Here is a 108,049-nt window from a genome sequence, read left to right as displayed (position 1 = left end):
ATGTCTTGGGACTGCCAGCGGCAATGTCGGCCACATCACGTGACCCTGAGAAATTCATTCTTCATGCAGAAGGTGCTTAGATTGTCTGGGCCTAATACAGTATACTAGCACATTACCCATGGGGCAATTGCATCACCTTCGTAGTCACACACACACACACACGCACAGTTACGACTAGTAAACCTACACATGCAAATCTGACAACTCAGCAAAAAGCCTCAACCTCCCCTTCCCAACTCTATCCCATCTTTGCACTGCCCTCCTCCCCTAAACCCCAAGTCATCACCCTTCTCCTTCCACCCTAAGGCATTAATCCCCACACTCAAGCCTTCAAACTCCTAATATATCAAACTCCTAATATGTCCTAATATAATATCCAAGAAAATAAAGGGCGAATGTGTGACCGAGACACGTGGCCGACTGCGAGAATTACAAGATGGTCCAAATTGTTCCTGAGATATGGCTTTAATCTTACTTCCCCTCTGGGCCATTCTGGACCATTTTCCCCTCTTTCTTGATTTTATCACGTGTTACTTGCCAGTTATCATGGCCATCTCTGATTAAAGGATTTCATGTTCTTAAAATGGGATAAAAAAAACTTTTTATTTTTCCTCTTGCTTCTAAATGGAAGCAAAACAGCATTTGCCTAAAGCGGGACATGGTCTCCATCAGGTGTCATACATTATTAGCCCATCCCCCATGCACAGCAGGAGACGGGTTTTGTAATCACGTGTGTGTGTGTGTGTGTGTGTGTGTGTCCGTGTGTGTGTGTGTGTGTGTGTGTGTGTGTGTCCGTGTGTGTGTGTCCGTGTGTCCGTGTGTGTGTGTGTCCGTGTGTGTGTGTCCGTGTGTGTGTGTGTCCGTGTCATAACTTTTTTTTTACCATTTTAGTTTTGTCATCAAATTTTCACCAAAGCTTTATCTATCTATAATTCCAGCAATCTCTGTGTGTGTGTGTGTGTGTCTGTATGCGACCGCTGTTTCTCGACAACTACCGGTCCGATATACTTGAAACTTGCCAGGTATATTGCTGGGGACCCGAGGATGTGCCTTTTCAAGGTTTTAAATTAATCGGAGAAGTAGTTACCGAGCTATGTCCAAAAAACGATTCAACCAATCAGAGAGCAGCGAGCTATCACGTGTGCCGAACGTGGCGAACAGACTCTGCCTCGGACGGCACATTTGAGAGCGTATTCATTTATTTCCCGTCGGCAAACTATGTTGGCGTTAAACTATGTTTTAAAACTAATTAAAACTAATTTGCGATTCTTTCGCTTTCCTGCGCGTTTGTGCATGATATGGCGATTTCTTTACCAAACTCCGCAAGCCGTTAGCTTTGGACCAAACCATTTCATGTAAATAGAGGGGGGGGTGATTGTCACCGTACTCGCAAGCCGTTCGCTTTGGACCAAACCATTTCATGTAAATAGAGGGGGGGGATTGTCACCGTACTCGCAAGCCGTTCGCTTTGGACCAAACCATTTCATGTAAATAGAGGGGGGGGGATTGTCACCGTACTCGCAAGCCGTTCGCTTTGGACCAAACCATTTCATGTAAATAGAGGGGGGGGATTGTCACCGTACTCGCAAGCCGTTCGCTTTGGCTTTGCGAATGGACCAAACCATTGCATGTAAATAGAGGGGGGGGGGGAGGATATAATTTTAGATATATATATAGTACGGGCATGCCCTAGTTATGATAATATGGAGAAGGCAAATTAACAATTTTGTCCAAAGGTTAAAGGTCAGCGTCACGTAAAATCGTAAATTTTCATCAGATTGACCTGAAAATGTAAGAATTTGCATATTGAGTCATTGAATTGCTTCACCAATCAAAAGCTAGAAGCTACTTATTTTTTTAGATCAAACGGTCAATGTTGCATAAAATCACCAATTTTAACCTGATTAACCTGAAATTTAAAGAATTTGCATATCGGGTCACTGAATTGGTTTGCTAATCAAAAGGTAGGAGTCGATTGTTTGTTTCTTTTTAGATCAAAAGGTCGAAGGTCAAGGTTGCATTAAATCGTCAACTTTCATGCATTTGACCTCAAATTTTAAGAATTTGTATATCGAGTCACTGAATTGGTCCATCAATCAAAAGCTAGAAGCTGATTTTTACTCCCGCCAGGGAGTAATGCATTCGATTGTGTGTGTGTGTGTGTGTGTGTGTGTGTGTGTGTGTGTGTGCGTGTGTTTGTGATCGATATATCTGGAAAAGTTCTGAACGGATTTGGATGAAAGTTGGTGGGATGTTTGCCCTTGGGATAAGGAAGAATTGATTAGTTTTTGGTGAAGCTCAGGATATTATTCCAGAGTCAAGAATTTTTTGAAGGATTGTTTACCATTGGAAGATAGAGCTCTTTTTTTTTTTTTTTTTTTACATTATCTTCTATATATTCTATATTTAACATTGTGATATGAAAATAGTTTTCATATTTGTTGTAAATGTAGTTTAAACTCGCGGTTATGCGTTAGAGCGGTGTATTTTTTAGCAGCGTTGTCTTCAATGTTCATTTTTCTTTTTCTAATAAAGACATATTCTGTCATTTTAAAACCACCAAACAGTGTATTAGGTTTCCCCGTTTCCTAAAATGTATCGGTTAATACGTATAATGCTTTAAAACTGTTTTTTTTTTGTTTGTTTGTTTTTTTACCTCAGAAGAGATATCAACATTTACCTCAGCGAATGTCAATGGCGGTGTCACTATTTGATGAACTTATAACGACTTAGGTGACATAAGTCTGACCAGCATGTGCACGGGATTCTTCCCAGAAGAATGAGTGGTCACATTAGCTTGTACGACTTAAAATGAGCGAGTTTTGTTTTCACGTTTGGGCCAGTTTTACATGTTGTAACCCTAAGGAATTAAACGAACGTTTTCCTGGCTTACAATTTTATTTGAAGTCACACATGCCTCAAAATACACTCACTTATATAGAATTGAACGCTGAATCCGAAAATATAAGTGAAATTGCCTTGTTTTTTTTTTAACATTATCTTCTATATATTCTAAATATATATCTGTGCATTGTCTGTCTTGTGTTGTCACTGAACTACTCCCTCAAACTTTTGTGAAATCATACTATTCCAACTTGACCCACGGCAGGAGTATGCGCTCTACAGAGTGGCGTTCTAGTTTTTTTCTTGTTTTTTTTTAGATCTGAAGCTCAAAGGTCAAGGCTGCAAGAAATCATCAATTTTCATTTAAATTTTTTTTTCGTTATTTTCAGCATACAGAAGAAGAAGAAGAAGAAGAAGAAGAAGAAGACGTCTGAATACAAACGGACACGGATGGGCTTTGCATTTTTCAGATGCTTTCTAGTTCTGATTCCGATGGACCATACTCTGTTACAGGTGGACTGGATGAGGCCTCACGAAATAATTCATTTACAGTGTTAACACTAGTTCTTTTCATTTATAATTTACCCCACTAAAAGTACATCCTAAAACCCCGTTTGCTTTACATGTATCTGCCTGGCACTCTGCTGTCTGCCTATCTCCCCTGCGCATACGTGTTACCACCCCCAGATCCATCTCCTGTGTTGCACACTCCATCACTGCCTGTTTCATCATGCAATTCCGGGTTTTCATTCTTCTTACCAAACCCCAGCACCTTACATTTCCTGGTGTTTAACTACATCTGCCAAACCGGCCTGTTCTTTGTGTTGTCTGAGTTCTTTGGCCTCCCAACCGCATGTTAAATTCCCCTTCTTGTGCAAAATCCTCTGGATCTCTAAGAGTCAATTTGTTGAATATTCTGATCCAGCAAGCACCGATACCTTATACCATTTGTGTGCAAGTGAGGAAACACATTCCTGCTGAGGTTAAAGCTTCATAAATTGGGTGCTGTGGTTTTTCAGTCGCCATGCGCGAGCAAGGGAAGTGGGATTTCGCCAACCCGGCAAGATGCCAGTGTGACCAGTATCCGGCCACTTCTCAAGGCCCCTAGTAAAACTCTCAAACTGCTTTACGAAGCACGATGTGCATGGATCAAGTTACCCAATGTTTCAGCATACCTTATTACACTGATAAAGGGACATTGGAGATTCTACAGAAATGGTGGTGTGGCTGTAAAAAAAAAAAAAAAAAAAAAATTTTTTATTGCATTGTTTATGAAAGTAGGAGAGATTTACGTTTACACAACTTACAACAAAAGTTGCAACTTGAAACTTTTACAACAAAAGATGCCAAGGCAGACAGTTTGAAATAAACACGAAATAGCATTACAATCTGGAATCCCAGCATAACGTACTCAAGTGAGAATGCCAAAGGCCAAAGAAACGAAGCCAGAAAATGCAAGTCAAGTTAATGCTGAGGTTACTAGACCAGAGTTTTTTTTGTCTCCATATTGTAGTTTATATTACTGGCACTGTTGATCGAATTGTCGATCTGTTTCCTTGTCTTCCTGTCTCTACTTGGACCTGTTGTATTCATTTGCCTCTTGTATGCAACTATGGCCGCACTTTCACTCTCCCTTATTGCTGGTTCTTCGATGAGCTTTGTCAGCAACAAAAAGGTTTTCACCCCAGTGGGCAAAACGGTGTGAAAAGTGGATGATGATGATGATTACTACTGACACTACTTTAATGTCTTCAATTGATCCGACCGTCTTGTGGGGTCGAGCACATGGGTTTTCAATTTTGGTCTGTCCCCTCTCTTGGTTGAGGTGTTGTCCGTCTGTGTCTGTGTCTGTCTGAATTGATTCGCTTTTAGTGAATATCCATATCGGGATCCGGGAGTTTTAAAAGTGATTCTTCATTATTGAGAGATATGGCCAAAAAGTATACATAGCAGGATATCTCAAAAAGTTATGGATGTACTCGGACTAAATTTGATGGGCAGGTTGGGCATCTCCCAAGGCCAAATTGTTTCGATTCTGGGGACGATCTGGATCCGGATACTATCATTTTAAAGTGATTCTTCACCATTGAGAGATAGGGACAAAAATGATATTGTTGCGGACGCGGTTAAAGATGTTATTTACCGAGCGGTTGGTATTACCGCGACCGAACAGTTATTCCCCGACTAATACCCGATTTGCCCCAAACTTTGGCCGGATCGCGCCACCGCTATTCAATCGGGAAAACTCTAAAGCGACCGAATGCAAAGAGGAAAACGAAGGCAAAGAAAGGTTTGGAAATACTACTAAATTTATTTACTATTCACACACATAAGCAAAAAGACAGCAGTCACGTTTATTTACAAGCACATGAGACGCAGGTGACACAGTGAAAATACTAGCTTATACAGACTTATTGTTACTACCCAGGGACAAGACAAAAGACAGACTACGAGCACACTTACACGGGGAATGATGTTAGGGATGTCAGGTGGGTGGCTGGTGGATGGCTGGCGGGATAGGGAGGTCCAACTAGTTCTGCAGCTGATCGACTCGTGGGCAGCCGCCGCTCCTTCGCGGCCCTGCTCCAAACTGCCGTCCAGGCCTCACACTGCTGTGGCTGCCGTTTCGGTGGCTCCAGCTGCAGCAAATGCAGTTTCAGTGGCTCGAGCTGCAGCAAGTGCAGTTTCGGTGGCTCGAGCTGCAGTGAGTGCAGTTTCGGTGGCTCGAGCTGCAGTTCAACCCTGGACTTCTTCTCGTCTCTCTGTCGTCAAAGCTCATCTCCCTTGTCTCCCTTGGGAACGCCCTGCCTGCGGGTTATATAGGCCCCACCCCTCAACCTTCGCGAACCTCCTCGATGTTTCTTTCCACACCCTCTCCAAGTCCAACCCCTTGTTCGTGGTTGGTTGAGTGGGGCTGACTCACTCCTCCCCTCTATGACGAGGTGGGGACCCGCCTTTCTTCCCCAACCCTGCCTCGTGGTCAATGGCGGCAATTGGAGCGGAGGTAGTTTCCAATCGACGAAAAGGGGGAATGGAGGTTTTGGGAATGGGAATGAAGGGAATCTATCTCTTTCACTTGGTGCAATGGAGTACTTCTATTAATGGGAGACACAGCCTTACCCTAAAACACAGAATAAGATATAACTATCGAACAGGGGTATTCTATGATTGGCTGACGTGTATGCTTGTGGACTAATTATGGGACGCCCTTTTGACCTTTACACAGCTCCGGAGGCAGGAGGCGCAGACTCGAGCAATATTCATCACCAATTTACCACAATACAACACAATGAAAAAAAATACAGTCCTCATATCCGCAACAATATTATGAAAACGAGGTGGATGAGATGTGGGGTAAGTGCCAAGAACAAGTCAATTAGATTTTGGTTCAGGTCCGAATACAGATCCGGCCTATCAGTGGAATAAAAAACGTAATCTGCTCTCCCAAGTGGCGTTCTAGTTACCTCCGTCACCGAAGGTGAATTTTGCTGAAGATCCGATTCTGCATCCGGATACTATAATATTTTAAGTGATTCTTCACAATCGAGTGATAGGGCCAAAAACTATATACTGTATAGCAGGATATCTTAAAAAGTTATGGACAGATCTGGATGAAACTTGGTGGACAGGTTGGTTGTGTGTCAAGGATGGATTGATTCGATTTTGGTGAAGATCCGGATTTTGTACATACATGACACATATAAACAGAATAAGCGTATTATCTATACAATAAGAGAGCTGTTTGTCTGTGTGTGTGTGTGTGTGTGTGTGTGTGTGTGTGTGTGTGTGTGTGTGTCTGTGTGTGTGTGTGTGTGTGTGTGTGTGTATGTGTGTGTCTGTTTGTGTGTCTATCTGTCTGTATGTTGTCACCTTTCTCATAGATGGCTTAACAGATCTTTGTCAACCTTCCAGAGGTTCATCATTGAGTGATGGGGAGTGTTTTGGGCCAAAACAAATTAAAAATGGGAAATTTTGAAAAAAAAGTTTCGATTTTATTTTTTTAAATCGTTCTATGGTGCCTGAACTTTTGTAGCTAAGTGAAAGGCAATATTAAATTACCCTCGATTATTGTGTGTATGTTTGTATGTATGTGTGTGTGTGCAATATTACAATATTAAATATAATGTTCCCCAAACGCCAAATTCGGCCCCAATCCCTCCCAGGAAGGGATGGATTCAAAAACAATGTCTCACCCACGTCGAGATGCGTCTTTCATTCCAAACATTTGCAACCAACTGAGGGTGCAACCTTTAACCTTATTAAATGATGGGATATTTACAAGAGTTATTATTTACAACAAGTGTGGGTTCTAAAACCGCAACACTGCACCCTCCCTTTTTCCAGGCTCGCCCCGAGCCGAAACACAGGGGCTATCTTTTAACTTAGTGTGACACTTAGGTGTGGTTACCCTCTACTTTTAACCTCACCCTGAGTGCGACAGTTTTAACACTAAATATGTCCCGCCTGCTGCGTTGCATCCTATCTAACTGACTCACGCCCACAATTAACCGAATTGCGGAATGGTCTTCAAGCTAAACATTTAAGCCGGTGGGGAGCATTATTTACAAACACTAATTATTTACAAACTGTCACCCAGGACCTGTCTTTTGTGGGAAGAGAAAAGTGTTTTTGAGAAGAGGAAAAATACCACTGCCATGCACTGCACCGATACACCATACCATATGTACCCACATGCACCAATAATAAAAAATGCACCAAAAGCACCAAAACAAGCACCATAAAAGCACGATCACCAAAATGCACAAAACAAACATTTTAAAAATAAGCAATGATGTATTTTGCTTCTCTGCTCTGCTGGGCCGCTGTTTCTGGTTGTCTTGATCTTCTTCTTGCTACTTGCTGTTATTTTTAATAAGAAAGGGCACACACCGCGTCCGCTTTTTTATTACTCATGGCCAGCAGGGCCAACTCCGGTGGTCCACTGCTGGGCATGGGTGCCACTTTAGAACACAGTGGTCCGCAAGGCAGACACCGCTGGCAACAACAGTCGGTCCCAGCAGAGACGCCAAGCCACAGAACGTGTGGTCCACAAGTGGTGCTAGGCCACAGAACGTGTGGTCCATATGTGGTGCCAGGCCACAGAACGTGTGGTCCATATGGTGCATCAGTGCAGGCAGGAGGCAGCAAAGGTGCGGGCACACAACTGTGGTCACCTGCACACTTCCCTCGGGCACAAAAGAACAAGGGTCCGCGAGTGGGGAAGGAAGGACAAGCAGATCAGCGGGCAGGGGAGCAAGGGTACACATCCATACAAGGTAATGGAGACATGAAGGGCGCGGGAGAGCGAGCTGAGAAAGCTCGTCCTTAGCGTACGTCCCCCCCACGTCACCTACTCTACCCTTGCCCCTACCCCGTATTTACACAATTTACAACTTTACAAATTCGTCGCTAACGTCTTGTCTTTCCCATCCCCTAATGCCAAATTCATCCCCAATCCCTCCCAAGAAGGAAGGGATGGAATCAAAAACAATGTCTCACCCACGTCGAGATGCGTCTTTCATTCCAAACATTTGCAAAAAAATGTGGTGTGGAGTTTATCACCTTAGTGAGTGGGATGCAGATGGTGCGAAGAGATTTTCTCCCTATCTATCCTTCTAAATGACATTAACTCTCTTTACTCTACCCGGGGTCTTGCCCTGCAAAACCATTGGCCATCTTACACTATGCGGTTCTAAAAACCAATTCCCATTGCACATACTGTGGCGCTCTCCAATTTGGGGTCTCACTCCCCCGATTTTTCCTTCTGTGCCCTTGCACAATTTCAGGGCTGGGTCGTGTGGCTCACCAGCAGGTCCGCTCACCTGCACACCTCCGCCACTGTAGTTGCCACCCGAGCCTACCTAGCTCCTCACCCTAACCTGGGGAAGGCCCTCTGGCTCCCTTACCCAACTAATGCCCCCTCTGGCATCGGGCTACCCGGGCCCTCTCCTTGGGATCCACGGGCCCCACTGAACTCTACTTGGCTCCCAGAGCCTACCTGCGGCCTCACCTGGCCGACAGACTACCAGTGGCGGAGTGCTCAACCAACCACACTCACTAACAGGCCACACACCCAGCCATTTCATACACCCATGCACCCATCCAAAACACTTCTTCCTAGTACCCGCACCACAGATGTCAATCTCCAACCACAATTTACCTACTCCCTCTACCTAACTTTAAGCTACCCTCCCCGGGTACTCGTGAAGGGGTCCATCCTTCCCCCATCCACTCCTTCGCACCATACACTCCACTCCACATATTCCACACTTCTCACTCCACACCATTCATTCCAGACACCTGTACTTCACTTGCACATCATGCAAGTCAAACACTCAACACACACACACACATCTTTCTCGAGCATTGCCTCACTTGCTCAGCACGACCAGGAACTTCCATTCCAATTCCTCATTTCATCAAGCTCACCAGCAACCTTCATACACAATGCCTTATTTTATGCGAAACCTCATGCTCACACACACAGCATCATCTGGCTATCTATTTCCCCTCTAATACTCGTGCTTCCCCGTCATCCCTTTATACTACTGCACTCCCTCGTCGTTACCATCCAACTACTCTACTCTACGTCCCCACTACAGGTACAATGTCACTACTTAACTCTTGGTCACCTATAGTCATTTCTAGTTCCCTAACCATTTATCCTAACCCTCCCGGGCTAGTTTGTACTGCCACCCCATAAACTATAGCTCATGTGCCCAAAAGATGGATGTGAGGGATGGTAGAGCTACCATCCCTCTACATCACTATCGCCATCACTACCGCTAATCCAGTCCACTAAACTTGAGCCTCTCATGCGGGAATACACTGTCCTTCCAGCTCGGCTTCGAAAAGCCGGCTATCCGTGCGGATGGTCAGTCTCCTGTAGGTTGGGTCCGTCCGGCATTTACGATTCTGGGGAGGAGGTTTTGTCAGGCCAAGGCTCCAAGCACCATCCCTACGCAGGGTCTTGCGCTCCCAAGCGCGATTGCCCAGCCTTCCCCGGCCGGAGAGCCACCACCACAAGGGGGCGCGGCTCTGAACCCTTCTCCTTCCCCTCGAACCGGGCCGATCGCTTTGCTTGGCAAAGCGCGGCACCGACCGTGCAGGGCGGAGCCCGGCCCGAATCGTGCATGGCGCTCCGTGCAGGAGCGACACGGCACCGATCCCCGCCGACCCCCGCAGCACACAAAGCGCACCATGCCCCGAGAGCTCGTGTCGGCTATACGTCGGCCTAACCGCTGCCCCGGTCAACGTCGATGCTCCCCTCGCATGCTCACACCACGCGTTCCTTTTCTTATTCACACATCCCGGCGCTCCAACGCCTCTCGTACATCCCATACACTCCGTCAATTCCGCCACCGCACTCTCTCGTGCACACCACCCAGGCACACTCACACACTCTGTTGCACACCCACTCAGCGCACACCTACCCACGGGTGTGCAATCCCCTGTCGCACACCCAATCACGCGCTCCACAACCAACTCAGGTGTGCATCCTCGCACACGCTCCTCAACCAACTCACACTCCGTGTCACTCTCACTCTCACTCCCACACTCTGTTTCCCACTCACCCTCACACTCTGTCGTGCATTCACCCTCACTTTCACACTCTGTTTCCCACTCAACCTCACTTTCACACTCTGTTGTTACACACCCGTGCTTCGGTGCACATTTTTTTCTTACACACGCGCCATTCGCTCTCACACAGCGCACAAAGGACCGTCCACGAATGCCCGGGTGACGTCGCGATCCCAAGCGCACGAAAAATCCTTTCGCACCATATACAGCCTGACTCACCTTGGCGCTTCCTCTTCTTCGCACCTCCACCACCTGCAAACTTTCATTGGGGTTAATAAGTACGGCATCATGATGTGAACACGGACTTTGCACATTTTCCATCTCTTCCTTCCGCGAGTGCTCTTCTAAGTCCGCCGTCGCTTCAAACCCAATTTCCACTATTGCTTCGATTTTATTATTAAGCTCGACGACCGCTGGAGCACATAACATCAAATTTTCCAATTCCGCGGTCGTTGGCTTTTCTATACCCCGGGTCGCGATTTCTACCCCGGTCCACGTATCTGTGCCCTGCTCAGCCTCGTTCTCCCCGCGCTTCTCAAGCCGCACTACCCCGTCGCAGGCGTCGCATACCGATGTGCCCTTTCCGCTTGACCCGCGGTATCTGTCCTTCCCCAATGCTTTTATTTGGACACCTATTCTGATTCTAAACCCTTCAATTTGATTTCCCACCTCATTTTTCAATTCCTCAATTTGGTTTCCCACATCATTTCTCAATTCCCCAATTTGGTTTTCCAATTTATTTACGTCATTCTTTTGGGCATCAATTATTTCCCTCTTTGATTTGTCACTCCGGGCGTCCAATTTTTCTGTCAATTTACCTAATTCTTCTCCCATATACGCCCGGAGTTGCATCATAAAAAGGCCCATATCTATTGGCGCTGCGGGCTCGGCTGCCACGGCCATGTGCGAGGCACTGCCATTTTGCTCCTCTGCTACCTCCACTGCTGTGCCCTCATTAATTTCCTCTTCCCTTTCCAATTGCTCCAATTCTTCCCTGGAGTCCTGGGTTGATTCTAACCCTTTTATTTCCCGGGTGGATTTGTCCCCCAATTCTCTCATTTCTGCCCTTAATTTGTCCCTCTGCATTTCTATAGATGCTCGTAGTTGCTCTATGAGTAAATGCAGGTCCCAACCCGCTGGTACCGCGGGCTCGGCTCTCGCCGCCATGTGTGAGGCACCGCCATTTTGTGCACCTGCAACCCCCACTACCGCACCTTCATTAATTTCCTCCTCCATCTCTCCCACTTCTTCCCTGGGGTCCTGGGTTGCCTCTAACCCCTCTTCATCTACCCCCACCGGCATCCGATCGCCTTGGTTATCCATGGCACGATTCAATTTAGATGTTGTAATAAAATTTCGGCCGCTCGAAATTTTGACCAATTTTTTTTTCAAAATATCAAAATTTGGTTCGGGTCCAAATCCCACTCCCAGACACCAATTCTTACGGATTCGGGGGTCGGCTCTCCCCTTACAAGGGGGGGTTAATCCCCTTGTCCTTTAAGCTGGCCGTCCCGAGTCCTTGGGAAGTTATAATGTTCCTTCCGGTCGGTGGTAAGTAGGGTTATAAGCCGAATTAGTCTTAGTACCTAAGTACTACCACCGGCCGTAAAGCAAGGAGATAACTCCCACCCGAGCCACAGCGTTAGTGGACACACTGAGCGAAGCGAGCCGCGACTCAGGCCATTAACAAAGACTAACCCGATTATAGCGGTTCCGAAATCGTGCCACAGGTACTCAATGGAAAGAAAGGACGGAGGCGGTCGGATTAGGGAAAAACCAAGAAATAACAAGGTGATTTATTTACAACCAAAAAGAAGAGGAAAGGAAAGAATGTACAGGAAGGAGAAGAAGGAGCAGGACACAGGGCAGGCTTAACTATACAGTCTTAACTTAACACCCAGACAAACGTACACACTCACACGGGATTGTAGTGGGTAGGGTGGAAGGTCCAGGTAGATGATCCAGGCTCCAATCGACCCCCGTCCAGGCTCCGGTTCCGCAGGCGAAACCCGGCAGGCAGCTCTGCGTACCGTTGGCGCGCGACCGGACCTTACATATGGCGGGGGGGGGGGGGGGGGGTGGGGGGTGGGGAAGTCCTTCGCAAATGTGCGCTCTTGGATCAGTCCTTTCAATAAGCGCCTATACCCACAAGTTCGTTATCAGCCCTGTCTCCCAACGAGTCCGTTGTGCGCAGTTCTTTCGAAAGGAGTCCGTTTGCAAAGCGTGTATATCCTGTAGTCCTTCAATAACGACGGTCCCCTGCGCAGTCCGTAGAAGGGCTTGGCGCTCGCGCTTATATAACACGCTTTCAGAACACTCTGCGCGCTTCAAAACCACGCCCGCCAGCGAGCTCACCTCAGCTGTGGTTGGGTGGTAGGGGCTTACCGGCTCCGCCTTTGACGGCTGGTTGCCAGGGCCACGCCTTGTCCTTGGCGCTCCGCCCCCTTCTTCCTCGAGCCGACCGCATGGTCAATGGCGGTGCCTGAGCGAGCGCTAAGGCGCGAACGCTGCTGGCAAGGCGCGTAATAGAATTGGGAGAGAGAGGTTGGCAAAATGGGCGAAAGGGCCTACTCCTTATTTGATTGATGCAACGCAGATTCAACTATTGGAAACACGGCCTTATCTAAAACACATAATAAGGAAATAACTAAAGTTCCTATGGTGGCGTACGTGTTGCATATGGACTAACTAAGGGTGCAACCTTTAACTTTATTAAATGATGGGATATTTACAACAGTTATTTATTTACAAGAGTGTGGGTTCTAAAACCGCAACAATATATATATATATATATATGTATATATATATATATATATTGTGAGAAACCCCCCGGTGAAACCACCTTTGTTCTCACCCAAATGAGTGCCCCGCCCACCACTGACGTAACCTCCTTGGAGCCTCACGCGATTGGGAGGCGAGTCGGGACGTGATTGGTGGAGGGTCAGAGAGCGCGGCCGCCATCTCATGATACGGACGCAGCTCGGAGGTTCGAGGCCTCGAGGCGAGGGAACTTTCGTTACGCCTCACGACAGCGAGTTGTGCTGATCGTTTATAGTTATGGATTGTACGAGTGAGTGATTCCGGAAGAGAACGAGTGATTCCCGGAGATCGTAGATTGGAACTGTGAGTCCTATATTGCCTGCTTCGTGTTGGAGCTCCTGGCCGCCCGTTCCTGGCGGCCTTGTGTGGTATTCCATCCTGGTATCCTTCGAGTCCCGGAGCTCGTCGATTGGAGCCGCGAGGATCTTACCTGCGTCTTGTTGGAGCGTCTGTGGCCGACCGTTCCTGCAGGCTTGTGCAGCCTATTCCATTTGTTACCTTTCATGGTTTTTGTGATCGAGCCAATAAAGCATCGTGCCTTACCCCTAGAAGGCCGATTAAAACACAATTGTGTTGATTACGTCTCTTTTGTCCACTCCGTGGATTACTTGAAGCCCGGACATTCACGTCCGTATTCCGTGCTGGGAACATTTACCAGGCGGGATCGCGACAAATGGGTTGCTCGTCCTAGGATCATTCAAGTAAGAGCCATTCGATTGAGACGGGAATTCTGCAGTGGACGACATCTTCTGGCATCTGTTCATCGCCTTCTCACCAGCGGACGCCGTCTGGGAGGAACTTTCTCGCCGTAGGACGCTGTCTTGGGCAGAGAAGTGAATAGCCTCGGATCCCTCCAAACAACCGACAAAGAATAAGCGAATAGCCTCGGATCCCTCCAAACAACCGAAAAAGAAAAAAAAAAAACGTGAGTATTTGTACGTGGTATTTTTCTCATTGGCAATTTGATGTGCGGGTGATATTGCGTAGTTGTGTCGTATTTCCCCAACAGAGCGTTGTGTTTGAGCGTTGTGTTTGAGGTTGTGTTTTGTGCCTGGTCGTATGATAACTCGTAGCCAAGCTATGTCGACCAGGGAAGTGAGAGTTCAACCTGATCATGTTGACAGTCACGTGGGTGGCGAGGTGAGCGACGCAAGCAGCCTTGACCCGGGCACTCAACCCGAGATGTTAGGAAGCGATCCCATCATGACTAAATGCATGCGTTCGCCCTTCTGGACCGGGCTGACTCCGGTTCAACAACTTGACATGTATAACAGGGAGAATGACAGGGCAGAGGCAGAGCGTGCGGCAGCAGCAGAGAGAGAGCGTGCAGCAGCAGAGAGAGAGCATGCGGCAGCAGAGGGAGAGCGTGCGGCAGCAGCAGAGAGAGAGCGTGCAGCAGCAGAGGGAGAGCGTGCGGCAGCAGAGAGAGAGCATGCGGCAGCAGAGAGAGAGCGTGCGGCAGCAGCAGAGGGAGAGCGTGCGGCAGCAGCGAGAGAGCATGCGGCAGCAGAAGCTGAACGCGTCAGAGAGCATGAGTTGCGAATGTTGACTGAACGACTGCGGGCAGAGGGGTCTGCTGCAAGAGTCCCGGAAACTGTTCATGTTCGTTTGCCGGACTGGACGGGAGACACGAAGCCAGAAGCGTATCTGGAGATGGCGGAGAAGTTGTTGGCTGCCGGTGGCATTGATGAGAGCCTGTGGGTCGGCCATCTTGTGAGCCATCTATCTGAGAAGGCGAGGGAGGTATATGCGAGGATGGCAACCGAGGACGCAAACAAATACAGGGCATTGAAGGCCGAGATTTTGAATGCCTATGCGGTGTCCGCATGTATTTATAGGAGAAATTTTTTCAGCTGGACTCGTGAGTCCAGTCAAACCTATGAGGAACATTCGCGGGCCTTGTTGGAACAGCTGCAGAGATGGTTCAAGGGGAGCAAGGTGGAGTTACCTCAAGCGGTTGCGGAACTCCTGGTGCGTTACCGTATCGATCAACAGCTTCCGCCTGACTTAGCATTGTTTCTTGTCGACAAAGACACTGTTTCCTTGGCAGACTGCGTCAACCTTATTGATAAACATGTTTTGGCGTGCAAAATGCTGCAAGTCACGCAGTCGCTTCGTAAGACGGAGGAGTCTGCGATCAAGACCGCCCCCCGTCTGCCCGGCGGCTGGATCGAGGGGAAGGGTTCTCCGATGACCTCCACTGGGGGCGCTCGCGAGCCGCAGACCAGGGCAGGGCCCTGGTGCGATTTCTGCAAACGCGTGGGGCACGGTGAAAACCGCTGTTTCTCTAATCCCGCCAGTCCGGCCTACCGAGGCAACCCTCCTGTTAAGTCGGAGGGAGATCAGTGGAACTCATCCGCCGGGCCCTCGCACACGACGGTGGCATCGGTGACCGAGGTCACTGCCACCGGGGCTAATTCCATTCATCCACTGCATCAGGAGTATTCAGGGACAGCCTTAGTGGGTGGCCCCGATTCGATGCTGAAGTTTGAGACCAAATACCTTCGGGATACTGGGGCGACACGGTGTGTTCTCCGGGTGGGGGTAGTTCCGGCCTCTCAGATGCGTTATACCGGCGAGTATACCCTCCTTCGGGGCATTGACCGGGTTCTTGGCCGGTACCCCCTTGCCCTCCTCGAGGTCCGGAGTGACATTTTTAAGGGTCCAGTGACCTGTGTGGTAGTACCCTACTACCCTATACCCGGGGTCTCCTTGCTGATTGGCAATGATGCCATAGCCAGGGAGGAGTCATTGACTCTGACCTGTGGGGGGGTCCCTAGAGCCCAGAGTAAACAGGCGGAGAGAGTGGCGGAGTCAGACATATCTTCACTCTGGCCCGAGGAGCCTAGCGCCTCGACTCCAGTTTCCGACGGTAACGTTGCGTCAGCTGAAGTCCACCCGAGCCTCCCGTCAAGCCAACCTCAGGTGCCGTGCTCCTCAGGGACCGCTCCCGCCATGTCGCGATTCAGCAGGAACGCTAATGCTAAGGTATATGTGGGAAACCTGGGCAATGGAGCAGCGAGAGCCGAGCTAGGGAGGGTCTTCGGGCATTACGGACCACTCCGCAACGTATGGGTTGCTCGGAACCCACCTGGATTCGCAGTTGTTGAGTTTGAAGATCCACGAGATGCTGAAGATTCGGTCAGAGCCCTTGATGGAAGGTTAATTTGCGGATCGCGGGTGTGCGTCGAGATGTCGAATGGCATGTCGCGGCGGCCTCGTTTCAGACGCCCTTTGGTCCGCAGGCCGTTCGACCCGAAAGATCGATGTTACCAGTGCGGTGAAAGGGGTCATTACGCATATGACTGTCGTTCTCGACACCGGAGGAGAACCCGCCGCTCTAGGTCTCGGTCCGTTTCCCTCCTGTAAATGTTTCCCCACCTTGAGTTTGGCTCCCTTGTTTCTCTATTGTGCTTTGGGTGAAGTGTAACTCTTGTGGGGTAGATGTTAATGGGGTGTATGGTGTTTAATATTGTGTGTGAAAAAAAAAACAAAACTGGTTCATTGTTTACCCTGTTAACGCCTGTTAATTGCCTGTTGCGTTAATAAGTGCGTTATTGTTGCGTTATTGTGTTGCGCCATTGCGTTGCGTTGTATTGTTGCGTTGTTTCGTTATTGTTGTTAACAAGTGTTAGTAATTGTTAATTGCGTTAATTGCCTGTTAGCAATTCCCGCCATCATCTTGCCATGTGATTTGCACCTACTACAAATACTGGTTTTAAAAACGCCGTCTATTCGACGGGGTTTTTACTTAGGGGGGGAGGACTGTGAGAAACCCCCCGGTGAAACCACCTTTGTTCTCACCCAAATGAGTGCCCCGCCCACCACTGACGTAACCTCCTTGGAGCCTCACGCGATTGGGAGGCGAGTCGGGACGTGATTGGTGGAGGGTCAGAGAGCGCGGCCGCCATCTCATGATACGGACGCAGCTCGGAGGTTCGAGGCCTCGAGGCGAGGGAACTTTCGTTACGCCTCACGACAGCGAGTTGTGCTGATCGTTTATAGTTATGGATTGTACGAGTGAGTGATTCCGGAAGAGAACGAGTGATTCCCGGAGATCGTAGATTGGAACTGTGAGTCCTATATTGCCTGCTTCGTGTTGGAGCTCCTGGCCGCCCGTTCCTGGCGGCCTTGTGTGGTATTCCATCCTGGTATCCTTCGAGTCCCGGAGCTCGTCGATTGGAGCCGCGAGGATCTTACCTGCGTCTTGTTGGAGCGTCTGTGGCCGACCGTTCCTGCAGGCTTGTGCAGCCTATTCCATTTGTTACCTTTCATGGTTTTTGTGATCGAGCCAATAAAGCATCGTGCCTTACCCCTAGAAGGCCGATTAAAACACAATTGTGTTGATTACGTCTCTTTTGTCCACTCCGTGGATTACTTGAAGCCCGGACATTCACGTCCGTATTCCGTGCTGGGAACATTTACCAGGCGGGATCGCGACAATATATATATATATATATATATATATATATATATATATGTATGTATATATATATATATATATATATATATATATATATATATATATATATATATATATATATATATATATGTGTGTGTGTGTGTGTGTGTATATAAATATATATACACAAAAGTACCCATCCCCAGTGATGGAAAAGGTGAAAGTTAATCTATCAATTTAAACTAGGTATCTGCAATATACAGCTCCTCGCTTTATAGCTTAATGGCTGCGTGCTATGAAGGGGGTCTTGCCATCAGCGTAGATAAAACTGTAGGTCTCCAACAGGAATGTGACACCACTCCTGGCATCACACTTGGTGACTTGTGCTAAAGTCAGTTTCACACTTCACCTACCTTGGAGGAGTTGTGTCGAAGGAATGGATGGATGCTTACCTTGACCTTGAATTTCAAATAGAATCGCCAGGGCTTCAGGCATTTCCCATTCTCTCAAACCCCATGTGTTTGAGCGAAACGGAATTTCCACCCGGATGAAGCTCCTGGTGTTCAAAGCTTTAGTCCTCCCAGCACTAATGTATGGCTGTGAGATCTAGGCAACCAACCATGGTTCACCATCTGTTGCTAACAATCCTCTCTGTCTGCAGCAGGGATCAGTATACAACTTGCACTTTGGCAAGTCTACAGGCGAAAATCGTAAGTAGTCCCCCCCAACCCCCTCCCCGAGATGGGGGTAGGAGTTGTGCCCATGACCTGACCTTGGGCACTACTATCATGTATGCAAAACTTAATGGAGATCGGCACAGCTCTGTTATTTTTCTATGAATTTCAGACATACACATACATACATACAGAGAATTGCCTTATTTAATATAGTTGGATGGCAGAGTATTTTGAGCATCACTTGATGTTACCAGAGTACATTGGCACAATTGATGGCATGCATATTCCAATAATCGCATCCCAGGAATGCCAACCATCAAATAATATTTTAGCAGGGAATGCTGGCATTCAGTTATACCACAAGATAATTGCTCGTCTCACATCTGTGGAACTCCTTCCAGGGATTGTTCAATGCCACTCCTCCTTCTAAGGCTTCAAGACCATTTCAATGAATCCCCCACATACCCCCATTCGGTTTTGTTTTCTACCACCATTAACGCTATTGAACCCAACGTTCTTACCTGCAGGTTTCCGCCCCTCCTTTATCCTCAATACCTGGATTGTTGTGTCCCTACTACCCCAGAGGTAGTTTCGTACTCGTAAATTGCTCTTTTGCCCTGTCTCCTCACCGTTACATAAGCCGATATTTTCTACACAAACAAAAAGGTGTGGTCGATGGCAAATGTCATTTTGGGGACTTGTATGCTGGGATTGCGAGTAGTCTCATGATACAAGAGTTATTAGGACCTAAATGATTGGCTTTGGCATCCATTGGTCATTTGTTTCAAACCACAGAAGAGTCATTGACAGCCAGGAAGTATATAATATAATTGGGAGTTCAGCCTATCCACTATGACAATAGTGCAAAAGCCTTTCCCTGAAATAGCATTTGCAGTTTTATACCATTATTTATTTAAGTTCCATAAACAAAAAACACTCAGAATGTATTGACAACATTCATTATTAATTTATTTAGTTTTTTTTTACAACAGCTGAGGGAATATTATTCATTGCTGAGCCTCCAGCTAGACCAGCTGGTCTCCCAGCTGCAAAATAAAGTTTTGCTTCTTCTCATCCTCATTCTGACACCTCTAATTCGCAGAAAAACTTTTTTTGCTATTCTTCCCATTTAAGCGGTTTATGCTGTCTTTCCACCATTTTTCATGGCAACCTCAGCAGCAATTGATGAAACTTTTTTTGTTTATGGAAAAGGATGCAACAAGTAACAAGAAGAAAAAGACATTAAAATGTCATAGCCCTGTGCCTTTATCGTAATTTTGGTGTACGGAGTTAAAGGCAGCCAGTCGAGCATATTTGGTCTGATTACAAAACAAAATCTTCTGCATATGTATATTCTCATGTATCGTCTTTGTGCCAAGTTTGAACAAAATCGGTCCATGCATGGCATGGCCGAGAAATGGTTGGGGACACTTTAAATAACAAAATGGCCACCAGTCGGCCATCTTGGATCTGATCTCGAAAATAAATGACGTGCATTATATAAGCCATCATTCATTATATGTGTGCCAAGTTGGGACAAGATCGGTAAATGCATAGCCGAGAAATGGTTGAGGGGGTGGTCAATATCGATTTTTTTACAACTAAAATGGCTGCCAATCCAAAAGTCGACAATCTTTGATCAGATCATAAAATAAAGTGAGGTGTACGTGTATACCATCATATACTCTACTTTTGCCAAGTGTGAACAAAATCGGACCATGCCTGTTCAATAAATGGTTGGGGACATGTTTAAGTAACAAAATGGCTGCCAGTCGGCCATCTTGGGTCTGATCTCGAAAAGCAATGATTGCATATGTAAGCCATCATTCAGGATCTGTGTGGAAAGTTTGAACAAGCTTGGTAAATGCATGTCTGAGAAATGGTTGAGGACGTGTTCAATATCAGGTTGTTGTTTTTACAACTAAAATAGCTGCCAATTGGCCATCTTTTATCAGATTGGAAAATAAAGTGAGGCGTACGTGTACATCATGTATTGTCTTTCTGCAAAGTATGAATAAAATCGGTCCCAAGTATGAATAAATATATGGTTGCAGAGGCACGCATGGACGGATAGACAGATGGACAGACGGACCCACTGCATAAGACCCTGTTTTGGAATAAGTCCAACGGCGCTAAGAAAGTGCATAATGACACCTGCAGCCAACGAACGGGTGAAAAACACTTTGAAATGGGCAATCCATATAATAGGTGGACACAATATCATGAGGTGGAGAGGTGAGGGATGAAGGAAGGTGAGGTGGTAAAAGGTTGAGAAAGGAGAACAGGAATGTGGAGGAAGAAAGGAATGACATAACTAATCAATATCAATTACAGACATTTTATTATAAAGAAACTCACTTATTTTACACACACACACATATATACATGCATATACATATACATATACATATTGTTATGTCGGTGGGGTAGGAGGATATATAGATTTAGGTAGATCTGCATAGGTAGGTGCTTCGTCTGTCCTGCTAGGGAAACCTCACCTGTAATTTTTGTTTAGGCGTTTTGTCGGATTAAGTGTACATCTGTGATCATACAAGGATGATCGTGTGTTAAATAGTTGCAGGGATTAGGCTAATTCCCGCGTGTGTGAAACCTGTAATTAACCCGGTATCCCGTATGGCAATGCACTCTTATACATCAGGTAGATCCATTAGTACAACAACAAACAACAACATGCATTTTAAAGGCCATTTTCCCTGCTAGAGCGGGGGTTAGCCTTGCGGTCCCCATGACAATCTTCTCCATCTTGCCCTATTTTCTGCATCTCTCCTTGTTAACCCCCTTGCCCGCATTTCTTCTTCCACCATCTTTAGCCAAGTCTTTCTCGGTCTTCCCCGTCCTCTACTTCCTTCTACATTCATTTCCATCACTCTTCTCAACCAGTCACTTTCATCCTTCCTCAACACATGACCAAACCATCTCAACCTGTTCCTCTTCACAGCATCAATCACAGGCTCTATTCCCATCATCTTTTGCAATTCATCATTTGTCTTCCTCTCTCTCAACGATACTCCGCACATCCATCGAACCATTCGCATTTCCACCCTTTCCAACCTCCGTTGCTGCTCTACGTTCATTACCCATGTCTCGCTCCAATAAATCATAACACTTCTCACACATGCAGCATACACCTTTCCCTTCAGCTCAACGACACTCCCCTCCTCATCAGCCCGCCACTCAGTTCCCGAAACTTCTTGCATGCACATCTCACTCTAGCAACCGTTGCCGAGTCTGATCCACCTTCTCCATTCAGCATGTCTCCGAGGTAGCAAAATGTTTTCACACCTTCCAGCTTCACGCCATCTCCAAGATCCACCTCAACATTTCCTCCATCTGCAGCTCCCTCTGTGCACACCTTACATTTGAATGTAGCTGCCACACTGGTTAATGACCCTCTCAGACCACTACATTTTTGATGAACCCACTCAGCGCACATTGTACATTGAATGGAGTTCACTCCGACACCCTTCCTGCACACAGCACAGGGCCACTTCCCAGTTCTTTCCACCTCACCACATGCTTTACCACTTGCCATCACCTTCATCTTTCTGATATTCACCTTCAGACCTTTTGTCTCCAAACATTCCTTCCACTTGTTCATCTTTTCCTTCAGTCCATCCAGACTTTCTGCAATCAACACCAGATCATCTGCATACAACAACTCCCACGGTAAACCCTCCTTTACGTTCTGAGCCAGCACCTCCATCACAGCTACAAATAGTACTGGACTTAGTACGGACCCCTGATGCACTCCCACCTTCACCTCAAACTCACCACTGTTCCCGTCCTTCGTCCTTACAGCTGTGTGCGCTCTTTTGTACATTGCCATCACTACTCTGATCAACCATTCCTCCACTCCTAACTTCCTCAATGCCCATGTCAATTCGATGGAACCCTATCGAATGCTTTCTCCAGATCAACAAACCCAAGGGACAACTTCTTCCTCTTCTCCATGTACTTCTCCTGCAACTGCCTCACAATAAAAAGCACGTCTGTCGTTCCTCTTCCTGGCATAAATCCAAACTGCATTTCGTCGATCTTCACTTTCTTCCTTATCCTCCTCTACAACACCCTTTCCAATACCTTCATTCCATGCTCCAATAACTTTATCGCTCGGTACGAGCCACACTCCAGAGGGTCACCTTTCCCCTTGTATAGAGGGACGAGGGTACTCAGTTCCCAATCCACTGGAATGCAGCCTTCTTTCACCACCAGATTACAGATCTCTGTCATTCTCTTCACACCCCAACTTCCTGCTGCCTTCAACATATCTCCCACAACTCCCGTCGGCCCTCCCACTTTTCTACTCTTCATTGCTTTTATTGCTTCCTCAACTTCCTTCTCAGTTATCTTCTCTGCCGGTCCTAAAATTTAGTTACTCTCTATGTTGCCACCCCATTCATTCTCTGTATTCAACAGCATTTCCATATATCTTTTCAATCTTCCTTTAATTCCATCTGGGTCCACAACGATTTGTCCCACTTCATCCTTCAAGCAACTCACCCCCATCACATCACACCTCTCTTTCGCTATCTGCTTTGCAATCCTGAATACTGCTCTCTGACCCTCTTCCAAATCCAAGCGTTCTCCGAACATTTTCCTACATGCCTCCTGCGCCTTTGCTACGTCTTTCTTTGCAGCCTTCTTGGCTGCCTTATAACTTTCATGCGCTGCTGTTTCTGCTCCTGTACCCTTCGCCTTCTGCCACTCCTTGAACTCCTTCCTCTTCTCGTCAATCCTCTTTCCAACTTCATCATCCCACCACCATGTTTCCGAGTGCCTCGGTGGTCCTTCTGCCCATCCACATACCTCACTAACAGCTCCCAACAGACTAGCTTTCATTGACATCCAACCACTTTCAATCTCAACCACATCATCCTCTACCCTACTCAGCCTCTCTTTTAATGCCTCCCTTACTGTCACCTCTTTCAACCTCCACAACTTCATTCTCGGTTGGTACTTCACCCGCCGAGCTCTCCTCGCACCTTTCACCCTTATGTTGCAGACAACCAAGTGGTGCTGTGAAACAGCCTCCTCCCCTGGGATCACCTTTGTGTCCCGGAGGTGTCCCCAATCTCGCCTACGCACCATCAGGTAGTCAACGGTGTCGTCGACTAGATCGGTAGATCCATTAGTGCACCACATTAATTCATTCCCCCTCTACCACAAGACAATAAAACTGACCGGAAGACTGACCGCAAGCGGCCGCACAGTGGTACACCATGGCGAACACACATCGAGCAGGCAGGCTGAGGCCATGCCCACCTCGCAATAGATTGACACCGAGGGTTTGATGGGCAGTTCACACGACTGGTAAGAAGGGACTCATGGATTGGTAAGAGGCCCGGATGATGTCAGAGCGGCCCGGACAAGATACTTGGAGCGGCAGACATTTTGTCTCTTTGGTCCGGACTTTGCTAGTGAACGATTGTGTGCCGACATTTCCAGCTTCTCGTCCCTGGATCGATCCTGCCCGGACCTCTGTCTCGACCCTTCCTCTTGCCCCTGTTCTCCTGCCCTTGCCTCTTCCCTGCTCGTTGAAGAGACCTGAGTGCCTGGACCTCGTTCGCTCCTGCCCTTACGCTTTCCTTCACCTTGACTTTCGCTACGTGCCGAATCCGGGAGGAGATTGCCCGGTTGTGGAGACGGGTTGCACGTTGCTCGCTCGCTTGGAGCGAGAGGTTGTATCGAGTCCTGGTGAATGGGGGCGCATCGATCAAGGCCTTTCTTCCCGCCAACATCGGAGCCGCGGCGGGCTTGTGCGCTTGGAGCTGACCATCCCTGACGATCCCGGACACACTACAGACAAAGCTGAGCCAACACAAACGCGCACATAACGGTTATTTTTCATATATCCTCCCCATCTGTACGTGTGTGTGTCTGTAATAGGAGCGCTCCAGTTAGAGGGATTATACCGGCACGTTTTGTTTTGTATTATCGGCATCCGGATAATAAATTGTTCTTTTTTGTACATAAATTCCGTTTCCTGTGAGTTTAATTTCCTGCAGGTTGAAGACTGCCTGGCGAGATCGCGTCAGGTAAATCTCCCCGCTTCTTCCTCTTTCCTTCTTTACCCCATGCATATGTATAGCAAAATCTGCCATTGAATGTCGCCTCGGAGGTAAAGCTCGTTTTGGCCATCCGCGATTTCCCCGGTCTTAACCGAGGGGTGATCGCGCGACAATATACATAAACCACTGGTCAAAAGTTTTAGAACACCTCAATTTTTCCAGTTTTTATTGAAATTTGTGCAGTTTAATGTCCAGTGAATAACCTGAAATGGTACAAAGGTAAGCAGTAAACTGCTTGAGGTTAAAAAAAAGTTTAGGTTAGCAAAAACGGGAAAATAATGTAAATTGCACAGTTATATTGTAAAAAAAGGCCTTCTTCAGGGAACAAGTAATGGATTAACAACTTACAGCTGTTCTGCAGCAATGTAAGTAAATTAAGCCTTGAAACTTGATGCAAACAATTCCGACAGGTGTCCCAACCTCTGCTGATTACTTGATTACAAACCCCCCGTCTGTATAAAAGCAGTATTGGAACAGACTGTTATTACACCCTCTGAAGCATTATTTGGACAATATTGCACTGCAGGAAGTAGTATATTGGAAACTGGAGGAAACTCTGACAGGAAGAGGTCTGGCAGACCCAAAGCCACAACAAAATCAGAAACAAGTTTCTGAGAGTCAAGAGCTTGCGTGATAGGCGGCTCACAGGACAACAGCTTCAAGCACAGCTTAACACTGGTCAAAGTAAGCAAGTCTCAGTTTCAACTGTGAAGAGTGACTTCGAGCTGCAGGTTTGACAGGTCGAGTGGCAGTAAGAAAGCCATTGCTAAGATGACAAAATTAGAAAAAGAGGCTTGCCTGGGCCATGAAGCACCGCCAGTGGACTACTGAAGACTGGAAGAAGGTCTTATGGACCGATGAATCAAAATTTGCAATCTTTGGTTCATCACGCAGGGTTTTTGTACACCGTCGAGTAGGCGAAAGGATGGTTCCTCAGTGTGTGACACCAACTGTCAAACATGGAGGAGGCAGCGTGATGGTCTGGGGCTCTTTTGCTGGATCCAGAGTCGGTGACTTGCACAGAGTGAATGGCACCCTGAACCAAAAGGGCTACCACAGCATTTTGCAGTGCCATGCAATACCCTCTGGTATATGCCTAGTTGGTCAGGGGTTCATCCTACAGCAAGATAATGACCCTTCACACCTCTAGGCTATGTCAAAACTACCTTTGAGGAAAAGAATAAGACGGTAGACTTCAAATCATGGAATGGCCAGCACAGTCTCCAAACTTAAACCCCATCGAGCTGGTTTGGGATGAACTGGACAGAAGGGTGAAAGCAAAGCAACCTACAAGTGCAACACATTTGTGGGAACTTCTGCAACAGTGTTGGGAAGAACTTCCTGAACAATATTTGATTTTCAATGTAGAAAGAATGCCACGAGTGTTTTCAGCGGTTATATCTGCAAAAGGTGGCTACTTTGGTGAGTCAAAAATTGAAATTAAATTTTGTTAAACAAAATGATTCTATGATTAATTTTTTTATCTAAAAATTGTTTATTTGTTCCATGCTTAATTTCAGAGTACATTGAGACATGAAACTGCGTAAATTTCAATAAAAACTAGAAAAATTGATGTGTTCTAAAACTTTTGACCGGTAGTGTACATTTGAATAGTACTTAATTAATTGACGTCAAAAAGTATGACACACACACACATGCACACACGCACACAGACACACACACACACACACACACACACACACACACACACACACAGACACATGCAAACACACACACGCACACAGACACATGCAAACACACACACACACACACACACACACACCTCCATTTATAGCAGATGTTCTTTTCGACTGCATCAGTGATTACTCCTTTGTAGCGAATCTGCCGCCGAGAAACCGTGACTTGAGATGGTTATTGATCACGTGGTTTGCTTTTGCCTTGACCTGCGACTAGAGGGTTCGTGATCACGTGTCCCATGTGCGGTGTATAGCACTGTACCTCACTATTATTTTATTTTCATAAATGTAACGATGTAAAACAAGAAAAAGAGCAATCAGAGATTGCAAACCGTCGCCAGAATGTATTTTCAGTGGTTTTTAAGGCTTTTGTGTTAAAACAAATATGGCGGCCGAACCACGTGACCGATGACGTCATCGTTATTTTTTTCTCCACTAATTTATTCCAAGATTATGCTCAAGAAATTTCATCTTGATAGGATGAAGTTTTGCACTTGTCGAATTATGACGTCATAATGGAGGTACCTATGACATCACATTAACATATTTTATTCCCCATGGAGAGTTCTTTACAATGAGCCGTGTCTCAATTTTTTCTATTCAGCGCTTTCCGAGATATAGAGGTGCAAAGTTTTTCGATTTTTCCAACTCTTTAATGGAGATGGGGGAGGGGTGGAAAGAGAGTGGTGTGGGGTTGTCGTGGGTATTGTTAGCTGGGGTGACGGTTGATGGTAGTTTGTGAAGAGATGGTGGAAGGGAGGAAAGAGAGTGGTGTGGGGAGAGGTACCCACACCCAGCCAACTGACATGGTGACAATTGAAATCACCACATGTGAGGAAGAGAGAGTTGGGATGAGTAGATAGAAGTTGGTCCATATTATCAGACCGCCTACCCCAGTCCCATTATTTTACAAAGGAACGTAGTTTTACTTACTTTTCGTGGAATCCTTTCAAGCTACGAGAATTATAATACCAAAGGATGTTGCAGGAAGTAAAACTCTGTCGAATGGTAACAGAATCATTGCCATTGATAGAGGCTGCTTGGAAATATGCCGTCTGAAGAAGATTATTATTATTATTATTATTATTATTATTATTATTATTATTATTACTAGCAGAGTACCCGTCCTACGGGCGACCCTATGGGCATTCTTGTTCCAAGTGTTACGGATTCGTCCCTTCCGCTGTTGTGGTTTTCATCCCCTTGAAACCCTTCTGGTTCTATGTATTATAATTGTTGTTGTTTAAGGGAAATGGTTATTGTGGTTAAAAGGTTAAAAGCGTTCATGGTAAAAAAGAGACAGGAAGCAGGATCGGGAACCGGAAGATGAGAAAAAAGAGAGAAGGCGTGGCGAGCAAAGTCGGGGAGGACGCGTGACGTCGAGCTCCATAGTGAGCGTTGTCTAACGAAGGTCGCGAGGGAATTTTGAGTTCCTTGAAAGGACATCCGGCGATAGGTATTATTGCTGGGATTGAGAAATCTGCGTAGTCAGGTTTAGGCTGAGATTCCAAAGAATCCTTGCCTGGTCGCTTCGACTCAAGTAAGAGCCGTCGGCCATTTTGACCCTCGCGCTTCGCTCACCGAAAAGGTTTTTGCTACGCGTCAGCTTTTCTCTGCATCCTATCTTCTGTCGGGGATGTGTGTGCGCAGATGCTGCATTTGTAGATTACGCTGCGGTTCGCTGATTGAACTGTGAACACGCACATTGAGTTTGCCTTTGGTTTCGGACCACGTGACTGGCTACGCTTTTTCTACGCTACGCCCACGCCTCGTCCGCATCAACGGAGTGCGGGTCTCGATTCGATCTCGCTCTGACACTCGCTGGAGGGGATCACCTTTGAGTTATAGAGACATTGAGGAGTGTCCTTTTTTCACTCGCTTGGAGCGCAGTGAGTTATCTGACTTTAGCTGATGGTACCATCCTAAGAGATATAGAGTGCACTCTGGATTGCTATTGGTTGCACTGTTAGTTTTGTGTGTGATTCTTAATACAACATTTGTTCGTCTAAAATCATTGGTGTGGTTTCACTATTGATTTCTAACCCAGAATAACATATTTTTCTGCCGTGGCTCCTCTCAGGATTCGGAGGTACAACGTGACCAGGGGGTCGGGGAGGAACACGTAACACAAGCATACATCACATTTTCTGCCATCTCTTATTGGAGGATATTTTCTGCTGATACAACTGATTTGACTTGGATTACTTGATTATTTCCTTTGGTAATATTGCTGGATCTCTGTTCAACTTAGGTGGCCTTGGTTTTTGAGGCATCTCAATTTTCCAGAAAAAACAAACATCAACAGTCACCCTAGCTAACAACACCCACAACCAAACCACACTCACCTCCTCCCCCCTACTCCCTCTTCCACCATCCTCAAAATCCCTCTTCAACCGTCACCTGAGCTAACAATACCCATGCCCAAACCACACTCACCTCCTCCCCTCTACTCCCTCTTCCACCATCTCCTCAAAATCCCTCTTCAACTGTCACCCGAGCTAACAATACCCACGACAACCCCACACCACTCTTTCCTCCCCTCCACCATCTCTTCACAAACTCCCATCAACCATCAGTCACCCTAGCTAACAATACCTATGACAACCCCATACCTCCCCTCCACCCTCCCCTCCACCATCTCCTCAAAATCCCCTTCAACCATCACCCGAGCTAACAATACCCACGACAACCCCACACCACTCTCTTTCCTCCCCTCCACCATCTCTTCGCAAACTCCCATCAACCATCACCCTAGCTAACAATACCCATGACAACCCCACACCCCCCAGCCCCACCCTCCCCTCCACCATCTCCTCAAAATCCCCTTCAACCGTCACCCTAGCTAGCAATACCCACGACAACCCCACACCACTCTCTTTCCTCCCCTCCACCATCTCTTCACAAACTCCCATCAACCGTCACCCTAGCTAACAATACCCATGACAACCCCACACCCCCCAGCCCCACCCTCCCCTCCACCATCTCCTCAAAATCCCCTTCAACCGTCACCCTAGCCAGCAATACCCACGACAACCCCACACCTCCCCCTCCACCCTTCCCTCCACCATCGCCTCACAATCCCCTTCAACCGTCACCCCAGCCAGCAATACCCACGACAACCACACACCTCCCCTCCACCCTTCCCTCCACCATCTTCTCAAAATCCCCTTCAACCGTCACCCTAGCCAGCAATACCCACGACAACCCCACACCTCCCCCGCCAACCTCCCCTCCACCATCTCCTCAAAATCCCCCTTCAACTGTCACCCGAGCTAACAATACCCACAACAACCCCACACCACTCTCTTTCCTCCCCTCCACCATCTCCTCAAAATCCCCTTCAACCGTCACCCTAGCCAACAATACCCACGACAACCCCACACATCCCCTGCCAGCCTCCCCTCCACCATCTCCTCAAAATCCCCCTTCAACCATCACCCTAGCTAGCAATACCCGTGACAACCCCACACCTCTCCCGCCAGCCTCCCCTCCACCATCTCCTCAAAATCCCCCTTCAACCATCACCCTAGCTAGCAATACGGACGACAACCCCACACCTCCCCTGCCAGCCTCCCCTCCACCATCTCCTCAAAATCCCCCTTCAACCATCACCCGAGCTAGCAATACCCATGACAACCCCACACCTCCCCTGCCAGCCTCCCCTCCACCATCTCCTCAAAATCCCCCTTCAACCATCACCCTAGCTAGCAATACCCACGACAACCCCACACCTCCCCTGCCAGCCTCCCCTCCACCATCTCCTCAAAATCCCCCTTCAACCATCACCCTAGCTAGCAATACCTGTGACAACCCCACACCTCTCCCGCCAGCCTCCCCTCCGCCATCTCCTCAAAATCCCCCTTCAACCATCACCATAGCTAGCAATACACACGACAACCCCACACCTACCCCCCATCACCATATCCTCAAAATGCCCCTTAAACCATCACCCTAGCTAACAATACCCACGACAACCCCACAACACTCTTTCCTCTCCTCCACCATCCTCTCACAATCCCCTATCAACCACCACCCAAACTAACAATACTCATAACCATCCCACACCATCTCTCCGTTCAACTTGGGTGGCCTTGGGTTTTGAGGCATCCCAATTTTCCAAAAAAAGCCATATACGTTTGCTCGATTATAATGAATATGATATGATATGATATGAATAAGGCTTATGATATAGTGTCATCCCTTGAACATGATCAATGGACTCCCCAATATTCACTGTGTTCATGGTTTGAATTGCGCTGAGGTGGCGTTTTGTGGATATGAATAATGCTTCCGATATAGTGTCGGTGTACGCAGAGGTAAAATGTCAAGTGTACCCTGAAGTGATGTGAACGGAGTCGGCAGGCACGATATGTTCTTGGGTGTCATGAGTTATCAACCGATTGCGTTTCACGTCACAACCAGTAAGGTCGAAAGAAAAAGAAACGTATCCAGAGGTGTGAGAAAATAACGTTCGGCGGGAGACCAAAGCTGAAAATGCTGGAGACCAAAGCTGGAATTGGAAAAACAATATAGCCTATTTTATCACTCTCTGATACTAACCTCACACCATCAGAGACTCCTCCTCACTCACCACATTCAAAACATCACTAAAGACCCACCTGTTCAACGCTGCATTCAACATTCAACCCACAGCATTTAACCCCTGACTATCTCTTCTCCTTCTCCCTCCTTTTGCTTTAAATATTTCCCTATTGATTCTTGTCTTGTCTTTTTGATTCTTGTCTTATATATATGCCGTATATCGCTGCTGTTTGTTTTCTTGATTCTTGTCTTTTTGCAATTGTTGTTTTCATGTATTGTTATGCATTATGTTTTCCACTCTGTCAAAGCGCCTTTGGGCTTCTGGAAAAGCGCTATACAAAATAAATGAATTATTATTATTATTATTATTTACTCCAGGGGGTTCCAGGATTACCCACCCAAAATATCGTTGCCATCTTTTCAGCCGTTTTTGCGGTACCTGGGAATGGACGGAGGGACAGACAGACGGACATTTGGTGAATTAGAGTAAGATTATGAACAAGAAGATTAATTCCCGGGTTTGACCGATCCTGTTTTTTCGCTTTATTTTGCTTTTACCTTGGTCTGGAGAACTGAAAAGTGTTTTTCCGTGCCATCCCCACATAGAGAGTACTAACGTACTCTCTGATACTACGGTACTCTCTGATACTACGGTACTCTCTGATACTACCGTACTCTCTGATACTACGGTACTCTCTGATACTAACGTACTCTCTGATACTACGGTACTCTCTGATACTACGGTACTCTCTGATACTACTGTACTCCCTGATACTACGGTACTCTCTGATACTAACGTACTCTCTGATACTACGGTACTCTCTGATACTACTGTACTCCCTGATATTACGGTACTCTCTGATACTAACGTACTCTCTGATACTACGGTACTCTCTGATACTACGGTACTCTCTGATACTACGGTACTCCCTGATACTACTGTACTCTCTGATACTACGGTACTCTCTGATAGTACCGTACTCTCTGATACTACGGTACTCCCTGATACTACTGTACTCTCTGATACTACGGTACTCTCTGATACTGTAGCGGCTACCGCTGGGTTTTCACAATCGCCTTGCACCTATCAAGGACGCGGAGCGATCACCATGCCGGGCTCGTCCAGGACGCCCGGGCAGGCCTGCCCTCAACTTGCCAGGCCGCAGCCAGGACGCTGGGCCACGCCCCCTCTCGCCTTTCCTGGGCAAACGCTCCGGGATAATATGTATATATATTGCTGCCCGATAAACGGGCTTTTCAGAGTGCCTGAGTGTTTGGTTTGATTAAAGCAACTCGGATGAATTCCAGCTTTTTGTCGCGTCCATTCTTCCGATTGACGTGGGAGCCCCAGCTCCTTCATTGGTGACCTACCGACATGGACACGGCAGTCGCCCTTAAACTGCCTACCTTCTGGGAGGCTCACGCGGTGGTTTGGTTCGCACAGGCGGATTCCCTGTTCGCCCTGCGAGGCATCACGGCCGACGACACCCGCTTCCACCATGTGGTAGCAGCGCTCGGTTCGGCCACCGCGGCCCGCGCCCTGAGCCTCCTCGAGAGCCCGCCAGCCGCTGACAAATACGGCGCGATTAAGAAGCTTCTCCTCGACGCTTTCGCCCTCCCATCGGCGGAACGCACACGGCGCCTGCTCGACCTGCCCGAGCTCAGCGACACGCGCCCTTCCGAGCGAATGGACTACATGATTTCACTGCTCGGCGAGCACTCTCCGGCATTCCTGTTCCGGGAGCTGTTCCTCCGTCAGCTGCCTAACCCGGTACGCCTCGCCCTGGCAAGCACGACGATCACAGATCCCCGGGCCCTTGCCAGAGAAGCCGACAAGATCTCCGCCGCAGGACAGCGCATCGCAGCGGCGACATGGGACCCACCGCCGTCCGACGCAACACCCATGGCGCCCGAGCACCCGGCACGGTCGACGACCGAACTGCCGACGCAATTGGCGGCCGCTACACCGAGCCGACCACCTCCAGCACGACGACCGGGGCCTCCACCTGACCAAGCATGGTGTTACTATCATGCCAGGTTCGGACAGAAGGCCCGGACATGCCGACCCCCGTGCACCTTCGGCAGGCCGGGAAACGGCCGGGCCGGCGTTCATTACCAGCCATGAGCGCCGGCCACACGGGCAACTTACTGTTCATCAAGGATAAAGCGTCCGGACGGCGCTTCCTGTGCGACACCGGCGCCCAACTGAGCGTCATACCCGCCTCTGACCAGGACAGGCAATCCGCGGTTTGCGGCCCCTCCTTGGTTGCGGCCAACGGATCGACCATCCGCACCTTCGGCCCGCGCAACGTCACCCTCTGCTTCGGCGGCCAACGCTTTGCTTGGACGTTTGTAACCGCAAACGTGCCCATGGCTCTGCTAGGCACCGACTTCCTCTGCGCACACGGACTGCTGGTGGACGTCCAACGGCGTCGTTTAATCAACGCCGAAACCTTCAGCTCCCTGGTATGCACATTGAGCAGCTCCGCGCCGACCGAGCTGGCATGCGCCGTCCCGGCAGCGAACGAGTTTGCTCGCCTGCTCGCGGAGTTCACGGCCCTCACGCGGCCGACGTTTTCGGCCGTCGCAGTACGGCATGGGATCGAGCACCACATACCAACCACTGGCCCGCCGGTCTACGCCAGGGCCCGCCGCCTCGACCCAGCCGAGCTCGCCGTGGCGAAGGCCGAATTCGACGCGTTGGAGCACCTCGGCATCGTGCGGCGCTCCGATAGCGCGTGGGCCTCGCCACTGCACATCGTGCCAAAGCCGGGGGGTGGATGGCGCCCGTGTGGCGACTACCGCCGTCTCAATGACGCTACCACCCCCGACAGGTACCCGATCCCGCATATCCAAGACTTCTCCGCCCGTCTGGCGGGACGGGTCATTTTTTCGAAAATTGATCTCATACGGGGATATCACCAGGTACCTGTCAGGGCGGCCGACGTCCCTAAAACGGCAGTCATCACGCCGTTCGGCTTATTCGAATTCTTGCGGATGCCGTTTGGTCTCAAGAACGCGGCTCAGGCGTTCCAGCGCTTGATGGACGGCGTGCTGCGTGACCTGCCGTTCCTTTTCGTTTACCTGGACGACATCCTCGTCGCCAGCACGTCCCGGGCCGAGCACCTCCTCCACCTCCGAACACTGTTCGGGCGCCTCAGCGAGCACGGCCTCATCGTCAACCCGGCCAAATGCCACTTCGGCACGACGGCCGTTGATTTTTTGGGCCACCACATCACCAAGAACGGGGCCGTGCCGCTGCCAACCAAGATCGAGGCCATCACCACGTACCCGCGTCCCCGCACCATAAAGGCCCTGCAGGAATTCCTGGGAATGGTGAATTTTTATCACCGCTTCGTGCCCCGTGCTGCTCAACTCATGCGGCCCCTCTACGAAGCCCTCCGGGGCAAGCCAGCCAAGCACGACATCGCCTGGTCCGCAGCAATGGATGCGGCCTTCCAAAGCTCAAAGCGGGCCCTCGCCGACGCAACACTGCTCGCTCACCCGGTGCTCAACGCTCCCATCGCCCTCACCACGGATGCCTCCGACTACGCGGTGGGCGCCGTACATGAGCAATGGGTGAACGGGGTTTGGCAGCCACTCGCTTTTTTCAGCCGGCAGCTCCGGCCGAACGAGCTCAAATACAGCACGTTTGACCGGGAGCTCCTCGGTCTACACCTGGCCGTCCGCCATTTCCGCCACCTCCTGGAGGGCCGACCTTTCACGGCGTTCGTCGACCACAAGCCGTTGGTTTACGCCATGGCCAAGGTCACGGAGCCGTGGTCGGCCCGCCAACAGCGCCACCTCTCCGCCGTGTCGGAGTTTACCACGGACATCCGGCACGTCGCCGGCAAAAACAACGCCGTGGCCGACTGTCTTTCCCGGGCCAGCGCGAACGCGGTCCACCTGGGCGTGGACTTTGCGCTTATGGCGGCGGACCACACCACCGACACCACGGTGCAAGCCCTCCGGGCGGCGGACACGGGCCTCCGCCTGGCCGACATCCCCTTCGCGGACACTGTCCTGCTCTGCGACGTCTCCCAAGGCCAGCCTCGCCCCATCGTGCCCGTCACCTGGCAACGCCGCATCTTCGCCTCCCTCCACGGCCTTTCCCACCCGGGCCGGAAAGCTTCCCAGAAGCTGGTGTCGGCGCGATTCGTCTGGCACGGCCTTCGTCGGGACGTCCGCGATTGGACCAGCACCTGCACGGCCTGCCAACGGGCCAAGGTCCACCGACACACCCAGGCCCCACTGGCACCTTTCACCGTGCCCGAACGACGTTTCGACCACGTCAACGTGGATCTGGTGGGCCCCCTCCCCCCGTCACGGGGGTTTACACACCTGCTCACCATGGTGGACAGGACCACCAGGTGGCCGGAGGCCGTTCCCCTCGTCTCCACCACCACCGCCGACGTGGCGCAGGCTTTCATCGCCACCTGGGTCACCCGCTTTGGCGCACCGGCGGACATCTCGTCAGACCGCGGACCACAGTTCACCTCCGAGCTGTGGGGCACGGTCGCCCGCAACGTGGGGGTCAAGCTCCACCGTACTACGGCCTACCACCCCCAAGCAAACGGGTTGTGCGAGCGATTCCACCGTTCCATGAAGGCCGCGCTCATGGCCGGCCTTCAAGACGGCGGTTGGGCCGACCGGCTGCCGTGGGTCCTTTTGGGCCTCCGCACGGCCCCCAAGGAGGACCTCCAGGCATCCACCGCCGAGCTTGTCTATGGCCAGGCGCTACGCGTCCCGGGCGAATTCGTGCCCGACGCTACCAGTCCCTGGTCCGCATCTCACCAGCGCTCGGACCTCCAGGAGGCCGCCCGACGGTTTGCCCCCGTGCCAACATCCCACCACGGTGACCCCCAGTCCTACGTCCCCCCAGCACTTCGCACAGCGGAGTATGTTTTTGTGCGTCACGACGCACATCGGGGGCCACTCCGGCCGCCGTACGACGGGCCCTTCCGGGTGCTGTGACGGGACGACAAGTCGTTCGTCATCGACATCGGCAGCAGGTCGGACCGGATTGCGGTGGACCGCCTCAAGCCGGCGCACGTGGACGTCGACCACCCACCACGGGTGGCCCTTCCGCAATGGCGAGGCCGCCCCCCGTCCACGGTGCCCCCCACTCAACCGCCCACCACCACACCGGACCCCCTCCCACGACCCGCCAGGGGTCGCTTCGGCCGGGTCATCAGGACCCCCCTCAAATTGACCCTGCCGGTGCAAGTCGATTCTGGGGGGACGTGTGTAGCGGCTACCGCTGGGTTTTCACAATCGCCTTGCACCTATCAAGGACGCGGAGCGATCACCATGCCGGGCCTCGGTCGGGACGCCCGGGCATGCCCGGGCATGCCCGGGCAGGCTCGCCCTCAACTTGCCAGGCCGCAGCCAGGACGCTGGGCCACGCCCCCTCTCGCCTTTCCTGGGCAAACGCTCCGGGATAATATGTATATATATTGCTGCCCGATAAACGGGCTTTTCAGTGTGCCTGAGTGTTTGGTTTGAATAAAGCAACTCGGATGAATTCCAGCTTTTTGTCGCGTCCATTCTTCCGATGGACGTGGGAGCCCCAGCTCCTTCAATACTACCATACTCTCTGATAATACGGTACTCCCTCATACTACTGTACTCTCTGATACTACGGTACTCTCTGATACTACCGTACTCTCTGATACTACGGTACTCCCTGATACTACTGTACTCTCTGATACTACGGTACTCTCTGATACTACGGTACTCTCTGATACTACGGTACTCTCTGATACTACCGTACTATCTGATACTACGGTACTCCCTGATACTACTGTACTCTCTGATACTAACGTACTCTCTGATACTACGGTACTCTCTGATACTACCGTACTCTCTGATACTACGGTACTCTCTGATACCACCGTACTCTCTGATACTACGGTACTCTCTGATACTATGGTACTCTCTGATACTACCGTACTATCTGATACTACGGTACTCTCTGATACTACAGTACTCTCTGATACTATGGTACTCTCTGATACTACGGTACTCTCTGATACTACCGTACTCTCTGATACTACGGTACTCTCTGATACTACGGTACTCTCTGATACTACCGTACTCTCTGATACTACGGTACTCTCTGAAACTACCGTACTCTCTGATACTACGGTACTCTCGGAAACTACCGTACTCTCTGATACTACTGTACTCTCTGAAACTACCGTACTCTCTGATACTACGGTACTCTCTGAAACTACCGTACTCTCTGATACTACGGTACTCTCTGAAACTACCGTACTCTCTGATACTACCGTACTCTCTGATACTACGGTACTCTCTGAAACTACCGTACTCTCTGATACTACCGTACTCTCTGATACTACGGTACTCTCTGAAACTACCGTACTCTCTGATACTACGGTACTCTCTGATACTACGGTACTCTCTGATACTACCGTACTCTCTGATACTACGGTACTCTCTGAAACTACCGTACTCTCTGATACTACGGTACTCTCTGAAACTACCGTACTCTCTGATACTACGGTACTCTCTGAAACTACCGTACTCTCTGAAACTACCGTACTCTCTGATACTACGGTATTCTCTGAAACTACCGTACTCCCTGATACTACTGTACTCCCTGATACTACTGTACTCTCTGATACTACCGTACTCCCTGATACTACTGTACTCCCTGATACTACTGTACTCTCTGATACTACCGTACTCTCTGATATTATGGTACTGTCTGAAACTACCGTACTCCCTGATACTACTGTACTCCCTGATACTACTGTACTCTCTGATACTACCGTACTCTCTGATACTACGGTACTCTCTGATACTACAGTACTCTCTGATACTACCGTACTCTCTGATACTACGGTACTCTCTGATACTACGGTATTCTCTGAAACTACCGTACTCCCTGATACTACGGTACTTCCTGATACTACTGTACTCTCTGATACTACCGTACTCCCTGATACTACTGTACTCCCTGATACTACTGTACTCTCTGATACTACCGTACTCTCTGATATTATGGTACTGTCTGAAACTACCGTACTCCCTGATACTACTGTACTCCCTGATACTACTGTACTCTCTGATACTACCGTACTCTCTGATACTACGGTACTCTCTGATACTACTGTACTCTCTGATACTACCGTATTCTCTGATACTACGGTACTCCCTGATACTACGGTACTCTCTGATACTGAAGGAACTGCGCTCCAACGCGAGTCGAAAGAATTGACGCGACCAAAGACGGAATTCGTCCGAGTTGCTTTATTGAAACAAAACAGCTCAGGTATTCTGACAAGCCCGTTTTTCGGGCAACAATACGTATATATACACATTTATGTCGGGAAGTTTGCCCGGCAAAAGCTATACCGGGCATGCCCGGGTATCAAGGGCGAGCCTTGGAAAGGCGAGTCTGGACCTGCCCGGGCGTGTTTGGCTGCGGCCTGGCAAGTCGAGGCTGGGCGTGCCCGGACGCTCTGGGCGAGCACTGGAAAGGCGATAGCGGGCATGCCCGGACGCTCTGGGCGAGCCCTGGAAAGGCGATAGCGGGCATGCCCGGACGCTCTGGGCGTGCCCTGGAAAGGCGATAGCGGGCATGCCCGGATGCTCTGGGCGAGCCCGGGAAAGACGAGACCGGGCGTGCCCGGGAGGTTCGGGCGTGCCCGGGAACAGTGAGTCCGGGCATGCCCGGGAGAGGCGCGTCTGGCCGTGTTCTGGCCGGTGCAAGGCGATTATGTACATCCAGCGGTAACCGCTACACACGCCCCTCCAGAATCGACCTGCACCGGCAGGGTCAATTTAAGGGGGGTCCGGATGACCCGGCCGAAGCGACCCCTGGAGGGTCGTGGGGAGGGGTCTGACGTGGTGGTGGGTGGTCGAGCGGGGGGAACTGTGGACGGGGGGTGGCCTCGCCGCGGAGGAAGGGCCAACCGTGGTGGTCGGTCGACGTCCATGTGCGCCGGTTTGAGGCGGTCCACAGAAATCCGGTCCGGCCGGCCGCCGAAGTCGACGATGAAAGACTTGTCGCCCCGTCGCAGGACCCGGAAGGGCCCGTCGTACGGCGGCCGGAGTGGCCCCCGGTGCGCGTCATGATGCACAAAGACGTACTCCGCTGTGCGAAGCGCCGGGGGGACGTAGGACTGGGGGCCACCGTGGCGGGACGTCGGCACGGGGGCAAATCGTCGGGCGGCCTCCTGGAGGTCCGAGCGCTGGCGAGCGGCGGACCAGGGACTGGTAGCGTCAGGCACGAATTCGCCCGGGACGCGGAGTGGCTGGCCGTAGACGAGCTCGGCGGCGGACGCCTGGAGGTCTTCCTTGGGGGCCGTGCGAAGGCCCAAAAGGACCCACGGCAGCCGGTCGGCCCAACCGTCGTCCTGAAGGCCGGCCATGAGTGCGGCCTTCATGGAGCGGTGAAACCGCTCGCACAACCCATTGGCTTGGGGGTGGTAGGCCGTGGTGCGGTGCAGGGCAACCGCGCCCCAAAGCTCAGACGTGAACTGTGGGCCGCGGTCCGATGAGATGTCCGCTGGTGCGCCGAAGCGCACGACCCAGGTGGCGATGAACGCCTGCGCCACGTCGGCGGTGGTGGTGGAGGTGAGGGGCACGGCCTCCGGCCACCTGGTGGTCCTGTCCACCATGGTGAGCAGGTGGGTGAACCCCCGCGAGGGGGGCAGGGGACCCACCAGGTCCACGTCCACGTGGATGTGGTCGAAACGCCGTTCAGGCATGGCGAAAGGTGCCAGCGGGGCCTGGGTGTGGCGGTGGACCTTGGCTCGCTGGCAGGCCGTGCAGGCGTTGGCCCAGTCGCGGATGTTTCGTCGAAGGCCGTGCCAGACGAAACGCGCCGACACCAGCTTCTGAGAAGCTTTCCGGCCCGGGTGAGAAAGGCCGTGGATGGAGGCGAAGATGCGGCGCTGCCAGGAAACGGGCACGATGGGGCGAGGCTGGCCCTGGGAGACGTCGCAGAGCAGGACGGTGCCCGCGAAGGGGATGTCGGCCAGGCGGAGGCCCGTGTCCGCCACGCGGAGTGCCTGAACCGAGGCGTCGGTGGTCTGGTCGGCCGCCATGAGCGTGAAGTCCACGCCGAGGTGGACCGCGTTCGCGCTGGCCCGCGAAAGGCAGTCGGCCACGGCGTTGTCTTTGCCGGCGACGTGCTGGATGTCCGTGGTGAACTCCGACACGGCAGAGAGGTGGCGCTGCTGGCGGGCCGACCACGGCTCCGTGACCTTAGCCATTGCGTAGACCAATGGCTTGTGGTCGACGAAAGCCGTGAACGGGCGGCCCTCCAGGAGGTGTCGGAAATGGCGAACGGCCAAGAATAGCCCGAGCAGCTCGCGGTCGAACGTGCTGTAGTTTAACTCGTTCGGCCGGAGTTGCCGGCTGAAAAAAGCGAGTGGCTGCCAAACCCCGTCCACCCATTGCTCATGGACGGTGCCCACCGCGTAGTTGGAGGCGTCCGTAGTGAGGGCGATGGGCGCGTTGAGCACCGGGTGAGCCAGCAGCGTTGCGTCGGGGAGGGCCCGTTTGGCACTGGCGAAGGCCGCGTCCATGGCCGCAGACCAAACAATGTCATGCTTGGCCGGCTTGCCCCGGAGGGCCTCGTAAAGGGGCCGCATGAGCTGAGCAGCGCGGGGCACGAATCGGTGATAAAAATTCACCATGCCGAGGAACTCTTGGAGGGCCTTGATGGAACGGGGACGCGGGAACGTGGTGATGGCCTCGACCTTGGTCGGCAGCGGCACGGCCCCGGTCTTGGTGATGCGGTGGCCCAAAAAGTCAACGGTCGTCGCGCCGAAGTGGCATTTGACCGGGTTGACAATTAAGCCGTGCTCGCTGAGGCGACCGAACAGTGTTCGGAGGTGGAGGAGGTGCTCGGCGCTGGACGTGCTGGCGACGAGGATGTCGTCCAGATAGATGAAAAGAAACGGCAGGTCGCGCAGCACGCCGTCCATCAAGCGCTGGAACGCCTGGGCCGCGTTCTTGAGGCCAAACGGCATCCGCAAAAATTCGAACAGGCCGAACGGCGTGATGACGGCCGTCTTCGGGACGTCGGCCGCCCGGACAAGTACCTGGTGGTAGCCCCGTATCAGGTCAATTTTCGAAAAGATGACCCGTCCCGCCAAACGGGCGGAAAAGTCCTGAATATGCGGGATCGGGTACCTGTCGGGGGTGGTAGCGTCATTGAGACGGCGGTAGTCGCCACACGGGCGCCATCCACCCCCCGGCTTTGGCACGATGTGCAGTGGCGAGGCCCACGCGCTATCGGAGCGCCGCACAATGCCGAGGTGCTCCAACGCGTCGAATTCGGCCTTTGCCACGGCGAGCTTGGCTGGGTCGAGGCGGCGAGCCCTGGCGTAGACCGGCGGGCCCGTAGTGGGTATGTGGTGCTCGATCCCGTGCCGCACCGCGACGGCCGAAAACGTCGGCCGCGTGAGGGCCGGGAATTCCACGAGCAGGCGAGCGAACTCGTTCGTTGCCGGGAGGGCGCACGCCAGTTCGGTCGGCGCGGAGCTGCTCATTGTGCACGCCAGGGAGCTGAAGGTCTCGGCGTGGACAAGGCGACGTCGTTTGACGTCGACCAGCAGCCCGTGCGCGCAGAGGAAGTCGGCGCCCAGCAAAGCCACGGGGACGCTGGCGGTAACAAAAGTCCATTGAAAGCGCTGGCTGCCGAAGCAGAGGGTGACGACGCGTGGGCCGAAAGTGCGTATGGCCGAGGCATTAGCAGCGACCAAAGAGGGGCCGCAAACTGCGTCCAGCCTGTCCTGCTCGGAGGCAGGTATGACGCTCAGTTGGGCGCCGGTGTCGCACAGGAAACGCCGTCCAGACGCTTTGTCCCGAATAAACAGCAAGTTGCCCGAGTGGCCGGCGCTCATGGCTGGGAATGAATGCCGGCCCGGCCGTTTCCCGACCTGCCGAAAGTGCACGGGGGCCGGCACGTCCGAGCCTTGTGTCCGAACCTGGCGTGGTAATAACACCACGCCCGGTCAGGTGGAGGCCCCGGCCGTCGTGTCGGAAGCGGGCGGTGCGGCGTGGCGGCCGCCAGTTGCACCGGCAGTTCGGCCTCCAACCGCGCAGGGCGCTCGGGCGTCGTGGGCGTCGCCTCGGATGGCGGCGGGCTCCAGGTAACCGCGCCGATGTGCTGGCCCGCCGAGGAGATCTTATCGGCTTCCCTGGCGAGGGCGCGGGAATCCGTGATCAACGTGCCAGCCAGGGAGAGGCGTACCGGGTTAGGCAGCTGACGGAGGAACAGCTCCCGGAACAGGAATGCCGGAGAGTGCTCGCCGAGCAACGAGAGCATATAGTCCATGCGCTCGGACGGGCGCGTGTCGCCGAGCTCGGGCAGGTCAAGCAGGCGCCGTGCGCGTGCTGCCGGTGAGAGGGCGAAAGCGCCGAGGAGGAGCGTCTTCAGCGCGTCGTATTTGTCAGCAGCCGGCGGGTGCTGGAGGAGGCTCAAGGCGCGGGCCGCGGTGGCGGAACCGAGCGCCGCCACAACATGGTGGAAGCGGGTGTCGTCCGCGGTGATGCCTCGCACGGCGAACTGGGAGTCCGCCTGGGCGAACCAAACAGCCGCGTGAGTCTCCCAGAAGGTAGGCAGTTTAAGCGTCACTGCCGTATCCATGTCGGTAGGTCACCAATGAAGGAACTGCGCTCCAACGCGAGTCGAAAGAATTGACGCGACCAAAGACGGAATTCGTCCGAGTTGCTTTATTGAAACAAAACAGCTCAGGTATTCTGACAAGCCCGTTTTTCGGGCAACAATATATATACACATTTATGTCGGGAAGTTTGCCCGGCAAAAGCTATACCGGGCATGCCCGGGTATCAAGGGCGAGCCTTGGAAAGGCGAGTCTGGACCTGCCCGGGCGTGTTTGGCTGCGGCCTGGCAAGTCGAGGCTGGGCGTGCCCGGGCGCTCTGGGCGAGCACTGGAAAGGCGATAGCGGGCATGCCCGGACGCTCTGGGCGAGCCCTGGAAAGGCGATAGCGGGCATGCCCGGACGCTCTGGGCGTGCCCTGGAAAGGCGATAGCGGGCATGCCCGGACGCTCTGGGCGAGCCCTGGAAAGGCGATAGCGGGCATGCCCGGACGCTCTGGGCGAGCCCTGGAAAGGCGAGAACGGGCATGCCCGGGAAAGGCGAGAACGGGCATGCCCGGGAAAGACGAGACCGGGCGTGCCCGGGAGGTTCAGGCGTGCCCGGGAACAGTGAGTCCGGGCATGCCCGGGAGAGGCGCGTCTGGCCGTGTTCTGGCCGGTGCAAGGCGATTATGTACATCCAGCGGTAACCGCTACAATACTACGGTACTCTCTGATACTACCGTACTCTGTGATATTACGGTACTCCCTGATACTACGGTACTCTCTGATATTACGGTACTCTCTGATACTACGGTACTCTCTGATACTACGGTACTCTCTGCTAGGTTAAAATGAGCAGCTCTGCGAGATCTCTCGATTTCCGGTGTTTCTACATGGTTTGTTTGTGATTTCATTGACAAAGATAAACTGATCTGAAAGTTTTCAAATCAAATGATCAAAACTTTGAGCTCCACCTACGGACAGGTGAGGGGAGTATGACAAAGCCCTCGTTTTTATGTACCTAATGAAATGAGCACCGGCGTTTATGGTGTATACCCCTTCCCCCTCCCGCCCCCCCCCCCCCCCCCCCATCGGCCAAAGGCACAGAATTCCATGGGGTAAAAGACCATTTCTGATTTTAACTTGGAGACAGACAAACACACACACACACTCATACATGATACATGCATGGTGAGGCATGGGATTTGACACACTCCTGCGACGACCACAAAAATACATATGATGATGATAAGTGATGCATCCTTCATTTTCCTATGGAAATGAGGTAGAAAAAAACTTGGAAAAATCCATTTAAACAATATCATCCGTCAAGTGTGACCCGGTGTTTCAGTCAAGTCTCATGTATGGATTCCAAAAGAGGTGTCACGCATGAGATCCCCTTTTTAAATGCAATCCTGCTCTGGAGTAGACCTGAGGTAGACCCTTACCTTCCTCTATGTGGTGAAAGGTAACTATTCCAAGGTTGGTGCATTTAGGTATTCCTGAGGCGCCCATGTCCCGTCGTTTTTCATTTCCTGACGGGCGACGGGCTCCTTCCTTCACCATAGTTCGCGGCAATTCGCTTTGATTCACCACAACTCTAAACACATGTTCAATGTTCAAGGTTATCGATGCAAATGAGGTAAAAAGTGTCTCTTTTCAACAACCCTTCGCAATGGCGCCGCGCTTCACCGTGCGCTTCCCCGTGCGCTTCACCGTGCGCTTCCCCGTGCGCTTCACCGTCCCGACCTTTGCGGATCTCCGTTATTATTTTTCATCAACAATCGAATTTCAGTTCTGCCGGAGCCGATGCGTTTGCCATTTGGGGAATGTCGGCGTGTACTCTCGACTCCAGAGGAAGGAATGGAGGAGGAGGCTTTGCGGCCGAAGGCGTGACCCTCTCTCGGAATAATAACCCCGGCCCTCCTCTCCGCGCATTTCTCAATTCGGAGCCTCAACGACTCAACGGAAGAAACGTGAGTCCAGGGTCTTGGTTTATGTAACTTTGAACTCCAAGGGGAGACGCTTGTCATTGCTCTCGTGTTGTTCCCTCAGTGTGTTCACCGTCTCCCCTACATCTCACCACGTTTTACGTGTTTCCTTTTCTTGTTGAAATTACTTTCCTTTAACCGCATCTTGTTTTCCCAATTGGAAGTACGAGGCTCGAGGTTCACGGGTTCAGTGCAAAATGCAAATACAGTATTTAACTTTGGACTTGTGATTGTTTAACAAAAGAAATGTGTTTCTCGTCATTGTGACCAGTGACAGCTAAAATATATACGATGGGTGGAAGGGGAGGGGAGGGAGAGTTGGGAAGAGGAGGCGTGGCGGGGAGGGAAGGGAGAGATGGGGAAAAGGAAGGGGAAGTGGAAGGGTGGCGGGGAGGGAAGGAGAATGGTGGTGCAGAAAGTTTGGAGAGACCTGGAGAGGGAAGGGGGTGGTGGAGATGGACGGGGGTGATGGGGAAGTAGGGGTGGTGGAGAGGCACGGGGTGGTAGGGAGAGGGGGGGAGAGATGGGGAAGGACTGGAGAGACGTGGAAAAGGAAGGGGAAGTGGAAGGGTGGCGGGGAGGGAAGTAGAGTGGTGGGAGAGGTGGGGAAGGACAGGAGAGACGTGGAGAGGGAAGGGGGTGGTGGATTTTTACATTTTCAAAATACCTCTCTGAACATTTCAGAGCTGGTTCCCAAGAATACAATTTCATAATTTGTACACAGAAATTTTTTTCGTTTTTCCAAAGACAATGAAATGTCAACAAAGTTCGACCGCAAATGACGTTCAATATTAGAATGATTTAAACTTGTTAATAAGGCTCAATAGTAACATTGTTTCAATCAAATCGAGTAAAACAAGTCGAGCAATTACAACAACTTTCTCGTTATACCGGTTGGACCTGCATACTTTAACTTTAAGTTGTTCGTGCGTTTTTTCCCTGTCCGTATTTGGACAAGCCGGACACAACTGGAGGTTTGCATTTGCAAACTCATTCACACGAGCAACGATCGCATCGCCAATGAGTGAGCGATTAAATCAATTGAACATTGATCGATGTGTGCAAACCACCGTGAGAACCAAGTGAAAGATGACGTCATGCGTTAACCCAACAACCAAAAGAACGTTCTTTTGCTAAGAGGAGGAAGAGCAAGAATGGTTGTGCAGATAAACAAACGTCCCTGCTCCAAATTTAATGTTTTGCGACACTTTTATCAATCTCGTTTAGAACATGTATCCGTCCTGAATGGAAAATGCAAATATAGAATAAACTATTCGAATTGTAAACAAGAAAAAACTCACTTCAAACTGAAGTCGGTTGTGGCACTCAGTATGACTTGGAATGGGATTCCCCTGGGGCCATTCAGATGATTTACTTGCAAATTCTGTAGTGTTGAAGAACCTTTTAAAATGGAGCTGGTGTTGAAGCTCCATTTTGATGTTGATGGAGCCTGGTGTTGAAGAACCTTTTAAAATGGAGCTGCATCCACCAATAGTAAACTCTTTTTTTGAATTGTGACAGTTGAGATCCAACTTTACAGAATAAAGAATCGGGTGAACAAGGGTATATCATTGTTATATTAATTAAATGTGACAGTTGTACGTGCCCGTGCCCCTGGATGACAGTTGTACGTGCCCGTGCCCCTGGATGACAGTTGTACGTGCCCGTGCCCCTGGATGACAGTTGTACGTGCTCGTGCCTCTGGATGACAGTTGTACGTGCCCGTGCCCCTGCATGACAGTTGTACGTGCCCGTGCCCCTGCATGACAGTTGTACGTGCCCGTGCCTCTGGATGACAGTTGTACGTGCCCGTGCCCCTGGATGGCAGTTGTACGTGCCCGTGCCCCTGGATGGCAGTTGTACGGGCATGCCCCTGGAAGACAGTTGTGCATGCCCGTGCTGCTGGATGACAGTTGTACGTGCCAGTGCCCCTGGATGACAGTTGTACGCGCCCGTGCCTCTGGATGACAGTTGTACGTGCCCGTGCCTCTGGATGACAGTTGTACGTGCCAGTGCCCCTGGATGACAGTTGTACGCGCCCGTGCCCCTGGATGACAGTTGTACGCGCCCGTGCCTCTGGATGACAGTTGTGCGTGCCAGTGCCCCTGGATGACAGTTGTACGCGCCCGTGCCTCTGGATGACAGTTGTACGTGCCAGTGCCCCTGGATGACAGTTGTACGCGCCCGTGCCCCTGGATGACAGTTGTACGCGCCCGTGCCTCTGGATGACAGTTGTGCGTGCCAGTGCCCCTGGATGACAGTTGTACGCGCCCGTGCCTCTGGATGACAGTTGTACGCGCCCGTGCCTCTGGATGACAGTTGTACGTGCCCGTGCCTCTGGATGACAGTTGTACGTGCCCGTGCCCCTGGATGACAGTTGTACGTGCCAGTGCCCCTGGATGGCAGTTGTACGTGCCCGTGCCCCTGGAAGACAGTTGTGCATGCCCGTGCCTCTGGATGACAGTTGTACGTGCCCGTGCCCCTGGATGACAGTTGTACGTGCCCGTGCCTCTGGATGACAGTTGTACGTGCCCGTGCCCCTGGATGACAGTTGTACGCGCCCGTGCCTCTGGATGACAGTTGTGCATGCCCGTGCCTCTGGATGACAGTTGTACGTGCCAGTGCCCCTGGATGACAGTTGTACGCGCCCGTGCCTCTGGATGACAGTTGTACGTGCCCGTGCCTCTGGATGACAGTTGTACGTGCCAGTGCCCCTGTATGGCAGTTGTACGGGCATGCCCCTGGAAGACAGTTGTGCATGCCCGTGCTGCTGGATGACAGTTGTGCATGCCCGTGCCCCTGGATGACAGTTGTACGTGCCCGTGCCCCTGGATGACAGTTGTGCATGCCCGTGCCCCTGGATGGCAGTTGTACGTGCCCGTGCCTCTGGATGACAGTTGTACGGGCATGCCCCTGGAAGACAGTTGTGCATGCCCGTGCTGCTGGATGACAGTTGTGCATGCCCGTGCCCCTGGAAGACAGTTGTGCATGCCCGTGCCCCTGGTCTTGGCACTTGTTGTCTGGGGACTTGCGACTAGATTACACCCGACATGCGAATTGAGTTTATAATGACTTGTTCACAATATTCTGAAAAGAATCGTTGAATTAACATCGAGTTAAAACGGGGTTTAAAATAAATGGTAAATTATTTTCCATCATGGGCGTGCCAGGTTCTGTCAGTGATGACATATGGCCGCTCATGGCCACCTGGTTGCACACCGTTCACCACTAAAGTTAAAGGGAGTGTCCACTCTTCAAACAGCAACCAGACCCAAGCAGCAGGCACCAATCTTACTAACGTGACTACGTGGGAAGACTTCATTCAAACCATTAACATTCGTCCCTGGGGGAAACTTGGCCCCGGATCGATAACCCCATGCACGAACCCAAACCCGACCAAATACAAATATTATGGGATGATGAAAATATGTCACTGGACTAAAATATGTCAAAATATGTTTTAACTTCGTTACGAATTAGCGCAGGAGACGGGGTTTTGCAATCACTTTTGTGTGTGTGTGTGTGTGTGTGTGTGTGTGTGTGTGTGTGTGTGTGTGTGTGTGTGTGTGTGTGTGTGTGTGTGTGTGTGTGTGTGTGTCTGGGCCATAACCTTTTTACCATTTGAGCTACTGTCATCAAATTTTCACTAAAGCTAATAATTCTGTTAATAGGTCAAAAGGTTGAGGGTCAGCATCACCTAAAATCATAAATTTTCATCCAATTGACCTGAAATTTAAATTTACCATTGGAGTTTTGTCATCAAATTTTCAACAAACCTTTATTATGAGAATATGGAAAAGGCAAATTAATAATTCGGTCAAAAGTTCAGAAGGTCAAAGGTCAGCATCACATAAAATCGTCAATTTTCATCTGATTGACCTGAAATTTAAAGAATTTGCATATCGGGTCACTGAATTGGTTCACCAATCAAAAACTACAAACTGACTGTTTTTTAATATCAAAAGGTCAAATGTCAAGGTTGCATAAAATCGTCAATTTTCGTCCAATTTATCTGAAATTTCAAGAATTTGTATACTGGGTCACATTTGTTTAACAATCAAAAAGCTAGAAGCTGATTTTTTTTAAATCAAAAGCTCAAAGGTCAATACGGCATAAAATCAACAATTTTCATTTTGTATTTTTTAAAACTATTTTCGTTATTTTGATCAAACGGAAGAGAAGAAGCCATCTGAATGCAAACGGACCGGACAGGCATTTGCATTTTCAGATGCTTTTTAGTTGTAAATTGTAACACGACTTGTCTTTTCAAAAGGAAAACATAAAAACTGCGGTATCTCAAAAAGACAACAATTGAAATTAATAATAATTTTATGTTTCATTTTAACTTACATAATAAATTTACAAGTATATTATTAAAATGTCCTTTCCCGTTCCACATTTAATTATTTGGTTCTATGTGCAAACAATTTAAACATAAACGGAGGTTACTGACTCGTCTCATGTACATATGTTCAAGTCGGTACACCAGATATGAGGTAAATTGAATATAGATTTATTTTTTCTGGGAACAAAGCAAAAAATGTCCACTGCGTGAAATTGACAAATAAAAACTTGAGTCAAAGCTTTTCAAAACACATTGCAATAAATGAAGCCCTGTGTCTTAATCCCTTGATAGCCTGTACTCCAAGGTTTACAAGTAAATGTGGGACTTCATACAAATTGAAGACTGAAATAATGCTACGGTGACTTGAGACTCACCCTCAAAGACTTGAGACTCACTGTCAAAGACTTGTCCTCAAAGACTTGAGACTTGACTTGAGATTAGTCCTCAAGTTGCTTGTTGAGATCTCTGCATTATTCTGATTCACCCTGTATACATGTATTCAATGCATTTTGTACTTACTTTTTCCACATGCGAAATTTGCATTTATGTTTATTTAAATTATACAATGGACTACAAAATGTAAATGTTTCATGATATTTGTTATATTATATCACCTTTATCTATCAATATTGTTGAAATGGAGATCAAATAGCTGTATGTTGAAATATGTTGAAAAAGTCAAAACTTTACATGGGGTGTACTTACTTTTTCACGTGACTGTATATATATATATATATATATATATATATATATATATATATATATATATATATATATATATATATATCTATATATATATCTATCTATCTATATATATATATATATATAAATAATTATATATATATACAGACTTGGCATTTAATATGGAATATTTTTTTTGTGGGGGTGAACTTACTTTTCAAGATGTCTTAGAACCAAAAGTTCATTGGAATTATGTTGAAATTATTCTAGATTTTGTTAATGTGACCTTGAAAAGAAACAAAAACCACATTTGACATTTCGAAACAAATAAATTGATCCTTGAAAGTGATGTAAACTGATATCGAACTCAATTCATGGACAGTACTGTGTAAACTTCTGTACGTTTTCCAGAAGTATCTCTTTATTTTGCACATTAGCCAAGTTTACGGCGGCCAGTTTGAAAAATCCAAGATGGCCGCCACATAGGAGCTCTATGGTCATGTCTAGCTTATCGAACTTGTTACCATTGGATTCGGGGGCCTTGAAAATGTATGTTTAGCCGTTAGAATCAAAGCTTTATGTTGTTTAGAAGCTGAGATATTGAGAAACATCAAGTTTACGGCGGCCAGTTTGAAAAATCCAAGATGGCCGCCACATAGGAGCTCTATGGTCATGTCTAGCTGATCGAACTTGTTACCATTGGATTCGGGGCCCTTGAAAATGTATGTTTAGCCGTTAGAATCAAAGCTCTATGTTATTTAGAAGCTGAGATATTGAGAAAAATTAGTTCTACGGCGGCAATTTTGAAAATCCAAGATGGCCGCCATACAGGAGTCTGTGCAAATAGCAGCATTGGTTTTCTGACTGACTATACAATATAGTTTCCAAAAATATATAGTTTTCCAAATCCCCCAAAAATTCCAACGAAATTACATAGTGAACCTGACTAGAAACACACATGCATGCACACGCACACACACACACGTATTAGACTGTTTAATTGGCTTTTACAGTATTCCAAGTCAATAATATGGCTAACCTTGGTTATTGCCTCTCATCAGGAAATTACACATTTTACAGCAGGGTGTCCTATCAGCCAACGTTTGTTTAAGATGTTGTGATATTAATAATGGTTGTTTGTTTGTTGAGTTTCTAAGGCCTTTGCATTCAATGCATAATGCAGAACCCAGAGCTAAAATATGATAGTGAGCCAGATAAATCGAAATAACTACAATATCTTCCAGGTACATTTAAACAACTTGCTCAATATCTACAATCGGCCGTGCAGTGATCACCTAATTACACAAGTCAAAGAGAAGAAGCAAAGATCAAAACATATTTCTGGTTTTCCTTTTTTGTACACATGGCAGAGCGAAATAAGAGAAAGCAGATGGTTCACGGACTAACGGGGGCTCAAAGGTGAACACGGACACTAAGACCACATATGAGTGGATGAGTGGCAAAAAGGAAAGGGAATGGGGACAGGCGGAAGAGCAGCATAAAAATTGTTCAGCATAAAAATAGAATTGAATTTTTTGGTAAAAATGGGATGTAACCGATGACAAATTTGCTTGATCTATACACGTCAGAACAAAATAATAGCACTATGATACCATTGATTTGTGGTGTAGGTGGCTATCTAAGTCTTAGTGTATGTAAAGCATGTAATGTGTGTATACTGTGCAGGCCATTGCATTCTAATTTATAAATATGTAACTTAATTAAATGCCTTCAAAAAGTTAAAATTGGAAATAACTCAGTTACCTTTTCAGATCTGTTTGTTCGGACCAGACAGGATGGTGTGTACAACAACAACAACAACAACAACAACAGGCATTTTAAGGCCATTATGGTGTGTGGCAGACTGTAATTGGTTATGGTCCATATGGGAATCTCAGTTTAATGGCGAGTAGGGTGTTCTTGGCTCCCCTGCAGTGAAGGGGTCCCAACGATTTAATACCACATTGCAAGAGCTTCCCTAACAATTGCTAAAGCTTAGGCCAAACACAAAGTACCGTGTTTGTTTCAGCAACAACAGAGCAGCGTACGATGGGTTCTATATGAAAAAAAATAACACTTTTTAATAAGAGAAATCTTTTATTTTTGATCGAAATATAATTAAACAACCTCACACATACACTGTAAATGTTAGAATCATAGTAAATAACTAAACAAGTGAAACACATATATAGTGTTGGAAAAAAACCACACCAACGTCACCGTTGCACGCATACTAAGTCCCAAGCAAACCACTTCTGACTTCTACCCTCGACATTCTCCTTCCTTCTCCCTCCTCAATCTTTTCCATCCACACAGACCACACGAAACATATATGTTTAAGGTAATTTCTTGCTTTTTCTAAAGTGAAAATTCAAATATAGACATGAATTGACACATGTTTTAAGAATGCACATTTTAAAATTGTCACTTTTGATGAGGCATACTTCCACCTCCAAAAGGTATCAAATATATAATCTTGTGGATCACGGAACCATGTACCACTGCCCCAGATAGCACACCAAGGCCGGACAGTGGAATCGGCTCACCGACAAGGCCGACCAAATGACAGTTTTGGCTCATCGAAGTTGGCTCATCGTTTTGGCTCATCAGTACCGAAGCTCGCAGCTGGCTCATAACACCCGATTGCAGCAGGAATTCTAACCAACAGGATGTGTCTGGCACACACTATCTTGCCTGTGTTGCACACAAGCATATCTGGAGAGGCAGCTTGATCTGTAAGATGCAATTTGACAATTTGACAATTTGGCCTCCATGACGCAATTTTGCAGAAACATAACCCACACCACCCCACACTCCACTCCTATACTGAGGGTGACTTACGCAGATAATAAATAGGTATTGGCTCATAAATGTAATTATTGACGCTACAACTATAAATCAAATTGAAGGAGTGGGTGGTAGTCCAGGTTGGTCGAGACATTGAAGTGGCATGACCATTGTGGGTTTGTGAAACATGCAAGATAATCTTTACAACCAAGGAAAATATGCTAGCAATCATATAAAATCATATGTATATGTATGTATGTATGTATGTATATATAGGCCTTTGTCCTGTTGTAGATTGATAAAAAGTTGATGATAATTATGATGATGATCATTATCATGATATATTACATGTCGTACAAGGGTATTTGGAGATATAAGTTTTTTTCCGATCAATTGCAATGATAGTAGATCAAAATAGTATTTGAAACTGAGATGACCAACATCATAGTAACATGTACTCGGATATGAATAATAAACAATCCAACAACAGTTGTTAGCAATTATTTTGAATGATATTGAGAATACTGTATGTCACATAACCTCTTTCCTTTTTTTCTCCCTCGTCTCATTTTATGTACCCTTTTCTCTGTTCTCTGTTCCTCTCAAAAAAGAATACAACCCACAGCATGCCAGAGCATCCAGCTTTTAAGACTGCAGGCCAGAGTGATGGTTTGCAAATCTGGCGCATTGAGAAAATGCAGCCAGTGGCGGTGCCTCGTGAACAACATAGCACCTTCTTCAACGGAGATGCATACATTTTGTTACACACCACATCATTCGGAGGGAAGGCCAAGAACTACGCCCTGCATTTTTGGCTCGGTATGTATACTGCAACACATCCTTAAGAAAGGAGTAGAGTACCCTGGCTAAATTCCAAATTCCTATCAACTTCAGTTGAACGGCAGTCCTGGCCAACCGATTCATTAAAGACTTGGGCAAAGTATAATTTCTCTACCGATCTCGACTTGATCAGAATCGTTCTAAGGAGGAGAGAGTAAAACGTGACAATGAAGCTCTTTGTTGCAGGGAATGAATGCTCTCAGGATGAGTCAACCTCAGCCGCAATACTGACCATACAGCTTGATGACCAGCTCGGAGGGAAGCCTGTGCAATATCGTGAGGTACAAGGCCATGAATCTGTGAAATTCATGAGCCTCTTCAAGGGAGGTGTGCAGTACAAGGTGTGTGGCCCATCTCCATCAGTTGTGGATGTACTAACTAAAACAAATATCAACTGGAAAGCAACTGAAAATGCAAAGCCAGTCCTGTCTATTTGTATTCAGATGTATTATTCTTCTTCCATTACTCAAAATAACAAAAACAGCTTAAAAATACAAAATGAATATTGATGATTTTATGCAGCCTTGACCTTTGAGCTTTAGATCTAAAAAAAAAAATCAGCTTATAGCTTTTGATTGGTGAACTAATTATGTGACCCAATATGCAAATTCTTAAAATGTCAGGTGAATTGGATGAAAATTCACGATTTTATGCAACCTTGACCTTTTGATTTAAAAAAAACAAAAAACTAATCACCTCCTACCTTTTGATTAGTGAATCAATTCAGTGACCCAATATGCAATTTTTTTTAAATTTCAGGTGAATCAAGTGAAAATTGGTGATTTTACACAACCTTGACCTTTGACATTTTGATCTAAAAAAAACAATCAGCTTCTAGCTTTTGATTGGTGAACCAATTCAGTCACTCAATATGCAAATCTTACTATAATTCACCAAATGTCCGTCCGTCCGTCTGTCTGTCTGTCTGTCTGTCTGTCTGTTCGAAGGTACCGTAAAAACAGCTGAACCGATCGCAAAGATATTTTAGGTGGATAATCCTGGGATCTCCAGGAGTAAAATAGGCTATTTAGTTTTCCCAATTTCAGCTTTGGTCTCCAGCATTCTCAGGTTTGGACCCCAGCATAACATTCGCGTTCGCATAACGTTCATTGTGACGATGTTGTTTTCCCGGGTGCTGCACAAACGGCTGCACCGATCGCTGCACAGCTGCATCAATCGAACTCGGTGACCTCAGACAAAGACCTTTTATAAGGACACGGGTTGTTAAAGGACACGGGAGTACATACAACATCGGGAGTGCAAACTGCACGCGTCTTCAGTATCAAGCTTAAATCTCTCATGGCGGATCTGAAGAGCGGAATGCTTGGAGAGGTGGTGGGCTACTTCGGCATGAAGGAGGATCAGAAACGTGGACTCCTGCACTGCCACATCCTGCTGATACTTGCTCCCGCATGACGTTATTTTCCCGGGTGCCGCACAAATGGCCGCACCGATCGAGATTTAACGGATGTTTATATAAATCGTTTAAAAGAAAAAAGCCTTAAATTTCTGATATTTAGCCTTTTCATTTGGGCCTCCCAATTGAAGCCCCGCCCGTAGGGCGGGTACCGTTGCTAGTTCTTAAAATTTCAAGTCAATCGGATGAAAATTTACAATTTTATGTGACGCTGACCTTTGACCAAATCATTAATTTGTCCTCCATATTATCATAATAAAGCTTTGTTGAAAATTTGATGACAAAACTCAAATGGTAAATTGAAATTTCAGGTCAATTGGATGAAAATTGATGATTTTATGTGATGCTGACCTTTGACCTTTTGACCAAATTATTAATTTGGTTTCTCCATATTATCATAAAACAGCCTTGGTGAAAATTTGATGACAATAGCTCAAATGGTAATTTGGAATTTCAGGTCAATCGAATGAAAATTGATGGTGTTATGTGATGCTGACCTTTGACGTTTTGACCTTTTGACAATTATTAATTTGCTTTCTCCATATTCAGAGCAATCAGGTGAAAATTGGCGATTTTACACAACCTTGACCTTTGACATTTTGATCTAAAAAAAAACCAATTACCTTCTAGCTTTTGATTGGTGAACCAATTTAGTCACTCAATATGCAAATTCTTAAAATTTCAGGTCAATCAGATGAAAATTTACTATTTTGTGAAGCTGACCTTTGACCTTTTGACCAAATTATTTATTTGGTTTCTCCATATTATCATAATAAAGCTTTGATGAAAATGTAGTGGCAATAGCTCAAATAGTAATTTGGAATTTCAGGTCATTTAAATGAAAATTGATGGTGTTATGTGATGCTGACCTTTGACGTTTTGACCTTTTGACCAAATAATTAATTTGCCTTCTCCATATTATCATAAGGCTTTCGTGAAAATTTGATGACAATAGCTCAAATGGTAAAAAAATGTTACGGCCCGGACACACACACACACACACACACACACACACACACACACACACACACACACACACACACACACACACACAGAAGTGTTGCAAAACCCTGTCTCCTGCTACGCAGGGGATGGGCTAATAATTATTTAATATCGTCATGATCAAGATGATTATAATTGATGTGAGCAGGATCCATCATCATGTGAAATACAATTATTTCATTTGAGTGAACTATTGTTTGTTTTCGACACTTCATCAGTATTGGTCAGAAGAAGAGTGGACATATGTTGTGTGCAAGAGGCGAGATGGAAGGGAAGTGGTGTGAGAATGGTGAAGGGTAGGCAGGGACAGAAATACAAGTTTGTGTGGCAAGGGTGCCTGGAGGGCGTGAATGGTGTTGGTGTCCTGTTTTCTGAGGAGTTTGTAGACGGTGTGGTGAGTGTGACTAGAGTGAGTGATAGGTTGATGATGGTGAAAATGATGATTGGAAAGCTCTTGGTGAACGTCATCTCGGGATATGCTCCGCAGGTTGGTCGGAGCGATGAAGAGAAGGACAAGTTCTGGTGTGCGATAGAGAAGCTGATGGAAAACGTGAAAGATGAGGAAGTTGTTGTGGTAGGAGGAGACCTAAATGGACATGTGGGAAGGAGTATGGATGATTTTGACGGAGTTCATGGGGGTTACGGATATGGTGTGAGAAATGGAGAAGGTGAAAGGATTTTGGAGTTTGCTGATGGAGCTGATTTGTTGATTTGTAATACTCAGTTCCAGAAAGAGGATAATAAGCTTGTTACATACACGTCAGGTGGGTCGACGACAACCGTTGACTACCTGATGGTGCGTAGGCGAGATAGGGGGCACCTCCGAGACACAAAGGTGATCCCGGGGGAGGAGGCTGTTTCACAGCACCACTTGGTTGTCTGCGACGTAAGGGTGAAAGGTGCGAGGAGAGCTCGGCAGGTGAAGTACCAACCGAGAATGAAGGTGTGGAGGTTGAAAGAGGTGACAGTAAGGGAGGCATTAAAAGAGAGGCTGAGTAGGGTCGAGGATGATGTGGTTGAGCTTGAAAGTGGTTGGATGTCAATGAAAGCTAGTCTGTTGGGAGCCGTTGGTGAGGTATGTGGATGGACAAAAGGACCACCGAGGCACTCTGAAACATGGTGGTGGGATGATGAAGTTGGAAAGAGGATTGACGAGAAGAGGAAGAAGTTCAAGGAGTGGCAGAAGGCGAAGGGTATGGGAGCAGAAACAGCAGAGCATGAAAGTTATAAGGCAGCCAGGAAGGCTGCAAAGAAAGAGATAGCAAAGGCGCAGGAGGCATGTAGGAAAATGTTCGGAGAACGCTTGGATTCGGAAGAGGGTCAGAAAGCAGTATTCAGGATTGCAAAGCAGATAGCGAAAAAGAGGTGTGATGTGATGGGGGTGAGCTGCTTGAAGGATGAAGTGGGACAAATCGTTGTCGACCCAGATGGAATTAAAGGAAGATGGAAAAGATATATGGAAATGCTGTTGAATACAGAGAATGAATGGGATGGCAACATAGAGAGTAACCCAGTTTTAGGACGGGCAGAGAAGATAACTGAGAAGGAAGTTGAGGAAGCGATAAAAGCAATGAAGGGTAGAAAAGCGGGAGGGCCGACGGGAGTTGTGGGAGATATGTTGAAGGCAGCAGGAAGTTGGGGTGTGAAGAGAATGACAGAGATCTGTAATCTGGTGGTGAAAGAAGGCCGCATTCCAGTGGATTGGGAACTGAGTACCCTCGTCCCTCTATACAAGGGGAAAGGTGACCCTCTGGAGTGTGCCTCGTACTGAGCGATAAAGTTATTGGAGCATGGAATGAAGGTATTGGAAAGGGTGTTGGAGAGGAGGATAAGGAAGAAAGTGAAGATCGACGAAATGCAGTTTGGATTTATGCCAGGAAGAGGAACGACAGACACGCTTTTCATTGTGAGGCAGTTGCAGGAGAAGTACATGGAGAAGAGGAAGAAGTTGTTTCTTGGGTTTGTTGATCTGGAGAAAGCATTCGATCGGGTTCCACGCAAAGTATTGACATGGGCATTGAGGAAGTTAGGAGTGGAGGAATGGTTGATCAGAGTAGTGATGGCAATGTACAAAAGAGCGCGCACAGCTGTAAGGACGAAGGACGGGAACAGTGGTGAGTTTGAGGTGAAGGTGGGAGTGCATCAGGGGTCGGTACTAAGTCCACTACTATTTGTAGCTGTGATGGAGGTGCTGGCTCAGAACGTAAAGGAGGGTTTACCGTGGGAGTTGTTGTATGCAGATGATCTGGTGTTGATTGCGGAAAGTATGGATGGACTGAAGGAAAAGATGAACACGTGGAAGGAATGTATGGAGACAAAAGGTCTGAAGGTGAATATCGGAAAGACGAAGGTGATGGCAAGTGGTAAAGCATGTGGTGAGGTGGAAAGAACTGGGAAGTGGCCCTGTGCTGTGTGTAGGAAGGGTGTCGGAGTGAACTCCATTCAGTGTACAATGTGCGCTGAGTGGGTTCATCAAAAATGTAGTGGTCTGAGAGGGTCATTAACCAGTGTGGCAGCTACATTCAAATGTAAGGTGTGCACAGAGGGAGCTGCAGATGGAGGAAATGTTGAGTTGGATCTTGGAGACGGCGTGAAGCTGGACGGTGTGAAAACATTTTGCTACCTCGGAGACATGCTGAATGGAGAAGGTGGATCAGACTCGGCAACGGTTGCTCGAGTGAGATGTGCATGGAAGAAGTTTCGGGAATTGAGTGGCGTGCTGATGATGAGGGGAGTGTCGTTGAAGCTGAAGGGAAAGGTGTATGCTGCATGTGTGAGAAGTGTTATGATTTATGGGAGCGAGACATGGGTAATGAACGTAGAGCAGCAACGAAGGTTGGAAAGGGTGGAAATGCGAATGGTTCGACGGATGTGCGGAGTATCGTTGAGAGAGAGGAAGACAAATGATGAATTGCGAAAGATGATTGGAATAGAGCCTGTGATTGATGCTGTGAAGAGGAACAGGTTGAGATGGTTTGGTCATGTGTTGAGGAAGGATGAAAGTGACTGGTTGAGAAGAGTGATGGAAATGAATGTAGAAGGAAGTAGAAGACGGGGAAGACCGAGAAAGACTTGGCTAAAGATGGTGGAAGAAGAAATGCGGGCAAGGGGGTTAACAAGGAGAGATGCAGAAAATAGGGCAAAATGGAGAAGATTGTCATGGGGACCGCAAGGCTAACCCCCGCTCTAGCAGGAAAAATGGCGTTTAAAATGCATGTTGTTGTTGTTGTATCAGTACTTGAGGGTTTCATTCATTTGATCTCTACAGTATAGCAAGAATTCACCGGTTTCCATAGTACAGCACTAACTTGTTTATATTTTTACATAATCTAATAATAAGGTTTTCTTTTATCACTGGTGTTATGAAACCACCGCTCATTCGATTAGGCCATGGAAAAATTGCCATGAGCTGCTCTCTCTGGGATTTTGCATCTCTCTCTGCTGGTTATTTTAATGGCACAGTCCATTTTTTCCGTTGATTTACATCACACTGTAAATTATTATTCCAATTGGAGTAATGTATAAAAACATCATAATGAATGATGAATACTCTGTACTGAACCCAGCAAGAAAGATTTGTACTGAAAGGGTTGTATGGTAGCCATATTGGCTCAGGTACTCTCTCCCTGTACCAACACTAGATGGATGGAATGATGCTTCTTGAATTGGTCGAGTCATCCTATACTTACCAAGGTCCAAGAATGGTTGAGTGTTGTCAACATTGGAAAAATCAGGAAGGCTGTGATAAATCTTGATGGCTTTGAACTGGAGCATTCTCCCAGAGATGGGAAATTTTCTTTCTGCGGATGATGAACCAAAGTAGCAGGGCATCCTTCATCTTCTCATATATACACCGAGCCTAAAGCTGCTCCTTCTCATTATAAGTCCTCCTGGCAGCCCAGATAGCACACCGGCGTTGGGCCAATGTTGGTGTCCATCTGTGCGTTCATCTGTCGTCACAATATTACATATATGTATATATATATATATATATATATATATATATATATATATATATATATATATATATATATACGTATATATATATATATATATATATATATATATATATATATATATATATATATATATATATATATATATATATATACAGACTTGGCATTTAATATGGAATTTTTTTTTTCCTTGAATTGGGCTTACTTTCTTAACTCAGTATATCAATCTGGTGAGTTTCTTTTACACTTTGGTGATTTATTTGTTTAAAGAACCATGTCACTGATTGTCTGTTGCAGCAAGAAGTCAACAACAGGATTATATCACAGGTGGCGTGGCAAAATGTACGGACAGGTGCATTTCACGATTGGCTTCACAGTCGGGTATACAAGGGTTGTTGCGTTCTGTATTAGTGGAAAACAACTGCTGCACATCTCCAAAAGTTATTGACGCTTCCTCTGGAGATGGTCCGTCAACTCGACAATGCTGTTTGTCATGGAGTGGTGGCTTTACGAAATTACGGCATGAAAGAGCGTGCTATTGCTCGGCAGTATGGCATCACTGAAGGTCAGGTGTCAAAGATCCTGAAACGAAATGCTCAGAGGGGTGTCCCTACTCCAATACCGAGGCCAGGACGTCCCCGCAGAACCACAAGGAGGGATGATCGCCAGCTGCACCGGTTAGTCCGCAATGGCCGAACCAAGTCAGCTAATCGGCTCAGGGCCGAGTGGTAGCAACTGAAAAATGTGCCTGTATCCAGAAGGCTAGTCAACCAATGACTGGTTCAAGCAGGCTATCGTGCCAGGCGTCCCCTGAGAAAGCCACGCCTGACCAGACAACACCGCCAGCGCCGATTGCAGTGGGTCAGAGAGCACCGTCAATGGCAGCCAGGACACTGGAATCATGTGATCTTCAGTGACGAGTCTAGATTTCTGGTCTATCGTCAAGATGGCCGCGTCCGAGTGCGCAGACAAGTGCATGAAGCCTACAACAAAGATTGTATAGTGCCAAGAGTCCAAGCTGGAGGTGGTGGGGTGACCGTTTGGGCTGCGTTTCATGCAGGGGGCAAAACTGACCTGGTTGTTCTGAATGGAAACCTGAACCAGTTCAAGTACAGGGCCATTCTGGAAGAAACATTGCTTCCATTTGCTCGTGCAGCCTTTCGAGGAAACTTTGTCTTCCAAGATGACAATGCACGGCCTCATCGTGCTCGCATGATCCAACACTTTCTTGCTGACCATGGTGTAGAGCATATGGAGTGGCCTGCCATGTCCCCGGATATGAATCCGATAGAGAACTTGTGGGCAGAATTAACGCGTCAAATCGACCACTTGGACCAGCAACCGACCTCTGTGCGTGAATTGCAGCAGGCTATTGTCACTGCATGGCAAGCGATTCCTGTCCAAACCTTGGCAAATCTCGTGAACAGCATGCCTCAACGTGTACATGCTCTCTTGAATGCTCGTGGGGGTTACACGAAGTACTGAACTGTAATTTTACTGTCCGTAATCCCAGTCGTAATTTAACTTTTGTTTTTGTTAAAAAAATTTTTTGGCTAATGTGCAAAATAAAGAGATACTTCTGGAAAACGTACAGAAGTTTAACACAGTACTGTCCATGAATTGAGTTCGATATCAGTTTACATCACTTTCAAGGATCAATTTATTTGTTTCGAAATGTCAAATGTGGTTTTTGTTTCTTTTCAAGGTCACATTAACAAAATCTAGAATAATTTCAACATAATTCCAATGAACTTTTGGTTCTAAGACATCTTGAAAAGTAAGTTCACCCACACAAAAAAAATATTCCATATTAAATGCCAAGTCTGTATATATACAATACATGTCCAAAAGTATGCAGACACCCCTTCTAATTAGTGGATTCGGCTGTTTCAGCCACACCCATTGTTGACAGGTATATATAATCAAGCACACAGCCATGTAATCTCCATAGACAAACATTGGCAGTAGAATGGCCTGTACTGAAGAACTCAGTGACTTTTAATGTGGCACCGTCACAGGATTCCACTTTTCCAACAAGTCAGTTCGTCAAATTTCTGCCCTGCTAGAGCTGTCCCAGTCAACGGTAAGTGCGGTTATTGTGAAATGGAAACGTCTAAGAGCAACAACAGCTCTGCCGTGAAGTGGTAGGCCATACAAGCTCACAGAACGGGACCGCCGAGTGCTAAAGTGCGCAGCGCATAAAAATCGTTGGTCCTCGGTTGCAACACTCACTACCGAGTTCCAAATTGCCTCTGGAAGAAACATCAGCACAACAACTGTTCGTTGGGAGCTTCATGAAATTGGTTTCCATGGCTGAGCAGCCACACACAAGCCTAAGATCACCATGTGCAATGCCAAGCGTAGGCTGGAGTGGTGTAAAGCTCGCAGCCATTGGACTCTGGAACAGTGGAAATGCATTATCTGGAGTGATGAATCATGCTTCACCATCTGGCAGTCCGACGGACGAATCTGGGTTTGGCGGATGCCAGGAGAACGCTACTTGCCCGAATGCATAGTGCCAATTGTAAAGTTTTGTGGGGGTGGAATAATGGTCTGGGGCTGTTTTTCATGGTTCGGGCTAGGTCCCTTAGTTCCAGTGAAGGGAAATCTTAATGCTACAGCATACAATGACATTCTAGATGATTGTGTGCTTCCAACTTTGTGGCAACAGTTTGGGGAAGGCCCTTTCCTGTTTCAGCATGACAATGCCCCAGTGCACAAAGCGTGGTTCATACAGAAATGGTTTGTTGAGATCGGTGTGGAAGAACTGACTGGCCTGTCGTCAACCTCATTGAACACCTTTGGGATGAATTGGAATTTCGGGCTAGGCCCCTTTGAACACATACTTTTGGCCATGTAGTGTATATATATATATATATATATATATATATATATATATATATATATATATATATATATATTTATGTGTGTGTGTGTGTGTGTGTGTGTGTGTGTGTGTGTGTGTGTGTGTGTGTGTGTGTGTGTGTGTGTGTGTGTGTAATATATGTAATATTGTGAACCATGGTGTTCGTCTGTGCATTCATCTGTCTTCCATTTACGGCGGCCGCTCCCTGCACTGCATTTGAAAAGCTGCTGATTAGTTATTTTGCATTTTTATTTCACGTTTTTTGTTGCAATATTCTCAGTCACTTTATTGTGCCTTCCAGTAGTCTTTAAGACAGCTTTCACCCAATATTGCCAACGTTGGATCAACGTTGACAAATTGATGTCGCTTTTACATCAAATTGCCAATTTTAGTCCAATTTTGGAAATCTGCTTCCGATTGTTCCAACCTATACCGATCTCTTGCCTACATTAGCCCAGCGTGTTGTGCTATCTGGGTTATTTTTAAAGCATGCAGTGGTGGCATTTTTCTCCTCCAGCATCGAAACCTTCAACTTGCCATTCTTTTGCTTCCTCTTTACCGAAAGCAGTGAAGAAAAGCAAGAGGTGACCAAAAACACAGTGGCTCTCTCGCCGGTGCAGCAAAGCCCAACACCAAAATGCGCATAAAGGCATGTGAATACAGCCTCAGGGTAAAGCTAGGATTATTTTAGTCATGGCAGTCATGATATGAATCTAGACATTTGTGCCAATATGCCAAATACCACTGGGGTCTACTGTATTGCGCCACACACCCTCGTTGTCCTCAAACGTTTGAATGGATTTACGTCATATAGAAGCTGAGAGAATCCCCTACAATAACATAAAAGGATAAATTGCATTATGAAATGTAGATTGCTTGACATTAGGGAAACTTGGAGTTCATGAAAACCGAATCGACAAATGTGGATTTAATTCAGTACCATGTTGAGACTTGATCAACATACAGCTGCCAGAGCAGTGCTCAATCACGATACCGCAAGATGAACTAAGATGAGTGTGATACAGTTGAATGGAGAGAAGCAGTTTCAGCACAATACAACTGTGTGCAGGGAAGTGATCACATGTGATAAACAGCATGGAAAGACTCGAGTGCTACAAGTCATACTTGGTGAAGCATCATTCAGTGGAATGTTGAAAGCTATGTAGTTTTATGTCTGTTTTATTTTTAAAACATTCCCATCAAATTGTTGCCTTAAGCATCCGACATACAGCACTTGGAAGTGGAGGTTGTGGGAAAGTTGAAGGGAACTGGACAAGTGTAGAATGTCTCAATTGTAACAAGGCAGAGAATTTGGTTTGATACTAAATCTACATCTCGTGCTTCTAAGCAAAGCTTCCCGACGTTAAGACAAAACATAGGGGCAATTACCCTGGCGCTCACCTGGTACATTCTGGGTAGATTTCTCTAATGTATCTTCCATCGTCTCGAAACTGCGGTGGGAGCCACACGTTGTTGTCGATCTACAAATGTCTCTCCAATCGTTCCTCCAATTTCTCAAGATGTCAAGTGCATGCCCTCTGCTGGAGCTGAGGTATGAAAAGTAAAACTGCAATTGAGTACCAGTTCACTGGTAATTACCAGGTTGTGCTTGTCGTAAAAGGCGACAAAAAGGGTTGGCGGCAGGAAGGGCATCCGGCCGTAAAACATTGCTTCAAAAAGGGGACCAACAAAACAACAACAACCACGGTGCCCGAAAAAGGCCAACCCCCGCTTTGCGGGGAAAAATGGCCTCTAAAAGGTGGTTTGGTTCACCTGGTAGAATAAACTATACTATCCTGACTAAAGGTAATTTAAACCAAATTGCAATGGTTTCTAGAAGACATGGCAGCATGTAGAATCATACTAACATAATGATACTTATTTTGGGGGGAAATCCCCCCTCCCTCAAATTCCTCCATCCCAAATGCCCCAATTTTTCTAATGCCTTGAACAACATTGATACATAATGTGTGATTACGGTTGTGGTCAAGTTTCATCGATATTGTGTGTGTAGTTTCTGAGAAGAAAGCAAATACCTATTTTGGGGGGTAACCCCCACAGCCCCCCAGTAAACCCCTAAAGGAGCAGATTTTTTAAAATGCTGTGAACATACTTTGGTAGATTACGGGTCGTGAAGGTTGTGGTCAAATTTCATCGATATTGTGTGTGTAATTTCTGAGAAGAAAGCAAATACCTATTTTGGGGGGAAACCCCCTCTACCCCCACCCCTCCCGTAGACCCCCAAAGGGGTAGATTTTTTTTAATGTCGTGAACAAACTTTGGTACATCATCGGTGGTGAAGGTTGTGGCCAAGTTTCATCGAAATAGTGCGTGTAGTTTCAGAAAAGAAAGCAAATACCTATTTTTGGGGGAAACCCCCTCTACCCCCACCCCTCCCGTAGACCCCCAAAGGGGTAGATTTTTTTTTAATGCCGTGAACAAACTTTGGTACATCATCGGTGGTGAAGGTTGTGGCCAAGTTTCATCGAAATAGTGCGTGTAGTTTCAGAAAAGAAAGCAAATACCTATTTTGGGGGGGTCAAACCTGGACCCAATTGCAATGGTTTCTAGAAGACAGGGCAGCATGTAGAATCATACTAACATAATCATGTATATGATGTGCGTATATGTAATGTAGGAGTATATAGTAATGATGTATATAGTAATGATGTGCGTTGTGTGTAATGTAATGTGCGTATATGCGTATATAGTAATGTGCGTATATGATGTAGGAGTAATGTGACCCCCCCATAGATCCCCTTAGAGTTAGATTTTCTTATTGCCGTGAACAAACTTCGGTACATCACGAGTGATGAAGGTTGTGGTCAAGTTTCATCGAAATAGTGTGTGTTGTTTCAGAGGAAAAAGCAAATTCCTATTTTGGGGGGTCAAACCTGGACCCACTTTGACCCCAGGTAAACCCCCTTAGACCCCGACTTTTTAATGCTGTGAACAAACTTTGGTGCACATAATCATGAATTGAATGATACCAACATAATCATAAGACTTTAAAAAACAAAACAAAAAAATTATTTTGGGGGGCACCCCCAACCTCCCACCCCGTGTACCTCCTCAGACCCCAATTTTTCCAATGCCTTGAACAAACTTTGGTACACCACGGGTGATGAAGGTTGTGGTGAAGTTCCATCGAAATCGTGTGTGTAGTTTCAGAGAAGAAAGCAAATATCTATTTTTGGGGGGGTGGGTCAAACCTGGATCCACTTTGACCTCCGGTAAACCCCTTAGACCTCGATTTTTTAATGCCGTGAACAAACGTTAGTCACAACACAACAAATATAATTTGTGCCAAATTTGGTCGCAATCCCATCAGCGGTTTCGGAGAAGAAGTTTCAAGTGTTTACGGACGGATGGACGAACTGACGGATGGACAAAGAACCCTCGCATAAGCTAACCTGAACTTCGTTCCAGGTGAGCTAGTAATAAACCATATGCTAGGAGGAAGAAGACATATCATTGCGAAAGTAAACCTTAAGCTTTTTGAGTAATGGCAAAAATGTGCTACAAACCACTTCACCTAACTTAATAACATGTGGGGAAAAGAGGCATAAATGAGTGGAGGTGGGTATTGAGCCTGGATTGGGGCTGGAGGGAGGAGGCGGAGGAGTTGGCAGATAGAGAGTGGATGTGGGGGGAGGGGGCAAAGCACAGAAAGTGCAGAAGGTACAACACTGGAAAGGACGTAGTCGAAGAACAGCGAGGCAACCAACCTCTCTATGATGTAGGAGTAATGTGCGTATATGTACTGTATGTATATGTGTATGTATGTATGTATGTATATATATATATATATATATATATATATATATATATATATATATATATATATGTGTGTGTGTGTGTGTGTGTGTGTGTGTGTGTGTGTGTGTGTGTGTGCATATATGTATATATACACACACATATTCGAGTCCTGGGTTCTGTCAGAATTTTTTCACACTAGCCCCACGCAGGAATTTACTTCCTGTTTATATATATATATATATATATACACACAGTACAGTATGATCAAAGAGGTTCCCTAATGCTGAAGGAATCTTGTCGTTCAAACCTAAAGATAAAGTTATGAATGGATTTTCTTCATTGGAATGGGCAGCCAGAGAGTAAAAATAATCTTCCTCATTTGATCATGCAGCCAGAATGAATTACCGAGACGAAAGGTGCTTAATTAAACATACCCATTCTAGTTGGCCTCACCACTTTCATCAGATGTGTTACTTGGTATTTATCCTAAGACAGCAGACTTGGTTTTGGTTATTATTATTATGAGCTATTCTATTGCAGAAATAGGTGGAGGTGGCTGCTTAGTTGTGTAATTATCACTATCTGTAGGAGGTGAGAGTGATGATATATAGATATAGCACAGGTATGGTCACAGGGTAATTTGGAATGTCCATTGTATTCTTTTGGAAAAAATAAAAACAACTTTATTCGTAATGTCTGTCAAACTTCAACTCATAGTTTATTATGGTGTTGTATATGCACACGCTTCATCTCAATATGACACTGATGTATGTTTCCTGCTACTGACCTCCTACTGTGTGGTTTTCAGATGGGCGGTGTCAATTCTGGCTTTCGACATGTCCAACCAAACGCCGCAGATGTTAAGCGCTTGCTGCATGTCAAAGGTCGAAGAAATGTGCGATCTTACGAGGTTCTGTTGTCATGGTCCAGCTTCAACCAGGGAGACGGTTTCATCATCGACCTCGGAAAAGTGAGTTGAGGATCGGGGAAAAACAAGAGATGAGTGAAAAAGGAGGAGCCAGGTAGATAGCTTAAAATTTGCTGCCTGAATCAAAATGAAAACCTTCATTTCAAACTTAGAAATATTGGATGGGATCATTAGAGACTGCTTCACTTCACATTGTTGTATTCAACAAAAAGTCACAATCAAGCAGTAATAGAGGCAGAAAGGTCTTGTTCAAGGAAAAACATCATCGCTGTCTACATATATATATATATATATATATATATATATATATATATATATATGTAGGGATAAAGCGAATATGATAGCAGACACGGGTAATGGTTCTATAGATTTGGAGAACATTGGTTGGGAAGAGGTGGTGAGGAAAGGCAAGGAAAAAAAGGTGAGCAGGAAAGGTCGACTTGGCAAGGTAACAAGATTTTGATTTCGGTTTAAAAAATGTGTGAGTTAAAGTGGAATGGGGATGGGCAGAGGAGAAAGAGCAGGAGGAGCACGTCCAGAAGAGGGGTCATACTGGACAGCCATTTTGTAGAGAGCAAGAAGCAGCTGCTTAGACCCAGCCTCCTGCAAATGTATTCCAATGTCTGAAAGGGGCTTATCTTCCATTTTCTCGAGAAGGAAAAGATGGGCATCAGTGGCCCAAACCGAGAGTGGAGAGGAAAATTCCATACTGTTTTAGATGATGGTTTTGTACACTGATTTGGACTGAGGACAACTCAGAAAGGATCTCATCTCTGTGGAGAACAACAAGGTGGAAGCTTTCCTTGGAGGACAGCTAGGAAATGCATTAAGCCCAATACGAAGGTCCTTCCAAAGATGTGTAATCCCACCTACGTAATAAGTACAATACATTAGCAAACTTTATTCCTGCCATATTACATAATCTTATTCTTCTTCAGTGGACTTTATCCAGCGGACAACCTACTTTTTGGATCTCATCCCGGAAGCCTTTTTTCTGATACATCTTTATCACAGTGGATTTGGCTGTTTTAACCTTTCAGCAGAAGCAAAACATCCTCCCTTATGCTTTTCTGTTCATTTTAGTGATTACTTACATGGATGTGGCATGGACCTAAATCTGGTAAATATGGTGGATAAGGCAAAAACCCTTTGTCAGAGCAAAAGAGGGATTAATGCCTGAAACATTAGCTTCTCCAGGCCTCCGACTGTGGTTAGCATAGCTCAATCAACATCCTGTTTATTTCACCCATTGTTTTAGCAGGAGATGAGGTGACATTTTGGATAAAGCAGCGAATAAGTAACGGTGGGTTGAGCACAGGAAGGAAGGGATTGGGAATGTGATATTTTAAGCACAGACAGTGTGAAGGCACTCTGCTTTGTCTCTAGTAGAGTACATGATGACTCCATCCTTCATAAGTAAAGGAGCAGGTGAAGGGCATACACTACTGATGGACTTGAGGAGTAGCCATTGGGCTTTGGAGAATTGTTGAAAATCTTGAGAGATCAGAGCTCAAGTGGGCACGATATAGACCATTGGCTCTTCTGAAGATGGACACACACACACACACACAGGCTCCAGATATACGAGTAATGGCTATATGGAACATAGTGGACGATTGCACGTCATACCCTAGCAAAATTCACTGCTCGGAGTTAACTGTATAATTCGTATTATCTTGATAGGAGTGTTACGGTGTACAGGAGGGGAGAATGGTCTGGTGTGGAAAAGGCATAATTTTAAAAGGAGAATGGAATTGATGATGTCACACCCACGTGTCATGTAATGATTTCTTGTGACTGCATTGCATGATGAACTCAAAATGGTCTTTGATGGGTCGAACATTTTTGGGTGCAAAACACTGGTAAAAACAGTATAGCGAAATAAAAAATATTCTAATACATTTAAGACCAAAAGAGCATTTTATGGCTTTATAAGTGATTGTGTTTCTACATATATTTTATCTATATGTAATTAAGAAGTTGAAATCCTTTAAAAAATTGAAGAGATGGAATATCCGTGGGTCGGTACGAAAGTAATGCCCCTTATTTTACGGTTCGTAACCAAAGAATTATAGGAAACCTACGCGAGATCATCATGAAAGATTTGTATCTCCCATCCATTTTAAGTTGATTGGCACTTTGATTGGTCACGTGACATCACACCACGCTTTCAAAATGACTACCCTGCTGTTTTTAAAATGTACGAAGCAGAGAACAGTCATTGATTTTTTTTTCCGCTGTGGAAGAGAATCCTCCAGTGGATATATTCCGAGGCATTTGAACAATGTGTACGGTGACTTTACCATTGATGTGAGCACCGTTAGGTGCATATTCCCTGTAATGTTCATTGTAATTGGAATTATATTTAGTGAGAAATAAAATAAGAGGCATTACTTTCGTACCGACCCTCGTATCTAATCCTAAGCAAAATATGTATTTGTGAAAACTGATACTACATAAAATTACCTATGTTGTCTCCTTGAATACAAAGAAAATCTACGTCTGGTGTGGTTCTGAATGCAACCGTTACGAGCGTACCCAAGCATCTGCAATTGCTCGCGGCATTCGGGACAATGAAAGAAATGGCCGGGCCCAGGTGGAAATAGTGGAAAATGGAGAGGAAACAAAGGAAATTATTCAGGTAAGTATTTGCTTACTGCAGTGCACCGGCAAAGTTTGGGGGGGGGGGGCAGTGGAAAGGGCAATGCCCCCACCTGAATTTTTTTTCAGTAGTTTACAATCAAGATAAAAACATCCCGTATTTAAACGTGAGTAACAATAATGAAGGTAAACTGTATTTGTGATTTCACGTACACTGTAACTACAATAACAAACGGTAATTTTGGAAGGCAGACCGAGCTTCCCATTATTAACATTAAGCCCTTGCCCCCCCCCCCCCCACCCCGCAAATAGAGAAGTCAAACTGCTAAGCCGATGCTGCAGTGTTAGTGCATTGAGGTATAAGCCTAGATACGGAGGATGCCCGATTTCCTCCCACCCCTTCCCCTAAAGGAAAAGGCCTAATTATATATATATATTAGTATCTGTAATTTGGTGCTCCAACCTAATGAGCGAACGTCATGACATCATCGCCGTGTATGTCCGCATTGCCTGCCAAGCTCCGGAGGAGACATCCAGCAGTGCGTCATTATGGATGTTAAATTCAGATCCAGTCACAAGTGTATGCAAAACTCACAGTTATTGACCTAGTTTCGCCCTTGTTGGGGCTTCATCAGGGCAACGCAGTGAGCCTTCCATATCCATGTGACTCTGAAAACCTTTCGGTCATATATCAGTCATTATGCGACTTCATACCATCAATGGAGAACCGCCAGTAAGGTGTCCCATGCAGCTATTGCTGCACCTCACCTTACTGGGAGCGATGCTTATCACTCCCAGTAAGGTGCAGCAACAGCTGAATGGGACACCTTACTGGCGGTTCTCCACTGATGGTATGAAGTCGCATAATGACTGATATAAATATATTATATATATATATATATATATATATATATATATATATATATATATATATATATATATATATATATTGCAACTATATTACAATACAGAAAGAGACCATTAGGCCCTTCAAGCCTGCACTATAGTTGCCAACTTATGGTTGTTTGTCTGTGCTCTATCCTTTTACATTCTGACCATCAAGCAAGGAAGCAGCACATACAATTTTAAGTCTTTGGTATGACTTCACTGGGGTTTGAACCGCTGACCTCCCACAGTCAGCGAACGCTCTAACCGCTATGCCACCAAGTTTGGCACATTAATCCCTCTCTTAAACACAGAAATATACAGTTCAGGGTAAACTTTTACCTATTGCATTTTGGTAGTTGTTATTTAAATTTGAATTTACTAGCGAAGAACCCATCCTTATGGATGGGTTAATTCCCCCAGAATTATGGACAAGATTATTTGTAATACCGGGACTGGTGCTATACGATACGCATTTGCATAGAGGAAATGATAGTGTTCTCCCCACCCTGAACCGCCACTACTATGATTTTGTTTTGCCTCCATAAGCCCATCAGCTTCTCATGCACACCCTGAGTAGTCTACAACCACCAGTTCCATTCAGTGGTTTAAGAGTGCATACAAGGCAAGCAAACAAACAAACAGACACTTCTCAAATTGTATACAGTATGACTTCCCCCAGAATTAGGGGACGGCATAATTCCTCCAGAATTGGCATGTTTTAGTATGCCTTGTAGAAACACTACCAGGTGACGTTATATGACACATACTTACATAGAGAGAATTGGGGTCCTTCCCCCACCCTGGACCCCTGGAGATGATTAATTTTTTTACACCCTAAAAGCTTATCTTGTACACCTTGTATATAACCACCATTTTTCAAGTCATTCCATCTCATCCATCAGTTTAGGAGTGTATCAAAGTCAAAAATCAAAGAGCAATGATATATTCAATACAGCCCCCAGGAGATGCATGTACTACTGTGTATATCCTCCGCAGGCTGTCAGGATGACCAAGGTGATGCATGCTTGCCTAGGTTCAAATCCAGATCTAGGTATAAACTGTCATCCCAGTGTTTCACTGGCAGGTTGATTCATGAATGTGTGTGCAGTCCCTTGGATAAATGTTAAATGGGAATCCTGTCTGCTGGCGTTAGTTGGTGGACATTAAAGCCTCCACGGTGTCCTTCGTGAAGAGTTTTTCTGTTGGCAATGGACGAATGTTCTACATTGACCATTAAAAGCACAATAACACGTACAACAATACAGTACTAAGCAATTGCAAACTTTCATTGCCCCTTACTTTGAGCAATCTATGTATGTTGTGCCACTGCAATGTGCCTTGGATAACTGAATGAATAATTGCTGTATTCTGTTTGCGTGCTCAGGTCCTTGGAGAAAAGAAGCATATTGCAGATGGTTCCTCCGACGATGATGACAGGGCAGACATTTTAAACCAAAAATCAGCAAGCCTCCACAAGGTTCGCTTTACTCCCTCTACATCAGGGGTTCCCAACCTTTTTTGTGTTATGGCCCCCCTTGGCTCCCAAAGCACATCCCCAGCACCCCCCTCCCTTTCACGAGGGTCGAGCGGCGGAGCACGTGTATGCAGGCTAGGGGGATCTGGGGGCATGCCCCCCAGAAAATTTTGGATTTCTAGTTGCTCTGTGGTGCATTCTGAGAGGTGTTTTTTCCTTTAATTGGCTATTTTGTTTGTATGAGAATTGATAAATTATTACACAGAAAATGAGGAATTCCAAGTAGCCAACATGAACATTTAGTTCCATAGATTTTTTCTGTTCCTTACTGGCTCCCAAGTACATCGTTTTTGGAAGAAGCAAACAAAGCAACGTCGCTCGAATGATGCATGTTTGATATGAGATTTTAATATTATCAGTAGCAACACTATCCGCAGCAATTATCAGGACAGCATAAAATAGAACTGTCACACAAGAAAACAGTATGAAAAGGTTCCAAGTCAAGAATATGTGAAAACTAAAAACCTCTATTGTGTCTGTATTTAATGCAGTGTGTTATAATCTCACAAAAAGAAACTCAATTCGACAACAACTCAGGTAATCAAAACTAGGGACACGGTGCATGCGCCGTAAAAGTGAATTAAAAACTCAGTGGGATGGCTGAAATTGCATTTTAGCTACCAATTGGGGTATCCGTGGTTGAGTTACAGTCAGGGCACAGTGGAGGTCATCTTCCACGTGGAGCCGATTACGCTGTTTTGATTTGATATTCAACAGCGTGGAAAACCCCGCTTCACAGAGATAGGTAGACGAGAATGGCAGAAGCACCCGGATAGCTTCTGGCTGATATTAGGGTCGTGTCCCATTCCCACCCAAAACCCCATCAAGCTCTTCTCTTCGAATGTGTCTGGCAAATGAATCATTTCGGAGATCCAGGAATTCATCTTGCATTGCCTCCGGCATGCTCTCCACGCAAAGGTTGACGGAAAAAGGATTCCTCACAATTTTTGCCTCGTTGTCGTCTAAATCAGGAAAATACTTATGAAATTATAGCTCCAGTGAATGCAGATGCTCAAGAATGTCATTTTTCAGTATGGGATCAAGCTCTTTTCCCATGCTGTCTTGCAATTCAGACATTCTTTTGAACATAGCAATGGTTCCTGTGTTCACTTTCCTATGCCAGTTTTGGAGCTTGGCAACAAATCCTCTGAGATGATCATGGAAAAGAATAATATTAGTCACTCTTCCTTGGAGCTTGAGGTTCAGCTGGTTCTGCTGCTCGAAAATGTCAGTAAGATAAGCAAGTCGTTCGTTCCACAATTCTTCATCATAATGCTGCAGGAGGTCATGTTTCCCTTGAAGATTCAAGAAATGTTTGACTTCTGCACGAAGTTCAAAGACGCAGTTCAGAACATTCCCTTTTGAAAGCCAGCGTACATCAGTGTAGTATAGCAACGTTTCATGTTCCGCGTTCATGTCTTTGCACAGCTCCTTGAACATCCGAGTGTTGAGAGCGCCTGCCTTGATGTAATTAACAATCTTGATTACGACTTCAAGAACTTTCTTCAATGAGAGAGGGAGAATCTTACAAGCCAGGGCGTAGCGATGAATCATACAGTGGGTTCCTTTCGCTTGTGGTGCCAGCACCTTCACTTTTGCTTGGAATCCAGATTTGGAACCAAGCATGGCAGGAGCACCGTCAGTACAGACACTGCATACATTCTCCCACTGAATTCCTCCCGCATCGAAGCACAACTTCATTTTTTCCATGACGTCGTTAGCTTTTGTCGTTGTTTCCCGGGCACTGCAGAACAAGAATTTTTCCTTGATATCATCTCCCTTGACATAGCGAACGAATGCCAGTAGCTGGGAGCAGGAACTAACATCGGTCGATTCATCAAGTTGAAAAGAAAACAAGTCGAAAGGCGCCGCCTTAATCTCATTGATGATCTGTTGTTTCATATCTTCCGACATGTCACGGATACGACGCTGCACTGTGTTATTTGCTGCACTGTGTTATTCGAAGAAGAAGAACCTGTTCGGCAATGAGGAGGGTACAAGGCTTGATGAGTGTCTCCCCAATCGAGTGGGGTTTTTTCTTCTTTGCAATTTCAAGAGAAACTTTATAAGAAGCCTGGACAGTTGCTACATTTTGTTGTTGAAAAGCTCCTCCCTCATCCAACTTCTGTTGCTTTAAATTTATTTCATGCCGCTTGAAAAATTCGGGATCCTGCTTTGCATGTTGTGCGTGATTCGTCTCGAGGTGCAACTTCAACTTGGATGACCTCATGGATTCAGTACTCAAAACCTTGTGACACAGCACACATTGTGGTTTCTCTTGGCCAGACACAGTAATGGAGAATCCAAGCTTTATGTATTCGTCAAGATACTTTCTTTTTTTACTCCCAGAAGCCATAACGTCAAATCCACAATAGGAAAAAAAACAAAACAATATCAAAGTCAAAACAATATTTAAAAAAACAAAAAACAAAATTTAATTTTTAGTATGGTTCAAGTTACCCCATGGCCCCCCGATAAATACACCATGGCCCCCAGGTTGGGAACCACGGCTCTAAATGTTATATTTTGGGATTTTTGCAAAATACTTGATCTCTCACCAATTTTAAATTCTGATCAAATGAACGCTGTTGCTTAACTGCCAAAGGCAAATAAATCCCATCACATAATATGGAACTTGTCTGTCATAGGAGCTCCTGCCTTCTTCCCATATCTGTTCTGCAGTGCCTAATTGTATTCCTGGATATACTGGGATCATAAGGTGACAATAAGGTTTTCTCACCATTGCAAGAAAGTGTCTCCGTAAGATAAGTTACAATGCATTCAGACGAAGCACTTTACAGGAGTGGAGACATAGATGGAGGGCTGGCGTACCTTTGAGCGAACAGTGAGTATGGAGAGACAGATTGGTTTGGAATTGGAAAAGGGGTTAGACAGGGATGCATTCTCTCCCCTTATAACTTGTTCAATCTGTATAGTGAGTACATCATGAGGAAATCAAACTTGGATGACATGGAGGCTGGAGCAGGATTGGAAGAAGATGTATGAACAATCTCACGTATGTTGACAAAAAGTAAAGAGCACTTGATGAAAATGCTGCGGACAGTGAAGAAGGAAAGTGGAAAGCCGGTCTTTATTTAAACCTAAAAAAAGATAAAAAAGTTTTGTCTACTGAGAAGATTGATGCATTCAGATTGGGAAACGCTCACATGGAAATACGTAGTTTCATCTTCATCATCATTTCATCATTTATTCATCATCACATTTGATCATCATTCACATTCACATCATTCATTCATTCATTTCTCATCATTCATCATCATTCATCATATTTCATTCACGTTCATATTTCATGATTTAATCATGATTTTCATGATCATGATTTCATGAATCATGATTTCATTCATGAATCATGATTTCATGATCATAATTCATGATTTAATCATCATCATTTCATCTTCATGTATACGTAGTTTCATCTTCAGTTTCACAATGTTTCATCTTCCAGGATTCTAAGATTGAATTTAGTGGAGAATGTGGAGAAATTAATAAACAGATCAGATTGGGGAGAACAACGATGTTAGGATTGACAAATATCTGGAAAGACAAAGATGTGACAACACAAACCACGAGGAGGCTGGTCAATGATTTGGTATTTCCAGTTGACATATTTGGATGAGAATCATGGACTGTGAAAAAGGAAGAAGGGAAAAAGATTTACAGTTGTGAAATTTTATGTTGGAGACAAATGTTTAAAATCCCATGGACTGAAAGAAGAACAAACAAATCCGTGCTTGAATAAATTAGACCACCATGTACAATAGAAGCACGGATAATAAAAACAGAAACTGTCATACTTTGAATACATGATGCATGCAGAAAAGGAAAGTCTGGAGAAGCCAACCAACCATGTTGGTGTAGTTAAGGTTGACGGAAGAAGAAGAAGAAGAAGAAGAAGAAGAAGAAGCAGAGGCAGTTCTTGTATGCGCTGGATGGGGTAAAGGCTTCAACCAAGCTGTCTCTGCTAGAGCTTTGGGAAGCAGTGCAAGATGTAGATGTTTAGAGAAATCTTATGATGAATACCACCAGAAGTAGACGACGATTTGATGGAACTAGATAACTAGATGTTTTTATTTTATTTTTTACTGTTATGCCTAATAGTTTTATACATATCTGGAATTATTCAAAGAATGGAAAGCGCAGCCAACCAGATAATTAACCAATGAACTATTAACCAAAGTATTGTACTATGATAACAATTTTATAACAAAGAGGAACGATAAATCTTATTCTCAAGATTCATTTAATCCATGACCAACGGGCATCTTCAGCCCCTTAACTCAACCCTGGTATGACCCCTTTAATTTGTCATCGCTTACAACCATTTATGACATTGCAGTGGAGAGTGAAACAAGAGCCTTAGACCTTAAGCAGTCAAATGATCATTCACCTATTCAATCGAGGTTTGCAATTAGATGATCTAGTTTTATATATACTGTAGATCTACATGAGCAATTTGGTGAACACTTTCCCATTCATGTTCTTCTGGGTCAGCACCCTGCCACTGGCCACTTGTGATTGAGGGTTCCTGATCGGTGTATCGGTAAACCATGCTGACAAGGTGGCAGTACGATTTGTCAGCAAGTCGGCGTGAGTTGCAAGCAAATGTGCTTTGAGTCGTTAGACAGTGGATGGTAAAGTAGTGAGCCGACATGGTGTAGATGTTCATTGGGCATGCCATTTTTATTTAGCAACATTCATTGGAAATAGATCAACAATCTCGATAGTATACACATGAGCTATCATACGATTTAATTTGTTTGGTGCAGAATAATTTGATTTGTCAAAAACTGGCCTGAAAGACAGTCTAAAAGAATAGTATGATCGACTAGATGTAAGTATGATCCACTAGATGTATCATTTAAGGCAGCTGATAAGCCAAGTAAAATTATCCCCGTAAATATTCCCTGATCAGTATGTCGACACCACTAGAAATCTTTATTGATGTAGTTTCTATACCAATGTTAGTTACTCTTAGGACCAGATTGAGGATGTTCGAAAAGAGGGGATTTTAAGTGTATGGGGGTTGAAGAGCAATAACTTTATCTTGAACTCCAGATAAAAGTTGGAGTCGTAAAATTGGTCAGTATTTGGAATTGGTATCTAAATATTGTTACAGACGTGGCTTGGATGTTATTCACCGAGCGGTTTTGGGATGACCACGTCTGCACAAGATTATGCTCGATATTATACCCGATTGTGCCCGAACGTTGACTAGTCGCGCGATGCTGGCTCAATAAGAAAAAGAAGGCACCCGGCTGGATTACAATAACACAATACGACACCAAGGTTTCGATTCTCAAGACCTCCGGAGGAGATTATATTCGTACGGAAAGGTCAGATTACAGGGGCTAGAAGTATAATCACAGAAAGACAGGCACTTAGACACACTCTTATATTAACCCCGGACAGACGACAGGTAAACGGGACAAGGCTGACTCACACGGGGGTTGATGGCAAGGAAAGGCAGATAGCGATGGCTCAAGGTGCACTCTTGGCTCAAAGCAGGGTACAGTACGGTCCGGTCCGGTCCAAAGATGCGGGGAGGTATCGTCGCGCTGGGGGTGGCGGTGGCTTCTCTCTCCAAGCTGAGGCGCATCTGACGTCACATCCGGCGCGGGGCCGCGTATATCCGGCGGGGAGTGACACGCCCTCGGCTCGTTAGCTCCGCCCCAGATGGAATCGGCACGTTGCTTCTCATTGGGTGCGTGGGGGGGTTACTGGCTCCGCCCCTGACGAGGAGCTGACAGCCAGCCCCTTCGGGGTAACGCCGTGGAGCGCATGGTCATGGCGGGTAACCGAGCCGGTGTGAGGACGCACACTCCCCGCCCCTCTGTTGTTGTAGTCGTAGTTGTAGTTGTAATTGTTGTTGTAGTTGTTGTTATTGTTGTTGTTTGGGGAAGAAGATGGGAGGAGGTATGGGAAAGGTCCTAAACTCACTACTGATGCCATATAATCACATTCTGGTGCAACGAAGAGTCATAATTAATGGAAACGAGGCCTTAACTGACATAGATTAAGAATAACTAGCAAGATGTCCGAAAGTTGTCTACGTGTGGTGCGGTGGACCTGGGCACGACATTTAATGGGGGAATAAGGGGAAGGTCGGCTCTACTGATTGTTATTTACATGCAATGGGACTAGGGAATGGGGGATTGGGGAAAGTTGGGGAGTATTGGAGAAAATAGGGGAATATTTACAAGCGGATATGGAGGCCAAATTCCATATTCGCAACATTGCACCCTTCTCTACCCTCGGGGCGTCCCGACCCGATAAATTTTTACCTACTTTAGTGTGGCACGCAATGTAGTTCCCTCTACTATTAACTCTACCCTGAGTGCGACAGTTTTACAGATATTCACAAATGAGTAAATATGTCCCCCTGCGACGTTGCACCCTTCTCCTCACAGAAACACACCCACAGGATAACCGAATCCGGAAAGAATCCTCAAACTAAACATACAGCCGGTAGGGAGCATTATTTACAAGATTACGCTGCTATTTACACTACGATCCAGGACCTGTTTTTGGAGGAACACATGCAGATGTTATGCATAGAGAGAGAGCGCGCTTGCCAACATCGATACACCAACCCACGAGTGCTCTGTGGCCGACGGCCTTTAATAACGTGCAGAGCACCCTTCCCGAGCATCAACAGCACCACCCCACCACCAATCGGTGCAGTCACCATTGTTCATTGGAATAAAAATAAATTCGACAACCCCTAACCCTGCAGGTGTCTCTTGCTCTTCTTGTGGTGCACTTGGTGGTGTTAACTATTAGTGGTTCACCTGTATGGCATAGGTGCCACGTTGATCCATAGGTCCATCCCCGGGTGGTGCTTGGCCGCAAACGAACTGCGGTCCATTGTGGGTGGCCACAAACATTGCGGTCCATATGGTGTATCGATCCCGGCAGCAAACAGCGAAAGTGCAGGCCCACAACTGCGCAGCCAGCACCTCTCTCTCCTCTCTCTCTACCCCAAAGCCAGATCCTCGGAGGTGGGAGACAAAAGAAGAAACAAGTGAGTAAGGTGGTAAGGGCGCAAAAGTGCACGCAATGTAAGGTGATGCACACTGGGGGCACATGGGAACCAGGTGAGACAGGTACGTTCCTATCGTACGCCCCCCCCCCCACCAGGTAACCTACATGGCCCCTCCCTTACCCCTTACTGTATCCACACAACACAACACTACCCATAAACATCTACTTTACAAATCAACAAACATCCCTACTGTCTTCCCCGTTCCTCCCATATACCAAATTCGTCTTCTCTCCCTCCTAACCAATCAAATTTGCCATTTTCAACTCAACATCAAAATTTGCCATCACCAATTCATCATCAGTCCCTCCTAGGGAGGGAGAGATGGAATCACCCCAATGTCTCATCCACGTCGTGATGCGTCTCACAAATCCAACAGCAATTCTCATTTCTGCAACACAAACAAAGAAAACACAGGTGTGGAGTCATCATCATCACCACAGGTAAGTGGCTGCGTATGGTGCGACAGGTTCATCAATCCTAACTATCTCCTAAATGACTTTAACAACTTTACACTACCCGGGGTCTTTCTCCGGCCAAACCATTGGCCCTCTTACACTATGGGTTCTAAAAACCAATTCCCATTGGCCAAACTGTGGTGCTCTTCAATTTGGGGTCTCACTCCCCCGATTCATCTCCCGGTGCCCTCGCACAATTTCTGGGCTGTGGCGTGTACCTCTCCCAGTGGGTCTACCCACCTGCACACCTCCACCACTGCAGTTGCCTCCGAGCTTACCTGCTCCTTACCCTAACCTAACTACCTGGGGAAGGCCCTCTGGCACTCTCCCCACTCGGTGCCCTCTCTGGCACTGGGCTACCCGGGTCCATCCTCCGGATCCTCGGGCCCCATCCACAACTCTACCGGCTCCCAGAGCCCACCTGCGGCCTCACCTGGCCGACATCCTCACAGTGGTGGAGTGCCCAACCAACTACACACACTGACAGGCTACACGCCCCGCCATTTCCACAACACTAATGCACCCATTCACAACACCATTCTGCAACCGCACCACAAATGCCAATATCCAACCACAACTTACCTATACCCTCTACCTAACACTTACACTACCCGCCCCGGGTATTCGTGAAAGGGGTCCACTCTTCCCCCATCCACATCTTCGCACCATGCACACCACTCCGTACCACTTACTCCAACTCTCTCCACACACCTGTACTTGCACACCTGTGCTCTCACACTTGGTGCCACCTGCACCCTTCTCTCCCCAAGCGCATTCGCGCTGATCCACACACTCACTACTCATACACTGCTCCACACACCTGTCCAATTGCACACCTGTGCAATCACACCTGTTCCATCCTCACACACACGGCATCATCTCAGCTAACTACTCCCTTCTGAAACTTGCGCTTCCCAGTCGTCCCTTTAAACTATTGCGCTCCCACGTCATTATCATCCACACTAATCTACCTGCGTCCCCACTACAGGTATCAGTCACTACCTAACCTTATCGTTACCTAAGGTCATCTTCTCTAGATCCCTACACACAATATCCTAACCCACCCGGGCTAGTTTTCACTGCCATACACCCCATAAGCTATTGCTCCTTTGCCCCCCCTGTGAGGGATGGTGGATTTGCCATCCCACCACATCGGGGGTCTCTCACTACCAATTTTGCACATCAAATTTCAACAAATTAAAAATTTGCCAATCACTGCCCATCATCTGCCAATCACTACTGCCAATCCCTTGCCAATCATCAAATTTTGTTTTTCTCTAATTTTGGGTCCAAAACACTAACCTCATCACCCAGTCTACTCACTACTGCCTCTCGGTGCGCCAATTCCTGTCCAAAGCCCGGCTTCGTGAAGCCAAGCAATGGATGCTGGTTGTTTTGTGCCAGCGGCTGGATGCATCCCGCATTCGGTGCAGGGAAGGAGGTTTACCCGGGCCGAGATCCCACGCACCATCTCGGCACGGAGCCATCCCATGGCTCGATCTCGGCCTGCCGGAATGCCTCACCAAAAAGTGGTCGCCATGACGACCCTTTCTATCGGGCTGCCCGCTCCGCCTAGTGGAGCACGGACGCGGCCGTTCAAAGCGAGGCCCAGCACGCACCGAGGGCCCGACTCGGCTATAAGTCGTTCTAAACTCTACCCCGTCTAACGTCGATGCTTCACCTGCATGCTTACATCCCGCAGCCCGTTCCTTGCTCACACATCCAGCCGTTTCCATGCCCCTCGTACCGTTCCTTACACACCCAGGTACACCCATTCCACTCACCGCCTTGGTCACACACCTGACCACCGAACACTTTGGCACACATTCGTTGGTCGCACACCTCACCAAAACACCTCTTCGCGCCCCCTCCTCAGTCACCTCCTCTGTGACAATCACAGGTGTGCTCTCATTCGCACACCCAACCACGTGCCTCACCACCAACTCCAGCGTGCATTCCCACTCACGCTCTACCATTCCAGGTGTGCATCCTTCCATCCCAGGTGTACATCCTCGCTCACCTGTCACAACCAGCTCACTCTCCTGGTCACTCTCACTACTCTCACCACCACTCTTGACCACGCACTCACCCTTACTCTTGACAGCACACTCTTTCCTCATGCACCTGTCCGTCACACACCTTTCTCGCGCACACTCTCCCGTTACACCCTCTGTAACACTCACCACAGGTGGACACTCTTCCTTACTTCTGACAGCGCACTCTTTCCTCATGCACCTGTCCGTCACACACCTTTCTCGCGCACACTCTCTCATTACACCCTCTGTAACACTCACCACAGGTGGACACTCTTCCTTACTTCTGACAGCGCACTCTTTCCTCATGCACCTGTCCGTTACACACCTCTCTCGCGCACACCCTTGCGCACACTCTCCCGTCACACCCTCTGTAACACTTACCACACCGCGCTTCCATGTGCTCCCTCGCACACTCGCTACGACCGACTCACTCTCGCCAGCACCCTCACTCCTTGGCGTGCACTTTTTCCTCACACACCCCAGAGTCGGACTTTCTCGCACACCTCCTTTTTCGCACACCAGACCTGTCGCACACTTCACCAGTGGCCTCTCACGAACACCCGGGTCTATCTCGACCCCCAAGCTTCTTAAATCCCCTGGCGCATCATACGCACGACCATATTGGTCACCACTTACACCGGGTCCTCTTCCTCTTCGCTTCTCCTCCATCACCTGCGAATCCCTCATCCGGTTAATGAGCACATCATCACGATCCAAACACAGACTTTGGACCAATTCTTTTATCTCCTCTTTTATCTCTTTCTTATCCCCTCTCCGTCGCTTCTTAATTTCGCTCATCCCTTCTTCCACTTCTTCTAATTTGTGCTTCACCTCTTTTATTCCCCGGTACGTCTCCTCAAGCTCATCCTCTAAGGCTACCTTGACCGTTTCCAGGTGCGTCCTCACCTGCCGGTCCTTCGTCTCCATTACCTCTATCACCTCGTCCAGCCTCGTTGTCAGTCCCTCACGTACCATCTGACATTCCCTCTTTGTCGCTATTAAGTCGTTTTTTATGTCGTTTTGTGTCGCTTTCAAACCTCCTAATACCGCAGTGTTCCTTTGAACCTGCTCCACTAACTCCGTCTGTCCCACCGTCAGCTGCTCCACCTCCTGCGTCAGGTCCTCTATGCCCCCTTGTAACTTTACAGTCCCCTTTCTCACCTCCTTCTCCATGTGCTCCTCACAGTGCCTCACCTCCTCGCGCACTCCTCCGACCTCCTCACTCACTCCTCTTCTGATCTCCTCTCCCATCACTTGCATCTCCTGCCCAGATGCCACCCTCATCTGCTCCATTTCCTCCCTGTGAGCATCCAGTTTGGTTTCTACCCCCATTCTGACCCCCTCTATCTGCTGCTCCATTTGTTTAACTTCCCTTTCCGCTTGGTCCCTCATGTCCCTCAATTTGCCTTCCATACTGTTTTCTAACCCCTCTAACCCATTTTTCACTCCCTCTATCTGATTCTCCTGGGCAGCCATTCTATTTTCTACCCCCTCTAACCCCTTTTGCATCCCTTCCATTTGATTCTCTTGAGCGGCCATTCTGTTTTCTACCCCCGTTAACCCCTCCTGTATTTCCCCTAATCTATCGTCTAATTTCCCAAATTTCATGTCTAATCCCTTAAAATTATTGTCTAATCCCTTAAAATTATTGTCTAATCCCTTAAAATTATTGTCTAATCCCTCACTGGTACCCCTCATTTGGCCCTCTAATCGCCCACTATCAACCCTCATTTGGCCCTCCATCCTATCCATTTTTGCATTCAGTTGGGTCAAGAATAATCTGAGGTCAAACCCGGTTTGCCCAGCGTCCCCAGCCGCCACCGCAGGCTCGCCCTCCGCGGCGCCGCTATTTTGGGACCCTTCAACCACGTGAGCGAGCGCGCCATTTTGCGCGCCCGCTACTTCGTGCGTGACGGCGCTATTTTGCGAACCTGCCGCCCTCACTGCTTCGCTCTCCTCATGTCCCTCAATTTGGTCCTGGACCGACCCTGCTTCACTCTCCCCTACCGGACCCCAGCCGTCTTGATCCGCCATAGCGCGACTTGCAAAATTCGAGTTTCGTAAAACAAATCCAATTTTTTTTTTTTTCGTTATAATTTCGTCGAGCGCAGTACGCGCTCCGAATCGATTTTCCCTCCCAAAATTTGGGCCTAATAAATTTAGTCCCGGGTTCGAATTCCACTCCTCGACACCAATTGTTACAGACGTGGCTTGGATGTTATTCACTGAGCGGTTTTGGGATGACCACGTCTGCACAAGATTATGCTCGATATTATACCCGATTGTGCCCGAACGTTGACTAGTCGCGCGATGCTGGCTCAATAAGAAAAAGAAGGCACCCGGCTGGATTACAATAACACAATACGACACCAAGGTTTCGATTCTCAAGACCTCTGGAGGAGATTATATTCGTACGGAAAGGTCAGATTACAGGGGCTAGAAGTATAATCACAGAAAGACAGGCACTTAGACACACTCTTATATTAACCCCGGACAGACGACAGGTAAACGGGACAAGGCTGACTCACACGGGGGTTGATGGCAAGGAAAGGCAGATAGCGATGGCTCAAGGTGCACTCTTGGCTCAAAGCAGGGTACAGTACGGTCCGGTCCGGTCCAAAGATGCGGGGAGGTATCGTCGCGCTGGGGGTGGCGGTGGCTTCTCTCTCCAAGCTGAGGCGCATCTGACGTCACATCCGGCGCGGGGCCGCGTATATCCGGCGGGGAGTGACACGCCCTCGGCTCGTTAGCTCCGCCCCAGATGGAATCGGCACGTTGCTTCTCATTGGGTGCGTGGGGGGGTTACTGGCTCCGCCCCTGACGAGGAGCTGACAGCCAGCCCCTTCGGGGTAACGCCGTGGAGCGCATGGTCATGGCGGGTAACCGAGCCGGTGTGAGGACGCACACTCCCCGCCCCTCTGTTGTTGTAGTCGTAGTTGTAGTTGTAATTGTTGTTGTAGTTGTTGTTATTGTTGTTGTTTGGGGAAGAAGATGGGAGGAGGTATGGGAAAGGTCCTAAACTCACTACTGATGCCATATAATCACATTCTGGTGCAACGAAGAGTCATAATTAATGGAAACGAGGCCTTAACTGACATAGATTAAGAATAACTAGCAAGATGTCCGAAAGTTGTCTACGTGTGGTGCGGTGGACCTGGGCACGACATTTAATGGGGGAATAAGGGGAAGGTCGGCTCTACTGATTGTTATTTACATGCAATGGGACTAGGGAATGGGGGATTGGGGAAAGTTGGGGAGTATTGGAGAAAATAGGGGAATATTTACAAGCGGATATGGAGGCCAAATTCCATATTCGCAACAATATTCTTTCTTCAAAATGGGAACAGTGATAATGTATTTCAAGACAAATGGAACAGTTGAAGTTATTATTAATTAATACAAGAACAGGAAGAAGAATTGATTTTTTAAAAAACGATTTTATTTTTTATGCCCCAGCCCCAAAATATGCCCAGATAGTATCCCTAACTTAAGATTCATCTGTGAAAAAATTTAAAAGAAGCTAATTTCAACTGATTTGGGTAGGTATGGGTATGGACAACTACCAAAAAAAAGTAAGGAGGGATAGGGGTTGGGGAAACCTTTTTATTAGAGGTCAAAGGTCATTGACCTCTGCCTAAATCATATAAAATTGTATTTCAGCAGCAAAATATGGTATATAGATGATCTTGGTGTCAAAATGCACAGGATTACGAAAGAAGATGACATAGAATAATGACTGACCCATGGAACCAATTACTGACCTCCGAAAATGAGGTCAAAGGTCAAAAATAGACGTCTTATCACCAAAATATCATATCAAATATCATATTGGTAACAGTAACAGAATTATACCAAGATACAAACTAAATATGAAATGGATTCTTCACCACCAAAATACGAGGTTAATGGTCAAAATAAGCAGGGGGGGGGGTAAAGTTCATTAGTGTCAAATAGTTTGTGTATGTAAAGTATATGTGAATTTATAATCAACAATTTGCAGAATACTACTCACAACTTAGAACTTACAGTATATATCGGCAACAACAAATTAATAATACTCAGTCTGTTTCCTCTTCATCGCTACCAATTTCTTCTTCTGCATCTATGCTATCTGTTCCATTGTCGCAATGCCCACAGCACACTCCACATGCAGATACACACGACATGCGAGCTTTCATGCAGCTGCATCTCATTGTTTGACATTGCCTCTCCCCTTCCTTGCAGTTGCAACAAATTACTTTCAGAAGGTTGTCTGGCGCGATACCAACAGATAGCATTTTTGGTCTGAGTTTTCTGTTGGAATCTAACTCCCATCCTCTTCCTTTGGGATCAAGAATAGAGGTGTCAAGATGCTTCCATACCACAACTTGAAGATGGACACGAAGGGAATGTTGAGCTGTTGCATCTTCCGTTGGTGGTAGGCGGTCAGGATCGATTTTGCCCTTGGCTGCTTGCTTCTTGAACTTCATGTAGCGAGACTTTTCTAGGGGAGTATCCCCACAGCCATATGTGATCTGCATGGCTTTTAATCCAGCTGTTCGAATTATGGAGTCGGTTGAAGTGGGACTTGTGAATGCAGTAATGACACTGGCAGGAAATCTGCATTTGTAGAGAGCACATTTGGTATGTCCATGAATGCATGAAACAGTGTCGTTTCCAGACCAGCCATACTTGAAGAGGAACTCTTCTTTGTCTCCGATGTGTATGCTAGAGATGTCGTAAAGACCACCAAAATCTGCTTGTAAATAGAAATTAGTACAGTGGATAGGCCTATGATAGCAGAGCAATATCAAAATATCAGTGTCCTGGGCGACAACAACAACTGGGGATTTAACACTTGCGACCAAGTCCATTGCAGACCTAACAATCAGCGTGTCACCATCATCCTTTGCTTGGCGTACAGTGATATTGTGGCTTGCCATCTCTGCAGATATCATCATGATTAAGGCTCCTTTGTTCTTCTCATTTGCCAGGAAAACCTCTCTGTCACATGATATAGTCAATTCCGGTGTGACCCTCATGTCCGGAGAAACCTTCTTCCCAGCCATCCGCCGCATATGTTCATGGTCTTTCGTTGATGATTCCTCCCCGTAGCCATCAAACACTACAGTAGCATCCTTGAATTTGTTGTCAACATATCTGACATATGTATCAACTATAGTCTTGATGGTTGCACCGCTGGACCACTTTACCTGATGAAGTAGCCACCCTCCATCAACAACATGCATCTTGCTGTTTATGTCCACGTCAAGTATTGTAGCTGTTTCCTTGAGCATCTTGCCAAATTCATGCTTTTTGGGTTTTCTCATCATGCGATCCATTGTGAAGAGAGATGTTGGGACCGGGGTCAGCTCAAATTTGAACATGTGTTCGATCCCTTCATCTCTCTCTGCCATGAAAATCAGTCTATTGAAAAGAAGCGTCTTTTCGATGTAGATCCTCTTCCGCTACAAGATCTGCCATTCCTTCCAAGCGTCCTTTCACAGCCATTCCAAGACTATCTTTTCTTTCACTTGCGATTCTCAGAAGTGATTTCTTTAGCGTCATAGTTGATGCTCGATGTATGGTCTGCTGTCTATCAGGATGTCTTTCATCAAAATGGATGTCCTCATTGCATATGAAACATCTTTCACTGTACGGAAATCGAGTAGAACCCTGGCCTGAAAACATTACATGAAAACATGGACAAAGTTAGTTGCCATCCCATGTAAATCACCATACTAACTTCAAACATTCAAAATTCAAACAAAATAACATAAAACAGGTATGGGCTTGGAATCTTAATGAAATTTACATGAATCAAGTAAAGAATTACTTTATCTTACCATCAACTTTGTCATCATTTACTGCTTGAGACACCTTTTGTCGCTTTGGTCTTGGCGCATGCTCTTGCTCCTCAACATCTGGCTCCTTTTGCATGAAAAGGGTTCGGCATCTACGATGGACTGTCATAGGAGTGTTGCTACTCCATTTTTGTTCCAATCGCTCCAATAATGAAGAGTTGTTGATAAGTCTACACTGCTCTATTAGATTCTCATATCCCTTTCTGTACAACCTCTGTAGCTTTCCTGCTTCTGAAAAGTCCTCACTACATATTTCACATATATCCATCCTGGTAATTTTGTTATTTTACAGTATTGTTCCAAAGGCCTCAGGGAACTTTTGGGACATCTCACTGCACTGGGGTAGTAGTCAAGGTACATGTAGGCTAGCTAGGTTTTCTCAGTAATCACTCCTGAAACAAAGACAAAACAAAGACTTCATTCATGCAATATATAGTGTTTTAGTCTAGGGTCAATGACATTTGATCCCAAGAAAGGTAATTTCCCCCTCCCCCTCTGCTCTTGGAATAAATAATAACCCCCATATCCACCACGTAAGTTGAAATTAACCTCTTCGGTTTTTTTTTAGCTCATTTTTATATAATATGGTAATTTTCCTGTTATAAATATGACATTTTAGTGATAAAACAGCTTTTTTGACCTTTGACCTCATTTTCAGAGGTCAGGATTTGGTCCCAAGGGTCAATAATTATCTTATGTCATCTTCTTTCGTAATCCTGTGCATTTTGACACCAAGATCATCTATATACCATATTTTGTTGCTGAAATACAATTTTATATGATTTAGGCAGAGGTCAATGACCTTTGACCTCTAATAAAAAGGTTTCCCCAACCCCTATCCCTCCTTACTTTTTTTTGGAAGTTGTCCATACCCATACCCACCAAAATCAGTTGAAACTAGCTTCTTTTAAATTTTTTCACAGATTGGCTAATATATGGCTAATTTAGGGTTACTAAGAGGCATTATGTCATTATGTTTTCGGGTTGTGCCTCCGTCTGTACGGGCTAAACCTCGTTATTCTCAGCAGGCGCATGTCCGATTGAGACAAAACTTTCAGAATAGGAGCAACACCCATGTAGAATGTTTTTTAAAATGATAATTGTGACGTTATAGGTCACGTGGCATGGCAGCCACCTTGGATTAAATGCAAATAATTTAAATTTTATTTCTCGGAAACCGCTGAATGGAAAAAATTGAAACTTGGCACATTTTCAAGTACTCCCAATGGGGAACAAAAGCATGATAATGATGACATCAGTGAAGTGGTATACCAGCCATAAATGTTTTAATTGAATGCCTTATCGTAAAAATCAGAAATTGCATGCACATGATCTTTGACCCATTTGTATTGAAATATTACATTTATGATATCATAGGTCACATGGTTTGGCAGCCATATTGGATTGAAGGAAAATATTAAATAATTATATCTCTGAAACCGCTTGCACTATCGATGCAAAATTTTACAAACGTCATCCAACACCATTGCTGCATATAATTTGAAAATGATGATGTGATAGATCGCGTGGTTTGGCTGTCAGCTTGGATATAAAAATGAACCTTATCCAATCAACACTAAACTTCACAAACATGATCCCCTACCCATACATGTGCAGAATGTACATTTTGATGTCATATGTCATGTGGTTTGGCAGCCATATTAGCTTGAAAACTGATATTTTAAAAAGCCCCTTCTCTGAAACCGCTTCACCGATCGATGTGAAACCTGTCATGGCTGGTGAAAATGTGATACTTGAGAACAGCTGAAGGGATTTAAATCAAACTTAATTATTTTTAGGACAGTGAACAAGGGCATCTATCCGTTGTCACAGGCAGGGACGACACTGAGTCATATTGACGACGCAGTCACATTACTCTAGTTTATTTTTCAACGTATAAGGTATTTATAATAAGCAAAAAAATATTCCGACTGAATACATCTACTTGTATAAAATAAAATAAAACCACCTTTAGAGGCCATTTTTCCCCGCAAGCAGGGGTTGGCCTTTTTCGGGAACCGTGGTTGTTGTTGTTTTTTGGTCCCCTTTTTGAAGCAATGTTTTACAGCCGGATGCCCTTCCTGACGCCAACCCTTTTTGCCACCTTTCGCGACAAACAGGGAATTACCAGTGAACTGGTACTCAATTAGCCGACCTCGGAAGGAATGACAGGCTGAGTCAACCCCCCTGGCGTTAATTCAGCGATCGACCAGGATTAGAACCCAGGATCCTGGGATCCTAAGCCAGCACCCTAGCCGCTAGCCCAACACCAGGAATACTTGTATATTGAAAGATATTTGTATAAATGTCATTTCTTGGACTACCATAAATATCTTATTCTTGGAACGTTTTAAACGCTCCTCGTCTTAACAGAGGGTAGGTGTTTTAGGAAATTGTGTCCAGGTATCAGGTTTTTTTTTTTTTAGGTTGATTGTATGATGGATTTAATAAAATATGAAGAAATAGGTGAGACCTCAGATAGATCAATATTTGGATTTATGATTGAAGCACTGTAAAACAAATTTGTAGAACTTCCCAATGAGATGTACATTCGTCATTTTGTCATGATGCACAAGTAGCGAAGCAATCCGGCAATACAGCTCTGCATTTTAATTTGAAGGAATTGCTTTCTTACAATTTAAGACTAAGTTAAATTTGGGGAAGTTCAAGTGATTTTGAATTTAGAGCTGGGTTTTATGAACAATCTATATGTGGTTTTAGCTTTTACGAAATATTGTTGATGGAAATTATGAAGAGCTTTATATACAATCAAATCAGAATTCAAGTATGTTTTACGGATCTTACATTCTAGATGTTGATGGCTCTGCTGTGGTTTCTATAGTTGAGATATTTGTGTGCCCTTAATTTTGCACAACCAGACTCGGTGACATAATGGTTAGAGCGTCTACTCTGAGTCTGGTGGGATGTCGGTGGTTCAAACCCCAGCCGAGTCATACCAAACAGCATAGACTTTAAAAATGGTAAAAAACAAACTGATGAAACTTTACCATTGAAAATGATTTTAAAAAACTTTTTTCTGGGAAAATTGCTACTTATGCTAACATTCCACTGTCTTTTTACACAAGTTACACTTGCTAACTGTGTCGATTCTTTATCAGGTTTCTGATGCCAATGGACGACTCGAGGTGACCAAAGTGGCCTCAAAGACACCATTCAAACAGCAGCAATTAGATACCAACGACTGCTTTCTTCTGGATAATGGTTCAGCTGGAACTATCTTTTTATGGAAAGGTAAGTCCAGCTTGTGCCTCAGTTGTTTGTTAAGTACTGGCATGGCTTCGCAAAATATCTGTATTACTTGGGACATAATTATGGAGATTGTGACGTACTGTTGCAGGAAAGGGAGCAAATACGGAAGAGCGGGCAAAAGGCATGATATATGCACAGGACTTCATCAAGAAAAATAATTACCCGCAATCCACCAAGGTATCCTAAAAATACATCGTTGGTTATGTCAAATGTGACTAAAAATATACAATAAGTGCAAGACTGTAATTAGCTTATAGTTTATTGCACGTAAGAACACATTGTCTTTTAGTGATATTTATGGATCTTTCAATGTTTTTATTGCAAATATCTGTTGTACACCACTCTTCTATTCCATCTCCAGGCACTGCATGACGTCATCGCCGGACACCGTAGGGGTCCCAGCGATGACGCGTGCTGTAAAGGAGTACTCATTTTTCACTCCATTTGTTTGTTTGTTTTCCTTCTTGTTTGTCCAGGCGATATCTCAGCCATCGTTTGAGCTAGGAAGCTGAAATTTTGGCACAATAGTGCGCACGTGCTTTGGCAAAAGGGTATTTAAATTTTTTGGATTAATCTATTAATTACCTTTTTTTTTATGCTGAAGGCTCCAGGTATGGACTGTTTTGCCCTCATCGAAGCCAGGCCTTAAATAATAGAGAAGGAAAGTGTATGATGAAAGGTGTATGATGTTTGTTTACGAGAAAGAGAGGTTGACGCTAGCCCGGTAGCGATAGTTTGAGTGAGACAGAAAGTAAGACCAGCAATCCTGACATGGAGAGTGTCAGGTTCTGGGCACCACTTTAACGCTCCTATGTTAGAACAGTAGTATTACCCTGAGCGGTTGCTGTCTACAACCTACTACCTAGAAACCTTATTTATTATCGATTTATTAAGTAACTGCACTTCTTTATTTCCTTTCTCATCTGGGCATTATCTCAGGCACTTTTGAGCTAGGAAGCTGATATTTGGACATGACAGTGACCAAGTGATTTGTCTGCAAAGGGTATTTTTGATTTAATGATTAAACAAGTAATTATTTAATTATTCGTTTAATTACTTCATTAATTATTTTTTTAAAGTTACAGATTCAGATGAAGCAGTGGTGGTTTAGGTATGCTATTAGCCAAATGATTAAGAAATTAATTGTTTTATGATTATTATTTATTTATTTTAATTATGCAATTAATCAATCAATTATTGTACACCGCTCCCTCCCAATTCTGTCTCCATGTGCTGCACTGTGGCATCGCTGTGCAACAAAAGTACCCCAGCAATGTAGCGCGATGGTGGATATGGTATTTATTTATTTGGAATGGGGGTGGTGTACTTTGAATGTATCTGTACTTGTTATAATTTCTGTTGCATTGCAAAATCTTATTGCTCATAGTCATGTTTAGTTGACCAATTAATAAGCAGATTGAGCATGTCATTCCCTTAGAATGCTTTAATCTAGATCCTTTACCCTTAGATCCAAGTCTTGCCTGAGGGTGGTGAGACCACTGAATTCCAACAGTTCTTCTTTGATTGGCGTGGCCCAGATGATGTTCGCACACCAGGTAAGACTTACACGTTGGGAAGTGTGGCCCAGGTCAAGCAAGTGCCCTTTGATGCCTCAACTTTGCACACCTCTGCTCCAATGGCTGCCCATCACGGCATGGTTGACGATGGAAAAGGCAAGGTAGAGGTGAGTGTGGAGCTTTCCTCACTTGTCATACTCTACCACATTGATTCTATTTTCTTCATCCGCATTACTTCCATTTTGCAATAAGTGAATAGTGAATGCTTTTCATCACATCAATGGATAGTTAAGTTGAATATATGAAGAATCAGCAAAACGTTAAATGCAATGTAATGGTAATGTTTTCCCCATTTCTGCTCAGATCTGGCGCATTGAAGGAGGAGGCAAGGCCCCCGTAGACTGTAAAAGTTATGGACAGCTTTATGGTGGTGATTGTTACCTCATCCTTTACACATACAGACCAAAAGGCTCTCAGAAGCAGATAATCTATTTCTGGTGAGTCATGTATTTGATGATGATCTGATGTTCTATTTTAAATAAGATCCATAATTGTATGACGCAGCAAACTTCCAGATTATACTCTGAATGAACAAAAATGTCAGGTTAATACAACTACCAAGAAAGACACCATGCAGAGCATGATACTTGAAAAATCCACCCCTCCTCAAAAAAAGTTCCCATGCATACATCAAATTGTCCATTTCATTATGATTAAAATTGACGATCTTAATCAAAGTTTGGGTCAATTAGATTTAAAATGATGATTTTCTGATGGAAATTGATGTTACTAGAAGTTTGACCTTGAGTTCACCTTTGACCTCAAAATAGTTGGTTTCCCAATTCAGTGATGCACTATGTAATTGCTGTTTAATTTTCAAATTAATAGGATGAAAATTGATTATTTTTCAGATGAAAATTGATGTTACTAGAAGTTTGACCTTGAGTTCACCTTTGACCTCAAAATAGTTGGTTTCCCAATTCAGTGATGCACTATGTAATTGCTGTTTAATTTTCAAATTAATAGGATGAAAATTGATTATTTTTCAGATGAAAATTGATGATTTTAGAAGTTTGAACTCGAGTTGACCTTTTGACCTTTAAATAGTTCGTTTCCCAAAACAATGAGGCACTATGCAATTGCTGTTCAATTGTCAGGTCAATTGGATGTAAAATGATGATTTTTCAGATGATAAATTGATGATTTTGGAAGTTTGACCTTGAGTTGACCTTTGACCTTTTGACTTCAAAATAGATGGTTTTCCAATTCAGTGATGCACCATGTAATTGCTGTTTAATTTTCAAGTTAATCGGGCGCCGACCACGGCCGGTTTAAATATCCAGTCCGCCCCTGTTGGTGACTTGTCAAGTCCATCTCTGGTTTATGGCCCCCTCCATCTCCCCGTTTACCTCAGATGCCCTCACTTTAAACTGGAAACAAGGCAGAATTTCTTAATTCAGTGTTTACTCCAAATGTTGTGTACCCAACACATCCAACAAGTTATTTCTCCACACAAATCCCTTGTACCCACTACCTTCTTGACTCTGGGTCTTTCACACCCCAGAATTTGAACAAGTTACGTTTATTCCTAATGGTCCCCCCAGATGGTATAATTGCTCCATCTTTAGGTTATGATATATTCCGCTACTTCAGAAGTTTTAAAGGATTACATTTGTGGAACAACCTTTCTGAGGCTTTTGAATTGCATTCTCCTCCTTGGACCTTCAAACAAACATACACGATCATCTCACATCATCCCCCGCTCTATCCCTACCCGCAACCTTTTATATCCGGATTATCTATACCTAACTCAATCATGTTCTTTCAAATTATTGTGTCTCCTCCAATCATATCTGTTCATTTTCCTGTTCGTGCATCCCTTGCTTGTTGTGGCTAAATGTGCCCTCTGCCTATTGTAAGTTAAATGCCTTTTTTACCCTCCGTCATCTCAGTCATATAGCAGAAACACTGTCTTTGATGTTTGTTTAGACACTTATGTTGCTCACAACACATTTTATCGCTGGTAAAGAGTTGTTAGAAGCACATCGTTGTATATATTTTCCTTGTGATTACAGGCAAGGTCAGAAAGCGAGCAAAGACGAGGTGACATCCTCAGCATTCCATGCTGTTCAACTGGACGACGAGTTGGGTGGGAGTCCAGTACAGGTATTGGTCACTTTCACAATTTCTCCATCAATTTTTCTTCTCTCTATCCTTCAATGATAAAACTTCAGAATTATCAGGCTTTTAGAACATTGGGAGGTGACTCACCTCTAAACAGGAACTCGGGGGGGGGGGGGGGGGGGGAAGGAAGGTGAGGAATGCAGGGTTAAAATTCAGGTGAGGGGAGAGAGCTCAAACAATTGTTGTAGGAGTGCATGGATACAGCTATAGATTGTACTCATTTTAATATTAAGGCCTTTGCTTCCCTGTGGGTTGGGAAGAATCGCATCTGTCTCTTCTGGAATACAGAAATGAATTAAATAATGAGTGTGTCAGGTGGAAGAACATGAGACGATGACTGATTGGAGAAAGAAAGATGAATCATTTGAGGTAGGGCAGGTAGAGAACCAGAAAATATCACCAAGTGTCCAAAACCACACTGATGAATAACCCTACCTGTACAAAACACCGGGATGACAGTTTAGAGGCGTGCGTGCGTACTTTTAGGCCATCCTGCCAGCCCAAATGGTCCAAAGCATGGAATTGCAATGGAAGGTGCATTATCACTTTTGGTCCAGTAAGGCACATTACCACTTTTGAGGATAACTCAATTGGGAGCTCAGCTTTAGGCCTACGCTAAAATGTATCCTGCTGGCCCCCTCAAATATTTATACACATTGGAAACATTTTTCAAAGTGCAACCACTGATTTAAATTTGTAACACAATTAAATTGCACCAATAATGCTTCCATATTTTCCTCCCCATCATATGTCCCACTGATCACATGCCAAGGTGACTTTACTTGTGAGTTTCTCAATTCTATAAATTAACAGTTGAACCCAATGGTGCCCTTAAACAGCCTCGCGTATTGACTCGGAACCATGCGGCAGTACAAGCTGCATCGGTTTTCTCTCTGCCGAGCACGGCAGTAAATTTCATTATTGTTTTTCATCCACTTACCAATTCTTTTTTTCCCCCAGGCTATCCTGGAGTGGTCTTGCATCACTGCTAAAATCCTCTTCACATCTTTGCATCGTCATCCCTCTTTCCATTTGCTTCTGCTCACTGGTGCCCTTCAGTAAATTATCCCACTTGTCCTTTCTCCTGATTTTTTTTTTCAACCCTTGCACTTTTTAAAAAGCACAACCTTCAAACCTACCACCTATCGTCGCTTTTCTTTATTCAAATTACTCCTCCACATTTATCTGGCCTATTTCGTCCACTTGCCTTGTTACATCTCTCCTTAGCTACCTCCTGACTTTATCAATCCTCCAATTTTTCGCTGGTCTTCACACTCGCAAAATCTGCATTTACCATTTGCAAACCTGTTAGCAATCTTAGCACTTTGAACATCCATGCTCGATTTTAGTTTGGCCAACTTGAGGCCAAGATCGAATTTTCATCATTAAAACAAGCATTGATATCAGTCTTCATTCCCAGAAACAATGGACATAAATCAATCCCTCCTCTTTTGCTCCCCTTGGAACCATTCAGTGGCTGTGGTAGCTGTAACATCTTCCCTTAGTACCAGTTTTGAGCACAACATTCAAATTCTCCTCACATTCTTGAGAGTCCAGCCTCAGTTCTAAATTATGTACACAATCCATGGTTGGGCAAAAATAAAACAAACATGAACCTTTGTTCCTCACTTCCCCCATCTATGGAACAGTCTTTCAGAGTTAGTTCTTTCCCACTCTTCCCTCCAGGGCTTCAAACAGTGCTCAAGGGTTTCAATCAAAGATATTTGTTCCTAAGGGGACAACGCCATGCCTCCAGGCACTTATATTTCCTCTCCTTAAACTGAGCAGACAGGACACCTTTTGGCCTGCGACTCCTTTAGTAAACCAAGATGCAGGTAATATCCAATGTCTAACCCATATAGTTCCAGGCAAAATCCAATGTCTAGCCCATATAGTTCCAGCAAAATCCAATGTCTAGGCCATATACAAAAACAACAACAGGCATTTTAAGGCCATTTTCCCTGCTAGAGCGGGGGTTAGCCTTGCGGGCCCCATGACAATCTTCTCCATTTTGCCCTATTTTCTGCATCTCCCCTTGTTAAGCCCCTTGCCCGCATTTCTTCTACCACCACCTTTAGCCAAGTCTTTCTCGGTCTTCCCCGTCCTCCACTTCCTTCTGCATTCATTTCCATCACTCTTCTCATCCAGTCACTTTCATCCTTCCTCAACACATGACCAAACCATCTCAACCTGTTTCTCTTCACAGCATCCATCACAGGCTCTATTCCCATCATCTTCCGCAATTCATCATTTGTCTTCCTCTCTCTCAACGATACTCCACACATCCACCGAACCAAGGCATTTCCACCCTTTCCAGCTTTCGTTGCTGCTCTACGTTCATTACCCATGTCTCGCTCCCATAAATCATAACACTTCTCACACATGCAGCATACACCTTTCCCTTCAGCTTCAACGACACTCCCCTCCTCGTCAGCACTCCACTCAGTTCCCGAAACTTCTTCCATGCACATCTCACTCCAGCAACCGTTGCCGAGTCTGATCCACCTTCTCCATTCAGCATGTCTCCGAGGTAGCAAAATGTTTTCACACCTTCCAGCTTCACGCTGTCTCCAAGATCCAACTCAACATTTCCTCCATCTGCAGCTCCCTCTGTGTACACCTTACATTTGAATGTAGCTGCCACACTGGTTAATGTCCCTCTCAGACCACTACATTTTTGATGAACCCACTCAGCGCACATTGTTCATTGAATGGAGTACACTCCGACATCCTTCCTGCACACAGCACATGGCCACTTCCCAGTTCTTTCCACCTCACCACCTGCTTTACCACTTGCCATCACCTTCGTTTTTCCGATATTTACCTTCAGACTTTTTGTCTTCATGCATTCCTTCCACTTGTTCATGTTCTTCTTCAGTCCATCCATACTCTCAACAATCAACACCAGATCATCTGCATACAACTCCCATGGTAAACCCTCCTTTACATTCCAAGCCAGCACCTCCATCACAGCTACAAATAGTAGTGGACCTAGTACCGACCCCTGATGCACTCCCACCTTCACCTCAAACTCACCACTGTTCCCGTCCTTCATCCTTACAGCTGTGCGCGCTCTTTCGTACATTGCCATCACTACTCTGATCAACAATTCATCCACTTCTAACTTCCTCAATGCCCATGTCAATACTTCACGTGGAACCCTATCGAATGCTTTCTCCAGATCAACAAACCCAAGAAACAACTTCTTCCTCTTCTCCATGTACTTCTGCAACTGCCTTACAAGAAAAAGCACGTATCTCGATCCTCTTCCTGGCATAAATCCAAACTGCATTTCGTCGATCTTCACTTTCTTCCTTATCCTCCTCTCCAACACCCTTTCCAATACCTTCATTCCATGCTCCAATAACTTTATTGCTCGATACGAGCCACAGTCCAGAGGGTCACCTTTCCCCTTGTATAGAGGGACGAGGGTACTCAGTTCCCAATCCACTTGAATGCGGCCTTCTTTCACCACCAGATTTCAGATCTCTGTCATTCTCTTCACACTCCAACTTCTTCAAGCAACTCACCCCCATCACATCACACCTCTCTTTCGCTATCTGCTTTGCAATCCTGAATACCGCTCTCTGACCCTCTTCCGAATCCAAGCGTTCTCCGAACATTTTCCTACATGCCTCCTGCGCCTTTGCTACTTCTTTCTTTGCAGCGTTCTTGGCTCCAGGCAAAATCCAATATCTATCCCATATAGTTCCAGGCAAAATCCAATGTCTAACCAATATAGTTCCATAATGGGCAGCACAAAAGTCAAGGATGGAAGACACTTTTACATTCATAAAATCACATTCCATTCCATATAATATCTACCTCCTATTGAATGTATGTAATAGGTATTTTATGTATGGCAGCCATAAGAGAAAGAGCAGAGGAAACGATGCAATGAAGAGCTACATTGTAGTTTCCCTGCATGCTAGAAATTGGAACCAGATATGAAGAGGTAGTTAGATGTGTGTGAAAGCGGAAGTCATGAAGAGGCTGATAAAGCAATGTGTGAACAAAAATATTTTATGAACTCCAGTGAATTATACTGCACACCAGGAGGACTATAGTCGTTGAGGTTATGATGATAAATGTAAATTTTATGGAAATCTTGTTTTTACAGGTGCGAGTGTGTCAAGGGTACGAGCCCACCCATCTGATGAGCATCTTTGGTGGTAAACCCCTCATTGTGCATGCTGGAGGAACATGCAAAAAAACCGGACAAGCCCCGATGGCTGACACTCGTCTCTACCATATTCGTAAAAGTTCTTCAGGTGCTACACGTGCCGTCGAGGTGGGTTTATTCCCTTCCTGCTTTGCTTAATGGCCGGCATGAAGTGCACACGATCTCTACCACTCATTATCCACAGATTGAGCAATGAAAGATGTGGTTTTCCTGAATTTAAATCTTTGTCACACAGACCAGTCTGGATGCCAGCGCCCTCAATTCCAATGATGTGTTCGTGCTGAAAACACCGGCAAAGACATTTGTGTGGAAAGGAAAGGGAGCAAACAGTGGAGAAGTGGAAGCTGCGACTTATGTGGCCAGTGTACTTGGAGGTGTCAAAGCAGACTTTTCAGAGGGGGCTGAGCCAGGTGTGTGAGATTATTAAGATCTTGTGAGATAATTCTGTACAGCCATAATTAGTTATTTTACGATTATTAATTTTGTTTATTAACTGTCATTCTGTTTGTGAAAGTCAGATAAAGTAACATCAGCATGACCAGCTGACCCAGGCCGGTTAATTTTCAGATACTCAGGGGAACGTCCACATTGGAATTTACGGAATACCACGTTGAGGCTTGCAGAGGTGGAGGAGCTAGAATCAGTAAGTAACAGGATAACAGGAACAGTGGAAAACCAGGGTCTGTGGGGAACACGCCAACAGCAGGATTAAATGACAAAATAGAGGGAGACTTGCAGAAATAAAGGATGTAGGGAAGAATGATGGCAAGGGGAGGACATAGGGGGTGAACAAGATGGATACCACAAACTCTCAATTACAGAAATGGAAGGAAAAACTGGAAACATGGGAATAGGTGGGCTTGGAGATGGTTAATGGGGATAGAAAAGAGCATGGTTGTGGATGGGGTATGACTTGAGATAATGGTGAACAGCTGTACTGAACCCTGGTGAGAAGATTGAGATAGAAAAGACTGATTGAGGAAGTTGGTTCTACAGGTGGGAAAAAAGAGCAACAAAGAGTGAAGGTGAACAGTGAGTATGTATTTAGGTAGTTGTACCAGACGAGGGTTGCTGGTGAACCTGTGCCCTGCAGTCTGTGCCATGCAGAAATCGAATGGGGACAAAGCACAGAAAAGGCAGAGGGTGCAAGACCAGAAAGGAGGTGGTAGAAGACCACTGACCTATCTGTGATATTGTTACATTTGTGGGGGTAGAGGATGAAATGTCATAGTGGAGATAGGATTGTAATAATTAGCATGGACTGCGTGCGAGTAGGAATACATTTCGATATACCTAAGTAGAAAAAAAAACTGAGCTTAAGAGTGTTTATGTGTCGCCATATCGTGTTACAGGACATCACCATAGGGAGGGTGGTTTTGTGTTAGTTAAATAGGGCGTAAGGGTAATTCCCAGTATGTAATTGCCTCCTGTGATTTTTCCCTTATGTTTTTCCATTCACTTGGCCAGCCATGCAAACGAGCGCTCCATTAAACCACAACAACCGATATAATGCCGATAGAGACCCAGACATTACGATCCAAAGGTAAACCCCACCCCACCAACCGACTAAGGAACAAGGCCACACCCCTAGAGTGGGATGAGGGACGTGGAAGCTATCGTACCCGGCAGACCATGCCCTGAGCTTCATCATTGGTCGGGTGGACATGGGATGATTTGACAGGGCTCGGGCATTGGACAGAGTGTGACATCATCGAGAGACTTCAAAAGGGAGGGAGAAGAATCAGTCTCTCTCTCTCTCTCTCTCTCTCTCTCTCTCTGGTGCTGGCAGTTGGATCGGGCAGTTGGATCGGCCGGTCATGCTTTGTCCTTTATCTCTTGGGTGGCTCGTGAGGAGAACTCTGTGAAGCTTTGGGAACTCTCTCATCATGAAGGAAGGGATGTTGGTGAACTGTGGTGCCTCTTGGGCTAGTGGAGCCGCGTTGCGTTTCGGAGGGAGTGGAGAGCGATGCAGGGCCGGTCACACAAATTGCCTCACGTTTGTGGCGCAGTGAGGAGGAACTTCGCGCCATCTTGTGCATTTCCCGCGCGGGCAGCTGTGGGCCACATCGGACTGCCGACTTTATTCAACGACTTCGTCGAGACCAGAGCTGAGTGTTCTCAAATAAAAGGGGGGATTTTCTTTTTATTTTCTTTAATCATTCACCTGTCTGTTTTCGTGTCTGAGTGGAGACGTCTCAAGTTAGGATTATAGATTTACCTCACCATTCATTTTATTTCCGTGCTTTATTTCATGAACCATTATTTGTTGCATTTCATTTGTTGTATTGTTGATTTTCCTTGTCTCGTTTCTGTGTTTGTGGGTTTGAGGAATAAGCCCCGTGTTTCGTCCGTGCAGGTAAGCACCCCGTTGTCTGTGGTCCCGCACACGCCAAAAAGTACCGCCAATTTTCGGGCTGACCACCTCGTGGGTAAGACATGAGTCTTATGAGTAAGACTGACCGGCTATCCATCCCAGGCTGGTTTTCATCGGTTGCGGACTTGACAATATGTTAGAGTTATGCCCAGAGCCTTAGCTTCATCGTGGGAGATCCCAATGATGTCGACAGTCATGGTTTCCATGGCATCAACTTGACCAAGGTGTGAGACAGGTTCACCAGCCCAGAAAGGAGAGCAATATTCTTTCAAGCTGTGTATAAAGGCCTTGTGGGTAGATAAAACAAATTGATGGTCTGAAATCAGGCCATTGGAGAAAAGGTGGGATATGATGTCGATTACTATGATGTATTCTATGACATTGCTGATTATTAGAAGTAGGCTGATATAGTTAATGATTGTTTGCTGGCTCTCATGAGAGTGGACACACTTTTTGCTGGCTTTTGTATTGATCTGAGATTGCCTTCGGTTGGATCTGCCTTCTAGGAAGAGAATGCAAGTAGTTTCAAGGCAACTGTTTCACTGCAGGATTTAGTGTACCATGGGCATGATAACTGAAGACGAGATGAGATTAATCTGTGCACAAGAGAGCAGATTTCTGTGGAAGAATTCCCAGGCATTGTTAATATCAGGGGTGGCAGACATATGAGACCAGTCCTTGCCACTCGACCTGAGTGACCTGCCAGACTCGCCAGCACTGTGGCAGCTCTCTGAAAATAGCCACAGAGATGTTGACTCACAAGCACATGTTCAGAGCAACCAAATGGAGCAGAGGAAGAACAGGAGACATAAGCAGGAAAGTTGGTCATTACCAAGTCCAGAAAGGAGGATCTGCCATTGGCAGAAATCCAGGTTAGAAAGTTCACAGATTGAGTCAGGCTCATGAAACCAATTTTTATTGAAGCTCTTAACTTTTTGAAGTCAGAGTTTATTGATAACAACGATATTGTCCTCACATCATCTGGTGTAATGCCTGTTTGGAAGTGCTCTGTCATGCACATCCTTATTTTTCTCCCTGAAGGGATTATACTCATTACTGGATAATTCTCAATTGTGGATGCCAGGGATTGGTCTCAACTGTGGATGTTAGAAAGGATTGCAAAAATTTGTTGGTGTGTCTTACTTGCATTTTTCTGCTGCATCAGTTTGGATATCTTATTTACATAGTGACATCCTTGGAACTGTAGACCATTATTTTAATCCTGAGAAAAAAAATACCAAATACACGAGAAACAATATTTACCAGGCGTATCAGTAAATAATTATAGCAGCTGCTGCTCCGACAACTATTACTTCTTTAAGGACATCAATTATTCTAACCTTCTTCTGGGGTTGGTTGAGGAACGTTTTTGACCCAAGTTGTTCATAAACTGGTGGCCAGGCCTGACTTTCAAAATTTGTCCCATGTGCTCGCGATTTCATCTATTCTTCAGGAAATACATCGTGGGATTTTTAATGTCCACCAACAACCAGCGCTTACTCCTCCGGCTGGGTCCTGCGGCTTAACGCCCTTCTAATGGATAAGGCCCACATCGATACCTCACCCTGCATAGAAAACACTAGGGTAGCAGATTATAGCTGGGTCGAGATTCAAACCTAAGCTAGAGCTGAATGTGAGTGTGAATTATGCCATGCTATCCTGCCAGCCCAAATAATTAAACAATATAAATCTATTTTTGCATTCAGCTGGACATTTTGTTAAAATATTTACATGCGGGGGGTATTGAACTTTTTGAATGACCCCAATATAATGAGTGACACAATTATTATATTGTTTGCCTGACTTTGTGCAGAGGAGTTTTGGAAAGCACTCGGAGGGAAGAAGAATTACCAGACTTCCTCCGCCCTGGCTTCAATGTCTGAGATGAACCAAATACGCTTATTTGCCTGCTCCAACAAGACCGGTAACTTCAAGGTACCTTAAAAAGTCCATGATCATGAATATTCATATCAATTTCTAATGGTTTGTCAACAATTGGAATGCTTTCACTTTATATTGGAAAAGTACAACAACCATGACGGGTAAATTTTTCAAAGCAAAATTTTACAAATAATCTGGATATGGAAGATGCTGATAATTATCGTCCAAAAAAATAAGAAACCCCACCAGATATATTTCTTTAAAATTCAGAAAATATAGGTAGTATTGGTTATATTTTGTGATGCCTTTATCACTGCATAAATGGCATTACATGGAAGCATATTTCTTCATCTCAAGAAACATTCTGAAATTGTATGGTCCAAGGTGAATTGGCTTGAGACACATATGGGATATCTCCTTAAGAGTATAAACGAGTGCAGCATAAGCTAGGCCAAATGAGTAACCTATATTTGGGTGGAATTACAAAGAAATATTGGAATATTATTTGCGTGCAAAAAAGTAACTTCAAACACCTATCATTCAGAAATATGTTTCTTCTCAGATTGTAAACTTTCTTGATCAAGAATTGCTTGGATGTGGATGACTTATGGTCTGATATCTAAGGAAGTCATAGCTGTTACCCATCCTTCATTGCACATTCTCAGAGTTATTGTGTTGCTTAAAAATACTGTAGTTTATCTGATCCACAGGCCAGCATCTTTTTTTTTTCTTTTTTTGAATACAGGATCGAGGCTAGTGAAAGAGCTAACATTAATCACACAGAAAGACAAACCGACACATAAAACATATAACATGGGGAGCGGTAGACAAGATGGGGAGAGAGGGGGAAGGACACAAACACAACATTTGAGAGCAGGGACATCGAGAGATCTGTGGGAAAAATACCGTAAATAAAAAATACTTACTAATTAATACTAATTAATACTAATACTAATTAATAATATACTAATTAATAATGAAACTAATATACTAATATAATATATACGAAAATATAATATATATATATATATAATAATAATAATAATAAATAATAATAATAATAATAATACATTTATTTTATATAGCGCTTTTCAAGAAGCCCAAAGACGCTTTGACAGAGTACAAAAAACAAGTGCAAAAAGACAAAAATCAACAGGTAAATAATCAAAGCAAAAGGAAGGAGAAAGAGAAGAGATAGTCAGGGGTTAAATGCTGTGGGTTAAATGTTGAATGCAGTGTTGAACAAGTGGGTCTTGAGTGATGTTTTGAATGTGGTGAGTGAGGAGGAGTCTCTGATGGTGTGAGGTAGTGAGTTCCAGAGGGTGGGAGCAGCGATGGAGAAGGCCCTGTCCCCCCAGGATCTGAATTTGGTCCGGATGGGGGGGTGGGGGGGGGGGGTCAGGAGGTTGGTACCAGCAGAGCGGAGGTTGCGGGTTAGGGTGGTCCAAAAAAATCGATCTCTCCGATTTTGATGCTCTTCTGGATTATTGTTAGAAATGGTCTAAAACATTCACCCACCAAATATTTTCGCTCAATTCCATCTAGAAACTCATACACACTTCAATTGAAATATGGCGTTTTTCACCAAATTTGGCTAAATGAGAACAATCCAATAGCAACCTAGGTGGAAAAAGCACATGCACTATTGTACTAAGCCATTTTCTGGTTCATGACTTTTTGCATGCGCTTGCGCCTGTGAGTGTGAAATCATCATGGTCGAAACATGTTTGACAATGCTTGAAACATGTTTGAAACATGTTCATACATGTCTGACTCATGTTTCGACCATGAGGACTTCACAGGGGTATGTACCATCAATGACATTATTTAGGAAAGAAAATATTTCTAAAGTCTTTGTAAGTCATTAAAATTGACGAAAATGACAAATTTATATGTTGAGTGTGTATGAGTTTATAGATGACTCACATGCAAAATATTTTTTGGGTGAATGATTTAGACCATTTCTAACAATAATCCAATAGAGCATCAAAATCCAGATAAAAAAGTGATTTTTTTGCATTTTTGGACCACCCTATTGCGGGTGGGAGTGTGTCTGGAGAGGAGGTCAGCCAGGTAGGATGGGGCCAGGTTATGGAGGGCTTTGTAGGTCAAGAGGAGGATTTTGTACTGGATTCTCTGGGGGATGGGGAGCCAGTGAAGCTTGTAAAGGACGGGGGTGATGTGGTCACGGGTCCGAGAATGGGTGAGTAGACGGGCAGCGGAGTTCTGAATGTATTGGAGTTTATTGGTGATTATTGAGGGTGAACCATAGAGGAGGCTGTTGCAGTAGTCCAGACGGGAGGTGATGAAGGCGTGGATGAGGGTTTCTGCAGCCGTGGAGGAGAGGGATGGACGGAGACGGGCGATGTTTTTCAGGTGAAAGAAGGCTGTCTTTGTGATCTGTTTAGTGTATTTGTCGAAGGAGAGGGTTTGGTCAAAGATGACGCCAAGATTCCGGATGTGAGGGGAGGTGGATACTGGGAAACCGTCGATGTTGAGGGCAAAGTTATGGGTGGATTTGGTGAGCGTTTTTGGGCCAATGATGATTATTTCAGATTTATCATAGTTAAGTTTGAGGAAGTTGATTTGAAGCCAGGATTTTATTTCAGTGATGCAGTTTGTCAGGATAGAGTGGGTGGCAGTGGAGATGGACTTGGTGGAGATGAAAAGCTGGATGTCATCGGCGAAGCAGTGGAATTGGAGACCATGACGGCGGATTAAGTGACCAAGGGGGGACAGGTACAGGATGAAGAGGAGGGGGCCAAGAACCTAACCTTGGGGGACACCTTGGGGGAGGGGAGCAGTGGGGGATTTGCAGTTATTGATGGAGATGAACTGGCGTCTGTCAGAGAGGTATGATTTGATCCAAGAGAGGGCAGTGCCGGTAATGTTAAAGGTGGTTTCAAGTCGGGTGAGGAGGATGGTGTGATTGATGGTGTCAAAGGCGGCGCTGAGGTCGAGGAGGATGAGAATTTTGAGGTTGCCAGCGTCAGAGGAGAGGAGAAGGTCGTTGGTGATTTTGAGGAGAGCAGTGTCGTCAGTTTCAAGTTTGTAGCCAGAGTGGATAATTTATAATAAGTTGAGTTGAGTGGCTACAGCGCGTTCCAAAACTTTTGACAGAAAGGGTAGGTTGGAGATGGGTCTGAAGTTATTTAGGGTGTCAGGGTTGAGTCCAGGTTTTTTCAGAATGGGGGTATCAGCAGCAATTTTGAGGGAGGGTGGGACGATGCCTGTGGACAGGGAGGAGTTTATTGTTGCAGTGATAAGTGGAGAGAGAGCAGGAAGGGAGGCCTTGACAAAGCTGGAGGGGATGGGGTCAAGAGTGCAGGTGGCAGTTTTCATTCCTATGAGGAGTTCAGAGAGGTCAGTAGGGGAGACTGGGGAGAATTGAGACAGGGGTTGGCAGGATAAGGGGGGGGCAGGTGGTTTGAGGGGGAGCGGGTGCGGTGGTGGTTAAGCTGTTGTAGATGTTGTCAATTTTGTATCGGAAGAATGAAAGGAAGGAGGTGCAGTTGTCTACTGTGAATGACTGGGTGGTGGTGTTCAGGGGGCTGAGGAGTTTGTTTATTGTAGAGAAGAGTGCTTTTGGGTTTCCAGAGCCAGAGTGGATAATTTGAGAGTAGTAGGCGGAGCGGGCGCGGGAGAGGGCATCTTTGTAGTGTTGTAGGTGGTCCTTGTAGGCTTGGGAGTGAATTGTGAGACCTGTTTTATTGCGGAGTCTTTCAAGTTGGCGAGCACGAGTTTTCATCAGGCGGAGTTCAGGGGTAAACCAGGGGGCAGAATGGGTGAAAGAAACTGTTTTGGTTTTCATAGGCGCAAGCTGGTCAAGGCAGAAGGAGAGAGTGTGGTTGTAGTAGTCAGTGAGGTCAGAAGGGGTGTGGAGGTCAACGAAGGGAGAGGTGGACATTTTTTCAGAGAGGGTGGATGAGAATGAGGTAGGTGAAAGAGCGTTTAGCTTACGGAAGTTGATAGTGCGATAATGCCTTGGTGCTGGGGTGGGGATGTTGATGGTCATAGTGATGGCTAAGTGGTCAGAGAGGGTGAGGTCGGAGCCAGAGAGATGGTGCAAAATTAGTCCAGTAGAGCAGACAAGGTCGAGAATGTGACCACGGTTATGGGTAGGAAAGTTGACATGTTGAGTGAGGTTAAAGCAGGTGAGTAAATCAGTGAAGTCAGTGGTTATTGTGGAGTCAGTGGAGTCCATGTGGATATTGAAATCACCGAGGAGGAGGATTGAGGGGGAGAGGGAACAGAGCTGGATCAGAAAGTAGGAGAAGTAGGCTTATAATATATATAATATATAATATACGTATATAATATATATATAATATATATATATATATTATATTATATATAATATATAATATACATATATAATATATATACTAGCGGGGTCACCCGTGGGAATCCCACGGGCATGGATGTGTGTGACATTTCGACATATTGAGTTATATGCTGCACATTCATTTTTACAAAATGGTTACTGGCAAGTCATCAGATCCAGAAATGGTGTGAATTTAGTTATTTCACATAATATGTGACCCCTCACTCCTCTCCACCTGACACTCTCCTGTCTCCACCTGACACTCTCCTGTCTCCACCTGACACTCTCCTCTCTCCACCTAGCACTCCTCTCCTCTCCAAACCCTCACATCCCTCTCCTTTCCAATCCCTCACCTCTCCAATCCCTCACACTCCTCTCCTCTCCAATCCTTCACACGCCTCTCCAATCGCGCCTCACACTCCTCTCCAATCGCGCCTCACACTCCTCTCCAATCGCGCCTCACACTCCTCTCCAATCGTGCCTCACACTCCTCTCCAATCGTGCCTCACACTCCCCTCCAATCACTCCTCTCCAATCGTGCCTCACACTCCTCTCCAATCACGCCTCACACTCCTCTCCAATCGTGCCTCACACTCCTCTCCAATCGCGCCTCACACTCCTCTCCAATCGCGCCTCACTCGCCTCTCCAATCGGCTTTCCCCGTCTCGTTTCTCTCCTTTTTCTCCCGTCTCGTTCTTTTTCTTGCTCCAAATCGGCCTGTCGGAATCGGAAATCGGCCCGTCTCGCCCGTCGGCCCGTCGGAATCGGAAATCGGCCCGTCTTGCTTTTGTGCTTGTGCGTAAATAAATTGTGTTCATGACACCATTTCTGGTGTTGGGCTAGCGGCTAGGGTGCCGGCTTAGGATCCTGGGTTCGAATCTCGGTCGATCGCCGAATTAATGCCAGGGGGGTTGACTCAGCCTGTCATCCTTCCGAGGTCGGCTAATTGAGTACCAGTTCACTGGTAATTCCCTGTTTGTCGTTGAAGGCGGCAAAAAGGGTTGGCGTCAGGAAGGGCATCCGGCCGTAAAACATTGCTTCAAAAAGGGGACAAAAAAACAACAACTACCACGGTCCCCGAAAAGGC

General features: G+C 46.2%; 1 protein-coding gene across 1 annotated transcript; it reads left to right on the top strand.

Moving 5' to 3' along the window:
- Positions 1–43,841: 43,841 nt before the first annotated feature.
- On the top strand, positions 43,842–102,692 carry LOC137432714 (scinderin; the record flags this gene model as incomplete). Its single annotated transcript, XM_078783524.1, is given in 14 exon segments — positions 43,842–44,213; positions 52,653–52,860; positions 53,068–53,222; positions 66,690–66,851; positions 69,301–69,450; positions 71,683–71,775; positions 90,349–90,481; positions 90,588–90,676; positions 91,968–92,183; positions 92,380–92,513; positions 94,092–94,182; positions 98,321–98,491; positions 98,619–98,793; positions 102,571–102,692. Coding segments are annotated over 14 exon segments (2,046 nt in total), but the record flags the coding sequence as incomplete, so codon positions are not given.
- Positions 102,693–108,049: the final 5,357 nt, after the last annotated feature.

Source organism: Myxine glutinosa, chromosome 8 (assembly GCF_964187855.1).
Source record: "Myxine glutinosa chromosome 8, kmMyxGlut1.1, whole genome shotgun sequence".
Classification (NCBI taxonomy): domain Eukaryota; kingdom Metazoa; phylum Chordata; class Myxini; order Myxiniformes; family Myxinidae; genus Myxine; species Myxine glutinosa.
Note: the sequence above shows the minus strand (reverse complement) of the source record. Positions and strands in the feature narration are given on the sequence as shown.